Source organism: Camelus ferus, chromosome 18 (genome assembly GCF_009834535.1).
Source record: "Camelus ferus isolate YT-003-E chromosome 18, BCGSAC_Cfer_1.0, whole genome shotgun sequence".
In the NCBI taxonomy this organism is placed as follows: domain Eukaryota; kingdom Metazoa; phylum Chordata; class Mammalia; order Artiodactyla; family Camelidae; genus Camelus; species Camelus ferus.
The window spans coordinates 8677899-8812776 of NC_045713.1; the positions used below are offsets into that span (position 1 = coordinate 8677899).

A 134878-nucleotide genomic window follows, 5' to 3' on the forward strand; every position below is an offset into this window, starting at 1 on the left:
CTTCGCGGGTGCGGGTGGCTGTGAGCTCGCCCCGGTGAGCGTGGGCTGCCGCCCAGCGCCCCATGCCCTTCTGAGTAGAGGGGGGCTTGGACCCAGATGCACAGGGAGGAGGCGGCCGCGTGAGGACAGAGGGGCACGTGGAGCCGGGGAGGCAGGAAGGACCCCCCGCCCCGAAGCCCTCGGAGGGAGGTGGCCCTGCCGGCACCTTGACTCTGGCCTTCGGGCCCCCGGAACCGGGAGAGGAGAAAACTGTTGTTTCCTCGCCCAGTCTGGGATGCTTTGTTACGGCGGCCCCGGGACCCGCAGCGTCCCCAGTATCGGTTCCCGCAGGACCCGGGCTGCAGCGGCCTCTGCAGAGGCCCGGTGTGGACGCCGCGCCCCAGAACCGTGGCAGCTCGGTGTGGCTGCTCCACATGATTCTGAGTAGCGAGCAGGCCACACCGAGGGGCCCTGCGTGGGCTGGGGGTGATCAGAGCCTCCTCCACGCACGCGCTTCCCCCTCCCAGTTCACACCGTGGCCAGAGCGGCCTCATCGCAGGGCTCCCCCGAGCCTCTCTCTGCTGCAGCCAGAATCTCCCTCCAGCCCCAGGGCCTGCACAGCTGCCGCCCCCGCCCGCCCCGCCCCATCCTGTGTCTGGCTGACCCACTCACCCTGCTGGCCCCTCTGGGCCGTCCTCTCCCACGGAGCCCCTGCCCGGGACTGCAGCTCCCAGTACTTGCCGCCCGCAGCCCCCCAGGCGGGAGCTGGGCTCTGGTTTGGGCGCCCTGACCCCTTGCTGGATGGACGGACAAGACGTAACAGGACCAACCGCACACAGAACCTCCCCAATGAGAAGTTTCCCCCACGGAGCTGGGGGGGGTCCCGCAGGGTCGTGGGGAGACACCTGGGTGGGGGGAGACGCCCAGGTGGCCTGGATCAGGGGCGGAGCTGCGGGATGGAGGGAAACTCAGATTCAGACACATTTTGAGAGACAGTGGACGACAGCAGTGTGGTCCCCCCAGTGGCGGTCAGGGGCAGAAGGACAGCAGAGCCGGCACAGCTGGACTCCCCAAGACTGGCAAGCAGGACGGCGATGAAGCACTTGAACGGTCAGCAGCCCCGGCTGACGGGGAGACGACAAGTCGCAGCTGCAAGGGCTGTGTGCGTGATTCTGAGCTTTCTAGCAGTCGCGCTGAGGAGAACGGGCACCGGGGAGGGGGACGAAGCCTGGCTGGCAGAGCGCACGCTTAGCGCGCACGGGTCCTGGGTGCGGCCCCCGGCGCGTCCTCCAAGGCAAGTGAGTAAACAAGCCTGACTGCCCCGCTCAAAGGCGCAAAAACAAAAAAGGAGAAACCTACGCAGTTAGTGTTAATAGCATCGTACTGAGTCCAGTGCACATGAGATCTCTCCATTTCAAGGTGATCGGCACAAAATCCAGCCGCCGTTCCCTTTCCGTGGGCTCAGGTTTGGAAATCCCACGTGTCTCGGTCTCTGTGGGTGCATCTTACTTGGGACTGGCCACACCGCAGGCGCCTGAGAGCCACCCGTGTTGTGCACGCTGTCCCCTGTCCATCAGGGCACCTGAACGGCCCCCTTCGGCGGACTGACAGGGAGGAGCTTGGTCGTAACTCAAAAGCTGCAGCAGAAAATGCTTTGTGCCCAGGAAGCCCAGCGGACCAGGTGTGGGTCCTCCAGGTCACACCTGCTGGATGCCCAGTGGGCCGGCCCTGTAGGGCCAGCTCCGCCTGCCTCCCTGTGCCCCGCTGGCCTTTCGGCTTGTCGATCCTGGTGCCACCAATTCCTGCATTTTCTCCTCTGCCCGAAATACAGCATTTGACAGCAAAACCACCTCCATCCCACAAGGTGCCTCAGGTCCTGACCCCAGTGCTCCGTGCACACGGAGGGGTGGGCCCAGTGCCGGGCACCCTGCACCAGGGCCTGAGGCCTCCTCTCACCCATCCAATCACCTCTTTCCAGAAAGTTCTCCTCATAAATAAATGAGTCCAGATGACCCATATGGAAATACAATGTTAAAACCACTGATTAAGTTTTACACAACCGTGTGAGAACCAATGGAAAGGTTTCGGCTTTTTAATTCAAGGAAAGAGGACTATGAGGTCATTTCCACTTGAGGTGAGACGTCCTTGAGACGGCGTTGCAGCGGGGTCACAGCCTCGCGCGCGCTGGGACGTGTCGGCGGCTGCCGGGGACAGTGCGCGCGCCGTGTTCTTTATTAACAATGTGATGGGCCGGCGCCCACGCCGTCCGTCTTCATCAGCGTCTCTGGCCCACCTGGGAGACCTGCTTAGTGCAGAACCAGCCTGGGACGGCAGGGACCGGGGGGACACCTAGGTGGCCAGCAGCCCGGCTCTCGGGACCAGACACAGCCACCTGGACACAGGCCTCTGCTGAGGGGGCGGCCCAGGGTGCGAGGGCCCCAGGAGACAGAGCTCCAGACTCGGAGGTGCGTGGGGGCCGCAGCAGCCTCAGAGGAAGGCGGGGTCTGCAGCTCACACTTCGTAGGAGTGGAGGAGGCAGGTGGGGCCCCACCCCTGCGGCCTCACAATTATTTACAGCCGCTGGGGGCCTCACTCACACACTAATCCCCCACACCTGCTCAGGGGCTGTCGGACGGGGGTGGCCAGAGGAGCCCCTCTCTGACACTCGCAGGCCTCCCCATCCCTGGTGCACGGCCGGGACCCCGAAGACCTTGCAGAGGTGCAGGCATGAAGGCAGGTGGGAGCCGAGGCTGGGGCAGGGTCCCAGTGTCGCACAGACTTTGCTGCCTCTGGGCCTGGGAGGCAGAGCCACCGGCTCTGTGATGCACCCAAACCCCCTGAGGCCTTGAACCCCCGGCTGCGGCCCTCCTAGTCTCAGGTACCAGGCTGGTGGCAGGGGCCGTCTGTGTGGCCCCCGCGGGTGCTCTGCCCGCTGGAGCTCAGGAGCTCCGGGGCCCGACCCGCTGCAGGTCAGTGCCAGCTCGGGCTCAGGTTGCTCCTTCTCTGTAGGCCGGCGGACACCAAGCAACTCGCTCTCCCACTTCCCAGACAAAAAAACTGAGGCTCTGAAAGGCCGACCAAGAGGTCCAATGTCCCAGCTGGATGCTGGCTTTGATCACGCACCCAACAAACCACGTGCCAGGTGCTGTTCTGGGTGCTGGGGACACAGTGGTGCAAGAGACAGAGCAGCTCCTTGACCCAGGGACTTAGATTCCAAAGGTGACCTCCAGGTGTTGAAAATGAGCCGGGTGACGGGCAGAGTCAGGGGCTCATGGGAGCCTCCCCAGGAGGGCTCGGTTCAGTCAGCAGAGACCTGTTGGAGGAGCCAGCCTTGGGGAGGACGGGGCTCCGTGTGGAGGGGCTGCAAGTGCAAAGGCCCTGCGGTGTGTCGGCCCAGAGGCCAGGACATGCAGCAGAGGCAGCAATGGAAGGAGGCCAGCCTCCTTGGGAGTGGAAGGGCAGGCGGAAGCCCCTGCTCCCCCGGGCCCAGCCAGGTCAATCCCCCCTCCCTCCTGCTGCAGCCACACCAGCCCACTCCCCCACCTTGGGTTCCCCTCAAAACTCCAGACCGTCTCTGTGGCCAGGCCTGTCTGAGGGCTGCTTCTGCCCTGAATGTGCTTCAGTTCAGGCCGCAGGCCCCAGACCCTGGTGGGCCAAGTGAGGGTGAGGGCATGAGGGGTGCCATCCAGGGACTGGCCCTCCCATAACGTGTGCCCCCCACGTCCGCTGATGGGGACACTGGTTCTTCTAGACCACATCTGGGGAAAGAAAGGCCCTGACACATATCAAGCGCCTCCTGTATGCACAGCCGGGATCTTGAAGCCCCGGGGGCCAACGAGCAGAGATGGGCTGGTGTCCGGCCGGGCCTCTCCCTTAGTGCTATGCCCAGCTCCCATCTAGGGTGTGGGCCCCCTTCAGGGCTGTTGGGGGTCCCCTGGGGTGGGTGAGAACCAGGCTGATTCTCCTCCAAGTTGGGGGGCAGCAGTGAAGCCAGGCCCCACCTGTACCAAGGGGCCACCCCGGGTTCCCACGGCCCCTCCTGCTCTGCCCGCTGACTGAAGGGACATTGCACCACCTGGAAGCTCCCGTGCCCCCGAGGACACCTTGCGAGTTCTGCCGTGACGGGGGCGTACAGGGCCTGCAGGCTTGGGCCCCTGGCCAACAGCAAGGACACGCTGTCAGCGGCTCAGGGCCCAGGGGCTTGACCACTAGGTCTGTTACCCCGCGCCCCCCAGCACCCCCAGGGAGCAGCCGTGGAGGGAGCTCCCTCGCCCAGTGGCGACGCCTCTGAGGTGCGGGTCCCCAGCAGGAGCAGTCTGTTGCCCACGGCTGTAACCAGCTGGACAATGCACCCACTCTGGAATCTTCCCTGCTGTGTCTCAAGGACCCCACATACACCCCAAACACCAAGGGCTCCCAGGTCACGTGGCGGGCGCAGCCCTGGGAGTGCTGGAGGCGGGCCCCGGGGTGCAATCTCAGGCCACATCTAACTTGCTGTGTGACTTCAGGGGATCACCTCCCCTCTCTGAGCTTCAGTTGTCTTATCAGTACAACAGAGCTACCTCGCTGAATGGCCCTCCGCCGCCCCCTGGTGGTGAAGAGGCCACACTGCGGTGGGTCCCCAGCACATAAGCCTGGGAGGATGGCCTGGGTTGGGGGGTTCTCGGCCAGAGGGTCAGCAAACCAGTCCAGGCCGCCCTCCATGGCCCTCCTCCTAACACAGCAGGTCCCACCTGGGGCCTCTGCTCAGACCGCCCATGGCGCCCAGCGCCCGAGGAACTGGCCAAGCTGTTCCACCTGGCCAACGCCCTGCGCGGCCCAGGCCCCACTGACAGCTGGGAGCTGCCCATCCCCCTCTGTCCGTGACCCCGCCCTCCAGCCCTGCCAGTGGGGGTCTCGCTGTGAGGGGAGGGCAAGCAGGAGGCCTCTGAGCTCCTCCACCATCGTTGCTGGGCCAGAGACAACCACGTGACCCTATCAAGCCTCAAGGCAACCTGCAACCCATCAGCCACTAAAGGCTCAGAGAGGGCAGGGCCCTGGCCCAAGGCCACACAGCTGAACAGCAGAGCCTCGACTGTGAACCCACCTCTGCACCAGGCAGCCACCCTTTCTGTCCCAGGAATCTCCAGCTGAGACCCTCCAACACCCCGTGAAGGCAGCAGGACACAGTGAGAGCTCAATGCACTCAGCCAGGATCTCCCGGCTCTGTCCCTAACTCAGGGGGTCTTGGCTCCACCGGACACCAGGTGGGGGAGTGTTGGTGCTTTGCCGTCGCCGGGGGTCCCCCGGGATCAACCTTGATGGGCCCCACAGTGGCTGAGACAGCACCAGGAGTTACAGCTACGGGCCCCCCTCACGCAGTGGGGCTGGGGCCCAGAGGGGAGGTGAGCCTGGGTCTCCTGGCAGCGGGCGGGGAGCGCTGCGCCAGGACTCGAGTCTGGGCTGCGAGGAGGCTCTGCTCGCCTCGGTCCTTCCCTGCACGACCGCGTCCCACTCGTCAGAAGTTGGGAAGTGCGGCCGGCCCTGCTTCCTTGCTGGACACCAGGGGCTCAGCCCATAAGGGCCAAGAGCCCAGCCAGCCTCCGTCCAAGAGGTCAAGGTCACAGATCTTGACTGAGATCCCCAGGTGAGGCCAACACCACGTGCAGTTTGCAAGACCCACCCCATCCTGGCCCCTGTAAGGTTCACGTCCAGCCTGTCCACGCAGCCAGGCCAGGCCTAGAATGCGCGTCTCAGAGGCCCTGGCCAGGCCCAGAGGGTCGGCGCCAGCTCAAGGCCACAGGCACGTGCACGACGGTGCGCAAGCGAGACACGGCTGAGATGTCTAGGCTGCCCAGCGGCACGTGGGCACACGGGAGAGGGAGCCCAGGCCACGTGGTCAGTTTCTTTATTGAGGCCACCCAGACCCCCCAGAGGAGACCCGCACTCCCACCCCCACCTGCAGGCCAGGGTCCTGCACCCCCGCCAGGCAGCTACTCGGGGGTCCTGCTCCTGCTCTTTGGGGACCAGATGCTGGACAAGCGGAACCTGGGCTTCTTCCTCTGGTCGCTGCCCCTCCGCTGCAGGTCTGGGGGACAGATGCCGAGGCCACGCTCACCCACGTCTTGGCCAGTGCCCCACACCCTTCCCCCAAGCCTCCGCCCTCCCAGGGGGGTCCACCACGCCTGCCTCGAGAGCATCACCCAGACTGGGTACCCCTCCTGGACCACGTGGTCACCAGGTGCTTCTTGGATCCCCAGAGCGACAGGGAACTCAGTCCCTTACAGTGAGCCTGCCTGTCCTCGCACTGCTCCTGCCACACCGTGGGTCCCGGCACCCACTCCCACCCTGAGCCCGCCGGCCCCGACCCCACGCCGGCACTGGCATGTTACCCAGCTTCTGGATCATGTTGTGCAGCACCTCGTCCTCCTCCTGCTCCCTGGGACAGAGCAGGGCTGTGAGGGCCGCACCCCGAGCCCAGGGCCACCTGGCACCAGAGTCACCTGCCCTCTCACCTGCCCACAAGCCACACCCTGGCACCGCCCTCCCCCTCCCTGGGCAGGTCCCTGCCCTCTCAGCAGTGACTGGGGACAGGAGGGCCTGGGAGGACCTGGGCCCAGGCCCCCTCAAGCTGATAGAGTGACATGCTTGAGTCTTGACATGGGCCACTGACCCTGGGTGGCCTGGACAGGTCCCTCGTCTAGACACAGGGACAGGAAAGTTCTGTGGGGACAGTTACAAAGCTGGCGGCCCAGTGCAGCACCAGGAGACACACATGCTACGTGTGTTTAAGATGAAAATAAAGGTCAAATCCTGGACCTCGGTTGCACCGGCCGTGGTGCAAGTACCTAATAGCCATGCGTGACCCGTGGCTGCCGTGTGGCACCACCATCACAGGACACCTCCGTCACTGCAGAGGGCCACCAGCCCGTGCTGACCCTGAGGGTCAGGGAACATGGTGCACAGGGGGCCTCCTTGGTGGGGGACCTGGAAGGCAGGCTGCATGGCAGGACCCGCCCTCCGCCCCGGGCTCCACCTGCAAAGTGCACACGGTGGGCCTTCTCCCACAAGGGGAAGGTTCTGATCTGAGGCAACCTGGGCCCCCCTGCCCTGGGCTCCACCCTCACCTGGTGCCCCCTCACCTGGCGTCCCTCACCTGGGCCCCTCACCTCGTGACCCCTCACCTGGCATCCCTCACCTGGGCCCCTCACCTGGTTCCCCCTCACCTGGTGCCCCCTCACCTGGGCCCCTCACCTGAGCCGGTCCTCATCCAGGAAGTCGACGATGTTGCTGCGGTCGTTGACTGTGTTCACATACTGGTTCAGCAGATCCTGCTCCCGCTGCCGGTCCTGGGGGGACTTCAGACACTCTGCAGGGACAGCTGCCATCAGCCAGGGCCCCGCTGTCCCCACCCTCCTCAGGACACGGTGTCCCCACCCCTCAAGGGTCAGGCTCCTTCACTGGAGGAGAAGGGTAGTGCCTTGGCCATCTGGGGCCTCTGGGCACCACTGGCTGAATGAATGAATAAGTGAGTGAATGAACAACGTATCAGAGACTGGGTGTGGCCAGCCCTTCCCCGGGTCATCTCGGCCATCCTCACAAAACCTGCCCCTCGTGGAGATGTGGAAACAGGCTCAGGGCACGGCTGCCCGACTCCCACAGCAGGAGAGGGCGGGGGGCTGCCAGGGCGCTCGACCATGGGAACCCACAGCCCCAACAGTCACACCCACACCTCTACCCTGCACACATTAACTCACTTAATCCTCACAACAGTGGAAGGAGGTGGGTGCTAGAATTGTCCCCACTTTGCAAGGATGAAACCCGGGCACGGAGAGGTTGAGTGACGTGGCCAAGCACACACAGCCAGGAAACGGAGGAGCTGAGATGCCACCCCAGCTCCAGAGAGGGAGAGCCATGACCACCGACCCCAGGCAGGCAGCCCTGAGAGGCCTTGGAAAGCAGGCACCCATGCCCACCGCCTGGGGCTGAGCCCCGCCCCCACAGCCTCCACCCCCTGGCCGGCCTGGGATCCTTCGTGGGCGGGTCGGACGCACCTGGCTTGGCCATCAGCTGGCGGAGCTCCCCCTCGATGTCCAGCTGCTGCTCCTCCAGGCGCTGGTCCCTGGCCCTGCCGGGGTGACACAGGCGTGAGGTCCGGCCCATCCGCTGGACTCCCCAGCCCCAGCCCAGCGTGCAGGGAGGAGGGGCTCCTGGGGGCCCGCAGGCTGGACCTCTCACTTGTACATCAGCTCTGACTCCAGCCTCAGCAGAAGCTGCTTCTCGTGGATGAGCCGGAACCAGTCCACCATGAGGGCATCCTCCGAGTCATCTGGGGGGAGGCCAGGTCAGGGCACTGAGCGTGGTGAGGGCCCAACCCAGGGGTGGCCTGCAGTCGGGTGGGCAGGTGGTGTGGGGGAGCCCGTGGTTGGGGGGGGGCCTGTGGGGGGGATGGCGTGGGTGGCAGGGGGGTGCAGCCTGTTGTCAGGGTGGTGTGGGTGGGGGAGTCATGGGTGGGGGAAATGGGGCGGGGGTGGCCCGTTGGGAGCAGCCCGTGGGGGGGGGCACGGCTCACCCCCCTCGGCCGCTCGCAGGCGCTTCTCCAGCTCCACGCCCCTGAGCTCCAGGACGTCCAGCTGCCTCTCGATGTCCTGCACCTGCCTCTGGATCTCCTCCTGGGGCACGTAGTCGGGGTGCAGCTGGGGAGGAAGGAGTGGTGAGGGTTGACGGGAGGCACTGGCCCCAGGGGTCTGAACCCCTCATCCACCTGTACCCCGGCCTACTCACCCTGACGGGGGAGGTTACTGACGTTCCAGGTGAAGTGGGGGCACCAGCCAGGCCCAAGGGCCTCCCTGGAGAAGGGGCAGGACACGTCTCTTCAGGTACCAGGCCCACCGTGACCCAGACGTGGTCACACACACAGCTGGGCCCACCCAGCCCTGCCTCCCCAGGATGCCCCCTGCACCCCCGGCTCCCTTGCCCCGCCCAGCAGACAGAGCCAGGCCGCATCCCCATGGGGTCCCCACATCCACGCTGGCCCCTGCCCTCCTCCAGGTCGGCAGCACCGGACACCCCGCCAGCACCCTGGCCCCCATCCCACGAGCTACCAGGAGCAAACGCTTATCATCGCCAGGTGTGTGACTCAGGCACTGGGAGGCAGGTAGGGCCCTCTGTCCAGCTCTCCATCCCTACACATTGGAAAGGCCGGGCGCGGACCCAGATCCTCCAGGCCTCCCGCCCCTCCTCAGATACGGGGAGCTAGGTCACCTCCAGGTGTGCAAGAAACTGTCCGCTCACTGCATCCTGCCTTCCCTCCAGTCTAGGCTCCGTGAGCTCCTATTCACCCTCCAAACCCCACCTGGGCATGCCCTCCTCGAGGAGCCCCTCCGCCTGCAGCAGCATCCCGGGCTGACCTGGTCTGCCCTGGGGAGGGGCACTCTCCTCCTTCCATCTCTGGGCAGGGCCTTCTTGCTCCAAGGGCTCCGGCCGAAGCCAGTTGCCAGAAACGTCCAGGCTGGCAGGGACTGTCAGCTTCCTGCGGCGGGAGGGGGAGGGGGAGGGGGACGCGGCTGCCCGCGGGTGGGAGACAGAGCTGCGTGTCAGGCCAGCAGGCCCGGTGCCCTCTCCTCAGTGCCTCCCTGAGCCTGGCCCACCCCAGAGGGACCTCATCACGGGGATCGGCCCACACAGCCTGTACCCACATTCTGCCCACTCGGGTTGGGGGGGTACAGGGGCAGAATCCTGACCGTCAATGGCCCAGGCAACGAGCCCACTGGGTTGGTGACCTGCTCAACGTCACAAGGAAGGAACATGGGGGCAGGACATCCAGGGGCGACTGAGAGTGCTGGGGACAGACATGCACACTCATGCGTGCCCATGTACAGGTGCACATACGCACACACGTTACACACATACACCCACCCGGGACCACCAGCTTCTCTGGCTGAGCAGGGCCACTGCCCCCGAGAAGAGGACCCCCAGACGCAGGCTGCCCGGCTAGGGGCTTCTGTCCAGCCTTACCTGAGAGGCTGGCCCCGGTGCCAGCCCGGCCCGGTGTCCTGTTCACCTGCACTGGGGTCAGGGTGATGCAGACACCCCCCTCGGAGCTCCGGGAGACCTGGGTCGTGTCACTCGCCCAGGGCTCTCCCAGGACCTGTGGCTCCTTCTGCTCCAGGGCCCTGGATGGAAGGTGGGAGGTCAGTGGAGGGTGGACAGGCCTCCCCGCACCCCGGCACAGACAAGCCGGAGGGACGTGTGCCAGCCCGGAGAAAGGAGCTAGGCGCCCTTGGGCTCATGTCCCTGAGTGGCTCACTCTGCAGCACAGGGGCATGCCGACGTGGGTGTGAGCTTGGGCTCAGGTGCCCACAGCTGATGCCCACACGGCCACGGAGCCCTCCCCACCGCCAGGCCCCCGAGTGTGCAGACCCGCAACTCGCAACCTGCCCACATGTGCCAGACCGCGGCGGGGACCCAGGGTGGCCGCCCGCACAGGTGGCCCCAGACCAACACACCCAGCCCGCAGGGTGGGCTCGAGCGCCCACCTGACCCTGGCCGGGGCAGCCTCGTCCACGGAAGGCCGCAGGGGCCCTCCCCCTCCTTGTCCCGACTGAGCTTTCTGTGGAGGCTGCCCCTGCCCCACCGCCAGGCCTACCAGCAGGCGGGGGTCCCAGCGGGCTCCAGGATCAGGCCGGGTGGGCGCCCGCCAGCAGGTGTGCTCACTCCTGGGCCTCCAGACTGGGTCAGAGGGAGGATCCCGGGGGGCCTGCTGGACCCTCCCTGCACTACCTGGCCTCCCCAGTACAGTTACGGGGACACATGGCCCCACGTCTCGCAGGCCGGCGTGAGCTGTCCCCTGTCACTTAGACCGGCATGAGCTAGCTCTTGCTTCTACAGCTGACACGTACGGGAGACACGCACACATCCCTGCTGTGGGCGCCAGCGGGTCAGAGCGGGCGCTGTTATTCACCTGCAAGCATTTGTTAAACGCCTACTGTGTGCCGGGCCCTGTGCTTGCCCTGGACACAGGCTCCTGCGAGCGCAAACCCACAGCCCAGGTGTAGGGCCAGCACCCTCAGGAGCCCTCGCCCTGCCCCTCACCTCTCAGTGGGGCTCTTTTTCTCCACAGGCTTCAGGCGGGCCCTCCATCCTGCCGGCCCGTCCTCCTGGCCACCCTGGGAGCTGGTGCTCGAGCCTGGGTGGGGGTGAGGTGGGAGAAGCTGGGGAAGGCAGCACCTCGCCCATCCCTAGGTCCTGTCACCATCCCCCCTCACGTAGCCCCACAGCCAGTCGGGCCCCCGGGAAGCAGCCCTGGTTGAGTCAGGGACGGGAGCTCCAGCCGGCCCCTGTGCTGTGTGTGCCTGGGGGATTCACTGCCCCTCTCTGGGCCTCAACTGCCCCTGCTGACAAACAGGCGAGGGTGTGACAGGCTGAGCCCTAGGGGCACTGACTGTCTTGTGTGTGCGGGTTGACCGGGGGCCACCTGCAGGCCTCCTGGGCTCAGGGCAGAGTGGCTTTCAGGGTGGGGGCTCAGCTGAGGGAATGAGGGTGGGAAGAATGCTTTACAAGGTGTCTCTGAGCCAGCTCAAGGATGTCGCGGGTGCCCCTGAGAGACAGCCCGGCGCCCAGAAAAAGCCGGCTGTGTAGTTCTGCAGAAAAGTGTACAGAACAGTCCTGGAAGCTCAAGGCCAGTGCAACCGGGGACTCCGGGGTGGGGCAGGGAGGCATCGAGGCCTCTGGAGCTCAGGCCACAGTCGTCAGGACAGGGCAGTCATGACAGACCCGCAGGGACAGTGGCTGCAAACCCCATGGGAGAGGGGGAGAACCTGCAGAGCAGGGCAAAGAGGGCTCGCCCGCCTGGTGCTGTCAGCGGGGAACAGCGGCGTGGCGGGGGCTGGTGGGTGGGACGATGGTGACAGAGGAGGACAGATTCCCAGAGTGGGACCCCGGGAGCCAGACTGTGAGACAGCAAATCACAGAACTGCAGGCCAAAAGCAGAGTGGCCACGACACCCAGCAAGAGCCTGGGTGCGGCAACACCATGGAGCAGCAGACCCTGGCACCGCCCCCCTGCCAATGCTACCATTTTAGGGGCTCTTACCCTTAGCCGGCGGGGCCTCCGGCTTCGGCCTGGAGCCAGCACCTGCCCTGACAGCCCCTGAGGACACAGCCAGGCTCTTCTTGCCCACCTGGGGTGGCGGGGATGCCCGGGAGGGGCTACTGACACCCAGGGGGGCTGGTGGCTCAGTCCTCGCAGCGGAGCTGAGGGCCTGGGGAGATACTGACTGTGACAGCTTGGCGGCTGGACTCACTCCTTGCCCTTCAGTTCTGGGAAGGGAGTTCGGAGCAGGAGAGGTGGCCAGGGAGGGCCTGTGCAGGAGAAAGCAGGCATCAGGAGTGGGTGGATCACCTTGACCCCCAGGTAGAAGCCCCTCAGTGCCCCCCAGCAGCTGGTTCCCAATGCCCACCCTCCTGAGGGAGGGAGACCACCCCTCTGAGGAACGAGGTGGGCTGTGGGCATCCACCGCTCACACGGGCACAGCAGCACCTGCTCTTACCCTCCTGTTTAACTCCAGGGTCAGCTGACATTAAAACGCCCCCAAAACCCACCAGGCGTGGGGTGTGTGGGTGGGGGCCACAGCCCTAGTCACCCCATCCTGCGCCCACCCACCCGGAAGCAGCGGGGACTTCACAGTGGAGATTGCACTCCACCCTGAGACATGCGCGAAGCCAGCACACGCGCCAGCATACACCCCCTCAGGCGCGGGCCCAGCGGGGCCCAGGGCACCGCCCCAAGCCAGGCCGGGTCCTCTGTGTGCCCCCGCCCCTCCTGCAGCCAAGTTCTCCACCCCCTGCTCGTCCCCTACTCCAGGCTGGCTCCCCGGAGGAGCTGGTCCCCACCCCCGCCAGACGTGTCCTCAGGGAGTGCTCCCCTGAGAGTCCTCATACGGTCTCGGCCCCCAAGAACCTTGGACACCCCCTAGTGCTGGAATGGCCAGGTGGGCCGGCTCTCCCCAGCCCTGAGCCCACCCTGGGAGCCCTGGGTGATGGGGCGGGGGTCAGGCAGCTGTCAGCTGGGGACACCCCCAAGCAAGTGGGTGCAGCCTTGGTGGCCAGACTGGTGTGGAACCTCCCTACTGGCTGTTGGGGAGTGAATGGTGTCCCCCCCAAATCCACACCCACCCGGAAGCTCAGAGCGGGACATTTGGAAGCAGGCTCTTTGCAGGTATAATCAAGTTAGGATGAGGTGGTCCTGGATGAGGGAGGCCCTCAGTCCAGTGACAAGAGTCCTTGTAAGAGAGAAAAGTAGAGGACAGACACAGAGCGGAGGCCGTGAAGACAGAGCAGAGACGGAGCCAAGGACACAGGAGCCCCGGGAGCTGGAGGAGGCGGGAGGCAGCCCCCTGAGCACCTTCGAGGGGACGGCCCTGCCCACACTCGGAGCTCAGCCTTCTGGCCTCCACAACTGCAAAGGGACAGAGGTCTCGTTTTAGCCACCCGACCCGCGGTGCTTGTCCAGCAGCCCCGGGACACTAACACGGTGACCCTCCTCCATCCCGGCACACTGTCTGCTCCCCGTCCAGTGGGCAGAAGGCACATCCGTGGGCAGGGAAGGCTCAGACCCCGTTCGAGTCAGACAAGCCAACACTCCTCCACTCACAGCCTCCGTTTCCCCATCTGGGAGGGGGGTGTCCACGTGTAGGACTCAGCGTGTGACACACGGCGCCCCTGGGCGGCAGCGTCGGTGATACAGTGACAGCCTCGTCCCCTCCCGCTGGCCCCCGGGCACTCCGGACCCCCAGGCTCATTCTCCATATTTCCCAGACTAGGAAACTGAGGCAGGGAGAGTGCAGCCCAGCCGTCACACAGCCAGGCAGGGGCAGCGGCCAGAACCCCTCCCCAGCCACCCCAACCCCTCTGGCCTCCTGGGGCCCTGGAAGCTGCTGGGCGGGTGGGGGCTGCACCCCAGTCCCACCTCTCCCACCCACCTGCCAGGTGCATGAGTGCCGGCCTCCCTGCGCTCTGGAAGGGCTTTCCGGAGGATGCTCAGTGCCTGCTCCCTGCTGCCGTCCCTGGAAGGTGTATTCGCTGCAGCTGGGACCCTGCCGGCCGGGCCAGGGCTGGGGGAGGCTCCAGGCTTCTGGAAGAACCTCTCCCGGGCCTGCTGCGTCCTGGAGGACGACGGGGTCCAGGCCAGGGAGTTCGCAGGGGCTGGAGACGCTGGTCTTGACCCGACCTTGGTCTGGAGGGCTGCCGCTTGAGGGGCTGCCCGGCCCGGAGGTGTGGCCGGGCGAGGGTCCAGGGCACTCGGGGTTGTGGCAGGACGGGGGCTGCCTGCCGGTGATGACCACCCTGTCGGGGAGCTCTTGGTCACAGGAGTGCTGGCTTTGCCACCCACAGGGGCCGCCGAGAAGCTGGGCCCAGCTGGGCTCTCTGTGTGAGCTTGGGGAGAGGAGGCCGGAGGGTCAGCTGCAGCTGGAAGGAACCCTTTGGCAGTGGAGTTGCCCACCTTGGGCTCCCAGGCAGCCGGCCTGGCCTTTGGCCCTGCATCTCTCTGCCTGCTCGCCTCCTGGGTCTTCCTTGGGGCGCCAGGGGGCTTGGAGTCCATGGGGATGGCCCTGGGCTGCCCAGGGGCCAGGCCCGGCAATGCAGGGCTGGCAGAGGCGGCTTCAGGGCGGTGGCTGGTGCAGATGAAGACGCCGGGCTCCCCCGTGGCCCTGTAGGCCCCTGAGTGCAGCGTGTTGGAGCACTGCTTACACCTGGGGGCGGGCGGGGAGACCAGAGGCGCTCCAGCCGCGTGCTAGCTCATTCTGGCTTCCCCAGAGCACACACCCTGGATCCTACAGCCCCTCAGGTGGTTGGTGATTCACTCAACAAACACCTCCTCTCCCAGCTGTTAATCCTTCAGTCGCAGCCTCCCCCATGGCCCTCGCTAGGGGTGCGGACACCCGGGAAGTGCTCGTACTGGCCAGCAGGCACATGCGCGCGTGCGCACACACTCGCACGCGGGACCCACCTGAAGCAGCCCCGGTGGTAGAGCCGCCCGTCTGCCAGGTGCCGCTGCACCAGGTGCACGTGCCGGCCGCAGACCCCGCAGGCGCTGCTCACGGAGCTGACCGCTGAGGCCTGGCCCTTGGGGTGGGGGGGTGCCGGTGACGTGTCTGAGCCGCCCTGCGTCCGCCCCGCCTCCCTCCTGACAGCCGCCGTCAGCGGGCGGGAAGAGCCCACCTTACAGACCGGAGGCCAGAGGCTCCCAGAGGAGGCTTACGCCCAGGAGGGCTGGACTCCAAGTTCAGGGCCTCTAGCCTGGCCCAAAGGGAGGGAACTGGGGGCTGACTTGAGGGTCTCAGGGGGCCAGGAGACACATTGTGGCATCTCCCGTTCCCGTCCAAAGGTACAGAAATCCAACCAAATCCCCAGCACCCCTGGAAGGCCTGGGGGACATCATCACCCCATCCTCAGCCTCCACCTCTGAAAAGTGGGGCGACCCTCCCTCCCTGTTCACAGCTGGCCGGGGGGGGGGGGTAAAGGACACGCCCACGCTGTCCCTTGGCCCCACCTGGGAGGGAGGGGCCAGAGGCAAGAGACTTGCTTGGAACCCAGAAAGGTCTGGGCTCGGCCAGTGTGGCCTCCCTGGCCTCAGTTTAGCCGTCTGTACGCCTGCAGGATTGAAGGAGCTTGGGGAGCCAGTCCAGGGGGCAGGTGCGGCCGTGCCCAGGACTCAAGGGGACCCTGTCCCACCCTGGGCGCTGTGATTTAGGGGACACTCAGTGGAAGCCAGTGGAAAACCCAAGAACCAGAGAGAGATGGGCTGGGGTGCTTACAGCCTTTAGCGGGGGTCCCTCTGTGCCCCCATCCTTCTGTGGGACAGTGGGGTTTGTGCTGACTGGAGACAGCGGCTGCCCCCGGGTCGGGGTGGGCGTGGGCCTGGCCGGCGGGGACCAGGCCTTCTTCCCAGATGGGTCCTCACTGGAGTCTGACGGGCGCCTCTTCACTCCAGCCATGCCTCCAACTAGCACGAGACACAGCAGGGTCAGGGGCCCAGCCCCGCACAGCTGCTCTGACAGGGGCTTTCCCGGTCTGGGGTTCCTGGCAGTGCGGCCGCCCAGCACAGGGCCTGGAGCTGGAGCTGGGGGCGGGGATGGGTGCCCCCCTCCCGCAAGTGCCCATTCCCAGCAGGGGCCTAGCCTCCCCCATGCTCCTCCCCAACCCGAGGGCCCTGATCCCAGATCAGGGAAAAGGGACTTTCTGTCTCTCTGCAAAGTGGGACTCTAAGGCAGCCTGGCCCGGTGCCCAGAGCGGTTCCGGGGATTTCTGAGCCTGGGTGAGGCCTGCGGGGGAGGGGTGGGCCGAGCCCCTGGGTACACAGAGCAGCTGGAATACAGTCCCCGGGCCGCCCCTCCCCTGCCCAGCCAGCCTGGGGCCGCACCCTGCCAGGGCAGCTGACCATCAGCACCAAACCAGGGCATCTGGAGCCAGGCCACCCGAGGGGACAGACGTGGGCACAGACCCCTGGGGCACAGGGAGGGGAAGGGGGAGCTGGGTGCATCTGTCCAGCGGACCTTGAGTGGGGACGCTGGAGCCTGCTCCAGCGGGGGCCATGGGAGGACCTGGGGCCGGGACCCCGCCTGTCACTTGTAGCAGGACGGGGGACCCTGTCCCCCTCAGAGAAGACGGCAGCGCTGGGTGCCACACACACGTGCACCACCGAGGCCCGAGGCCCACCCCATGCGCCACACGCAGAGCTGGGGGCCGGGGGGCTGAGCATGGACCCGAGAGGGAGGGGCGTGTGCACACAGGCGGGCAGACGTGTGGCGTGGCCAGGCGCTGGCCCTGAGGTGGCCCCGACTCACTGGGGGAGCGGCCGTGGAAGTAGTTGTAGTACTGCGACACGTAGGTCAGGATGCTCAGACGGTCGGGCACCTTCAGGGCCACCATGTCCTCGGCGTCCAGCAGGGCCGGGATACCCAGCTGCTCCTCGGCCACACGGAAGGCCTGCGGAGGGCAGTGGTCAGCAGGGGTGGGCCAGGAGACCTCTTCCCCCATCCTCCTGGGCCAGGCCACCAGCTCCTTCTGGAGGGACGGTGGGAGGGGCCCAAGGCAAGAGACACACTTGGAGCCCAGAAGGAGCCCTCAAGAGACCCACTTGAGGTTCATGCTCTGCTTGGCCTCCTGGCCTCAGTTTTCCTGTCTGTCCAGTGGGGATCACACCCGACCACAGGACTGAAGGAGGCGGGGAGCCAGTCCCGGTGCAGCAGCCGAGGCTGTGCCCACGGCCAGAAGGGCCCCAGCCCATCTCAGGCTACTCGTTCCAGGGACATCAGCCCCACGCCACTGCTGAGACCCCTTCAACCACCCCCGCACTCTCGAATCTGCACATCCCTGCTTGACACCAACCTTATACACGTGGTCGGGGGCAGCTTTCTCCAGCCAACAGGGGACACCTGTGTCCTAGGAGCCGAAGCCCGGGGGAAGGGGAGTGGACTTGGGGGCTGAGACAGCGACACAGGCGGGGCTGGGCCCCCCGGGCCCTGACATGTGTGCTCCCTGCCCAGGACGGCGGCCTCTGGTTCTGCCCCCACTGCTCTGCGCGTGGGCGTGGGGCTCCTCCCTCCTCTCCCCGCACCAACCCTGGCTGGCCCAGCCAGGCCTTTAAACTCCACCCCTCCCCTGACTTTGCCCAAATGTCCATCTCGAGCTGCCCCCTAAACTACCACGACCCCCACATGGAGAAGTGACAAGAACACCTCCACTGTCGTGTGTTCCAGATGAGGCTCCCGGGCCCCAGACCTGCAGCCCTCCCGGCAGCAAGCGCCCCTCTATGCCCAGAACAAAGCCTCTCATCACCTTCATCTCCTTCACAACGCATCCGCAGTCTGACTCTTTCCACTGCGCCCACACACCCTGCTTCCTGCACAGACCCCGTGGAACCGGCAGCAGCTCCCAGCAGAGCACCCTTCAGAGACGAAGCCAAGTCCTTCCCATAACCTGGCCTCTCCTCACACCCCGTTCCAGCCTCCTCTCCCTCTGTGCCAGCCTCCCCCTGCTGTGTTCCGCTATGTCCCCTGGTGCTGTTTCTCCTACAAGCTCGGTGCCCTGCAGCCCCCTCACCCTGAGACTTTACCTCCCCCATCCCCTCATGAAAACTGCGCACCACGCCCAACACCCCCAGCCCCGTTCCCATCCACATGCTGCTACGTGGTCAGCGTGGTGGGACAACTCTGTCTTGGGGACGCTGTCCTCCTGTGAGCTGTCCACGCGTTGCTGGCTAGTGAGTGCTGGAAATGTGGCTGGTGTGGCTGAGGAAACGAATGTGTTCATTTATTTCATCTCTGATATGTTAAATTCAAATCGTCCGCGCCGAGTGGGGCAGCCCCGGACACGCAGATGTGACCCAGCCCTGCGAAGTGTCAGCTCCTGGGGGCCAGGCGTGTGTCCTGCTCGCAATGTACCCTGTCCAGAACTGCACCCAGCGCACGGCAGGAGCGTGGTGAACATCAGCCGGCCCGGGGTGGAGTCTGCCCTTCTGTGCCTCAGCACCATGGGATTGAAAGGGAGCTGGACCCTGGGGGCTCCCCAACCCCTGCCTCTTGTTTCTAGCAAAGCTGCCGTCCCCCAGGCTTCCTGAGTCACAGGAGAGCAGCTCCAGCAGTGGAGGAGGACAAGCTGTAGGCCTGGGAGAGGGTGAGGACTCTGGCCGCCTGTCTCAACGATGAATTTCCCTCCAAGACTTTCATGGCTGAACAGAATCTTTGATGATGGTTTTTGGGGAGATGCTGGGTCCACAGGATTGTAGGCATTCTGGTTAAAAGCAACTCTGGCTTTTTGTTACCAAGGCTGTTGCCCCCAGGGTCATACCCCTGCCCCTCCCTCGACTAGAAACCAGTTACTCTTCTCAAGCCTAGGAGGCAGCTGCAGAGAACAAACAAAAACTAGCTAGAACCCGCCATGTCGAGCTGGCGGAGGGTCTGACTTCCAGGGACCCAGAGCCTCATCACAGCTCATTGTAAGGTATCACTTAAGTAACACCCACCCCCAGCGCCGTGCCAGTTGACAACTGCCATGACAACCACCAGAAAAGCCCTTACAGGGACTGACAAACTCGAACAAGGACTGACTGGCTCCCTCACACCGGAAGGAGGACACGATGGCAGAAGCCTCCCACCGAAGCCCAGGTGGCCCGGCCCAGGCGGAGCCATCCCTGCCACCCGTCCCGGCTGGTGGCTGCCCCCTGGGGCCCCTCTTCCTCCCTCAGACACCTTCCTTCCTCTTCCCCTTCTGAGCCGCAGAGCAGCTGTTCACCTTGTCCCTCTGCCTCTGCTGTGCGAATTCTTCCACAGCCACGGCGAGGACCCACACTTGGTGGGCATCCTAACTTAGGAGCCCCTCCATCCGCTAACAGAATCATGGAGTCATTTTGCAGCAGGGAAACTGAGGCGGGCACAGGGGGCAGTCCTGCCACGGGACAGCCGGGGGACAGGACTGGAACCCAAGCCAGCCTGAGCACAGGTCCAACCCAGGACCCACCCAGGGGCCCTGCCGTCCCAGAGCTCCCCTGAACCCTGCTCAGCCTTGGGCGGGAAGGAGGGTCCGGTCCTCCCCACCCCATCCCCTGCCCGCCAAGAAAACGCGGGGACCAGGAGGGCCTCGCTACAAGACCCTTGGGCTGTTCTGGGGACCTGGGGTCACGCGGCTCGGGACAGGGTGTGGAGCCCAGTGGCAAGTGCCCGGCCTCCACTGCCCACCTGCAGACGGCAGTGATGCCGCGGCCACCCCCGGGGAGATCGTGCCCACTCAGGTGCCTGGTGAGCAGCCCCTGGGACGTGGGCTGGGGGACGGGGCTGGGAAGGGACAAACTCACCAGCTGGTTGTTCTCGAATATGTTTTCCTTCCTGAGAGCATCGAAGTTTCTGGAAAGTAAAAACACACGTGTCAGAAGCAGCTCGGAGGCCAAGAAGGGAGGGGCCAGAGGGCCCAGAGCTCATCTTGCCAAAAGGGAAAATGGAGGCCAGTTGGGGGTGGGAAGGAAAGAGGTCTCATGGCGACCGAGGGCCGGCAGGGCCGGGCACTGCGCCACAGGCTCTGGCCCTGCCCCGGGCCCGGGGATGTGGCCCAGCGCCTGCAGTGCCCGGGCACCCACGGCCCACGCAGGCCCTCGCAGCTACAGCGTGCAGCCCTCGCCCTGCGGGGGCCCGACCCCACCACCCATTAGGTGTGGCCAGAAGCAGGCCCAGGGCGGCAATGCAGGCGGCCCGGCCAGGGCACAGCTCGGGGGGCTGCCTCCCCCCGGGCAGCTCATGGGCCTGGTGGGTCACGGGAGGCCGTGGGAGGTCCTGGGGGTTAGAGGTTCCCACGGACAGAGCCCCACGCTGCAGGGCCCTCGCTCTACCCCCAGGTCCCGTCACTCACTCTATTTACCCGGCACCGCCCATGAGCCCTGCTGCTCTCAGCTCTGTACAAGTATCAACCTGCACCTGCAGACGCTGTCAACGCCCACCCCTCACAGATGACATGAGGCACAGAGAGGCTGTGACTTGCCTGAGGTCACACAGCAGGAAGACAGGAGTCAGAGCCAGGCCATGGCCCCAGTGTCTGGGCATCTGAGGTTCAAACATGCCCACCAGGTGCCCAGCCTCTTCCCAAGGGGGCAGACCCTCAAAGCTGAGAATATGAGAGCCCCCCGCTGCCCCACCCCTGGGGGCAGAGGCCTCAGGCCTGGCCGGGATAGCAGGCCTTCCCGGAAAGGACAGGAGCGAAGCGATTGTTCAGAAAGGAGGAGAGGCTGGCGCCAGCCCCAGGCGGGTCCCGGGACCCCGCGCACGCACCCAGCACAGCACAGCCGGACCCTGTGGGCGGCCAGGACCCACGTCTCCAGGAGGGCTGGTTAAATACCCATTTGCCTGCCTGTCCACATGCTGGATGGCAGCCATGCCCCTTCAGGGCAAGCCAGACTGTTCCAGAAGCCTCATGGGACCCAGGAGAGCACAGGCAAGAGCGACCCGACTCATTCAGGCGGCGCCGTCTGACCCCGGGCGAGCCCCCTCTCCCCCGGGGCCTCGGCGAGCCCCCTCTCCCCCTGGGGCCTCGGGTCCCTGTCTAACGGGTGGCTGCTGCTCCCCGTGGTGGCTTTGAGGGTGCTGTCTCAACAGCAGGCCGGTCTCAGAGCGGGGAGCTGAGACCCCTCGGCCAGCCGGCACTGACCCCTACACCCCTGGGAGGCCTATTACACAGATGAGGAAACTGAGGCCCGAGACAGCAGCCGGCCCCTGGCCACACTCGGGCTGCAGTCGCCCACCTCCCTCCTCGGGGGCCTCGGGGGCCCCGCGGGCCTCAAGGGCCGCTCCGCAGCCTGCCTGGCTCTTCGGGAAACGGTTTCCGCCTGGACCACCTCCCAGGTAACGTGTTCCAGATGCTGGGATCGCCCCAGGAGGACAGAGGGTGCTTTGTGCCCAGACCAGGAGGGGGCAGACCTGTCTGCGGGGAACGAATGACCAGAGGAGCGGGAGGGGGCATGGCCACCTGACACCCACCAGGGTCCACGGGCCCGTGGAGTGGCTGGTCTCTGTCCGTCACCCAGGGGCTGTCAGGCACGCTGGTCCCCCTGTCCTCAGCGTCCACGGGCTCAGGAGCCCCTCCTCCAACCACCGCTTTGAAAGCTCAATCTCTTCTCCAGACCTGCCCGGGGTCACTGACCGAAACGGCCGAGTCCTCAGGAGGATGCCCGGTGCGGGAGGGCCGGATAACAAGTTCTGTTTGGTCTCCAAACAAGCAAGAGAAGGAAGCCCCTGCCCCCTGCGTTGGCCTCGGTCCACCCCTGGGGCTACAGAGGCCCCATCCTGTGATTCGGGGCAGCCAGCTGCCTGTAGGGCCCTCTCTCCCTGCAAACCTGGAGTGAGGGCCTCAGAGCTCAGGGTAGATCAGGCGCCCACGAAAGCAGTGCCAGCCCCCTGAGCAGGGTCAGAGGTATGCAGGCCAGAAGTTGCAGAACTGCCCTCCACTCAAGTGCAAGGACCACCACCCTCAGCACCAAGTCCCAGCTGCCTCCCTGGGCCGCCAGGGCTCCACGGCTGGGCCGGACCACCCTGGCCAGTCCCATGGTGACCACGCCCCTCCCAGACCAAGCACCTCTAAGACCCCCGCTCCTCAGCCTCGGGGCCTTAGCTCTTGCTGCTCCCTGCACCCAGGTGCCCCTTCCCACCTCACGAGGCAGGAGCTCACGTCCCCCACGGCAGGGGTTCTGCAGGCCCCACCTTGGTCCCCGAGGGCCGCATGGCCAGACCTCTGGCGGAAATCGCCAAAGACAGAGCTGACTTGCAAATCCCTTCAGAAAGGGCCAAGGAGACCCCGCCAGTCCCTCTCAGGAAGTCCAACAGGGCAAGCTTTCCGGCAGCGGTGAACCCCTGGTGGGATGGGCTGAACCATCCCCCAAAAGAGATCTGTCAGAGTCCTAACCTGCAGGACATCAGAATGTGCTCTGTTTGGAAACAGGGACGGACTCTACAGAGAGAATCTTGTTAAAGTGAGTCATGGGGGGCCCTGATCCAAAACGCCTGGTGTTCTCACATGAAGGGGAAACTTGGAGGCAGAGACGCACACAGAGGGAAGACGGCGCCTGCGAACCCCAGGCCTCGGGAGGAGCCAGCCCTGCAACCTGGGCTCCTCGGCTGGACAGGGAGATGCTCAGTTCTACTGTCTCAGCCGCCGTCGCAGGCCGCGCTCCGCAGGCCTAGTGGACTGGCCCTCGGGAGGCGGCCGGCTTGCATTTAAGGCCTTGCGGGACCAAACTGCATCCGCTTCACCCTCGCTGGGTCGTTAGAACCGGCACACCGTTGCCCGGGCACCCTCCCTGGTAGATCGTGCTTTCCGGTGAATCTCTAATTTAGAATCAGGTACGTTCTGGTGTGGCTCCAAGGTACCTGCCTGGGGCCGGGCACACAGCCGGAGCTCTATAAATGCTGTCGATGAGTTAATTCAGCCAGTGCTTGCGGAGTGAGGGGACTTGGGTGAAATTCATGTGCTTTCAGCTGGCCGAATGAATGAACTCACGGAGTCCGTGTGTCCACCGTCTGCCAACCTGTGTCCTGCCCGGGCTGGCGCCTGGCCCGGCTGAGAGCCCGCGGCCGCACGGCCCCTCCCGGCCCGCCTCCCACTGGCCACGGCTGACCAGGACTGCTGACCTGCTCCTGCCCCCAGCGCCTTGGGGGCTCTTGGGAATGTGTACCCCCTTCCAAATTCCTGGAGAGCTGACCTCACAGTTTACTTCCTGGAACAAATTGCAGCTGCTTGAGGGGTGGGCATGGGGGCTGGGATGGGGGCTGACGGAGGCCGAGCTGTCCTTCCAGGTACTTCCAGCACATCTGGAGTTCATCCCCTGGGGAAGGGGAGCAGAGAGGGAGAGCGGGAGACAGACAGACAGACAGACAGGCTGAGGCACAGACGGAGGGAGACATGGGTACAAAAAAGCCCAGAGGTGAGACAGGAGAGACCACAGGGCAGAAGTGGGGGGGGGGGGGTCCAGGGACAGAGGCACCAAGGCAGACACACTGGAAGAGGCCAGGGAGAGGGTGCATGCGAGGAGACACCCAAGGCGAGGCAGGGAGGAAGGGCCCCTCAGGTGCAGGGCAGGGGCCCAAGGCCCCCACTTCCCTGTCGCCCAGCTGCGGGCCTCCCCCAGGCTGGAGCAGCCCCTGACCCCCGCCTGGAGCAGGGCGCAGCCAGGAGGGGTCAGCCTGGGGCTCCTGCGGTGGCCTGAGTATGGGTCGGAGGTATTGGGCCCCAGCCACCCCCAGGAGATGGGCTGGCAGCCCCTGCACGTGACCATCTTGGGGGGTCTGGCCAGAAGGCGGCAGCAGGGCTTGGGCGGCAGGCCCTCAAGCCAAGAACAGAAGGCCTCTGTTCCCAGTCAGCTTCCTGCTGACCACGAAGCCAGGGTGGGAGGGGAGGTCAGCCTGTACCCGGGCCCAGTGCCCTCTGCTCTGGCCCAGGGAGGGAGCTTCTGGGTGGGGGCCCCTGGGAGTGAGTCTCGACTCCCAGCTACAGGCAGGTCTCCAAGAGTGATCAGGGAGCCACCTCTGCTTCTGGCCCAGCCTGATGTGGGCCCCAGAGCCAGGGCCCAAAGGTCAGGTCAGCCCAGCAGGGTTGCAATGACCACCCACCCCTAACAGCTCCTACAGCCCCTCCCGCCTTAACCATCACCATCACGGAGAAGGAAGCCCAGCCCTGCCTCTGGAAGAGCTCTGGACTGGCGCCCCGCCTGCCGCCCTCCTCCGGCCCTCCTCCGGCTCTACTCTGGCCCTCCTCCGGCCCTCCTCCCACCCTCTGGCCTTGGTCCCTCCTAGTCCACAGGTTTCCTGCCTCCGGGAGGTGGGAGAGGTGTGTTTGTTTTGGGCGGTTCCTGCGCTCACCTGGCTGCTCAGCAGAGGTGGCGTCACTGGGGAAACAGACCCCCAACTGCGAAACCTACAGCTACAGAGAGGAGGGGCCGGGAAGGGCCGGTTGCATCCCAGGAGGTTGAGCCCGTCTCCTGACCCGCAGTGGAGACCGCACACCTGCCAGGGTCCTGTGGGGCAACGGACGCAGGTTACAGGTGAACTCCCAGGTCTTGGCGGGCAGAGCCAGAAGTAGGACTCCACGAACAGGCAGCCCACCTGGCGGGCTCAGTGCCAGGCTCCTTCACAGCTGCGCACCTCCGCTCGGGGGCCAGGAGGAAACCGGCTCACAGGCAGCAGGAAGGACTGAGATGAGATAAAGGGAAGGACTTCCTGGTGGCAAAGCTAGGAGACACGGAGACAGGATGTCCAGTTTCCTGCTGACAGAGGGTCTTCACGGGATGGGTAGTATGGGGGTAAGTCTCACCCAATTTGACTTAAGGGGGCTCCCCCAAGAGGACAGCCGCTCTGTGTTTCCTCCCCTTCCTGCACCCCTGGGGGCTGTCGAGGTGGCTCAGGGCTTCATGGTGAGACCACCCCCGCTCCCAGCCACCAACTTGCCCAGAGGCACTGCCAGGATTAAAGGTGGGGGAAGGGCGTTTAAGGCACAGGCACAGGACACGCAGGTGCCCACACTCACGTGCACACCCGCGGTGGCACTCATGAACTCCATCAGCCAGTACCCATGGGGCCCGGCTGGCCCGTCACGTACGGAAGCTTTACCAGCCCCCTAACTGCGGCCGTGACAAACGTCCACACACTGGGCGGCTCGGGACAGCAGGAATTTCCTCCCTCAGAGTCCGGAGGCCAGAGTCTGACATCAAGGTGTGGGCAGGGCCTAGCCCCTCTGGGGGCTCCAGGGGAGACTTGTTCCTTGCCCCTCCCAGCCTCGGGTGGCTCCAGGCCTTCCGCGGTCACAGGTCACAGGGCCTTCTCCCCGACCCTGCAGCACCCAGGCCCCTACAGAGCCCTGACCTTGCAACAACTACGTATCTACCGAGCCCCACGCACACGCTCTTATCTGCGGGCCGCCCACTGCGTGGCTATCTAGGAGCGCCTGCTAGGCCCCAGGCAGCACACCCTTCTGCAGCTGAAAGTCCAGTTTGGGCAGATGGACGACTACCAAGCCAGCAATAAGTAAGATAAGTTAACCCGTGCGTGAGGGTGGGTGGCCTCCTCCACCACCGCCCAGCTCCCCACCGCCCACCCACCCTCACCGCTCTCGGAGTTACCTCGAGCTTTTACTCATTTACCTGTCTGTGGTCTGTCTCCATACTGAACACATTACTCCCTGAGGCAGGGGCCAAGGCCATCGGGCACAGTATGCAGTGCTGAGTACACAGCAGGCACTAAATAACGGTTATAGGAACTGCTCTAATGACACCAGCGTGTGCCAGCCTGTGCACACGCCCACCCACGCACGCCTCTGCTCTCCCGCAGGCAGTGCACTCTGGGACAGGAACACACACACACCCGGACCTTGAACCCCAGCATAGCTGGGGACAGATGGAAGCTCCTGGGGCTCAGAAAGGCCCCAAATCTCCACTTACACCCATGCGTCGTCATGAGGCTGCCGGGCCGGCAGATGGTGGCACCCTCCTTCCCTCCAATGGCAGACTTCTCCTGCTGACCCCTGGGGTCAGTCACCAGCCAGCCTTACTAGGGACCCTGCAGGCACCGGGGTGGGATTCCGCCAGCCCACCTCCACTGCCAGTCCCCCTCCCAGTCCCCACATCCCTGACCCACCCCGCATCAAAGGTCAGCTTCAGTGTTCAGTGTGGAAGCACATTCTGCCCCAATATCTTCTGCGTCCGAGAGCGACCAACGCACATCCCTGGGCAGGGAGCAGAGAGGACTCCCCACGGGGCCCCATGAAGGCATTTCACAACCCCAGGCAGGAGGAGGAAATACATGAAGGCCTCGCTCTTATGACCAGCTTCCCAGTGGGGGGTGGTGCCTGGGGACAGTCCCTGGGGGTACAGGGAACATGTGGGTGGGTGCAGGGGAGGAGCCCCAAGTTCCAGCCCTGGTTCTGCCTGATGTGCTCTGTGACCTGCAGAAGGATGTCGCCTCTCTGGGCCTCAGTGTCCCCTTCTCTACAGCAAGCGGCCTGACGGCAGCATCGAGACCTCCCTGGCAAACACGCTCCACCCACCCTGGCTCCAGCCACCACTTCTCAGGAGAACGCTTTTAAACAGCACGCTTTTTCCAGAAGGTGCCTCCTGAGGACACCCTTCCTGAGCTTCATCCACCCAGCCCAGGCACCCTCCCCGGCAGTTTTACTCATTGTGAATCTCACCGAGCAAGGGTGGGGCCAGGGCCTGGACGCACAGAGCTCTGTCCCAGCAAGCCGGGTCACCGTCACAGCCAAAGGGCGTTTGATGAATGAATAACGGATGGAGCGGGTCCAGGGAGGGGACAAGATCTGGCAACAAGGCAAGGCCTAGCCATAACTCCAAGGCCCTTCTAGGGGGAGACGACCTACCCCCTCCGCTGCCCACCTCCCAAGGCTCCGATGTCATGCTCTGTCACCCTAGGGTATGGAGGCCTGGCCAATGGGACCTTTGTTGGGGGGGTTGGTTCCTAAGCTTCCTGTTCTGTGTTGGCCCCTCCCTCACAGTGACCCTGGCTGGCTGCATTCCTAAAGGTGCCTGAACAGGCTGGGGGAGGGGCAGTACCACACAGGCACTCCGAGTGACCTCCCACACCCCTGACCTGGTGGGCAGGTCCCAGGGCAGTGGGGGTCTCAGAGGGCCCAGAAGGACAGCTCTGCCGACCCTTTCCCAGGGAGACTGACCAGGAGCCAGAGCCCAGGACGCTGGCCTGAGTCATGACTGACTAAGCTAGCGGGGGCGGTGGGACGACCTGGCTCCAGGCCAGCTCCACTGGGTGCTGGGCAAACTGAGGCCACCGGGCGGGCAGGCCTGCAGGACCCGGCTTTGCTGGCCCCGGAGGGTCCCGCCAGCGCCCGCAGGCCTGGACTTCTGACCGCGGCCCACTCCCCCGGCCCCTGGCAGGAGCGGCCCGGCCTCAGTTTCCCCGTCGGAGGCCGGTGCCCGCGGGCAGCGGGGGACACTCACATGAGGTCGGGCCGGTGGCGGTGCAGGATGGCGCAGAAGGCCAGGCCGTCGCGGAACGACGTGGTCATGTTGGTGATGCTCACGTCCCGGTAGCCCTCGCACTGCTGCCGGCACCACTGCTGAAGCGCCTTGATGGCCGCCATGCGGGCAGCGGCGTCCGCCCGGCCGGCGCCGGGGCTCCGACAGCGCTTCCCGGGGGCCGCGGCCCGGCCGGAGCCGGGGAGGACGAGGAGCCCGACCCCGAGCGCCGGGAAGCCGAGTTGCCGCGGCCGAGGAGCCCGGGCAGGACGAGGAGCCGGTGGGAGCGCGGCCGGAGTCCGCCCGCCAAGCCCTGCCCCCGGCAAGACCACGCCCCCTAGACCCCGCCCGCCCCACGAGGCCACGCCCCGTCATGCCCGGGCCGGGCTCTGGCCGCGGACAGGCCCCGCCCCCTGTGGGACACGCCCCCTGGCGCCCGCCTGCCTCCCCGGCCTCCCGGGGAGGCTTCCAGATGGTCTTTCTTCTCAACAGCCGCCGCCGCCCTCCCGGAGAAGTGCGGTCCTGGCTACTTCGCAGACGAGGGGTAGGGGGGAGCGGCGGCCTGCCCGAGGTGGAGCCCCCACCCCACCCCGAGCGCGGACTGTCAGGGTGCTTTCCCAGCCCGGCTCTCTGGCAGGCGGGCGAGTGAATCTCCCGGATTCACGGAAGGGGCGGCGGAGGCCGGGGAAGGGGCGTGGTGGCCGCGGTGGCCCGGCCGGTGGGGCAAGGCCCACCGGGAGGCTCCCGGGCTGCTCCTGGGGCCTGAGACCCCTGGGGGGGAGTCCTGGTCTGTTTCCCAGTTTTCCACTTTGAGCATCTGTAGACACAAGTAATTAAGGAAAAGGACCTCTTGGGGGATGTCAGATAGGGGGCTGCTGCCTTCCACGTTCTTCTCGCAAAACCCTGTCCGTGGGCATGTGGACAACCAGCCAGAAACACACACGGGCTCCAGAAACGAGAGGTGACCCCGCCCCCCCGAACCCTGGGGCCCAGGGCTTGTCCAGACACGGCTGCAGGCAGGAAGGAAAGTGTTTCGAAGAGAGGGCCCTGGCAGGGAGACAGGGCGGCTTCTCTGGGCCCACCTGAAGGAGCAGAAAGGGTGTTCTAGCCTACAGCCAGCTCATGGCATTCCGGCTCTTTCTGGCAGCTGGCGCTGCGGTGGTGAGCTCCGCATCACCGGGGCAAGCCGGTGCTAGACAGGGAGCCCTGGGGGCCTGGGACTGTTTGCTGGCTGTGGCTGCTGCCCTGACCTGCTGGGGTTTCCCAGCAAGAGGACAAATGGCCAGTTCGGTTGGGCTGGTGGCTAGTCCCAGAACCAGGAAACAAGCCGGTTTTCCTGACCCCCAAGGCAGTGTTTAGGAGCGCTGGAAAGGCTGGTGAGGTAGGGGAAGGCCATGGCCAAGAGGGTGGGGCGGGGGGGAAGTCGCAGGGCTGGGTGGGGGTGTAGGAGGCTGGGGACCCACTTCCTGCAGAAGGAACAGGCGGAGGTGGTCGGAGCTCTGATTCTTTTAAGCTGCACTCTTGTCCCCACTGGTCCACATGGCCACCTCTGGGGACAGTGACTTTGGAGGCTGTATTTGTGGTGGTCCTCCCATCAGCAATTCACACACAGCTTGTCCTTCTGTCGGCCCTGCTCCTCTTCAGGGCCCCCAAAGCAGCACACCCCCCATCTGCCACTTCGCCCCGCTGCTGCCCCTCCCATCCAGGCCATTGTCATTCTCCCCTGACCACTGGCCAGTTTCCCTCAGCTTCCTCCTGCCCTCTGGCCACCATACTCCACCCTTGCCCAGCAGCCAAGGGATTTTTCTAAAAGCCAGTCAGATAAGCCCTCCCCTGCTTGGCCTCTGCAGCACTCTGAATGAAATCTGGGCCCCTTGGCACATCTGCTGCTCCTCGGCCCCACCCTCCCACACCTGCTCTGCTCCTTCCGGCCTCAGAGCCTCTGCCCGCTGGTCCCCTGCCCTCAGCCACTCCTGGTCCTCTCAGCCCCTCAGCCAGCCCCACCCACAGCCGGCCCACATGGTCCTGCCAGTTGCTGGGCCACAAACCTGGGCAGGCTCCTTGCTGGCTGTCCTCTCACTGCCCACGTCCAGTCCAGCAAGAAGCTGACCACTGTCACCACCTCCACAGGCACCAGTTGGTGTGAGCCTAAATTTCTACAGGAATCTTCTAACTGTGCCTCTGCTGTCTGCTTTGCCACCTACAGTCTATTCTCAACTCAAAATCTTTGATGGCAGGAGCCAGAACCTCCCCCCACTTCTCAAACCCCTCCTCCAGCCCCTCCCCACCTCACTCACAAGGAAAGTACTGTCCTTAAAATGGGCCATCCAACCTTTCCCCAGTCGTTACCTCTCCCACCTCCCCTCCTACAACTGCCCCTTGGATGTACTCATGTTCTTTCCCCAGGACCTTTGCACTCGCTATTTTCTCTGCCTGGCCCAACGTTTCCAGCCTCCCTTGCAGGTACGTGGGGATGTGTGGCTAAGTTCTGGCCAATGGAGGTGATATGTGCTCCTCTAGACTCACTATCTTCCCCGACCTGCTGGCTGGATGCAAATGACGGGCACCAGATAGAGGAGCTGGGACACTGCAGCATCAGGCAGAAGGCCACCGCTGACCAGGGACGTCCGTGTTGGCCTCTGGGTGACTGAGAAATAAATGTGGGCTGGGTTCAGTTGCTGAAACTTTGGGACCTGTTTGTTACCACGCTTTTACCCTGACTGATACACATACCCAGATGAACCCCAGATTGCCCCATGACAGAGCTCCAAGGGGACGCACAGTGCCGTTATGGTGAAAGAGGGGCCTCTGTCTTGGTCCAGAAGGCCAGAGATGGCTTCCCTGGTGAGGGAACACTGCGGCCTGAGACCTAGAGGATAAGTGGGAATTGACTTGTCGCAGAGGAAAGGGGAGAATGTCCCAGGCAGGAGGAGAGCACATGCAAAGGCGCCGAAGTGGAAGGAAGTCACAGACAAGCATCCGAGGAGTGAAGGCGCAGGGCAGGGGAGCCAGGCGCAGCTGGGGAGCGGGTTGGGGAGTGCCCGGCAGGCTCCCCTGCTCTGCCTCTTCTGTCATCTTCACAGCCGTTTTCTCACAGAAAACTTACAGCCACCCTTTAAAAGAGGGCTGACCCTACCTACTCTGCAGCTCAAGAAAATGAGGTTCCCAGAGGAGAAGGAAGCACCCAGATCTGCCAGGCAGAACTGGGACTGAGGAGCCCCGGTCCTGGCATGGGGGAGGGTCCTCCTTCCAGCGTGTGTTCAGACCCTCTCAGTGACGATGGGGGCCCCTTCCCTGGGAGGCCAGCAGGGACAGTGGTGGGGACCATGGAGGACCCGGCCAGAGGCGTCACTAATATGCACCCCCAAAGCCAGCCCTGGGAGGATGCGATGGTGACTGGACCCCTCCAGGGTTCATGGTGGCGAGCATCCGGCATCACATCTTGGAGTGGTGGGGTGGGGTCTGTAGACCCTTCAACTGGTGGTTTTAACCCCAAGCAACAGATCTGACCGGTGCTGATGGACTGAGCTGGAACGGAAGCAGGGGCGCCTGTTCAAACACAGCCGAGCTGGCGGTGCCCTGAGCCCTCGCAGCAGAGGGAAAGTGTGTGTGGTGTGTGTGTGGCGGTGGGGGGAGGTGAGAGAAAAGACCGGGCAGTACCCGCCCGTGCGGCCCTTCCCGCGGGACTTCTCAGGGCCTTCATCCCCTGCCGTGCACCCTGCCTCCCAAGGGAGCTGCCACAGGGGTTCCCAAAGTGACGTACCCACGGAACCCCTGCTACTGGAGGGTCTTACCAAGCGAGTGTCGCACAGAACAGATCTGGGAGCCCTGCTGGAATCCTCACTCAGCTCGGCTTTGCCCTGTCACTCTGTCCAAGGCTCCGAACTTCCAAGCCTCCTCGTCTTTATGGTAAGATGGGTGCCCTGGTCCCAGTTGCACCAGGGCTGACCTGTGGAAGTGCCCAGCCCGTGCTGGCCATCGTGGGAGATGGATGCTCAGGGGGGCGGGGAGTGAGCAGAGCCCCCCGGATGGACGCCAGCCCCTCACCGACCACAGATGAATGACGTTGGGGGTCATGCTGGCGTCACAGCAGACTGTCCAAGGGGTGTCCCCTCCTTCCCACGCTCCCAAGGCCATGGTCAGGTCAGCCGACTGCTCACTCGGGCAGCTGAGGATGCCAAGGCCCCAGGCAGGAGAGAGCTGGAAGCTGTGACACCCCATTTTAAGGGGCTACCATTAATTAATTAGGCCCAGTGAATAATGCATGCTGCCTGGGGTATATTAATAGCGTATTTATACGGCCTGCTATGGATAGTATACATCCTCGTCGGAAGTCCTCGCAAATAATTCACGAGCCGCTCCCTCCCCAGGCTCCTGGGGAGGCTGGCCGGTGCTTCGGCAGGGCTCATGGGCTGCCTCCAACAGCCGAACTTCACGTTTCATTACAAATGGCTTTGCTGGGCACGTCGGTAACTTTTACATTTCCATCCACTTTATTATTAATGGCTTTCCTGAACTGTAGCAGCCCAGCGTCGCACACAATGCGTTATAAATATTTGATCCGGCATCTATAGTCTGCCATTTATCATTTATAACGGGTTACAAAAACATTATAAAACATTTACCGCACATTTATAGATCATTTTCGGCTACCGTGACGATGTGTTATAAATACATTATTAATCCTCCTCACGCCATTTATAGGAACCCCTTGTAATGGGGCCTGGCCCTCGCGTCCCTGTTAACACCTTGCAGGGGCTGGCGGGGCACCAGGCAGCAGGGCCAGGGTGGACGGAAGCCCAGCCCTGCCTCCAATGGCTGTGTGTCCTTGGCCATGTCGCAGCACCTCTCTTCATCAAGCAGCTCACAGTGACAGACACCCTTCCCTGGGCACTTCCTCTGTGCCGGCCGGTGCTCACCGCACCCTGAGACTCAGGCGCTGTTTTCATGCCCATTTTGTAGACGCGGAAACAGGCCCTCAGAGGGGGAGGACTTGCCCGAGGCCACAGCCAGGGACAGCTGGGCTGGCGTTACAGCCCTGGGCTATCTCTCCGTGCTGTCCCAGGTCGAGGTGAAAGGTCATTCAAGGCTGTCCCTCGCCTTCAGGGGAGCGGGGCTGGGGGCCTCCAGTGGGTGGAAGGCAGATGAAGGTTCAGGGCGAGGCAGCCTGGGGCGGGGGGACCTAGGGTGGCTGGCCTGGGGCTGGGGGCCCCGTGCTTTGCCACCGCAAAGGCTCTCCTGGCTGGAACTCTGCCTGGGTGCTCCTGTGAGGCTGACCAGGGATGAAAGTGTCCGAGGGGTCTTTGGGACCCAGCCGGCCCACCCCAGCACCCCAACTGCAACTCAGCATCTCAGGAGGACCCCTGGAGGCTGAGGGCGGTGGCAGCCGTCCAGGTGTGCAGGGCACCACGGTCAGCAGCTGATCCTCCTTCGGAGGGGCGGGGGGCCCAGGGCACTGCAGCCAGAAGTCCAGCCCCAATCCTACTGTTCCCCTGTGCATGGCCGGTGACCGCTCACTGGACAAAGGCCTGCTGAGCCCCACTACATGCCAGGCCCACCCCTTGTTCCCTCCCCACCGAGCCCCACAGTCCCCTGCAGGCCTAACTCTATGCGGGGAGGGCACCAACAGGAGACCAGGCTGCGGGATCACCACCCACATGCGAGCCTGTGCCCGACTGCAGACTGCCGAGCTGCGAGCCCACACCTGGAACGCTCCTCCTCGCCCTTTCAAGACCCAGTTGACACCTCACCTGCCCCGAACAGCCCTTCCCAACTCCCGCAGGGAATCTAAGCTCAGGTCCCCTGGGGCCCCACCTGGGTCTGGCGCTGGGCCAGGGGTCTGGACCGGGGAGGGGACCCTGGGTGAGAACTGTCACCTGTCCTCCCTAGAGCCTTCTGAGCACGCCACTTCCCCAGGGAGGGATGGTGCGGCAGGTCCTGGGGGTGTCACCCATGCTCTTCCCTGCCAAGACACCCGAAATGACCCCACCTCTGCCTGCCCCGGCCCTGCTAAGGCAGTTTTAAGTTGCTCTGAGGGAGGAAACCAGCGGAGGGGGGTCCTGGCCCAGGACTCCTGGGCAGCCCTCCCAGGCTGAGCGCTGGGCACTGGCTCAGCGCAGCCTTTGTGGGGAGGACTCAGGGGCCCTGGGGCCCCGGCTGCCCACGCCTCTCTGGTCCCCTGCCAGCCGCTGGCTGTCTGGCCTGTTTGAAGGTCAAGGTCTACCCCTTCCCAGGACTGAAAATGAAACCAGGAGGCGTTTGTTCTGAGGCCATAGGGAGCCAGGTGAGCTCGTCACCATGGGAACACCTCACCTGGCCCCACCCCGCCCCACCTGGTGAAGGAAGCCTGAGGCCTGGGTGCCCTTTGATCTTGCCTAGACCTGGCACTGCAGGCCCCTCCCCGGGCACTGAGGGGCTTGGCAGGACTCCCGTGGGACACCTCAGCTCCGATAACCTCCCTTGTCTTGTCGGGTGGGTGAGGGCAGCCCCTCCTAATGGGAGGTAAACTGAGGCCCAAGGGCAGTCCAGCAGCCCAGGGTCACGTGTCAAGGACTGAAGCCCAAGTGGTCCCTGCCCCACCCCGTGTACCTCACCACCTTCCTGACACTCAAGGACCCCGTTCCCCAAACCCGGCCCGTGAGTGGTCAATCTCCCAGGACTTGGTGGGCTGTGGGCTGCTCTGAGCCAGGCGAGAGCCCGGGGCTAGGGGCTTGGGTGGGACACACAGGCGTCAAGTCTTTGCCGCAGCCCTCCCCGGCCCTGGCTCCCGCCCCAGGTCTGGGACTTCGGGCTCTCGGAGGAGACTGGACTTCATTTACCCCCTCACCTGCTCTGCACACCCCAGGCTACACATCCCGGCTGGAGCGACAAACAGAACATACAGACCCTGGGGAAGAAGGCACCTGACCCCGTGTGCGGGAAGGCTTCTCGGAGGAGGTGCCACAGGAGCTGAGAGCTGAGGATGGAGTGGGAGCCGGCACAGTGGACAGTGAGAGGAAGAGAGACCTGGGCAAAGGCCTCGTGGTGGGAGGGGAGGTGGCAAGCCTGGGCTTCAGCAGGGACACAACTAGGGACCTGAGCTGGAGCAGAAGCGTGGGGGCCCTGAGGTTCTGACTGGCCGTGCGCGTGGTACTTGCGGACCTCTACCTCTCGATAGCAGGGGCTCGTCCCGCCCTGTCGGGCGTTCAGGCCTGAGAGGCAGGCAGCCACTGGGGGTCTGGAGCTGGGGCACAGGGTGCAGAGCAGGGACTCAGGCTCCCGGCTCACACCGTGTAGACGGGAGCAGGCCGGGTGAGACCCAGGTGAGGCATCGGGACCCTGGGGGTCCTCCCTCGGCCTGCACACGCCCTCACACTCACCCCGCACTCACGCAAGGCCGCGCCCCCGCCCGGCATCAGCTGGACCTCGGGCCCTTTTCCCCGTGGCCTTGGGCTGGGCGCAAGCCCATCTCCCCACACGAGGTGGGGCACAGACTCCTGCTCAGCGCCCCCAGGCTCCCATCCCAGCTGGTCACCCAGAGCCCGGAGCCCCCTCCTCAGGCCTCAGTTCCTCGTGTGGAACACAGAGACGGCCGGGCAGCGCTGACAGTGACAGGACCGTAGAGGAGCACTGCCCTGCCCACCTCCCCAAACCCCTCCCCCTCCCCCGTGCCGACCCGAGGGTCCCGCTGGCACCCCTGGCCAGGTAACGCTGCAGGGCCCAGCCTGGCGAGTGCGGGTTCTGTGGGTGCCGCCCACCCCCAGTCCCGCTGGGACGTCTGCCTTCGTCGCCTGAAGGTGACAGCAGTTGGGAGTCCCCTCGCCCATATGGCCAGCTGCCCTTTGTCCCTTCCCCACCCACCCTGTGGTGAGGGGAGGCCAGGCCTCAGTAGACAGAGCCCAGGCTGTGTCCCACCAAAGCTCCCTGGGGCCTCGGCCCTGACACGGGGGGAACCAGGCAGGAAGGGGCCCAAGGGCCCACCAAAGCCCGCCTCTGCCTGCCGGGCCCCTCACGGAGCCCAGGGCCGGGGGAGACACTCCCCTCCCCACCCTCCCACACCCGGGGGCCTGCGCTCCCCGCCCACAGCCCTGGGCGAGGCAGTGGCACTTCGGGTCACATGGGAGTCCCCGTGGCTGTCATCCGGGCCTGGCGGGCGGGGCTGTGGCACTTCCGGGCAGGGCACCCTGCACATGGTGCCCAGGCTGGGCGGCAGGTCTCAGGGCTGCACTCCAGCCCCCGGGGAGTGGCCATCAGGCCAGTTCCACGCGCCCCCTGACCTGGGCAGTAGGAGCCCCATGAGAAACAAGCCACATGGGGCAAGGGGTCCCGGGGCTCCACCCAGGGTCGGGCAGGACTCGGACACTGTGGGTCGTCACACAGGCAGCAGCATGGTGGCCGACGGTCAGGGGCTCAGGGACCAGGGAATCTGAGTGGTGGAAGCAGGAACCAGGGAGGAGGGAGGGCCTCGCGGCTCCCTGGCGGCAGGTGACTGTGGCCGACCAAGGGGCTCTGGGCTGAGGGGCACAGTCCTGTCCCCGAGGGAGTGTCTGCCCTCATGACTGAGGTTTCTAAGGACCTGGGTCTGTTTTCAACCACAGCGCCCCCTGGTGATCCTGATGAGGGGGACCCGGGCAGGCAAGGGACCCTGTCTGAAGGGACACAGGGGAGACGGGCACCTGCTGAGTGCTAGGCGCTCACAGGGAGCAATGGGAGACTGGGGGCGTCAGTGTGCGGGAAGGGACGGCTTCACTCTTAAAGCTGGGACACTGGCCTGGAGAAAGCAGCACTGCCTGGGGCACCCTGGGGCCCTCACAGGAGAGGGCCCTGCCCCACGGGGCCCCAGGCCAAGTTCTCTGGCGGAGCCCCCACGCCAGGACCCCACGCAGCTCTACGGCGGTGGGAGGGGTGGTAACGACACTGGCGGGCCCAGGCGCACCAGGTTCCTGGAGCACAGCCGAGGGTCTCGGGCCCTGCGGCCCGCCCAGGGTGGGAGGGGAGACTGGTCTGCCTGAGTCCTGACAGGCTGAGCCGCGGGAGACGCCCAGCAAGTCCCTCTCGCCCTGGCGCCCGGCACCTCTCCTCCCGATGTGGCCAGAAGGCGGAGCTGATGGGCGGCAGGGAGGAAGGGGACCCTCATGTCTCCACACGGACACCCCACTATGCCCGCCTGGGAGCAGGCTGGCCCAGCAGACCAGGGAGGCAAACTACACCAGCAGCCACGTAGGGAGTTCAGGACATTTAATCTGAAACCAGCCCCAGCCATGATTCGCCAGGACACGAGAGTCTCCTCCCAGCCGGGCTGGGCCCTGTCACCCTGCAGGCAGGACAGCCTCTGGGGCAGGCGGCCCTCCCAGACTGCTGGCCGGGGGCACCGGCCGTGGCTCTGAGTGCTGCCCCGCCTGACCCTGGGGCGGTTCCTCCCCTCCTGGAAGAGGCCACCGCTGGACCAGAGGCCTCCGGGCTCGGCTGGGCACCCTGGCGGGCATGCAGTTGGCCAGGCGCAGGCTCACATCACGGCCTCCATGTGCAGGACCCTCAGGGCCTCGGAGATCTGGGCGCTGGTGTCCACCTGGCCGTACATGCCCACCAGGAAGGCCCGGTGCAGCAACACAGCCGCGTGCTCTGCGGGACAGACGAAGACCCTGTCAGGCCACGCAGGCCTGACAATTTGGCCGTGGTGGCCAGGTCATCACGTGGCTCTGCAGCCTCTGGCCCTTTCCCGAGAGCCTAGCCCTGGGGCCTGAGGGCTCTGGAGGCACTGGGTGCTGGGCGGGCGGGGCGGGGCGGGGCTCACCTTGGCAGAGGAGGGTGTACTCCGGCAGGTTCCGGAGGGCCGTCTGCGCCACCTCGAAGTCCCGGCTGCCCAGGCAGTACATGAACGTGGGCAGGAAGTCGGCCGCGATGCTGAAAGAACCACGTGCTTGGTGGGCACGCCAGCCCTGGCCAAGACCCCGACTCCGCCCCGGGGGCCCAGGCTGTTGCCGCCGGACAAGGTGACGCCGGGCTCACCTGGGGTTGTTCTGGACGGAGCGCAGAGCCAGGCTGAAGGCCAGGCTGCGGCAGGACTCCTCGGCGGAGCCCATCAGCCGCTGCAGGCTGGTCTGCGAGGGGAGTGGGGGTGTCAGCGGGGTGACTCTCCCACCCAGCGCTCAAACCCTCAGCCTCAGGCCAGCCTCTGACACCCTGTGGCCACAGCAGAGAGGGCCGTGGGAATCCCACCCCCCAAGGCCCACCCCGTCCCTGGGCTCTGGGACCTCAGCACCCATGAAGCAGCGTGCCCCAGTTCCAGGCCTGCCTATGAGCACCTGGGGCACGGCCGACTTGACACACTTGGTGCCCGCCCCCCAAAGCCCAGTCGCTGAGGGCCCTGCGGGGTGGCGGCAGGAACAGGGGCCCCACGTGGCTTCATTCTCCCATCCCGGGCTCTGCATCGCACCCCAGGTCCTCCCAGCATGTGGCGTGAGCCTCACACACACCCCAGCTCCCTCACCGAGAAGAAGCCCAGGATCTCGGGTCTCCGTCGGGACATCTCGTCCACATCGCTCAGAGCCTCCAACAGATCTGTGCCAGGCGGGGGGCTCATCAGGGCTGGACCACGGCCCCGGCGCCCTGTCCACCATGCAGCCCGGGGGCAGGAGGGGGTGGGGGCCAGGGGCCAGGCAGGGACCCTGGCTCCCCGGGTGCATAGGCCTCCTGGGACCTCCACACCACCCTCAGCGCCTGCTCAGGCCCAGGAGCCCCAGCTCCTCCGGACGGAGCACACCAAGGTTCTCCAGGCTTCCCAGCTCCACCAGGCCCCCAAACCTGGGTGCTGACTGAGAGGGAAGTTTTCAGAGGTGTGCACTCCTGAGCCCCTTTTCCAGTAGGTCTGAGGGGCCCAGGTGCCTGCATTTGTGCCAGGCCCCCCGGGTGCATTGTCCCTGGCCAGCCTGAGCCACGCTGCAGACACACGGCCCTGCCCCAGGCACTGGTGGCCACTCGGGCCCTCAGCTCCCCCGCAGAAGACCAGGGGTTGTCGGCCAGGGCACTGCTGGGCCTCTCTTCCCCCGTGTCCACGGGGACTCCGGGGGTCCCCCAACACTACTGTCCAGTAGAACAGTGCCCCTGGCCTCCAGCCCCTGCTTCTTCCTCTAACAGCTTCTCTGCCCGCATCCCTCCTGCAGCCTGGCAGGTGCCCTGCCCTCTCCTGGCTGCCCCAGCAGGAGACACCTGGACAGCCTGGGTCGCAGTGGGATCCGAACACCACAGGAACAGAATGGGAGGCTACTGCCCACCACAGGGCTGAGCTGGCCTGGGGGAGCCAAACCCCCAAACTCACCCTCGACCGTCTGGCCCCGGGAAAGCCTCTTCATGTAGGGGGCCATCTCAGCTGCAGTCAGAGGGGTGAAGAGGGAGACGCTGACCAGAGGCAGGGAGCCAGCAGAGCCCTCGTCTGCAAGACAGGAAGCCAGTGCCGTCAGGCTGGAGATGAGACAGCCCACCCCAGGTATGCCATCCACGAGGGGCCTGGGAGGAGGTGCGCCCGGGGCAGCGGCCCAGGACACACTCAACACTGAGGGACACCTTGCTGAGCAGTGCCCAGAATCACAGGAGACCCCCGGAGACGCGGCCCCCGTCCCAGGCTGAGCACAGGGCCTGCGACACCAGGGGTGCTCGATGAACGCGGTGAACGAGGAGCCTGCTGGGGGCGCCTGGGAGACTGCGCTTTCCTCCTGGGCTTCGCCTGCTGCTACTCCTTCCTGGGCCCACCTGCCACCCGGGGAACGTGGCTGGCAACCTTCCCTGTGCCGCTCGGGCGCACAGCAGGTGCTCAATGAAGGCGCCTGGCACAGGGCACCGTGCTCCGCGTGTCCACAAGCAGCCAGGAGTTCCGCTCAATACATGTGACTCAGCAAAACTGGGGCAGGATGGCCGTGAAGGGCCAGCAACGGACCCAGGCCCGTCACTCAGCTCGTTCACTCATCCACCAACGGCCCCGCTGTGGGTGCCAGGTCACCACTGGGCTGTAGAGGCCACAGGATGGAGACGGGGGACAAGGACAGAGAACAGGAGGACGTGGCTGGCCTCCCAAGGACAGAGGGGTGCTGTGTGGTCACACTGGCCACAGTGCCACTCGGTGCTTCGTGTATGCCATGGACTTGGGACCAACGATGCCCCAGGGACACCCAGGACAGCCCAGCCTGCCGCCCCTTCCCAGAGGAGCTCCGGGCCCTGCTCTCACCTTCGCCCTCCTCATCCAGGCCTCGGTCGGCCCTGCCATCCCTGCTGGGAGGGCTCAGACCTGCCAGAAGCGACTTGAGCATCATCAGGTCGCTGCTGTCAAAGGACAGGTCACTGGGGGAGCAAGGTTCTCTGTGAGGACCACGCCGCAGGTGGGAGGCAGGCGGGGGTCCATGGGGAGGGGCTCGTGGGGCGTCCCTGGGGCCAAGGGAGGGAGGCGGGGAGCCAGCTCAGAACAGCCCTGGTTCTGTGTCCAGAGCCGGGTGCCGCGCCTGGCCCATCCCTGCTGTCCTGGGGCCCCCACGCTGCAGGTGGCATCCTTCCCACTGCCACGCCCCTCCCGGCAGCCCCTGGCGGGACCCTCGCCGGCGAGAAGCCTGGGCTGGACGCGCACTCACTGGAGCGCGTCGGAGTGTTTCTGCAGGAAGGCGATGGCCGCCGGGGCGTTACAGGTGATGTACTTGTGGGTGAACTGCACGAACTTGTTGATGAAGGGGGCCAGGTGGCGGGAGGACTTCCTGTAGTTCTGCAGAGAGAAGCCAAGCGAGGGGACGTTCAGAGCAGAGACCTCATGGCGAGCGCACCCTGGATGCCCTGGCACGCTGCCTTCTGCTGGGCAGCACGCTAAGGTCCCAGAGGATCAGAGGTGGCCTTGCCCCTTGTGAACCCTGAAAAACATGGGGTCTCCCAGGCACGTGAGCAGCGGGGAACCTTCCCGGGGTGAGGCTGCCAGGCAGGGGCCCTCCTCTGCAGGGTCCCAGCAGCGCTGGGAAGCCCCGCAGCCACTGTCTGCCCTCACCCAGCAGCCCTGGGTGGAGGGGAGCGGACCCCCCAGCCCTGGTTAGAAAGACCAGGCCTGCCAGAGCCATGGGAGAAGGGGGGGCCGAGATGAATGGTAAGTGGGTTCAGAATGATGGGGGGCAGGGTGGGGGGTGGGCTGAGAAGGGCGCAGGGAGAGAGACGAGGCCACGTGTCCCCTGAGGTCCCGGCCCCCGTGCGTGGCCCACGCCCTAGCCGTGGTGTCCAAAGGGCAGGGGCCAGCAGAACAGGATGGCCTTCCCTCTCCCCTAGAGCCCAGGCTGGGCAGGTGGGCGGGTGGGCGGTGGGGCGGGGGCAGCACCCACTAGGAGCAGGCGGACGAAGGAGAGCAGGCAGTCCCACAGCGCCCCCTGGTGCTCGCTCTGGAACACGTGCGGCTGCAGCAGCTCCAGGACGCCGAGTACGTGTAGGAAGAAGCTCAGGTGGTTCTGCTGCCGGAACTCCTGGAAGTTGAGGTGCGTGCGGCCGTGGAGGAGAGCGGCGATCATGGGCAGGTGCCTGGGGGCGACGCGAGAATGCTGGGTCCTGCCTCCCCCTCCCCCACCCAGAGAGCCGACACCCCGGCCCCACGAGCTTCTCCTCGCTGACAACCCCAACTGAGCATGTGGGGCTGCCGCCTCTGCATCCCCCTGGTTCTGGGCCACTCAGAGGCCCCTCCCGCCGAGGCTCGGCTTAGGGAGTTGCCAAGGGCCTCGAGCCCCTGCGAGGACCAGCTTCTGGCCACAGAGCGCATTCCTGAAGGGGCACCTGGAATGGAGGCCCGCTCCAGGCTAGGGCAGGAGGGGCACCCGCCCCCGAGCTTGGCCCGGGGCCATCCCCAGAGCCCGCAAAACCACCGGGCCGCAGGCAGTACCTGAGCAGCAGGAGAGGGTGGGCCACGGCCAGCTTCCGACAGGCCATGTTGGCGTCCGCCACTCGGTTCTCAGACGCCCGGGAGTCACTGGTGTCCGCGAGGAGGATGATAAAGCGGTGGATGAGGCCGTCCAGCTGGGAGGAACGGGCGGTCAGAGCCGAGGGCCGCCGTCGTGCCCTGCCTGCCCCCACCCCTCCGAGTCTGCTGCCCGCCGCTGCAGGGGCTACAACAGGACTCGCTGTGCAGGGGCGGACCCCTGGAGCCAGGGTCCCCAAACCCCTTGGGACCCCCATGGTGACCCAGAGAGCTGCCCCCAGTGCTTCCTGGCGCTTCTGAGGGTCAAACAGGCCGCAGCTGAAGTTCCCAGCCAATCTCAACACATAGTGTGTGCACTCAGCCTCTCCCCACAGACAGAGGCAAAGGCGCTCGGTACCAGAGCCAAAACCACTCCACGTGGGGAAAACCAGCCACACAAATACAGCATAATTTCAGCGTGTAAGACAACACGTGACACACAAAACAGAGGGAACCAGCTGCAGAGACGTCCGCATCCCTCCCATCCTGGGAAGCAGGGCCGGGAAGCGGGGCCGGGGAGAGCCCCCGCACCACGGTGGGCGGGCAGTGGGCAGGCTGGTCCGCCGCGGACCTGAACTGCACTGCCGGGGGGCCCACTGACGTGCAAAGACAGAGAGGGGCGGCCTGGGGCGGGAGGCGCAGCACCGCCAGAGACACGCCACCCTGGCTGTCATCACACCTCGTGGCCTGCTGTGGGGCGAGGGGGATGTGAGCCGGCACCTGCCCTGCTCTACTCCACACCCAATTACTTTAAGAAGGAAAGCTTGTTACCAGACCTTCCAAGGGGTCGGACAGGCAAAGGTGGTGGGGCAGGCGCTGCCCTCGGACACGCCACCACCACTCGCCAGGTTCCTATGGTTTTTAAACCCGAGATAAAGCGCTTCTCCATCTCTCAGTTGGGGTTTCCACTTCTAGAGAACCGGAGCAGCCTGCTAAGCCCCAGTGGACCTCACCTTGCATATGCTGCTGCCGGCGGCCCCCTCGCTGTGCAGCAGGACCTCAGGCACGGGCACCCGGAGCTCCGGCCGCTGTAGGTAGAGCTGGACCAGCAGGTCCTGGCAACACCTGCCCAACACACTGGAACAGACCAGATGTGGGGTTGCTGTGGGCGGTGCCCAGGGCTGGGCGGTGGGCTTCTCGGCAGGGGCTCCAGGCCCGCCACCGGCCCGCCTCATGCCCATGGTGATCACGTCTGAGGGGCACCTGTGGTCACACAGGCGAGAGGACAGGGTGGGGCTCCTGAGCCCGCGGGGCAGGCCCTCACCTGTCGCCCCACTGCTGGATGCAGCCCGTCAGGTGTGCTGCCACCTTCCTGACGCTCTGGTCCTCCCCGCGGCAGCAGCTGAGCAGCAGGGGCAGCCGGGCCTGCAGGAGGCCGCAGGCGCCGGCGTCCCCGTCCTGGCTCCGGGCCTCTGCCTCTGCCAGGACCAGCTCCACCAGGCCAACGAGCTCCGGGGCCCGCACCCGCAGCGCCAGCTCCTCCCGCCGCCTCTGCAACCATGCACCCGCCAGTCAGCCCAGGCAGGGCGGGCTCGCATCACCTGCCACCCACTCGCCCTGTGGGTGGGGTGCGCCCCGAAACCTGCCTGAGGGGTGCGTTGGTCCCGCCCCTGCCAGACCCGAGGGACGTGGATGCAGGCCCAGAGGAAGTCCAGGGAGGCCGAAGGGTCGAACCTGCAAGGAAGCCAGGAGCCCGGGCGGAGCAAGGCAGACGGGATGGGGCGGGACAGCCCTGCCAGTGGGAATGGACGTGGGCCCCCACTGACCGCTCTGCGCCTCGTGTCGGCCCTGCCCACCCCCCGCAGCATAGCGCAGACAACGGAGGTCGTGTGTTCCAGGGCAGTGGGTCTGGCTGAAGAGCCCTTGGTCCCTGAGGAAGCCAGGGAAGGGCGCTGGGTGGGATGCTCCGGGGCCCCCAGCTGCTGTCTGCACTCGGTGCCGGAGGAGCCCCAAGCAGGGTGGCGCCGGCCGTGAGGCCGAAGGAGCAGACCTGGGGGTTAGGGGAGGGCCTCACCTCTGATCCCGGGCCTTGCCCAGCAGGACGTGGATACACTGGTGCAGGGTGGACCAGCTGGACTGGTGCGTGAGGAGGGCCAGGAGGTAGGGTCGGAAAGACGGCACCTGGGGGCCAGGGTGGCCTTTACCCTGCGGAGGGAGGAAACCTGGGATGGTGCCCGCCGGGCGGACCGGCTCTGCTGACCAGGGTCAGTGCACAACAGCCCACCTGAGCTGCCACAAAGCAGGGGACGGGTCCATCTTGAGGCAGAGCTGGGGCTCCTGCCTGGTGGGCAGCACTGGCTGCCCAAGTACCACCTGGCACGGCCGGTCACTCCAAGGTTAAACACGTGCTGAACTGAATCAGCTCCTCAGAGATGAGGAAATACATTAGCAAAACACAGGTTGCAGGAGCACATGGGCGGGTTGGGGGGCGCGGGGACGTGACCACCACTCCCGCACACACAGGCCCGCCGGCATGAGACGAGAGTGCACAGCCTCATCCCGGCCATCCACTCAGTGTCTCTGCCATGGACTGATAAGCAGGGGTCACCCCCGCCACCCCTGCAGAGCCCTGACGTGGGCTCCAGCCCCCTGGAGGACCCCACTCCTCATCAGGGGGTTCTGGGCTCCACTCTTGCTCCTGCCAACCGGCGCCTCCTGGCCTGTGAGGACCTGCGCCCACAAAGTACCGACCCCACTCCTTACCGCCTGCCCCAGAGACCGCGTCTGGCCAGTTGTGCTGACAGGCTTAGAGGAAACAAGGGGCTCATCTGGCTGATGAGAACCAGGCAGAGGACTCTGCTAGAACCAACAGGGAGAGCCTACCCTCCCCATGGGGGTGCCGGAGGAACACGTGGCTCAGAGCATTGTGTGGCGGCACAGCCCACCTTGCCCCGGGAGAACAGGAGCCTCTGCTGCAGATCAGGGCAGCTGCTGATCACCTCGGGGTCCAGCATCTCCAGCCAGTCAACAAGGAGCCCCGAGCAGGGTCCCAGCCGCAGGGCCTCCAGGCTGAAGGGAAGGAGGGGCGGGCTAAGGCGTGGCCAGCCCAGTGTCCCCTGGGCTGCCCCTCAGTCCGGCCGCCACCCCCCCAGCTCACCTGCAGCTGCCAGAGTCCTGCTTCCCTGGGGGCTCCTCCTCCTGCAGCAGCAGTGAGCTCACCACCGCCACAGGCCTGGAGGCCGGGAAGGTGGAGGGGGCGGAGAAGAGGGCGGCCAGCAGCTCCTCCAGGTGAGGCGACCTCACCTCAATCAGACCTTGGAGGACTACAGGGGACGGAGGGGGCACCCTCAGACCACCTGACTCCAGCACAGATGCCCCACCCCTACAGGCCCGGCTCTGTGCCGAGCGGCATGGCCGGGGGTCTTCACCACGCCAAGGGCCCAAGTACCTTTGCTGACGAGCTCGGGCTCCACCTCACACTCTTCCCCAGACCTGAGGGTGGCGACGACCGCCCGGACGGTGGAGCTGACCACTTCCGGATCCCCGCGGAAAGTCAGGGCCTCCGTCAGGTGCAAAAACCCACTTCGCACTGCCGGGGGGGGGGGGGGGGGGGCGGGGGCGGGAGGGGCCTCCGTGTGAGCCACCAGACTCCCGCCCATCCGCCCTGTCCAGGGCCGGGGTGGGTGACTCTCCTCGGTTACGCGTTCACTTTCCTCCCCCAGGAGCCCCCCAAGCCCCGACCATCAAACCGCTCAGCCACACGCACGCTGCCGCCGCCCCCGGCCCCTCTGCACTAGCGGTCTCCTGGACACAGCGGCGGACAACCGGGAGCCCCCGCCCGGCCCTCACCGTCACTGATCCTGCGTCGAGCGGAGTACTGGGTGGCGAACAGCTTGAGCTGGGCCTGCAGGGGCCCGGGCTCCACGGCGGGACTGTCCAGCCACTGCAGGGTCTGCATAAGCACTTTGAGGAAAAGGGACGAGAAGCCGGTGTCCTGGGGCACACAGCGCTGGGGACAGAGGGCAGCACAGCTCAGGAAAGACCACAGGCCCAGGGTAGCCGCTCCACCTGCCACTCAGCAGGGCCCCTGCTGCCCCCCAAACTCGCAGAGATCCTTTCAAGCCCCACTGCCTGTGAGCTGTCCTGTTTGCAGCTTATTCTCACACGGTTCAGAGAAAAGGCTAAAGAATGAAGCACACACATGCAAGCACGAGTGACAGAACACACTCACGCCAAGGAGCAGATAAGGACGACGTGTCAGAGCTGCTGAACCCAGCGGTGGGGATGCAGCGAAACCCTGACCCCTCCTGCCTTGTTTGCGGGAAGTTTCTGTGACAGAGAGATGGGATCTACCCCAGACCCACAGCAGAAGTTCCTCCTTTCACTTAGGGGTAAGAACGGAGGTCCCAGGACAGCGTCAGGACACCGTTGGCCAGGACCCAGGAAGGCCTGACCACAGAATGCACAGGCCTCAGGGGGGCGGGGACTGGGGACAGAGGCCCTGGCTGTGCACACCGCCCAGGCACAGGGCGCTGCCGAGGCCCCACCTGGTACTGGCAGAGCAGGCGCATCAGGGGGCAGGCGAGGAAGTGGTGCCGGTGCATGGACATCACCAGGGCCCCGGCGTGCGGGGAGCTGAGCAGAGTGGCGACGGCCTGCAGGAGGCGCACTGCGACACTTGGCACCTCGGGGCTCCCCTGGCGGACTCGTGCCAGCTCCTGACCCAGAGCCTGCTGTAGCGCAAGGGCAGCAGGGCGGGCGCTGGAGCTTGGCCACCGCGGGCCCGGGCTCAGCGGGAAGATCTGGGGAAGAGGGGGCAGTCAGAACCGCGTGGCCAGAAGGTAGGGGTGCTCAGCCTTCCCAGAGGAGGCCTCCTCACCCTGCCTCGACCTGCCAGGGGCTGCCCAGTCCCCACCAGACTCTCCCAGGGGGAGTCGGTTGGGGGCCAAGGACTCCAGAAGGGCCTGCAGGGGACACAGCTCCGGGGTGAGGCAGCAGATGTGCCCCTGACCCTACAGATTTTGGCTTCTCCATTCGTACTACACCGATACTGGCCTCGGGTAGGGGACAGTGGGGACGGGCCTGGGCCCAGGACACTGTCTGTGGAAGAGCGTGTGTCCACGTGTACACCTGAGAACACTGCACGCACACAGTGCGTAAGTGTGACAGCGTGAACCAGGGCACAAGTGCTCTGCAGTCAGTGCCCCCGTGAGAAGGGGTGAGGACGGTGCAGAGAGGGCCCCCGGCTGGGCTCCAGGGTAAGACCCCTCTCTGCAGGCAGGAGGGCAGGGGTCCCGTACCTGCAGAAGCATGCTGGCCAAGTCGTCCTCGGGGCCGAGCACCCGCACCTGAGTCACGGCCCGGGTCCTGCCCTGGCCCGGCGGCTGCTCGGGGCTGCCTTTGGGTTTCGGCACCTCTGCACTGTCTGCAGGGATGGAGGAGGGGGTGTCAGCTGGAACCTCTTCCTGGCCAGTTTCAGCAGGAGCCACGCCAACCAAGGCCAGTCTCGCCGGGGGGCCCACCGCCCGGGGAGGAGCCCGCTCACAGGCCCTGCGGAGGGGCTGACCCCTGGGACCCTGGCCTCACACAGGCCTGCCGAGGCCCATAAGGAGAGGGCTGATAAAGAGGTGCTGGGACACTGCCGGCGGCAAGCGTTTCCTGAGCAGCGTGCGCGAGTCGGGGGGGGGGGGCTGGCTGCTACCTCGCCGGGCGGGCAGGGCGGCTGTGAGCAGTGAGTGGAAAGTCTGGCCTCCGGACGCCCCTCGTTCGTGCTGAACCTCCACCAGGTGAGCCATGTAGTCTGTGAAGCAGCAACCGGGGTAAACACAGGCCCTACAGGAAGGAGAGCTCTCCTCCCCAGAGAAACCTGCAGTGGGGGGACACACCCCAGGCTCCACCACCGGCCCCGCACCCTCTAATCTCCGAGGCACAGAGACCTGGGCAGCTGGACAGGTGCCCCAGCGTGCCCCCAGCCCGGCCCCGCCCCTGCGCGGCCCGCCCTCACTCTTATCCATGATGTTCTGCTCCAGGGTCTGGGGGTCGTGGGCCACCGCCTGGTCCAGGTACTGGAGCAGCTTGCTCATGCTGGACACGGGGATGCCGAAGGACTGCACGAACAGCAGCAGCTGCTGGGGCTCCAGGTCCTGCAAGGCTGAGGGCACGGCCCCCTCAGCAACCCCAAGGGGAGGGGCCGCGGCCAGCCCTGCGTGCCCTCCCGCTGGACCCCAGCTCCCCGGGGTCAGCGGCAGCTCCCTACGCTCCGCCTCCAGGCTCCTCCAAGCGTGTCCTCACTGCGCTCCCAGGTTAGCCCTCCTCCCCCGCCAAGCTGCGTCCCAAACCACCTGGCCTGCCGCCCCGCGGGGTGCTGCTCCAGCCCCTACGGGTGCCCCCTCCTTGCTACGGGCCACCGACACCCCCCCACCAAACCAGCTCAGAGGCCCCAGCCCTTCCCTGCTTCCTTCCCAACTCTAGGACTGCTTGCTCTTGGTCCCTCCTCTGACACTGGGCCCTCCCACCTGACCGCTGGGGCTCACGGGCAGGGTCAGTGCAGGCCCTGGGCCCTCCCTGGCAAGCTGACAGCTCTGTAGAGTCTGCTGAGTAACAGACACCCCGGAACCCACAAGAGGCCCCGAGCTGTCCTCCCTGCCAGAACACACACACCCCGGCCGGCTCCTGGCCTGGTCTGGGCCCCCGGCTGTACCAGCGTCCACCAGGCGCGGGACCTCCGAGCGGATCATGCGCAGCTTCAGCCAGTCAGGCAGCAGAAGCGCCTCCTCCGACGTGTCCACCAGGAAGGCCGTGGGCAGGGGCTTCTTCTCCGGGAACCAGATGTCCAGCAGCGCCCGGAACTCACCGTCACCAGCTTCGGGAGAGAACACACGGTGGGCTCTGTGAGGCCTTCCCAGACCTCAGTATCCAAGGGGCCCCAGCCACACGGACGGCTGAAAGCCAAGGCTGGGAGGGCCCAGCACGTCTCAGTTTAGAAGGCGGTCCTGGGCTTTGGAGGAACGGGGAAGGCTCCACTGAGGGCCAAGCGCACCCACCCGCCCGAGGATTTGTGCGGGTAAGTAACTTGTCTAACCCTCGTAACTGCTGCCTCGCCCCACCTCATGGTGGAGAAGGTGACGGCAGAGAAACTGGCCAGGCCGCCCAGGGGACTGCATGTGGCCCGGGCCGCACGCTTTCTGGGCTCTGTGGGCTCGGCTGAACCAGCTCCTTCCAGCGCTTGGGCTCCACCAAGTCCCGGAAAGCCGACAGGCCAGGCGGCACCAGGCCAGCCCCCCTCACCACCCACAGCTCGCAGAATCCTGGCAGGGGTCACCTTCCCAGCACAGCCCACAGGGCACCAGTCCCAGCAAAGGGTCCCAGCCTCCCCACCACTCCCAGATACGAGTGAGTGGTGGAGCTGTCCGCAGCGGTCAGGACGGTGGATGACAGGAGGGAAGGCTGCCGGAGGATCCCCCGGCTCTGGACACAGCCCACAGCCCACAGCCCACAGCCAGCGAGTCGAGGGCCACACCTCAAGGCCTGTGGAGAGGACCTGGACCTCACTGCCCTGGCCCCAGGGTTCCCTCAACTGGGCAGCCCCCCGCAGACACCTCCACCTCCAGAAACTGCCATCTGCCAAGTGGCTGGGCCCAAAGAGTAAGGAGCAGGCATGGAAGGCGTCTGGTGCCGACCACGTGCTCCCAGTGATGGGACAGCATGGGGGCCAAGGTGGCAGGAGTGTGCAAACCACCGGCCTGTCCACCTGTGGGGCAGCAGTACATGAGGCCCCGTGTGGGGATCTCACGTGCTCCCTGGGGTGCACTCAGACGGGCATGGGAGGGCATCCACCTCCACTCTGCGGGAGACCTGGCGCCCCCACCCCTGCCTGCGGGCTGCTCACCGCGGGGTGGCCCCAGCGTCAGGAGGATGACCATGGCGTGGACCACCAGGATGTGCATGGTGGCTGTCTCCCCACTGGTCCAGCGAAGGAAGACCTGGTCCTGTGACTCTGACTGGAAGGGGAAAAGGGGTGAGCAGGCCGAGGCGAGGACCCCGAGGGCCTGGGCTGCCCGACCGCCGCCGTACCCAGCTGTAGACCTCCTCGCCCTCCTTGCTCTTGCGCATGCGCTGCACATAGCGGGAGAAGATGGCCAGCAGGGCGACCAGCACGGCGTCCGACTCGGCGCTGCAGGAGCGCTTGGAGAAGAGGTGGGACATGACAGTGGAGCGCTCCACGACCAGCCGAGCCACGTCCTGCGGCAGGGTGGGGGGCGTGGCATCAGAGGGCTCCCATGCTCTCTGCATCCCACCCGGTGCAGCTGCCACACCCGCGGGGACCCCAGCTGCACAGGGCCACAGACAGCCAGGCTCCCTGGGAGGGACGGCGGCATGGAGAGGGCGTGAGCCACGGGAAGCGCGGGCGTTAGCCCTGAGCGGCAGGAGTCCAGGTTTCTCAAGACCCAGGAGGAAAGGCTGTCTGTAGGCAGCAGATGCTGTGTATTTGAGCCCTGTGGCTGGGATGCGGGGCAGGGATGCAGGGCAGGCCAGCCCCTGGACCAGTCAGAAGAGCAAGACCTCAAAGGCCCCGAGGCCTGGGCTTCTCTCATTGTCCGGTTCCAGGAGAGGAACCCAAACTCAGACAGGTCCCCCTGCCCATTGACCTTTGTCCTCTGCCCAAACCCTCGTGCCCTCCACTCGTCCATTCCGCAGGAACCCTGTCACTGTCGGCCAACAAGTGGGCAGGAGAGCAAGGTCAGAACCAAGCTGACCAGGAAAGAGCAGGACAGAAGAGGTAACGGGCATGCACCCAGCTCACAGCGCCCTGCCCAGAGGGACCCCGTGGACCCCTGCCGCAGAGACTCCTGGGTTGGTCCCCCGCCCTCCCAGAGCCCAGAGTGACCAGAGCAGCACCTGCGTCTCCTGCCCTTAACCCCTGCTCTGGACAGGTCACCAAAAAGGCAGCCGGGCACTCAGAGCCCACAGTCAAGATGCAGCCGTCTGCCCTGACCAGGCCTGGCCACTGAGTCCCCCCGCCCCGCCCCTCACCAGGGCCAGGTCGCTGTGCTGGCCCTGCTCCTCCACGGGCGTGTGCTGGGACAGGTAGACCAGGTAGGCGCTGATGGTCTGCGGGTCGGTCTCCATGTGGATGGCCTGGGGAGAGGGCTGTGTGAGCGCGCCCCAGGCAGTCGGCCTGCCCCGCCCCCGCACAGCGCCCTCACCTGCTGCAGCGCCAGGGCGGTGGTGGTTCTCACACTGTCGAACAGGGGCAACCTGGGCAGGTCCCGCAGCAGCCACTGGTAGCCCTGCAGCGCATCCGTGTCCCCCGCGTCCTCCTCCAGGGGCGGCTCCTTCTCCTCCCCGTCGCGCAGGCTGCCCTCGGAGAGCACCAGGGACAAGCCCTACAAGCAGACAGGCGCCGGGCCTCGCCCCTGTGCCCCTGGCTCCCTTGCAGCCCCAGGGCGGGGACGCAGCAGGAGGGCTCCCAGCCACTCTCAGGACGGGCCGCCCGCCACCACCCAGGGAAGCACCCCCAGGCGAGAGGGAGAGGCTCTGGTTCTCGCAAACTTCACTACCGTTTCCCCTCCAAGCGCGAGTCAGCTAGAACCACCACCCAGGTGGGAACGAACACTCGCTTTGACAAGAGAAGAGAGGCCCGGGCAGGGGAGGGCAGGGGAGGGCAGGGGACCAGCCGCCGAGTCACCTTCATGGCCAGCACCCTGGAGGCCACCTGGGAGGAGCCGAGGCGCCGCAGGAAGTAGTCCAGCACCTCACACGTGGTCTGCTCGTCAGCCTTGGGGCCCAGCAGTAGGTCCTGCAGGCGGCCCAGGAGCTGCCGCTGCTTCTGTTGCCTCTGCAGGGGCGAGGGGGACCTTCAGGCGGGCCTCCAGGGCCGGCGGGGTGGGGGCGAAGGCAGGGGAGGGGCGGGCACCCACCTGCCACTTCTTGGCCTTCTGCTCTTTGCTCTCGCTCTCCTCCTCCTCCTCCCCAGAGGCGGGGTCGTCGGCCGCATCGTGCAGCAAGAACTCGCACAGGCACTGCACAGGCAGCACATCCAGGGAGCCCTCGCTGGACTGCACCAGGTCGGCCAGCCAGGGCATGGACTGCGAGGAGGCCTGGGTGGGGCGGCGACACGGCTCTCTCCAGTTCAACCTGCCGCAGTCCCTGCGGACCCTTCTGCCTGCCCTCCCGCTGGGAATCCCAAGGCAGCCCGGAGTCCCACTTGCTCAGCCCGCCGGCCCCCTGTGGGAGCAGCACATGGTGCCCCATAGCGGCCGTGGGGGCGGGCATCGTCTGCACACGGAGAGGCCAGTGGTGTGTGTCCCTCGCCCCCTGTGTGCCGTCCTCTGGCTGTGGCTTCAGTCAACACCAGGGCCCACTGACACCTGAGGGTCCCTGCCTGCCCTCCCCAGGGCCCAGCCCCTGGGGACCCGCCCCCCCGGACTCGCCTGTCTCTGAATGATGTTGAGCAGGAAGTCCGGGTTCCGGCTGCGACACAGCAGGTGCCCAAGGCGGAGGGACTGGTTGAGGCCTTTCACCTGGTCCAGGATGTGCGGGGGTGGCCTCCGGGGGGGCCCTCTGCAAATCCCAGGGACACGAGCGTGTCAAAGCTGTGAGTGCAGCGCCCCTCAGAGACGATGGCGGGTGGGTGAGGGTGCATCTGCAAGTGGCTGGCCGTCCTCCCGCCTCCCCCAGCCCCGCTGAGGAGGCTCCCGGCTCCACCCCAGGGCTGACCGCCCTGGGTGGACACGCAGGCCAGCGGCCTGGGGCTGGGGCACCAGGCCTCTGGGGGCTGCTCCTCCAGCCTTGGCCCCCACCCTCCGCCTGCCCGTCCACGCTCAGCCCCGCGGGCCATGCGGTGCCTACTGGGGGTCCAGGCTGGTGAGCTGAGACAGGAGGAGACTGCTGCTCTCGGTGATGGTCTGCTTGGTGGAAGCAGCCGCCAGGTGCCCCTCGAAAGGCCAGGATCTCCTGCTTCTCCCGCTGAGAGATCTGCAGCTCCCGGTTGACCATCTCAGTCCGGGTCTCCTCGTCCGTTAGGGTGCACGGCGGGTAGGAGTAATTGCTGGGGCCAAACAGGAGAACTCGTTTCCGCACCATCAGACGCACTTAGGGTGGGGGTCAAAACTCATGACAGCACCCCTCACCCAGTGCACAGCACAAGCCCTCAAGTGGCAGGGGGTACCCGGGGTTGGGGGCGGGGGGACATCGGCAACGTGGTCACAGTCAGACCTCAGAGCCCACGCCCAGCTGCCCCCTCCCTTCACACGACAGCATGCAGGCTGCCTCTGACATCAGGCTGACAGGCTGACACGGTCAGGATCCTGGACCCAGAGCGGCGACCAACCAGGATGCCCACACCACGGTCCCTTCCAACCAGCCACACAGCCCAAGGCACACAGGGCATCCCCAGGCTGACTTGGGACTGGACTACTCTCAGTCTGAAATCCAGTCTAGTTTCCTGTGATGGCTACCCTCTGGGGGCTGTCCTTAAGCCCCCAAGTCAGTTCCTGGGTCAGAGAGAGGACGGCTGGCAGAGATGCAAGGGAGCAGAACTTCCGTCCCCAGCCTCAGGCCACGTGCATCCAGTCCCTGCTCTCATAGGTGTACACACACATACACACACGCTCCCTGCCCCGCCCTGGCACGGGCAGAGACCAGCGCTCAGCAGACAGACTCAGAAACCAAAGCCACGACAGGAGGAGGCCGGGCAGCACAGAGAAGGGAGAGGCCTCAGGGCAGCCGGGCCCCCGCTCCCAGCGCTGTGCCTGTGGCCCCGCAGCCGCGAGCCGCTTACTTGGTCATCACCATCTCCATGAGCATCTTCAGCGTGGGGTACTCCTCCCAGGCAGCCAGGCCTAGGGGGCAAGGGCACAACACGTGGCAGCTGGGGCACAGCACTCCTGCGTGGTCACCCGCTGGTCCCTGGGGCCGCTGGCCTGAGAGCCACCCCTGCCCAGCTCATCATCCAGGCCCCAGCCAGGCTCTGCTCCAGGTCCTGACGAGCAGGATGCCCCAGAGGAGGAAAGGTCAACAGCAGCCAAGGTGACCACAGCTGGCCAGAGGGGGCTCACCAATGTTCTCCGGGTTGAAGGCGGCAACAACCAGCAGGAGGGGCCATGCCTTCCAGTAGAGGGTGGAGATGGCGAGGTTCGGAGGCTGATACCTGAAACACAAGGTGTCCACAGCTCGGCCTGCCACACGTGGTCAAAGAGAGGACTCGGTCTGGGCTAGGGGGCAAGGCGCAAAGAGGTTGGCCAGTGACCACCTCACAGGCCATAAGGTCGGTAGCTCCCCTCTGGGACTGCTCAGAGCCTGCCCCAGGGACCGCACCCCAGCTCCGAGCTTCTGGCCTCAGCCTCCCGCCTGTGAAACGGGAACGTGATAAAGTAGTAGCGCTCGATAGCGTTAGTCATCGTGACTGTCCTTCACATCAGAAAGCCAGAAAACGCCCCAGCACCCACCCACACGTAACCGTAATGACAGCCAGAAGTCACGCAGGTCGCAATCACGATTAAGGCACAGCCTGTGCAGATGATGAAACAGGAAGCGGCTAAGCGGTTGTCAGAAAGGAGGACACAGATCAGAGACACCGACTTGGCAGCGCTCCCCGACCAGTCCCAGCTGGCTGTTCTGTGGACATCAGCAGGACGACCCTAAACTTCACATGGCGACACAAGGACCCAGAAGAGCCAAACTGATCTTGACAAAGAGCAAAGTGGAGGACTCCCACTTTCCAAGTTCAAAAGCCCAGCACAACGTTCCAGCAACGAAGACTGAGGCAGGAATGAGGACAGGTATGCAGGTGAGTGAGTGCAGCTCAGAGTCCAGCACAGACCCGGGTGCTGCAGGTCAGCTGACGAGCGACAAGGGTGCTGACCTTTAACAGGGGGCGGTCGCTTCAACAGCGATGCTCGGACAGCCAGGCACCCGCGGGGAAGGATGAAGTCGGGCCACACCTCCCACCACAGACCAGTAAACTTAAAACGGGTAACAGACTAAGAGTCAGGACGTACACTGCAGGATTTTTAGCAGAAAACACAGGAGCAGGTTTGTGACCTTAGATGCGGCAATGGTTTCTTAGACATGACACAAAAACCCCAAGAAACCGAAGAAAAACAAATCAGACCGTATCAGGATTAAAACCTTCTGTGACCCAATCGACTGTGCTTCAATAAAATACAAAATTAAAAAAAATGCAGAAACTGAAAAAAAATCCCAAAACAAGCAAAACAAAAAAACCCCAGCAACCTTCTGTGTCTCAAAGGGCCCTGTTGAGGGATCTGCCTGCAGATCACAGATGTAACGATCTTGTGTCCAGAATGTTCAAAGAGCTCTCACGACCCAACGAGCATTCAAACCACCCCACGTAAAACTGGGCAAGGACCTGAGCACATTTCTCCACAGCACACGTTCGAACGGCCCACAAGCACGAGGACAGACCCCCACTACCACCGGCATCAGAGAAACGAAGTCAACGCCAAGACGGGCTGCCGCGGCACACCCACTAAGCTGGCCGAGGTACAAACGCCGGGCGATCAGCGTGGGGAGGAGGGGAGTCGGGGCCTCCGACCCGGGCAGCTCCTCCGAAGATTAACACGCGAGCCGGCAATTCTACTCATGGGAGTCCCCGCGAGAACTGAGAAGGCACGTCTGCTCAGAAGCGGACCCACGAGTTCCCAGCAGCACTGTTAACAGCGGTCAGAGTGGAAGCAGCCCAAGTGTCAACCAACTGAGTGGATGGACAAAACTCGGGGCGTCCACACAGCGGCACGGTACTCGGCCACAAAGGGGGATGAAGCAGATACAAACTGCAACATGCGTGGACCCTGAACACACAGTACTCGGTGAAAAAAGCCGGTCAAACCTCACAACTCTAATTACACACAACTTCCAAAAAAGTCAGATCCACAGGGACTGAGCTGACGAGCGGTGTCGCGGCTGTGTGTGGGGGTGGGGAGGCAGGCGGAGAGTAACGACCAGTGGAGCGGGTTTCTTTAGGGGGACGATGTTCTAAACTTGCATAACCCTGTGAACGAACTAAACACACTGAGTCACAAACTTTGAACGGGTGGAATGTGTGAGAATTGTATCCATAAAGTGGTTGTGGAAACAGCATAAGCTCACTGGTGTCTAGGAAACACTATGAGCGTGTTAACACACACAGGAAAACGGAGCTGAGTGATGGAGACACGGAAAAGGGCAGAATTCAGGACACCAGGCCTTGGGTCGTCCACCGAGCAGTCCTGGCCTCGCAGGGGTCCGCAACAGCCTCCGGGAGCCGGGGTGTGGGGAGCCAGGAGGGCGCCAGCCCGAGTGGGCAGAGGCCGGGAAGAGGGCGTCCTGTGCCCCGGGCCGGGGGGCTCCTTACCCCGGGGGCAGCTGGATGTTCTCCGGGTGGTGGTAGGTGCACAGGTTCAGGACGGCATCGATCAGCTGGATCCGCTCCACCTTCAGCACTTCCACATCTGAAACCCAAGAGCCACCCAAGAGCAGGTTCCTTCAGTGGACGTCGATGCCCAGGACTCGGGACATGGGACGTGGAGAGCAAGGAGACCAACACAAGCAGATGGAACGCAGAAGACACGCAAGGAGGTTCAGATGCCGCTGAGCCAGCCTGGGGACACAGAGGCTCCTCCCACCCTGTGGTGCTGGCTGGGTGGAGAGCAGGCAGGACTGTGGGGCAGAGCAGCCTGGCCGGCACTGGGAAGGGCGGGGACATGGGGACACGTGGTCTAGAGCAGAAGCGCTGGGGCCAAGGCGGGGAGACAGCGAGCTCAGGTCAGGGTAGGCCCTAGCCGCCACGTGAGGGCTCAGGTCTGGGCCCGTCGGCCGCTCTAGGCAGGGGACTGCTCTCCGCAAGGTCACTGAGGCAGAAGACAACCCCATGCTGAAGATCAAGCACAAGCCCCCGGTGAACCCCGAAACTGTGTGAGGCCGCTACCCAGGACACCCGCACTGCCCGATGCCTGGAGCTGTCAGGCCTGCAGGGAGGATGGTATGAGGTGCAGCCGAAACCTGGCTACGCAGAGGCAGGTGTGGCTTCTGCAGGGGTGGGCAGAGGGGCCTGGTGGCGGGAGGCTGTTCCCTGTGGGCAGCAGGCCCACACCCGAGACCCTCACCATCCGCCTGCACAGCTGCAGCCCGCTTCACCAGGTGGTCGGCCAGCTCCATGGCGTCAGCAGGGCCGAGCGGGAGCTCCCGCGACAGCCCGATGACCAGGATGCGCATCAGCGTGTCCTCCAGGATGGGCACCTCCGAGCACAGGCGGAGGAAGAAGCTGGGGGCAGAGCAGGCACAGGCTGGGCCCTTGGGCACCCTCTCCACACCCGCAGGCACTCCCCAAGAGGAAATGCCTCAGCTCCGCTTCTGTCAATGCAAGGGGGTGGCCGCCCACCCCCCCATGGTCACCTGTCCCCGGCACCTGTGTGGACTGGGCTCCACCATCCCAGGACGAACGTGAGATGGTGCCTGGCCCTCAGAGGCTCACAGGCCAGCCTCACCCACCACACTGGGACACAGGTGGGGGTGAGGTGAGCCAGCTGGGTGGGCAGCAGGGCCCAAAGGGGGGACAGACAGGAGCCACATCTGTCAGAGGCACAGGGCAGGGGAGCCCTGGCTCAGGAGACAAAGCCACGACACCACTCAGGGAGGGAGGACAGCTGCTTGGAAGCGAGGAGGGGGCGGGGCGCGGGGGACTCCCGGCGGTGGAAGTGGGGAGTCCCTGGGAGAGTGGAGGCGACTCTGCAGTGACCCCTTGCCTGCCTGGGGTTTGTGGGGTGGGACAGGAACGGGACCACCAAGACCAGATGCGGGCCCTGGGCAGGCTAACCCTCCCCCCTCACACTGGACAGCAGGGACGCACTTGCGGTCACTCTCGGGCGGCCAGTTGTCCCATTTGTAGTACGTCTCTGGCTGCTCTGTGAAGAGCACCTTGTGGAGGCTGCCGGGCAGGGAGGGCTGTCAGGGCTGGTACCCAGGCTCCCCCCGCCCATTAGCTCCCAGACAGACGTGCGTCTCCCACGGGCTGGGAAGCCGCGTGTGTGAGACTGGCTGCCTCCTGAGCTTGAGCACCGCAGCACCTCTGGAGAGCGTGCAGCCCTCGCGACAAGGCTGGACGCTGGCGGGTGACAGAGGCCCCCCCAGGGGGCTCCCACTCCCAGCCAGACGGGACTCCGCCTCCCCTCCACGAGAAGGCCCTGCCTGGGGCTCTTGACGCACAGGAGGGACACTGCCGCCCACAGGCACCTCCGGCAGTGGAGGGGCTGGTGTCAGCCGGTGAACAGGGTGGCTTGTCCCCTGTGAGGTGAGCCCTGTCACTCGTCACCATCAGCCCAGGGAAGCAGCTGCCTGTCCTGCCCAGAGTCCCCAAGCAGAACAAAGCCGGGCCGTACCAGTGCACATAGTCCTTGGGGGCGAGTTTGCTGATCGAGGGGACGACGGTGTGGAGCCACCAGACAGCGTCCCGCTGGATTGCAGCGATCTGGTTCTGGAAGGAGCGCAGCACCTCGAGGTCTGAGAGGGACGGGAGGGTCATGGCGCGCCCACACGGCAGCTGGAGGGTCTAGTTCGACGCCAGGGGCAGGGAGGGCAGCCTCGGGGCACAAGCAACCTGCCCATCTGCAGGTCAGGGGGGCAGGCCGAGGTGGCACGGGCCAGCTCTGCTGGGACGATGCTCAGCGAGCCCCAGTCACCCTCACAGGCGAGGACCACGTGTGAGGCCGACACCTGATTTCAGGTGCTGCCGCTCCAGCCATTGCTCGGCCACACCCTCATCAGGATCAGTAACGACCCAGAACAGGCTGACTTCAACCCACTTCCCTTCTCCCCCCGCCCCCTGGGCCGGAGAGCCACGAGCCCGAAAGGCTGACGCAGTGGCGCCAGGACTCCAGTGAACAAGTGACCTGGGCAGAGAACGGCGGCGGCCCAGGCGGGAGAACAGGGCACAGTGGCGTCTCTAGGGCTGTGCTGTGGGAGCGCCCTCCCGCCCCTGCTGGGCCTCGGGGATGCCACCGCCCCCAGCCCCAACCCCAGCGGAGTCCAGCCTGTCCAGATGCTCACTCTTCTTCTCTCCCTTGTCCCAGGCGACGCCGGCCTCCTTCACCTGGGCCGTGATGCCCAGCATCATGGACACGGCCAGCACGTCCGTGATGTGTATCACAAACCGCTCCTGCAGGCGCAGCATGGCCAAGCTCAGTGGGGTTCACGTCCCGAAGTGCCCAGAACCATGAGGCCCGGCCCAGGCCCCCAGAACACAAGCAGCTGGGACGGGAGAACACTAGGCAGGAGGTCTTAGGACCAAGAACCGCTGGCAAAAAAGCCAGGTCAGGCCACAGGGAGGTGGTTCAGCCAACAGCTCCCAACTAGAGGCCCACCACACAGGGCTGACTGCAAACTCGCCCGCATGGCAGTGGAGGTCTCTGCGGTCCGCACCAAGTCCTCCCCTCCTACAGCACCTCCCACCGCCCCCAAACCCACCGTGAAACCCACTCAGGGCTGACCTCCTGTCTCTCTGGGCACCATCTGCATTGCCCTGCCTACTCCAACCGCTGTCCCCCAGCCCCTCCAGCCCAGCAGGCAGCAGCCCCCACCTCCACACCCAGCCCAGAGGACGCTGGACTCCTCCAGGGGCACCCGGCCTGCCCTGCTCCGCCCTCGCACAGGATGGAGCCTGCGGGCTGCTGTGCCTGCGGGGCACCAATCACTTAGCCAGGACGCTATGCACAGCCTGAGAGACAGCCCAAGGGCTGGGCAGGGGCGGGGGGGCGGGGCCAGGAGGGCCCGGCACCTTGAACTCCATGTCCAGGTGCTGTGGCTCCTTGCGCTCCTGCATGAGCCCGAGGCAGAAGGCCTGGAAGTTGATCTCGTGCTTGGTCTGCTTGATGATCTCCCGCAGTAGGGCCCGCGAGGCCCGCAGGTAGTCGTCCTTGCTGGTCAGCAGGTCCTGGAACACCATGGCCAGGAACTGGGGCGGAGAGAGACCAGGCGGGGAGCTGCTGGACTGCCCTGCCTGACCACACCCACCCCGCCCGCCTCCGTCCCGCAAAGGCCTGCCACGGGGTGAGGGGGTCAGCCCTGCAGGAGCCCCTCCGGGAACGGGCCCCGCCCGCTCCTGAAGCGCCACCAGGCGGGTGACCAGGTGGTGAGCAGAGGCAGTGCAGCCACGCTCTCAGGCCGACTCGCTCTCTCTCCACAGGCCTGGCTCTTTGACAGCAGGGGCTGAGTCTCAACTCCTGGGAGCCGCGCCCCACTTAGCGAGGGCACAGATGAACAAACACTAGGCGGGGGGTGGGCAGGGGCGGGGGTGCCTAAATTCCAGGCACCCCAGTTACAAGGATGCACTCACTGGCCCGGCCCCGTCCCAGGCTCGACCCTGACAGCTGACGTGCCCTCTCCCGAAATGCCGGGCTGCAGGACGACATGGCGCCGACCAGAGGGCTGGCACCGTGGACTCGCCTCCTGTGCAGCTGAACCGTGCAGAAGCCTAGCTGGTGTTCACGACAACGGACAACTGCTCTTGGCTCCCTCTGCAAAGGGGACCCTGCATCCAAAGGCCAGGCCAGGGCCGAAGGGGGTGACAGTTTCACTGGGGGAAACCAGCCCTCAGGATGGCTAGACTGCCGCTGGAAACGGGTGCCGATTTTCAGGACTCAGCCCTGCTCCTCCTGGAGGAGTCTAGCTTTAGTTTGAGAGAGATGTCCCGCATTGAGCTGCACCCATTCTGGAGCTACCTGGACAGCCCCCTCCAGTGTCTGCAAAGCTCCCTGGGCACAGCCCCTGGCCCCTTCCAGAGCCTACACGTGGCCCGCCTGGCTCCCACCTTGGGCGCCCGCTCTGAGCTGTGCTGCAGCACCGTGTGCAGGATCTGCATGTTGTTCGGGTTCCGGGCGTTGGAGAGCTCGTTGAAAATCACAAACTTGATGGTGGTGCCCAAGTTGTCTTTGTGCGCGGTCAGCAGCTCCCTGGATCCGAGCCGAGCGAACCAAGGGGCTGAAGTGGCCGGCCACCTGCCCACCAACCCCTCTGCCCTCACAGCCCTGCCCCACCCCGCCCCTGGCCCTGCCCCCTGCCCCCAGGCCCTCTGGCCCTGGCCCGGCCCCGCCCTACCTGACGCAGAGCATGTAGTGGTTGAGGAGCACCTTGGGCTTGAGGCGGATCTTGATCAGGTGGGAGATGACGTCCATGTCTTCGGCACCGTGCGTGGTGCAGTTCATGCACACGGACATCAGCAGGTCCTGGGCCGGCCTGGTCAGCTGCAGACGTAGCCAGGGCAGGGCGCATCAGCCTTGGGCCGACGGGCCAGGCCCATGGGAGCCGGGGGAGCCCATCTTCACCTTGGGGTTCTGCAGCCACATCTCCAGCTTCTGCACCGTCATCAGCCGCACCTCCTTGTACCCAGCAGGTGGAGGTGAGGAGCCGCAGGAGGTTCCGAGACACGTTGTCGATGGGCTGACGCCGGTTGAGCTGGTCCCGCAGCATGTCGAGGACGTACTCCTCCACGCTCTCCGCCAGCTCGTCATACCTAGGCCGGGGGGAGGCAGGCAGGCAGGCAGGCAGGCTCCCTCAGGGGGCCCGCCCACTCACCCCTCAGGCCCCACCCCGCCCGGCTAGCTGAGGGGCCGCGTGGCGCCTACCTGGGCATGAGCTGGCCCTCCTGCTCAGGGCTAAGCTTCTCCTCGGCGATCAGGAGCTCCGTCTGGCTGTCCTCCTCCTCCGTCAGGGATGGGTGGGGGCTGCTCCCTGCGGATCAAGCATCTCGTGGACACATATGGACACGGGCCCGCCTGGCCCATGAGCACCCACACCCCTGAGAGACAGGGCCCCATCCTGGCCCTCAGGCTGGGGATCCCAGGAGCCCCGTCCTCCTCCAGCCCGGCCACCTGGCAGCTCTTACCAGCACTGAGGTCTCCGCCGCCGCGCCCCACCTCCCCCTGCAGGAGCATGCTCTTGGGGGGCATCTTGGTGTTAAAGGCCGTCTGGATGTTGTCCACAAAGGTCTTGCAGTGCGGGCTGTCCACCCAGATCCGCTCGCCCAGGGAGTCTTCGATGTACACCTGTCCATGACAGAAGCCTGCACCTCCTGACCCTGGTGGGCAGCTCCCCTGCCAGCCCTCCGGGGCTCGAGGGCTGGGAGCCTGCTTCCCAGCTGAGCGCAGAGGAGAAGGACACAAGAGCTTCCCTGGTCTCCCCAGCAGCGCGGGAGACAAGGTGCCCGCCCTGGGCCGGCAGAGAAACAGCCCTCCGAGAGCGCCCTCGGTTTGCTTCCTGGTCCTCCACCTGTCCAGTGGTCTGCCCCCACCCCCGGCCCTCTGTCCTCTTCACAGGGACAGCGACGTCATCCAGGCTCTGGGGAGGGCAGACCCACCTTGACAAAGATCTCAGGCCAGTTCTCATCCTCCTCATAGGCGGCCATGAGGAGGTTACAGGCCAGCACAGATACAAGGCTGTTCCCCTTGGCCTTGAAGTTGATGGAGGCATCCCGCCGCAGGAGGCTGCACAGAGCCTGTGAGAGACGGTGTGTTGGCCGTGGGAGCCTCCCCTGCGCTCAGGGTGCAGCCCACACACACCCCGGGGGCCCGCTGCTCTGCCCCCTCCCCTCACCTCAATGACTCCCTCTGTGGCAAAGATGTTGGGCTTGATCTTGGCCAGGTACATGAGGCTCAGGTACAGGGTGCTGTCGGGCTTGGCCCGCGTGACCTTCAGCTGCTTCACGGCCCCGCACAGCACGCCCTCCAGCCGGTCATCGTTGCCCTCCAACTCGGCCGCCTCGATCTCATCCAGCAGCGCTGCGGGCGCAACTGGCCAGGAGATGGGCCGTCTGAGCCAGGGCCACAACAGAGACTGCCCCGCAGGGCCCCCAAAGCCCCAGGCCAACCAGCAGAAACCAGGCAGCAAGGGTCTCAGGGCTGTGCCCCACACAGCTGGTCTCCAAGGAGAGCCTGGTGGCAGCCGAGGGGGGAGCAGGGCAGGTGCTGCCCGTGCGGAGGAACGGTGCCCCCGTGGGTTCCCAGGGCCAACTGGGCCCCGCCAGACGCCTCTCGCTGCATCCCATGTGGCCACCCCAGAGCGACCTGGTCCTGAGACACACTTACTTGTTCACATGTTGGTCCTCTTCCCTGAGTTTCACAGTACCTTCTCTAACTGAGGCTGTGCCCGGGCCCCAGCCCCCCGAGCCCCCCAGGCTGTCTTGCAGACGCATTCCCCCTTCACAGTCTCGATAAAGACCCACCCCTGGTTCCTCCCTCTGCCCATGCTGCTGGCCCCTCATCCGTGCATCAGTCCTTCCCTCTCCCCACTTGTCTGCTGCCCTCCCTCTTCGACGGGACCCCCTGAACTGAAGCCTCCCGCTCCTCTGAGTGTCCCTCTGGGCCCCGTCACATGCGCCCTTTGCGCTGCGTTTGCTACGTTCAGTTTCAGTTCCACCCATTCTCTAACTCCCATTCTGATGCCTTCTTTGACGCCGGGGCTTCCTTGCGGCTCTGCTTTAGACGCCCAGACAGAGGCAGGTGGTGTCACTGATGCTACCTTAACTGCACGGAGCACAGAGAGTTCAGCAGGCCTTCCTGGCTGCTTTCTGTGTGCCGGGGAAAGACAAATGGGCAGGAAAGACGGACTGGAGCCACAGCAGGTCCAGGCCGAGAAAACGCTATAAATAGCCACAGCCAGCCTTCCCTCTGCTTTGCTAAAGATGTGTGTGAAGTACTTTATCCTTCAGAACACGTCGTTCATGACCACGTTCTGTTTAGCCTTCAAAGCCACCCTTCTGGGGAGTCACGAGGCAGTGAGAAGACCAGGAAGCCCAGCCTGCAGTTGAGAGACCACGGCCTGAGTCCGCCTCGGCCCTGCAGGTGCTCGCCGTCCTGACCCGCACCTGCTGCCCAGGGAGGGCCCTGAGCCGAAGGGCAGGGTCCTCTCCCAAAGCACAGCTCCAGCCCTATGCCTGCTCCCCCCAGGGCTCCCCACACCCACTGAATCCACCACTAGCGTCTCCCCTCACCGCTGGCCTCAGCTCCCGGCCCTGAGCACAGCCCAGCCCCAGCTGGTCCCCTGAGCACAGGCCCCTCCTCCAGGATGCAGGCCCCTGCTCAGCGGTTTCTCCTCCAACATCCCTGACTGCCTGTCGAAGTCCCATCCAGCCTCTGAGGCTCAAGTTCGGGTCACAGTTCCCTGACGCTCCTTCTCTCCTCCACGGCTGTCACACGGGCATCTACACACTCAACACCGGGCCTGGTGTGACGTCTACCCGATCTGATCTACGGGTATTATGAAGCCACTAGAAATAGCCAACGGGAAAGTGGTTCAGAAAAGTAGGGCCATGCTAGATGCACACGGAATTAAACACTTTTGTGTAAACAACAGGCTTACACACAAGCTTTAGATCTGTCTTTGGTGTTTTATTACCTCTCTGGCTAAAAGGAAACAAAGCAGAGAGGCAGGCCACTCGCTGTCGGTAACTAAGAGAAAGGACGAGGAAGGGCGGGCCTCCCCATCCCGGTGGAGAGGGGTAATCACCAGACACACAGCCCAGAGAGCAGCACCCGTCCGACTCCGCGGCCGCTCACCCCTGTGCTCAAGCAGAGCCTGTCACCAAGCAGGCGCTCTGCAAACATGTCTGACCAGCAGGTGAACCGTGAAGTCAGCCTGTTCCCAAAGGACAGGCACGGCAGTCCACCAGGAGCGCATCACCTCACGCCACTCCTCCCCCGAAGTGGGAGCCGCAGAGAGCAAAGACGAGGGAAACCCACACTGCGCCTTCCAATCTAGGGAGCCCGGGCACGTGCTCTGTCTGCTTCACTGACGGGAGCTCTGATAACTGCAGACGAGGCCACTGAGGCACCCACTGTCCACGCTGCTCCCCCAACGTGGCAGCAGCACATCAGGGCCCCAGACCGACCTGTGCCACCTCACCCTGCATCACACACACACGTCCCCATCGCTGTCACACTCTGAACTTCAAGTGGGCGGGGGCATTTGTGTGAGAGGTACTTCGAAAGACAAACTCCAGACAACTCCCCTCCCCAATTTTCCAAAGAGCCTGGGCTACAGCTACGGTGCTGAGCCTAGAGGTGGCCCTTTCCAACCCCTGGTGACAGACAAGGTGTGAGCTGCGTTCTCCAGGGCCGATTTTACCTTCAATGGGGACCACAGATGGTTCTTTAATCGAGGGGGAGATAGCGCGTTTCTCTGCCACTGCAGCCTCAGCCAGGCGCCCCAGGGCGCTCAGAGGGGGTGTGGAGGAGAGTTTGGGGCGTTTGGTGAGGCCGGTCAGGGCCGAGGCACCAGCCAAAGCGGCCGCAGCATCCCGCTTGCGCTCCGACGGCAGGCCGGAAGGGGCAGGCTTCAGCAGGGTGGATGCCGTCTTTGATTCGTTGGCCTGACCCTTTGAGCCCAGAGCTATGAAGTCACCAGGTGGAGGGTGCCCTGCAGAGAAGAGACACGGAGAAACGTGCACCTTCACACAGCGGCCCAGGTGGAAAGCGTGTCGGAGACAGACTCCAACCTCCAGCTACTTCAGAGGAGGATTGCACGAGAGTCAGGGGAGGCAAGAAACAGGCCACCCATCAAGTCCACAGCAGAGCTGGGACCTCATGGCCGTAGCAACAACGATGGTCGATGGCCACAGGGAGCTTACTATGGGCCAGACACTTTACAGATGAGCACACCTAGACACAGAGAGGTTAGGAAATGAGCCCGAGGCCACACGGCTAGCGAGTGGCCAAGCGCGGAGCCGAGGCCAGTCTGGCTTCCATCCGTCTTCAGCCGCTGCGTTTGCGCCGCCCCTGGACCAGGACTCCTGGCTGCTGTCTCCCGCCTCGGACGCAGTCAGACGAGACAGTCGCAGCTGCCCCAACCCCGCGCCCTGGGCTCCCAGCGCCGCCTGGGACCAAGGGCTACCCTTCCAGACCCCACTCCTGGAAAGCGCCTTAGCCTCGGGGTCAGGAAGAAGCCCCGAAGCAGCCCGCCGCGCGCCGCCGGGAGAGGCCGCGCACCTGAAGGCTTGGCCGCCGCGCTGGGCCTGCGGACGGCGGCGGGCTTGGCCCGGTTCATCCTGCCTCGGTCCCTGGCCCGTCGCCGCTCCTCGCCGCCTCAGGGGAGAGCAGACCGGCGCCAAGGCAGCCGCCCGCCCATTCATTCAGCTCGACCGTCAGGAGCTGGGGCCTGGGGCGAAGGGCCCGGCCCGCCGCGTGCAGTGATGCCCGGAGCGCGACCCCGCCTCGGACCCGAGGAAGGTCCGTCTCGCCCGCAGCCGCGGCCCTCTCACTCCTGGCGCATCACACCGGAGCCCCGCCGCCGCCACCGCCACCGCCACCGCCGCCCCGGAACAGGAAGCCGCCCTGGAAGCCCTACTTCCGGGACAACCGGAAACAAAACAGCGCAGCGGGGGCGGGGGCGGGCAGGCGAGAGGGTCCCCGGCGCCTGCGCGGTGCCTGCTCCGCCCTCTCGCGGCGGGAGGCCGGCGGCGCCTGGCCGCCGCTGTCTACCTGGCGCTGGGCAGGCCGTGGTCAGTTCTCCCTCGGCTGTAACGTCAGTTGCATTCGGGGTGTTGGGGTCTAAGCAAAGGGTCTAAAGGCTCTCAGGGCATCTGCTGGGAGCATAGCCCCCAGGGGACCCTCAACCCCAGAGAGACTGACGCTGAGCTCCCCGGACGGGGCCAGTCAAGGCTTGGGGGGAGGCAAGGGGGCTGAGGTGGGCTGGGCAGGGTCCCACCTGGGGTCCCTCTGTGAGCGGCCACCGGTGAGGGGGGCCCGCAGAGGCTCCCACACCACAGGGGAGGGGCCTCACTCAGAGGCAGGAGCGCCCCCATGGCTGGTGGGGGCATTCTGCCGCCGCAGAGGCAGGGAGGCGGCCGTGTGGGGATTGAATTAGAAAGCCCATGAAGTGCCCAGCTGCCCTCCCTGCTGCGGTTGACTTTGTTGCTCGGAACCCCGGGGCCCCAGGAAGCAGGCCAGGAGGCCCTTGGAGGTGGTCAGCCCAGCCCCTGCTCTCAGCAGGGAGAGCAACTGAGGCCCAGGGCCTGGGGCTCAGAGCACAGGTCGCAGCCCCGGGGCTGCAGTCCCGCCCGGCCAGCAGAGCCCAGACAACAGGTCCTGAGGGAGTGGGTGGGGGCCAGGGGTCAGGGACACCCTGCTGAGACCAGGGAAGGAGGGTCAGGGACTCAGCCGGGCTCCCCAGAGGCCGGAGGGAGGGACTAGACTCTCAGTTTTGCCTTCTTGGAGCTTGGACGCCTGGACCCCTCCGGCCCTGGTCAGCTCAGAGCTCCAGCCACCTGCCCCTGGGCCCCTAGGGGGTGACAAGGCCGAGAGCGGGAGAACACCTGTGGGGACAGAAGGGCCAGGTGTGGAAGCCCTAGCCCCTAGGGTGGCGGCATTAGGAGGGGTCCTTGTGGGTGCTTGGGTGGCGAGTGTGGCGCGGTGGGATTAGCGCCCTCAGAGGAAGTGTCTTCTCCCCCACCCCTTTCTTCTCCTCTCACTCTCCCTCTGCCCTGTGAAGACCCACAGGAGGGCAGCTGTCTGCAAGACCAGAACAGGGCTCTCCAGGAGCCAGACTGGCCAGGACCTGGATCTGGGATGCCCAGCCTCCAGAACCGTGAGCAGTGAGCGTCTGCTGAGTAAGCCCTGTGTCTGGGCCACTTGGTCGGATGAGCGGGAGCAGAGACCTTGCCGTCCCCCCAACCCTGAGTGCAGCTCATCTGCCTTGTGGGCAGGGAGGGGCCAGGGCATGAGGCTCCCAGGGCAGAGGCCACCGGAGGCATGACGGCCGGGGCCTCATAGGCTTCAAGCCACCGAGACTCAAGTCCCTGAATGTGGTTCCTGTCCCCCTCCCTGCTGCAGCCTCCGCCCACTGGGGAACTCTGGGACCCCAGGGCCGGGCGGGCACAGAGCCGAGAGTGCTTGGTGACTGAAGACTCGAGAGTGACAGGTGAGCTCTTCACTGGGACAGAAAACGTCACTGTGGGGCCGGCTGGCTGACCCTGTGTTAGCACGGCCCCCCCCCCGCCCCGCCCCCCGCAGTCCCCTCCAGGGCTGTGGCCAAGAGCACGGAGCCGGTGCTGGGACACATGCCTGCAGCCCACACTCCCAGTGCGTCGGTCGTCACAACAGCCAAGGGTGGGAGCGAGTGTCCATCAAGCGGTGGACGGACGGCTCCGTAAGTCAGGGCGCGTCACCCACGCAGCGGGATGAGGTCCGGCCGCCCGACGGAGGGAAGCGCGGACACTCGCTGCAGCCTGGACGGGCCTTGAAAACAAGGTGCTCAGTGAGAGAAGCCAGCTGCCGAAGGCCACGCCCCGCGTGGTTCCCTTTATGTGAGACGTCAGGAAGCGGTGGAGGGGACGGGACCCGGAGACAGAAGGCAGATTAGTGGTTGCGGGGGCTAGAGGGAGACGGCGGTGCCTGCTCGTGGGCGCGGGGTGTCTCTTGGGGCGATGAGAGTGTTCTGGAACTCAGTGGTGATGGACATAACTCTGAATATGTGAGAAGCCACTCTAAAAGGATGAACTTCATGGTCTCTGAGTTGTTTGTTTTTAAATTTTTATTGAGGGGTAATTGATTGACAGTATTAGTTCCAGGTGCACAGCAAAGCGCTCAGTTGCGCACGTTCAGGGTCTCTTGCCTCACAGGCTCCTGCAGGTGCTGAGCGCGCTCCTGCGCTGTGCGGGAGGCCCTTGCTGTTCACCTTACGTACAGCAGCGTGCCTCTGTCGGTTTGTGGGTTCTGCCTCAGTAAAGCTGTTATGGATAAAGGTGTGGGTGGGGGAGTGTTGTGCAGGGGGTTTTGGCAGAAAGTAATCTTAACACTTTTTCCATTGTTACTGATGTGTAACTGATAAATGGTAATGTTTAAGGTGAAGGAGGCGAGTTTGTGCTACACACACACATTGTGAAGTGACCCCCACAGCCCAGTGAATTAACATTTCCTTCACCGTTTGGATGGTCAAGCACCCCATATCCATAGGAACCACATTCACAGATTCAACCAACCACAGACCAAAAAATATTTGAAAAAATTTCCAGAAAGTTCCAAAAAGCAAGACTTGAATCTGCTGCATGCCAGCGACTCTTCTCGGAGCACTTACGCTGTGTTAGGTGTCATGAGTGATCCAGAGATGAATTAAAGCGTGCGGGGGGACGTGGGGGTCACGTGCTAACATCACACCGTTTTATGTAAGAGCCTTGAGCCTCTGGTATCCTGGGGGGCAGTGTGGGGGGTCGTGGATACAGAGTAGCTGTATTTTTGAAACATGATCTCACAATCCTGGAGACCCCTGATGTCGAGAGGTGGGGTCTCTAATGGCTCCCCCTGAATCTGGTGCCTGTGGGTACTTGGCCCCAGAACACAGCACACAAGACGCTGTGCCTGTTTCTGGGCTTCCAGGACCGGCAGCTTCTACTTCCTGTCTCTGGGGACGGTGGCACTTGCAACCCAGCCACCCCATGGAGAGGCCAGGTGGAGAGGAGCTGAGGCCCAACCCCCCCCCCCCGAGCACCCACCCACAGCCACCACGGGGCGCGCCGTCTGGGAAGCTATCCCACCCAGTGCCGCGAGGAGCAGGCAACCCTGCCCACGCTGCAGACTTGGGAGCAAATGATGATGCTATGACTGTAAGTCACGGAGATTTAAAAAACCTTTTTTGGACAGAAATTCAAACTTACGGAAAATGTGCGAGAACAGTACAAAGAATTCCCACGTACCCTTCACCCTGCGCCCCAAAGGTTGACGTCTTACTGTCTTTGTTTTACCTGTTTCTCTCTGTTCCAATTTTTCTTCCTAAACCATTTAAGAATAAGTTACAGAAGATTCCTCTTGGTTCCTAAATACTTGAATGTATGTTTTCTAAAAACAAGGAATTCTCTTACATAACAACAGTTCAACTATCAAATCAAGAAATTAACATCAAAATAATGCTCTTCGTTAGTCTAAGGTCCCGTTGGGACTTTGTCAGTTGTTCCAGTAGCATCTGTCATGACAGGAGACATCCAGGATCCTGCAACACCTTCTGTTGCCCTGCCTCCCGGGGGCCCTTCCATCTAGAACCATCCCTGAGTCCTCCTTGGTCGTTCACAACCTTGACAGCGTGGAATCGTCCAGGTCTGTTATTTTGCAGAATTCCCCTCGATTCAGAGTTGTCCAGTACAGCCTCACAAGTTAGTCCAGGTTATGCACTTTTGGCAGGAATACCATGGCGATGCTACATTCTTCTCATTACATCTTATCAGTAGGTACATGATGTTAACTTATCCCGTTATGGACAAAGTTAGTTTGATTATTTGGTTAAGGTGGTGCCTGCTGGATTTCTCCTTTCTCAAGTTACCATTTTGCCTTTGTAACAAAGAAGTGCATTAAAAATAAGCTTTGAGACTGGGTAAATGTTTCTTCCCCCACAAATTTACTTTTCAGCTCCCCGGTCAGCTCGTGCTGGAATAAGTGATGATGGTGGTGATGATGTTGATGGTGGTGGTGGTGATTATGGTGATGATGGTGATGATGGTGGTGATGGTGGTGGTGATGGTGGTGACAGTGACGGTGATGATGGTGATGATGGTGATGGTGGTGACAGTGATGGTGGTGGTGATTATGGTGATGGTGGTGATGGTGATGGTGGTGGTGATGGTGATTGTGGTGATGGTGATTGTGGTGATGGTGGTGGTGATTATGGTGATGGTGGTGGTGATGGTGATGATGGTGGTGATGGTGGTGATGGTGATTGTGGTGATGGTGGTGGTGATTATGGTGATGGTGGTGATGACTGGCAAGAGGTGTTCTTCTTCTCATTTCTTCCATGTTTCTCAGCTGGCATTCTGATGCCCCTTCTGCAACAGGAAGAGCAGTAGTGTCTTTTGCATTTATTCATTTTTTTCCCATCAGTTTGGACTCATGGCTTCTTTCTTTATTCAGCAGAATATCTTCCTTTACTATTGTTATTTATGTGATGCTCAGATTTCCTAGATTTAATCAGTAGGGGCCCCATCAAGCTGGTTCCTGTCTTCTCTTGACATGACTCCATCATTCTTTAAACACTTCCTCGCTTCCCCTACATCTTACTTTTCAGAGTCACTAAATGTTGAGGTTTGTTACACAAGAATAAATAACTGCTACAGATGGCTGGGCAGGAGGGTGGAGAAGAAGAGTGAAGGATGGAGAAGGGTTGAGGGGGGAGGAGTGTCAGTGAGTGAAGAGTGGAACCCACCGCCTAAAAGGGGAAGACCAGCATGGGGAGGACAGATGGGTGGAGGGACACGGGGATGGGCAGACAGCCAGGGGGTGAGTTTGGGTGGAGGCATCAAGAAATGCCCCCTCTGCATCAGACTCCCGGCAGCCTCCCCAGCCTGCCCCATCAAGGCTTCCCCTGCTAGTGCTGGGCAGACCCTCTTTTCAGACCTTCCAGTGGGAGCTGGACTGCCAGCTGCCACAGACAGCAGGGTTCTAGGAAGCAGTGGGAAGGCAGCCATCAAACCAGGGCCAGATTCCAGCAAAGACTGCCCAGTGCCTGCCTTCCTCTGGGGTCCTCCAGCCGACTCTCATGCAGTGTGAATGCATGACCATTGTGGGGAATGGGGCACTTCTAGCAGGAGCCACCATTCTGTGAGCTGTGCCAACCTCTGACCCAGCCACTGCTCTAAGGATTTGACCCTAAGTGTGCAGAAATGCAGACCCCAGGTTGACCCTTTAGGAGGACCAGTGTCCAGCAACCTGCACTGGTCAGTGCAGCCATGAGGCATCCAGACAACACACTTCTCAGAAGCTGCTGTGAAAAGACCAACCAAAAGGACCCTTCTGTGGTGAAACTGCACAATCATGGCTCAGGGAAAGAAGCTGTCCGTGCACCAGGACGTAGGAAGTGACCACATCTCTCTAAAAGTAGAAAAAGTCTGGAAAGAAATACGCCCAGTGGTCTCCATGGTTACAGGGGAGGGCCGGCAGCGCAAGGCATCCTCTCTGTGTGGTTCATTTTTGTGATTATGTGAGTGTCCCAGAAAAAAAGTTTCCACCGGGGACTGAAGAAGAGTCTGCTTACCCAGGGCGGGGAGGCTGTCATGGGATCCTCCCACAGAGGCCACCTAGGTCCCAGTCTCCCTTTCTGTCCCAGGACGGGACAGGCACAGTCCAGCCTGGCATTTGCAGCGTTGGCCCTTCCTTGGAATGTGTTCTCCATTTTCTTTCTCACTGGACAACCTCTTCTTCCTTCAAAACCCAGCCTCCCAGCTTCATCCCTTCCTCCGTGAAGCCCTCCGGGGTTCCCCTTCCAGGGCAGGCCGTGTCCACTCTCCTGCCAGTGCCCTCCCCTGGGCCACCTGTGCACCAGTGTGGCTGTGCTCAAGGGGAGTGCCCCCCAGGGACCATGCAAGGCCCTTGCAGAACAAAGCTGGCCTGCCTGACCATTCTGGATGAGCCCCAGATGCTGGGGTCGGGGTCCTGGAGGCTGGAAGTTGAGGGGTAGGTGGACATATCTTTCCCTTGTGGGTCCCGGGGCACAGCAGCCCAGGGTCTCAGATGCTCAGATGCATGGGCCTCATTGGAGGACTGTCCCCCACAACGCTGCCCGTCCACCCAGCCAGTTGGCCACGCCTGGTCCAAGACAGAGGAGGAGGCTGCAGAGGGGTGAGAAGGGGCCGCTAAGGCAGCCCACCCAGAGCTCTGAGTCCATGGGCCCCAGCGCAGGCCCAGAAATATGCATCCCTCAGGCTCCCCAAAGACGCAGGTGTCTCCAGACCTCCCCAAGGCCCCCGGCATCAGCTTCCTGCGGAAACACCACAGGTCGGGCGGCTAAACCAGACACCACTCCCACGGTCCTGGAGGCTGGAAGTCCAAGGTCAGGCGTCAGGGGGCAGCACTCCCACAGAGGCCCTAAGGGAGGGTCCCTCCTGCCTCTTCCAGCTCCTAGCGGTCCCTGGCTCCTGGGCTGGCGGCCACGTCCTCTGTCTCTGCCGCCAGCTCCCCGGGCCTTCTCTCTCTGTGTGTCTCTTTTCTCCCGGTGGGTTTTGGGCCCACCCTAATCCAGGATAAGCTCACGTTGAGATCCTTACCTGAATTACATCCTCAAGGACTGTACTTCCCAAGGTCCATCCTGAGGGTCCGGGTGGACGTGTTTGGGGGCCTCCCTTTAGCCCACGGCAGCTGCATACCGAGGATCCCAGTCTGTATGACCTGCCGCTCCCCCTCCCACTCCGTCCCAGCACCTGCCTCTGGTCTCAGGGCCTCGGCTTGTGCTATTTCTGCGCCAGGAACCCCCACCCTTGCCCCCAGAACCACGGCCTTGCCCCCACTGGGTCTGCCTTGCCCTTGGACACCTCCTTAGGAACGCTCGCCCCACCCCCAGGTCCTGTCGCTTACCTGTTTGCTCCTCCCATCCGGCCTGCCTCCCCCTGCCTGACACGCGCCCCCGCAGCTCCCGGGCTGTCTGTCTCCTGCTGGCTCAGAGCCGCAGGCTCCGCTCAGTCAGCGTGGCGGGACGTGCGGACATGCAGTGTGTAAGGCCCTGGGGCCAAGGGATACGGCGGAGGAGAAGCGTAATGATCACGTTCAGCCTGGAGGGATGCGTCTGGGCAGGCAAGCCCAGGCCTCTGGGCTCCACAGTCCCAGGTCGCCTTTGCTGTGACCCAGGGCCTCCACAAGAACCCTGGCCTCGGCCCTGACCTGCTGACTGCGTGTGGGGGCCGCACCTCTGATGGGCCCCCGGGCTCTGCAGAGGGAAGCTGCGGATGCCAGGGGCTGAGTGGCCAGCAGGTGGGGGACAGAGGTGAGAGGGGCCTGCCCAGGCCCCGAGGGGGGAAGGGTGAGGTGGGCGGGCTGCCGCAGCGTGCGGTTTAACGGCCTCTGGGCCAGGAAGCAGCTGCTCCCGTCTGCAGGCCTGAGCTCCAGAGCTGGGCTCCAACCTGCGTCACGTCTCCTGGGTTTAGGCCTCCTCGGCTGGGTCAGGGTCCCTGGCCCAGCCAGGCCTGGCCCTTCCCAGCACTCCCAGTGTGGGGAGCATGAGATGAGGTACCCTGGGGAGCGACCACAGGGGGCTGGGGGCCAGTGGGTTCCCAACTACCTTGTCTGCTAAATTTAGAAGCCGCCTCATTCGCGCGGCAGCCCCACCAGCCCGGTGCCTGACTAGGCTTCAGCGCTGAGTCAGGGGCCGGGGGCACTCGGATGACCACGTCCCAGGCAGGGGCAGCTGGGAGCCCGCTGACATGCAAGTGGAGGAATAACAAACAAACATTCCCAGACAGAGCGTTTGACGCTGGAAGCCACCCATGGGATGCCGCCGTGGTGAGGCCTGCGCAGGGCTGGGTGACGATGACTCCTCGCCCAGGGCCTGCAGCCATCTCCTGAGAGCGGACGTCCGAGACCCTGGCCAGCGAGCGGAACCACCAGGGAGGCTGCCTTTGGCCGGAGGTGGGGAAGCACTTTCCAACAATTGTCCGAAAATAGAACGGGCCAGCTCCCGAGGAAATGAGCCCCTGTCACAGGAAGGGAGCAAGTGGGAGCAGGGAGCCTGCTGAGCAGGGAGGGGCTCCAGGCCTCCCACCCCTAGAGGCTCCGAGCCCTCAGTTTCTCCCTCTCACACCCCGAAGGCTTGAGGGGTGGGGCAGAGAGGGCAGGCCCTGGCGCAGGCCTGGCCCCAGCGTGCTGCCTGGGGGAGGGGCTCACTTCCTCCCTGGACCCAAGTGTGCCAGCAGAGATCAGATGGGGTGGGAGCCGACGTGGTCCCATCTCGGCCCCAGGGCCCCTCTCCGTTCAGTTCGGGTCGAAGGCCGGTCACACTCCGCCGTCGCTGGGCTCAGCAGCCCCCACCCTGAGCACCTAGGCCCCCGGGACCAGGCTGGGGAGCCCAGAGCCCACCTCTGGTGGAAAAGCAGGAAGGCGGAAACACAGTCCTCCTTGTGACACGCTGTGGTTTCCACGCCTTCGAGAGGCTGCCGGGGGCAGGAGGCTCGTGTCAACCCCGGAGAGCCAGGCGGAGAGAAGCTGGGTGCCCCGGACCCCTCTGCCTGGCCCGCCTCTGTGGCATCCTGGGGTTCCAGGGAACATAGTTGGAGAACCAGGGCAAGGGGCCATGGACTAAGGCATAGGGAGCCCCAGGCCCAGCTCCACCTCCCCACCACCCAGCACCTCGGCAGACTCCAAGGTCTCCCAGGAATGGCTGAGGCTGGGTTTCCTTGTTAAGGAGGCTAGTGGCAGCCCCAGGGGCACCAGGGACCAGTTGGCATGGTAGGGGGAGGAGGGCTGAGGTCAAGGGCTGGTGGGGCAGGGGTCACAGCCGACATCAGGGGGACTGTGATGGGGCCTGGGTGGGGAGGGTCTCTTCGCCAGGCACAGTGCTTCCTCTGGGGGCAACAGACCAAGACCCTCCATCTTTCTCCCCTCCTAGGGCTAAGTGGGGTGGGAAGGGGTGAGGACACCGAAATAGTGCCCCCTGCACCTCCCTGCCTGTCCTGGGCAGCCCTGATGCCACCTCTTCCGTCTCGCTGTCCCTACACACCATCAAAATCCCCCCACACTGTCGGGGGATCCACGAGGTTTTGTTTCATGTTTCAGCTGGTTCAAGTTCCCTGCAAAGACCACGTATTAGGTTTAAAATTAGAGACACACCCTCATGCACTTTTTTTCCTTCCTTTTCTTTTCTTCCTTAATGGAGGTACCAGGGATTGAACCGAGGACTTTGTGCATGCTAAGCACGTGCTCCACCTCTGAGCTCTACCCACCCTCACACACTTTTCTTAAAAGAAAATACGTGTAAATAAATGTCCCAGAGATTCTAACCCGCACCCTAGCCGCACTTTTTCCAGTCAATGCTTTTCTTCAGTTAGTACCCTCACGAATGCACAGTATGTCATGGGTTCGAAATTTTGGCTCAGAAATTAGGGTTGGGGCAGATTTTCCCAGGTTGGGATGGATGTTCCCAGGCTGAGGAAAGGCCGGGGGAGGGAGAGGAGGGCCCAGCCCCCAGGTACTCAGATCACTGATCATTCACAGCCTGGATTTATTCACAAGGAGGCTTGGTCGGGCGGACTGGGCTCAGCTGGGCGGTTCTTGGGGGCGAGGGTGGGGCAGGGAGGGCAGGTGCAGATGGAGCTGGGGGCTGGGCGGGGGGCATCTGCATGGCCCGCTGTGCTCAGTGCTGCGTGGGCTGGGCCCTCGGCAGGGACACCGGGACATGGCACGAGCTCCCTCACGGCATGGCCCCAGGTGCCCAGGTCAGGAGCCGCAGGGACAGAGCTGGGCTGGAGCCGCACTGCTGCTCCACACGACACGGTGAGAGGGATTCATGCACCGCTGTGCTGGACACCAGCAACTAACACAGCATAGTTAATCAACTACACATCAATTAAAACACTTACAAGTTTTTTAAATAAAAAAATAAAGCAGGGTTTGGTCCTCTGTGCTTGGCTCTCCGTGGCCGGCAGTCCGTCCGGGGTTCCTGGCACAGAGCTCCCAGAGCCCTTGGTGCTTTCTGACGGATAGCGGTGTCTTGTTATTCCTAAGAAGCCTCTTTATTATTATTTTTTTTACTTTGTTTTTTAACTGTTTTTTTAAAAGGAGGTACTGGGATCGAACCCAGGACCCCATGCGTGCTAAGCGCGGGCTCTTCCCCTGAGCAATACCCTCCCCCAACAACAAGCCCCTTTTGACCACACCTGAGTTTACGCTAACAGGTGACTCAGGGCAGCAGCTGGGGCCCAGACAGCTCCAGGCTGAGGGGCCGGGTCACCAGAGGAACCAACCATACGATGAGAGACTGCACCCCACCCACCCACTCAGGGCTCCGAGGGGGGGGCACCTGGAGACTGAGCCCAATCTTCAGTGGCCAGTGACTGAATCTCAAGTGCCTGCGTAGTGACTCTGATGAAAAGTCTCGAGGGACAGGTTCTGAGAGCTTCCGGGCTGGTGAGCACGTCCATGTGGGGAGAGGGCATGATGCTCTGCAGCCCCCTCCCCTCCTCTGCCGACACCTCACCCTCAGCCTCCCTTCCATCAGGCGGTTCTGGAGCTGCGGCCTCTACGATGCAACCGTCCTCCGGGGGACGATGCCTTCCCGAGTTCTGCGCTTTGCTCTGTCATGGTGGCTTGTTGAACCTGCGGTAGGGGTCACGGGAACCCCCCAACTTGTAGTCAGCCAGTAGAAGTGTGGTTAGCCTGGGGACCTGGGACTTGGAGAGAGCCTGGGGGGCGACCTCGGGGGCCGAAGCCCTCACCTGTGCGCTGGCTCTGGGAGCTAGGGGCAGAACTGGTTGAATCGCAGGACACCCAGCTGGGGCCGGAGACCCGGAGGACTGGTTGGCATTTGGAAAAACCAAACAGTTCGTCTCGTGGCCTAACCCTGGCCGCACGGAATGTCTCTTCCTCTGCCCTCTGTTGGCCTAGGCTGTCACCAATGCCTGGCCAGGTTACACACCCTGCTTGTTGGTGGAAGGCCTTGTCCCCGCCGTCTCTGGAAACACAGCGCACCACCGTCGTGAAACCAGGCTATGGCAATTGGCCTGCTGCCAATCACAGCGTCCGGGAATCAGCTCTGCCTGCCAGTTGGCGGACACGTGGGTTGTCTCGGTTTGGGGAGATTACAAATAAGGCCAGAATGAATACCTCCGCACAGGCCTTTCACTTGAACCCAGTTTCACTGCATGCAGACACCCCAGCGCTGTCTTGGTGCTGGGTCCTCCTTAGCTTGGAGGTGACAGAGCTAACCTGCGGGTTCTTCAGAGGAGTGTAACGGGCACAGCTGAGGGCCTCACCTGGCATCTGGGGCAGAAAAAGACTCAAAACGTGCAGTGACTGATACCCCTGCTGCTGCGGGGGCGGGGGCGGACACGGCCGCCACACGGCGGCTTGAACTTCCCCGGGCCATGTCTGAGCCACAGCACCATTCGCGTTTCTTACGGGGTAATTCTTTGCTGCAGGGCCGTCCTGGGTGCTGGGGGGTCGTCCTGGGTGCTGCGGGGCATTTAGTGGCATCCTTGGCCTTCATCCTCCAGATGCCACTAGCAAGGCTGAGGGGAGGGACCATTCAAAGTTTATTCTTCAACAGACAGACAGCATCAGCGGGTTGAACCGCAGGGGTTTCTCGCAGATCACACACACACTCAAGAGGCGTCATCAGCTTAACAAGGGAGAAAGCCTCTGTGACAAAACCCACATCGCAGCGTAAACAGGTACCAGTACTGTGTTCACTACACTTCCAGAGGGAAAGACACAACTCGGGAAAAAAATTTTCTTCTTTTTGTTTGGATCTGAAAGTCAAGTGTAATTACCAAGAGACAGACTGCTGACAACGGTCCTAATCCCGCCCAAGCCGTGACAACCAAGAACGCAAAAGTGTCTCCAGTCTTCTTGCCGAGTGTCCCCGGGGTGAGAACCACTGCCGGCAGGGTCTCCAAGTCCCGCAGGCACAGATGGCGGGTTTATTTGCAGAATGAAGGCCTGTTTCCTGGGGTGGAGGGGGGTACGCAGCATGTGGCTATCCTGCCCCAGGGGCACGTGGCAAGGTGTCCAGGGTGCAAAGGACGTCTCAGAGCTGTGGTCACCGCTGGCCCTCTCCTTTGTCATTCACAGGTTTGGGTCACAGGCCGTCAGACACAGGGATGAGAGAGCTCAGTGAGACGCCGGTGGCCATGAGCAAGCGGGTTTGCCACTACCTGGGCCTCAAGTGCCCCCCGCCCCGGAACACGGGGCCCAGCTCTCCTGTTGTGTCTGTGTGCCCTGCGGGTGCAGTGCCGGGTTGGGGCAGTGGCTGCAGGCCTGGACGCAGCGAGGACAGCCCACGTGCCCTCCCCAGCTGGTCCGCCGGCAGCTGATGGGTTGCAAGTATCAGCAGGGACCTCCCCTGGGGGGCGCTGTGCAGAGGGCACGGCTGTTGCCCAGTGAACACGGAGAGGCAGTCGGGCTGGGGACTGGGGGTGAAGGAACCTTGACAGAATTGTTTTCAAGTTGTGAATGGAAACCGGCCTTGTTACTTAATAACACATGCATATATAAGCATCGTAATCATCATCACGGGAGTCTCTCACTTGGGGACACTGCATTTTACAGTGAGCTCCCTCAGTTGGGTCCTGAGTCAACCCTACGCCCAGTTTAGGGACATGGAGCCAGACTCAGGGATGGCCGCAAAGCCAGCGGATGGCAGGGGAGCATCTGGAAGCTGAACTCCTGCTTTCTACCTCTCCAGGGCCTCTCTGCCCCACCCCCCGCCCCCCCAGCCAGATGTGAGACACAAGGAGCCCTGTCCCCTGCGCTGGAGGAGGAAAGGACTGTTTCAAGACTGAGAGTTTCCAGACTTGCTTTTCCCCCAGCTGAGCTGACCGCCTCCTTCACCCCGGAAACCCTGTGGGGACAGAGGCTCCCAGCCACTCCCCATAGCCCCCTGCACGACCTTCACTGCTTCCTGGTGGAGGACCAGCCTGTATGGGTGGGGGCAGTGGCTGGGGGCCTCTGTCTGCTTGTCTCCCTCCAGCTCTGGGGTGGACCACGCACACTCCCAGCAGGGCCCTTGGCCCTGAGAAGCTTTCCTGAGGGACTGCTCCAGCCCAGCCGGGCCCTGAGAGCAGGTGCGCCAGCGACAGTCTCAGGGGCCGAGGCTTGGGCCTGGCCCTGCACAGCCAGGCATGCACCACCTTGGACAAGCGTCCCTCCTCCCCGACCCTTCACGTCCCTCATCTCAAAGGGCAGTCGTGGCCGACGCGGACGCGGGAAGGGCAGTGCTCAACTCTGCTGGCTGTGCTAAGATGCATGAGTCATTTGCTCTCAGGTCAGCAAACACCCACCCTGCAAAGGCTGCCCCCTTACAGGGCGTGGGTGCCAGTCCCAGCCCTTCAGCTCCCAGAGAGCCCCACTTGGCTGCCATGGTGGGGGGCGCACAGCAGGATGTCCTCATGGTCCAGCTCATCCCAGGTCCCACCCCTACTTCTGGGGTCAGGGGCCCTGGGGGCAGTTGTGAGGATGCGTAGGGGTAGTGACGGCTGGGGGCCCCTTCAGGGAGAACACTGCCCCTTCCCTGCAGAGTGACTGCTCTCAGGGGCATCAGTGTCCCTCCCTTTCCCTGGACCTTGGCCAGAGCCACCTGAGTCTGCCCTCTGGCATTCCTTTCCTCCGACTGGCAGGAAGGAGGGAGGGGCAGGGTGGACCCTCCAAGGGGGAGGGGGGACCCAGGCTCCTCCCCAAGAACCAGCCTTGCCCAGCTGGGCAATAGGGCAGGTCCTGTTCACCCCAGGCTGGCAGCCCCGATGGTCACAAGCCTCTTCCCAGGGCAAAGAGGAGCAGTTTATCTGGGGAACCAGCGCTGCCTCTGTCATAAAGCCGTCAAAAAAGGACCATTTATCAAGGCCAACCAGGAACCCGGCGCTGTGCGAAGGTCTTCGTGGCCATTTAGAGAGTGAACTGTCACGAGAGTCCTGTGAGGTCAGCAGAGTCTCCTCCACTTTATTTCATTTTTAATTTGATTTTATACTCTTGAATAGCTAATACATTACAAGGGCTGACGGGTGAAACGGCATAAAGAGTTTGACGGGGAAATCTCGTGTCTGGTCCCGCCCCATCCACCCCTGACCACCAAAGGCACCCCTTTCTTTAGCTTCCTGTATCCTCTCCACCTTCCTCCTGCTGGTACAAACACAAACACAGCCGCCTGCCCTCTGCGGACACCAACATCTGAGGCTGCTCGAGTCCCTTACATAAAACAGCAGTGTTTGCATGTCACCTGTACAACGTACTTTAAATCATCGCTAGACTATTTATAATACATACTAACCTGTAATTGCCATGCAAATCATTGCTGATACGTTGCAAACTCAAGTTTTGCTTTTTTGGAATTTTCCGGAATTTTTTTCCCCAACTGTTTTCAACCTGAGGTTGGTTAAATCTGAGGACATGGAACCTAAAGATGCACACGGCTGCCTCTGTAACATATTTATCTCCCTCACTCCCTAACCCTGAGGTCGCACATCATACCCCAGGCTTGTATCTTGATTTTTCGTTTACAACAGACTCCGAAGTCTTCCAGATCAGGACACGGGGATCTTCCACACTCCCTTTTCATGGCTGTGTGGTACTCTGTCAAACAGGCGATCCACAGTTTATTTAGTTGTTCCCTTAATTATGACATCTTGGTGGTTCCCTTTCTTCTGTTGTTATAGCCGATGACACAAGAATGAGCTTGGCACCCCCAACTTCACACGTGGCCAGGCGCATCTGTGGCACAGATTTCTAGAAGCGAGATGGCTGGGTCTGAGGACAAGCAAAATCCAAGTTAAGTACAGAAGGAGCCTCCAGGTGCCCCTCCTGCACCCCCACCAGCCGTGCACTCTACAGCCTGTCCTCCGAGTCTGGCCATCAGACTGAGTGGTGGTTTTGGATTTTGGCATGTGAAGTGGTGTTGCAGCGCCATCTTAATGTGCGTTTTCTCCTGTGATGGAGGTGTTTTCCTGCGTTTGTCATTGAGTGTCTTTTTCTGCACTCTCTGCTACTTTCTAATTGGCTTTTCCTTTTCCATTTCTAGGAGCCCTCTGTATGTTAGAAAAATAGTCCTAATGTGTACTTCATGTTCTCTGCGTACAGTGATTTTTGCCTTAAATTGCTTTTATGTGTCTGGATTTTTAATCATGCCTAGAAAAACCTTTTCCCACTCCAAAGTTTTAAAGGACGTTACGCAAGTATTCTTCAACATTTAAATGTTTTCTAATATTATTTTTTTTTTATTGTGGGAATCTATACATAACATGATATTCACCATTTTAACCATTTTCAGTGTTTCAGTTCAGGGGCATTAAGTACATTCACGTTGTTGTGGGCCAAGGCCATCCCTTTCCAGATCTTCATCATCATTTCATGGTTTCTTTTTAAAAATGTTAAATCTTTGATCCATTTGATGTGTACAGTACTGGGGTGCCGTCCAGATAAACCGTGGGCCCAACATGGTCTTTTTTCTAAATGGTTCTCACGTTGTCTCAGTATCACTGATTAAAAAGCCCACTTTGAGGGAAGAGGATGCGGCCAGCGGCGCGCACGCAGCCCTCGGTTCAAGCCCCAGCGCCTCTGTCCAGATAGATAGATAGATAGATAGATAGATAGATAGATAGATAAACAAACCGACCAACCTAATCACTTCCCCCCATGGAAGCCCATCTTCATCCTATTTTGTCAAGCTCATTTAAAAACTTTTATTTTTTATTTGGGGGGAGGTAATTAGATTCATTATTGTCATTTTAATGGAGGTCCTGGGGCTTGAACCCAGGACCTTGTGCGTGCTAATCATGCACTCTACCCCTACGCTGTAATCTCCCCTTCAAGCCCATTTTAAAGCTGAGGAAACTAAGGCTCAGAGAGGTGAAATGACATGAACCCTCGCAAGGTCCTGCTTTCATGGAGTTAATGAGGGTATTTAGACAACACTCTTAAAGGTAACTGGAGGTTAATCTGAAGAGCCTGCAGTCAAGCTGGGGACACGAGGACACTGAGGAGAAAGGAAGTTATCCTGACCACTGTGCTGTCCTGCTGAGAGGGCCACAGACTGGCAGCAGGACCTCTGCATCTGAGGACAGAGGGTGTTGGCTTAGAGAAAGGGGAAGCACCTTTCAAACCCCGGCCAGGAGCCCACTCTGAAAACATCCTGGAGAGAAGGGCCGCTGCTGCTGCTGCTCATTGTTTACTGGCAGCTGTTCCCGCTGCAGCGTCAGCAGGCAGCCCCGTCCCTGGTTGTCCCACAGGGCGAGGGCTCCCAAGAAGAGCAGGGTTGCTCAGGAGGAAGCCCACGTCCATTGGAGCCAGAAGCTACGCGGAGCCACGTTGGGGTGCCAGCTGCAAACAGAAGACCGGCAAACTCCTCTGTACTTTCTCCCATTTGGTTCCCAGGATACACCCCCCAGGGTGCCCGAGACCTGTGAACACCCCTGGGCAGGTGCAGCTGTGCCCATGGGAGGCCTGCGTCTCTCCCAGACCCTCCACGAGTTTCCCCTGCTGTATATTCAGACGTGCAGCCTCCTTGAGGCAGAGCATCATGTCTGAGAGGCATCCAGGCACCATCAAAGGGCTTGGCCTCCCATCCAAGTGCCAGGGAGCGTGGAGTGGGCCAGGCCGTGTGCCTGGACAGGTCACCTCTCCAGCTCTGTTCTCCATCTGTGCCCGGAGGAGGCTCTGCTCTCCTGGGCCAGCCCTGACCAGTGTCCTGGGCCTGCCTCTGCTGGGCCTGTTTCCCAAAGGCAGCCATCCGCTGGGCCTTAGGCTGGCCTTAGGTCCATTCCCCAGCAGGAGCCCCTCAACAGTCAGGCTGTGGGTTGAAGCCATTTGTCACTGTTTTAGATTGTTGCCTTTCTAGTAGAAGAGAAATGGTTCTCTTTACCCATTTCTTGGCCAAAAAGACCCGGGAAATCAAGAGACAGATAGGGGTGTCTGTCAGGAGGGGACGCCAGGCGCCCTTTCCTCATTTGTGGGGCGGGCCTACCCAGCAGACAGGGAAGTGTATGTGCCCCTGGACACATCGCCTCTCGTGATACAACCACGCGGTCCTCCCCAGACGGGGGCTCCGGCTGGGACGGCGGGGTCTCCGAGGGCTCTGGTGAGTCTGAGAATACGAATACGGGGTCCAGGCAGGAGCCCGGAGAGGGCCGGCTCAAAGGGGAAGTGGGGGTGCTCCGTCTCGGTTCGACGTATGGGGACGACTGCCGCCACGCGGCGCCCATCACACCTGAGGTCCAGGGTGCAGCCTGCTAGCCCGGCACAGGTGGGCGCGGGGGCGGAGCCTCGGGGGCGGGGCGGGGGCGGGGCCGGTGGTGGGCGGGGCGGTGCGCGGCGGCGGGTGGGCGGGGCGGTGCGCGCGGTGGGCGGGGCGGCGTGACGCGCGCCGACGCCGATCCCGGAAGCGGTGTCAGATGCTGGGGAGCCGGGCGGGCGCGCTGGCGGCGGGCGGCGGGGGGGACTTGTTGTTCTTCGCGAAGTCGGAGCCCGAGCGCGCGGCGGAGGCGGCGGCCGAAGGGGAGTGCGAGAGTGAGTGCGAGCGCGAGGAGAGCGCGTGCCCGTGAGGAGCCGCCGCGCGCCCGCGCCCCCCGCGCGACGCCAGGTGAGGAGCGGCCCGGCGGGGCGGGGCCGGGGGCCGGGGGCCGGGGGCCGGGGGGCCGGGCAGGGGCCGCCCGCCGCTGAGTCACGGCCGCCTCGGACCCGCGGCGAAGTTGGGCCGGCCCGCGGGACCCCGGCCCGGCCCGCGCACCTGCCGTCAGGTGTCCCTCCCCGAGCGCGCCGCGCGGGCTGGGGGCCTTCCTTCTGGAGCGGGGGAGCGCAGCCGCGACCCCCGCCCGGCGTCGGGAGGGCCGAGGGTCGGGTCGGGTGGGGAGTGCGGGCGTTCGGGCGGGCCCGGCGCCCCTGCCCGGCCCGCCCCACCTGTCCTGCCTTTAGGCTCCGGAGATGCGCTCCGGGGTGGAAGCCGGTGCGAAGCGGAGGGCCACGTGCAGGGGAGCGCGTGGCGGCGCAGGCCCACTCGGCCTCGCTCACCTGGGCGCTTCCCGGCTGGGCCGCGCGGTCCCACCCCGGCAGCCCTCAGGCCGGGCCCCACGCCGCCCGCGCCCAGGTCCCAGGCGCTCCGAGGGTGCGGAGGGCGAGGAGGAGAGGCCGCGCCGACCCGCTCACTTTCTGAGCAGCTGACCTGCCAGGGTTCCCCGGAGGGAGGCCTCGGTATGGAAGCTTGGGGTGGGGAGGGGACGGCGACCGCGTCACTTCCCGAACCCAGGGTCCGCGTCTCATCTTTCTGGTGTGTGAGTCGGGGGGGGGGTGGTCTCCATCCTTTCCAACCCCACTTGCGGGTTCTGCTGGGCTTCTGCCGAGTTGAGGAAACAGACGGTTTGTCAGTCTGCCTGCTTCCACACACCTCGGGAACCCGGGAGGGCATGGGACGTGTTGGGCTCTGGCCAGGGTCTGCCTTAGAAAAGCAGATCGCCTTGCCCTCCGCCTCCGCCTCCGCGTCCGTGTCCGTCTCCGTGTCCGTAGTAGTGTTCTCACTCAGCACGTGTGGTGGAGGCCTTCTCAGAGCAGCACTTGCCCCGTTCTGCCTGTGGGCCTGGAGCAGCTCGGTGTTGGGTAGCTGGAAGTTCCCTGCTCTGTCTGGTGTTAATGATTACGCTCTGTTTACCTCCCACACAGCCCTTGTAGCCAAGGCAGAAACGGGATCTTCCACCACCAATTCATTCAGCAATTGATCAGCACTCAGCCCCTCTTGCCACGCCCCTGGCCTGGGGGAGCTCTCAGCCCTTGGGTGCCCACAGCAGCATGTTGTGGCCTATCAGTGGGCGCCCTCAGCCTGGCTCGGCGGCCTGTCTGCCTCCCCTCCCCTTGGTCGGCAACGATGAGATCTGGCTGTCACAGCAGTGGCTGCACAGGTATCTTGGTGAAGGACAGCTGTGTTCTGGCTCTGGAGCCCAGTCTCCAAGTCTCATGTTTTCGGCGGGATGGCACTTCTTAAAAAGCAATGGTCTAAGCAGGTGGGAGGGTCTGGGCAGCGGAAAGTGGGCTGTGCAGTGGGTGGGGCGCACCTGCCACCTGTTGCACTGTGGATAGTTGACACCGTTCTGAGAACTTCCCTCCCTGGGGGCAGCAGGGATGTTTTAGTTAAGCTCCGTAGAGGGTGTCTGCTTTTATAACTTAAAGCTGGACCTCTGGTTACTCCAAAATAAATCATTTATTAACTCAGAAACACAAAGCGAGGCTCTTCCCTGGAGTGCTGGGGCAGAGCTGGACTTGAAGGGACAGGTTCCAAGTCCAGCGTCACTCCCTTTCGAGGTGGTTGCTAAAAATGGGAGCTGAATCGAGGCTACTTGGGGAAGTCAGCTCCGGGCTCGCGGCGTTCCAGCCCTTTCTCCAGCGCCCAGGCGGAGGCTGCCCCGAGTACGGTCCTTTTCCAGCCCTTCGTTGTCCGCGCGCGGCATGCTTTCACTCTCGGGCTCTGCCGCGGCCGGAGAGTTTGTTTACAGCCCGGGCAGCCTGGAGTTCCTGCCTGTGTCCGGGCTGTTCCCGAGTCTAAAGGTTTCTGGAGTGGACTTTCTGGATTTAGGGTCCAGTCCACATGGGAAATAGAGACCCGGCCAGTGGGGAGCGTCCTCTGGTAGCTGCGCCTCGGAGCAGTAAACAGTGACTCACCCTCCCCTCTGCTCCCCGCCCCCCTGTGCTCTGCTAATGGGAGCTGCATTGCTCCGGTGTTTACTTTTGCTTTTTATAAGTCATGGACTCGTCATGTTTCCTCTTTCTTACCGTTTCAGGAAATTGAAAGTGTCATCTTAAAATCCTAGGATTTTAGAGCAGGTAGAAATGAACCTCACAGTCTAGGCTCACGTGCACACACACCCCATTTTACAGGAGGAAACTGAGCCCTGAGCTCCTCACCTGCCTGTGGGGCGGGGTCCAGGTCCAGGCGCTGGCCCAGCGCCCCACCGGCTTTTCTGTGCTGTCTTGGGGCCTTAGGCTGGGGGGCCGAGAGGAGTTGGGAGACCTCTGCAGGCACAGTGCTGATACATCTGCGTATGCAGTCAGGAGTTGGGGGGAGCAGGCGTAGGTAAGAAAGGCCCCTGCTCCCCATCGAGTGAGGGAGACAGGAAGGCCAGGGCCACGTCTTGGGTTCTGCCCTTGTGTGCTCAGGAGGGCGCCCCCGGCCCGCCACAGGGCGGGCATATGGGGGGCTTTCCGGTGAAGCAAGGGGGGGAGAGGAGAGCAGGGGATAGCGGGAGAAGGGTGAGGGTGCCTGACCCAGGTGGGGGGACTTGCGGAAGCTTGGAGTAGAGGCCTGGCCTGGCAACAGGTGGCCAGGAGAGTGGGGGGCTCCCTCTGCTTGCTTGGCGGAGGGGGCTGCGTTTGAGGGACAGAGATGCGGGGGGCCTGGCCGAGGTGGTGCTGTGGGGCTGGGGCACCTGCAGGGGACTCAGGCTGAGGTGGCACGTGGGCGCGGAGGGAGAGGCCAGGCGGGAGGGCCGTCAGCCAAGCTAGGGGCACGGGAGGCGGGCAGGTGTGGGGAGGGCGCATCTCTGGGGCCCCTGCTGGCCATGGAGGTGGGGCTGGTTGGAGCCCCAGAGTGCACAGAACCCTGAGGAGGACCCCCAGGGGCGGAGCGAGAGGAGCAGAGGGCCAGCCCGAAGCTGGGTGGTAGGACCCAAGGGTGGCCAGGGTGTGGCGGGGGTGGGGTGGGGTGGCGTTCAGCCTGCTGTCAGCTTGGCAGCTGCCTGAGTCACCTCTGGACGTAGCCAGGATGACACAGCTTCCTCAGACTGCAAGTGCAAGGTGACCAGACGTCCTCCCAGCCGGGCAGACAGTCATGCCTTGCCGGAGGGTGGCCAGCCAGGGCCGGCCTGCAGGCTGGGTGAGGGCTGGGCTGGCGGGGTGTCCCCCAGTGTAGGGGAGCTGGGGCGGGCTGTCAGTGCCTGGTCGGGAGGTGGGCGGGGCTGTGGGAGCACTCCTGGTTCTGGGACCTGCCTTCGGCTTGTCGACGTGTGCTTGTTTGTCGGACAGGCGCCTGCTGTGCGGCCAGCCAGAGGGGCGCTTGCCTTTGGGTCCCTGGCCCTGGGTCCCTGGTGAGAGGCCCTAGAGCAGAGGCAGCTGCATCGTGGTGGCTCTGGCTTTGGGGTTTGCTGCTCTGCTGCAGCAGTGGGAACCTGCACCTCCAGGCTGGACCCCTGCCCTTCGTCCTCCCCCCCCCCCCAACCCCGATCTGATGTTCTCGAGGCCTGGGAATGGGAGGGACGCTCTGTTCACCTTCACTGGGCTGAGAGGGGCCGGCGGGGAGAAGCGGCTGCCCCACCCCACACCCGCCCCTCCAGGCATCGGAGGCAGCATCTCCTGCTCAGGCTCAGGGCTAGGCTAGCAGGCAAGAGCCTGAAGCTTGAAAGCCTTCTTTGCTCCTGGGTAACTTAAACCTGGCACTGTTTGGGTTGGATCATTACTCCGTCAGCCACCTGGTTCCTTGATGGAGAAAACGTCCCACGGGCCCTGAACCCTGGCCCAGCCCAGCGAGGGCCAGAGCATGCCGGGCCGGCCAGGGCAGTGAGCTGGCCCCGAGCTGGGTCGCAGCAGCCGCTGAGCACCAGGTGCTTGTGAGGGTGGGAAGGTGAAAAGTGAGCGGAGGGGTCCGTGGTCCCAGCTCCCCTGCCTGCTGGAGGGCAGTCCAGTCCTGTTGGGCCAGGGCTCCCTGCCCTGGCCCTTACGGGTGCGGCAGAGGGTGGGGGATGCCCTGGCTCCCAAACTCACACCAAACTCTGCGGTTGTGGGAGCTGCCTCTGTCTGGGCTGCCACGGTGTCCTTTTCTTAGAGAGGAAGTGATCTTCCGTGTTCACCTTGCTCAGCTGTACGTCAGAATGAAGTTCCTGGTTTGGGGTTGGAAACCAGCATCTCCAGTTGGGAAGACGGTCGTTCCAGATTGGAGGTGCTGGTGTCCAGCTCGCCGAGCAGCAGCTCCTTCCGGGCAGGGAGCGGGGCGAGCGGGAGGGCAGCCCTGCCACCCGGGCTGGCAGGCCACCAGGCCCCTTGGGTCACTTCACCCAGACAAACCTGTGGGCGCAGGCCCCCTGCACGTGGTGCTTCCAGGCTCTGATGGTCGACGGCCGGGACAGGATGCCCGGGTGTCCTCGCGTGAAGCTGCTGGGAAGGGGTGTGGGGCTGACCAGTCACTGGTGCAGCAGAGCCGGATCGGGGAGGGTGCACCCAGGTGGGAGGGGAAGCTGGCTGCCCGGGGCGCCCCAGCCTGGCCTGACCCTGACGGTGCCAGGCTGGCGTCTGACCCCAGCTGGGTTTCGGCCGAGCCTTAGAAAGCTGTCCTCCCGACGTGAGCGCTGCTGGCCTGGGATTGCCTAACGCCCTGTGGTTTACAGACTCTTTGGGGCAGTCGTTTCAAAATCGGTTGTTCTGCAGACTCTCCTTCACACCTAGAAACTATTCTCTCAACGTCTTTCCGAAATCAAATCGTCATTTGTCTGAAGTTTGGGGTGACTTGAGGTCAAGCCTGCGTGCATTCCGGGTATTTCGGGTGGAAGTAAGTAGCGGGGCCGCCCCGTCTGCATCCTGAGCTCACGGCAGCCGGGCTCTCCGCCCCGGCCCGCGGGCGACTTTCCAGTAGAGCAGGCCCCTGAGGGGGGCGGCTGCTGAGGTCTGATCGCCTGCAGCAGGGTGTCTGTAGATGAGCAGGGCCTGGGGACAGTGTCTGCTTCTGCCTGGGACCTGCCCACCTTCCCTCGGGCTCTCTGGTTCCGTGGAGAGAGTGCCGGGGTCCCAAGCCCTGGGGGTTGAGAGTGGAGCCCCCACCCGGGCCGGAGTCTCGCCTGGGGCCACCTTCTCTGCCCAGCCGAGGCCCTCTAGGGGCTGACAGCAGTGGCGCCCTTGTTCCCATTCCCTGTTTCTCAGGAGAGAAGAGAAGCCCCACACAGAGGGGGTCTGCCTGGTCATTCCCAGCCTGATCTCGAGACGCTACTGCCGCTCAGCCCGGCTCTGCGGTTACGGCACTCTAGCCTTCAGTGCTGGAACTACCCGCTGGGACGGAAGGTCTGAGATCTCAGGAGACGCTCCCTGAGGTCAGGCCCAGGTGGACCTGGTTGGGCTGCTCTTTCCTGTCTCCCCCAGACTCCTGGCCCGTGGTCCTGGGCCCCAGGAGCCCAGGTGGGGGACATGGCCAGAGGGTCTGCCCAGGCGACTTTGACCTGGTGGATGAGGACCCCTGATCCTCCTGGGGCCTGCGCTGAGGGCAGGGGCCCGGGCCTGCGGAGGGCTGAGGCCCAGTCCTGTGTGCAGCCTGGCGCCTGGGCGCCCCACCACGCCACGCCAGGGCGGGCTCATCCCCAGGGGAGGTGTCCCTGCCCTGAACGTGCCCCGGGCCCTGGCAGGCCGGCGCATCCATCACTGAGGGTCTGCTGGAGTCAGTGGAGGCCCCTCCTTTGCCCTCTGGTTCCCATCGGGTGGGGGCTGGTCCACTGGGTGGGCGGGGCCTCGGTCTGTGGGAATGTGAGCCCAGCTCTGTAAACAGCTGGTGACTCACCGCGCAGCTATGCCCTGGCTGCTGGGAGTGATAGCAGCCCCTCCTCGCTCGACTACGTGGAGAAGTTTCTCATGGCCCTCCCTCCCGGTGGCTTCTCCAGCCCAGCTTTGACCTCCACGTCGGGGTTGGGCCAGGCCTGGAGGGCACTCGTTTGGGCTCCCCCGATGCTAGGGGTCAAGCCATGGTGAGGAAGCATCTCTTACCTCCCTGTAGGGTGGCCCCTGGCTGCTGCGCGCCTGTTCCAGGCATATGTGTGACTACGCAAGGGGTGGGGAGGCCTGGGTCTCCTGGAGGCTGTCCAGCCCCACTGCCGCCCTGTGCTCCCACACCAGCGCCCGGGAGGGAGAGCGGCTGTGTTGCCAAGAGGGCTGGGGGTCCACAGGCCTGGGTGCTGGTACCCTCAGAATTTGCAGCCTTCGGTGGAGAAGGGTGGGCGGGCTGTGGGTGAGGGTCCTGGGGCTGCAGGTGAAGACCGCCCCCCACCCGGATCTCCAACACCCCTGAGTTGGAGGCTTTGCCATGGCTCCGTCTCTGGCCTGAGACCCTTCCTTGGGTATGTTTCTCTGCTCAGTTCACCCCGTCTGGCATTTGGAACGTGGTGAGCAGGCCTCGGTCTGTACGCCAGCCACACAATGCACCCGGGAGTCTGAGGCCCGTTCTCCTCTGTCCCTTCCTTGGCTGCGGGCACAGGGGCCTGCTCACTGCCCCACAGCCTGCTGTCTGCCCAGCCTGCCCGAAGCCATTGTTGCTGTGGGCTTCTCTGTTTCCATGACGACCATCAGGGGTTGGCTACTTCCCAAGGTCGCCATGGCAACTATCAGAGGGGAATCATGCTTGGGATGCTTTGGCTGGCTTTTTCGTGAATGATTAGAATGTGTGACACAATGCAGACGTGAAAATGGGAAGGGCGGGCGGCGGGGGCTGGCGGGTGGCGGGGACAGCTCCCGCCAGACGGGTCGGTGAGCTCCAGAGGCTGCGGCTCCCACCTCCTGTGTCCTGGGCGGGCTGGCTGGCTGGCGCAGGGATCCCCCGCCCACCCTCTGGGCCTCAGGTCATGGCTGTGGGGCAGCTGAGGAGGAGGCAGTGATGTCACAGCTGCAGTGCCCTTGGCCGAGGTAGGTCCGCTGGGGAGGGTGGGGCCTGGCCAGGGTGGGTGCTGGGCTCCCCCGCCTGTCATCGAGGTGAGCTCAGCAAGGCAGGGGCTCCCCAACGGGCACTTTCCTGTCTGGGAGCCAGGTGGGCCCAGAGTGATGGGGTCTGGCCAGGGCAGGTGCTGTCCCTGGGGCCAGCGGCACCCGGGGGCTAGGTGTGGCCACTCTCGGGAGGGGGCTGTGCCCTGGAACGTGGCATCCTGTCCCTCACAGGTGCACACGTCTGAGCTCAGGGTGAGAGTCAGAACAGGAAGCAACAGCTGCTCGTGCCCAGTGCCAGCCCAGGGCGCTGGTCCTTGGGGCCTGGCCTGGCGGGCGGAGGACAGCCGTGTGGCTGCTGGGCACCAGACCAGGGTGACCAGGCCGCTCCGCCGGCCGATGCTGGAGTCCAGGGTGTGGCCGGGCATCCCCTGGGCCCCCTTGGCAAAGACTCAGGCCCAGCCAGGTGCCCTAGCTTTCGGGGTGCTGGCTACACAACGTGGCACGGGGAGGTGAGCCTCCTCGGAGCATCTCTGCGGGGGGAACGTCCCTGTCTTGGGTCACTTGTGACAGCAGCTTGCCCTGTACCCAGCCAGGACCTAACCAGGCTTGTTTCTGTGCTTTGTAATTTCTAGTCACCATTTCCAAGCCGTTCTGTCCAGGTGACTGTGCCCAGGTTATGACGACTAATCCCAAAGCGAACAAGGCGTTGAAGGTAAGCGGGGTGGGGCGGGCACACCGCCCTGGAGGGACCCCTTCCGGCCCAGGCGCCCTTGCCCCGGAGCCGCCCTCAGAGTGTGAGGAAGGAAGCTTGTCACCAGGAGTGGGAAGGGGGCTGCTGGCTGGAGGAGGTGTCTCTAGGAGAAGTGGTGACAGAGCCAGGGGCTGTGGCCTCTGGAGATGCTCTGATGTCCAGAGGGTGGGGTGGGGGGACGCATGCCGGCCAGGCTGTGCTCATCACCCTGGCTCCCAGGTGTGGGCATTGTGGCCTCTGGTCCCGCAGAGCCCTGGTGGGGTGCACGTGGGCAGGGCGCTCCAGTTCCCGGGGCCTGGCTCTGTCAGTCCGCGGCACAGGCTGCCTCCCTGGGCCCTTAGCTCCTGGGGCTGGTGCGTGTCCTTGGACTGGCCATGTCACAGAGCAGAGCTGGGGCTGGCTGCAGTTGGGGCTCTCTCAGTGCATTTGTGGGCTCTGCACCTTTAAGCGCCTTCCAAGGCCCCTGGCTGGACCCTGACAGGTCCGAGGGGCATGGGGGCATGGGCTGCCGTCAGCCCCACGTCACGCACCGGGCTCTGGAGAGTTGCAGAGAGCAGGTTGAGCAACCAGGTCATGGCCAGGTGTAGCCAGTGGCCCCTTGGGGAACGCCGCGCTGCACCATGCGTGGTGGCGGTGGACCCCACAGCGACTGCCTGTTCCCTGGTGGCGGAGTGCAAGCCAGCCTGGACTGCAGGAGGCAGCCAGGCTCCTGACCCAGCGCTGTGGCCCCGCAGGTCAAGAAGGAGGCGGGCGAGAACGCCCCGGTGCTCAGCGACGATGAGCTGGTGTCCATGTCGGTGCGGGAGCTGAACCAGCACCTGCGGGGCCTCACCAAGGAGGAGGTGGTGCGCCTGAAGCAGCGCCGGCGCACACTCAAGAACCGCGGCTACGCCGCCAGCTGCCGCATCAAGCGCGTGACACAGAAGGAGGAGCTGGAGCGGCAGCGCGTGGAGCTGCAGCAGGAGGTGGAGAAGCTGGCGCGCGAGAACAGCAGCATGAGGCTGGAGCTGGACGCCCTGCGCTCCAAGTACGAGGCCCTGCAGACCTTCGCCCGCACAGTGGCCCGCGGCCCCGTCACACCCACCAAGGTGGCCACCACCAGCGTCATCACCATCGTCAAGTCTGCCGAGCTCTCCTCCACCTCCGCGCCCTTCTCCGCCGCCTCCTAGTGTCCGGGCGGGGGGCCGTGGGGAGCACAGCCGTGACGCCCACGTCGGGACGAGGACCCTTGTAGGGCGCCGGCTGTGGCCGGATGGAGGGTGGGTTCCCGAGAACCCGTGTGCTGTGCGCCTTCCGCCCACACCTGCGCACCCCCCCCCCGCCTTCCTCTGGGCCCTCAGTGCTCTCTCGACTGTCCTCAGGGCTCTGTCTTGTGCTGGGGGTGTCGGGATGTGTGGAGGGAGGGTCCTCCAAAGGTTCCTAGCCCGGACGGCAGGGTCTCTGTCCTCCACTCCTCCCAAGAGCAGCCTGTCAACACATCGGTGCGTCCGTCCACCCTGCACGGCCCCCTAGGCAGGGCAGGACCCCCTCACTGTCCTGACCGCACTCTGATGTCCCGGAAGGAACCGTGCTGCCCAGATGCACCGTGACCCTGCTGCAGCCTCAGCCAGGGACCCATGCTTAGTGAGCGGGTGGAGGAGGGGCTGTGCACGGGCGAGCACATGCGTGCCTGTACACTCGTGTTCATGTGAGCGTGCATGCGCGCACGCCCACCGCCCGCCAGCACACCAACAGTAACGGGAGTCTTGGGGAGCAGCTAGTTACAGGCGGTTGGTTGGGCCGTGGGTACGTGTGCAGAGTTGGAGTTGCACAAGCCTTGGGTTTTCCCTCCATCAGGAGACCTGGGGAGGCTGAGCCCCGGGAGGGAGAGGCGGGAGGGGGGCATGTTCTGTGTGTGGGTGCGAAGTCGGCGGCAGCCTCAGCAGGCTGGGAGCCGGGCAGTGCCCGCCGCCCGTGGTTCCCGCTGCTGGAGGAGACGGGAGAGCTGGGGAGGCGTGGAGTCAGGACAAGGAAGGTTGATGGTGATGCAGGCAGTGGGCACTGGGCTGGGAAGGCGGCAGGGACCAGCCTCCGGGAGCACTTGGATGGTCTGTGGGCAGAGGACGCGGGCACTCTGCAACCCTGGTGCTTAATCATCGCCTGGAGCCTTCACCTGCTCTTTCTGGCGCTCAGAGCCACTGAGGACCTCGGAGGCCCTGCGGGGGGCCCCCTTCCAAGAGCTGCCCTCGGGCCTCCGTGTGGCCAGGCATAGGCCCCCTTCCCGCCCCTCCTGGGAAGGTGCTGGGTGCCAGCAGGGGTCCCGGCTCCCGGGTGGGCTGTGAGCCCCGATCCCCTCCACAGGCTCACAGCCTTGGGCTCCAGCTCCCGGTTTCCTCTCGACATGCCCCCCACCGTCCAGGAAGACCCCCAGCCGGCTGCAGAGTCCCTGGGCAGGGTGTCATCCGCCCGGTGTGCCAGAGGAGTGGGGAAGACACAGGGCCCCAAGGGCTGCAGAAAGTGTTTGCGGCCTTGCTGGCCACCCTCTGTGCCCTGAGGGCAGGCATGGGGTCTGGGCGCCAGTCCTTCCAGCCAAGGGTGAAAGTGTAGAAAAGCTGTTGATGCCAGAGCCACGGTAGGTAATCCACATTGGATATCAGTAAGGACCATGGGAATATTTAAAAGAGAGAAAAGTATATATATATATAAAATTATATACACATTTTGTCGTACAGATTTCGTACCTTCTCTTCCTGTTTGATACTGTGGGTCTCAAGCAGAGCAGAGCTGCCGTGGGGTGTGGCCGGGGCGGGGCCATCGCCCTGCGCCGCCGCCGGCTTCTCACCCAAGTCGGCCGCTCCCGCCCACCGCTTCCCTCGGGCCTCACCCCCTGCCGAGGGGCCTGCCGGGCGCCCCCCAGTTCTCTGTGCGCCCCATCCCACGGCCCCGCTGCCCCTTCCCCGGACCGGGCCAGGCCAGGGAGACCAGCGCAGTCCCTCCCCCTCCTCCCCCTTCCCTCCCCTCCCCCTCCTCCTCCCCCCAGAGCGTTGAAATGTCATTGTCACAGTTTTAATATATGGATTTCTTATTTAAGAAAACAGGCTGATTTCCCGTCCCCCGCCCTTCAGGCCCGCTGGCGCTTCCTGGCGGCAGGGCCCCGCGTGCAAGCTGAGCACCGGTTTTCCGCGCCTCTGGCCACCTCAGCAGTTTCATTTCAATATTTATTTTTGTGCAGCTTTTATCATGATATAAATTATTGAGAAGAGACCCTACGTCGTGGCCCCTGTTTGTGCGACGCGTGGCCCGCGCCTGCCCCCCCCCCCCCCGGCCACACCTAATTTATTGCATCTCTGCTGTGACGCTTTTGTGCCTTTGCAATAAAGAGTTTTCTGGTTTCAGATCCATCTCGCTGTGTGGTTGGTGCTTCAGGCCAAGACCTCCCCACCACCCAGGGGGCCATTGGGTGTGCTGGGCCCCACATGCCCCCCATGTCCCAGACTCCTCAGCCTCCCCTGGGGGCCAGGGGTGGCATCTGGTGCTGCTTGGGAGCGGGTCACGGGGTCGGACAGGTGCTGGGACGTCTGGAGCCTGCGTGTCAGGACGGCCCCGGCTGGGCGGGGGGCAGACAGGTGGAGGTAGGCCCGCTCCCTTCCTGGATGGGGGTGGGGTTCCCAAGGCCCCCACCTGCCCTGGTCAGAGCCCCCGTCAGCAGACACAGCCCCCTGTCCCTGGGTGGCTTTGCTGGCTGGGCTCTAAGGGGAGCTTGCAGAGGTTGGGAGAGACAGGCCCTGCCTGGGGCAGGGGGCAGAGCAACTGAGCAGACTGCCCCTGAAAGCCAGGCCTTGCCCAGCCTGGTCCTGCCGGGGTCAGTGGGGGGGGGGTGTGTGTGTGTGTGTGTGTGTCCTCGGGGTGCTGCCCGCTCCCTACCGCGCTGATCCTCTGGGACAGACAGGTCGGCTGGTGCTTGGCCCTGGCCTCTGAAGGAGGGTCAGGTGAGTTCCTGACCACTGGCAGCCTGCGCCCCACCTCTGCCTGAGCCCACCGGAGCAGCCCCTCGTAGCCGGGGAGGTGCTGCTGTGCTGGCCCCCGTGCGGCCTTCGGCCGGCCCTTTCCCTCTCCAAGCCTCGAACTCCCCTCCAGGTGTGGGGACACGTGCACTCAGCATGTTGGACTCTGTAGCCCCGAGTTTCTCAGCGTCTTCCCCCAGCTGAGCCAGGCCCCGCAGCAGCTGTGGGGGCTCCCCAGCCCCAGCCTGGCACTCCTCGGGGGCCCCCAAGCAACAGCGCAGAGACCAGAGCCGGCCACAAGCAACTTGTGGGTCTGAGCTGGGAGGCACAGGCCCCGGCCTGGCGCTGGGCTCCTGGGACACGGTGAAGGGTCCCTGCCTGCTCTCTAGGCTGCCACCCTTTGGTGTGTATTTCTGGGGCCATTTCACAGATGAGAATACCGAGGCCAGGACAAGCCAGGCGACCTTCCTTGGCCACTCCTCGCCCCACACGGTGCAGCCTGGAATCTGTGTGCCTGATTGTCATCAGAGATGGTGAGATGTCCCTCCATCCCCCCAACCTCGCCCTCGGCAGGGCCAGGCCCGTGAGGCTAGCAGCCCCCTGACCTGCTCCAAGGCTCTGTCCCACCCGTGGGTGGCAGGAGCACCGGCCTTCTCTTACTTTGTTACATCAGAAAAGTCTGGCTGCAGGGAGTGAGGCTGGTGGGGCAGGGCTAGCTGGAGAGCTGGCCCCCTCTTGCTGGTTCTGTGACCTCGAGCACGTAGCTCTGCCTCCCTGGGCCGCAGCCACCTCCCCCGGGCTGCCGTGAGGATTGCATGTGCGATTCCTGGCCCAGCCCTTGGCACACGGTGGGTGCCCCTCAAAGTGCCAGGTGGCAGGACTGCCCCCAGCAGCCAGGAGCCCATGCTGTGTCTGCGTCTCCAGAAGGGGGCCCTGGTCCCCTTACCCTCTGGGAACACAGTTCTGGGCAACTCAGGCCCCAAATGGGGGGCCTCTCCAGACAAGGGCCTTCGGGGCAGCACTGCCCCCCTCACTCACAGTGTAGCCTGGCACCTTGCCTCTGCCCTGCAACCTCCAGAAAACCCTCCTTGGTTGGCCCGTCCCCGGGGAGCCTCACGGCCGCTCCCACATCAACTGAGACGTGGGGGGCCTGGCCATGGGAGCCTCGTGGGGACAGGCTGGGCGGACCTCTGCCAGCCACAGAGGGCACGATAAGGCAACCGGGGACTTTCCAGCGGGCAGCGGGGAGGAGGCTGGCCTATCTTATCAGGCAGCTGGCTGGGCCCTGGGAGAGGCTGCTGGCCTTGAGTCCCGTGTCCCCCGGCCCAGGGAGCAAGGGGGAGGGGGTGACCCGACTCTGGCCTGGATTGTCAGGCAGTTCCCACCCTGATGAGTCTCTCCGAGACCTTCGACACTTTTCTCTCTTTCCCTGGTGATGTGGGAGCTGGCGGCCTAGAGGCGCGGGAGGCTTGCGGCTCAGTGGTGCCCCAGGCCTTCCTGCCACAGTGCTGCCCACCCCCCCACGCCTGCCTGCTGAGCCTCAGGCACCTGGGCCGCTGCCCACCACCCTGCACCTTCCCCTGGCTCCCACCCCACCCTACTGAGCACCCCAGACACACTGGACAGACCTGCAACCCGCAGCTGCCTCTTCACCCCTGCTGCCCCCTCCCCACGTGGTGGCCCCTGACATCCAGGGCCCGCCCTCACTCCCTGCTGCTGCTGTCCCCTCTCCTGCGTCCCAGACTCCCTCAGCTCTCTGGCACCGGGCGAGAGGTCTGGGGAGGCAGGCTCCAGGTACGAGCCCCACCTTGGCCTCGTCAATCCAGTGCGGGCAGGGCTGGCAGGAGGCCCCTAACACTGAGGAAGCCGAGGGCCCGGCTCTGGTGGCCGTGCAGGGAGGGCTGTTCCGCCTCACGTCTCCCAGCTCGAGGTCTGCCTGCTAGGAGCTGCGGCCCCGGGGTGGGCGGGGACCCTGCCCCTACACCCAGGCTTAGCACAGTGGGCTCACCGCCTCCCTCATTCAGCGGAGCCGACCCTGCAGGGACATAGGCCCCAGGAGTCACTAGAAAAACCTAGACTCTTTATGTATAAATGAGCGTGATTCACTGGACGCCAGGCGCCCTCCAGGAGCGGCCCCAGCATCTCCCAGACCCACATCAGGCACAGCCCCCCAGTGGGGGCCGCTGACATGGCGGGCTGGCCTCGGCCCTCCCTCCGTGGGGCCACAGCGAGGCTCGTGGTCACCCCACCTACGCAGCCCGCGTGGTGCCCTCCTGCCTGCAAGGCCTGCAGCTCTAGGGCCTTCGGGGCTGGCCTGCCCCGCTCTCCCTGACCGTCCTCCCACAGCTGCCTGGCTGGGGATCTGTCCATCCAGGGAAGCCACGCTGGCTCCCTGCCCCATGGGGCCTGATGGTCAGCTGAGCCCAGCAGGTCCCAGGGCTTGTCAGACAGGCTCAGGTGCCCTCTTCCGGGGCCGTGGGCCCACCAGGTGATGGTGTGGCACCTGGGTGCCTGGCAGGGCCACCAAGCGACCCGCTGCACTGTCCAGAGGTAGGCTGGGATGTGGGCTCCGTGGGTCTGGCAGGATGTGCCCAGGAGAGGCCTGACCTTTGGCAAGATGGTTCGTGGGTGAGGGGCCCTGTCCTTTCCTGGGTTGGTGACCCCGAGGCACCCCCTACAGCTCCTCCTCGGGGATCAGCATCCTCTTCTCTATGTTGCGGCTCTTCCTGCCCCCGCTGCCGGAGCCACTGTCCACGATGGGGTGGGTGCTGGGTGAGGGGTCCCTGCCCTGGCCGGGCCCCCGGGCCTCATGCGTGGCCTGCTGCGTGTACTGCTGGTAGGCGGGTGAGAAGTTGTGGATGGCGTCCTGCACGATGTCCTGCGGGCTCATGGTCTCCTTGAGGCCACTGGAGATGCTTTGCATGGGTGCCGTGGGGGCTGGGGGCAGGCAGTGTGTGGGCCAGGGCAGGGGTGCTCCTGGGGCCCCGCCGTCTCTCCACCGCACACCCAGCCCCGGGGACCTGGCCTTGCTCCCCACCAACCTCAGGGCTGCCCAGGGCTGGGGCTCCTGCATCTCCAGGTCCTGGCCTCAGCCAGCAGAGGGTGAGTCCCAGGGACCCCGTCTCAGCCCAGCTTCTCCACCCCAGCCCAGCCCCCCTGCCAGGGTTTGCAGAGGAGAAGATGCCCTGGCTGGCTCCCATCTTCTCTCTGCCCTGGGGTGAACCCTTCACCAGCCACACCCGGCTCAGGCCAGCCCTCCCCAAACAGGCCATCCATGAGGGCCGCCAGCACGAGCCAGCATCTGGCCTCTCCCACCAGGGGCCTGGGCACTGGGGTGTGGTAGATGGGGTACCCCAGGCTCAGGTGGCACCAAGCCCCTATCACCAAGGGACCGTGGGGCCCAAACCCCGGTCTGGCCCATCTCACTCAGAGCTCAGACCACCTGCCCGCTGGCCCCTGCGGCCGGCCTGCCTGGTCTCTTTCCCTGGGCCACATGCAGGTGAGGCACCCGTCTGGAGCCGCGGTCCTCCTGTGGGGCTGTCTCCCTGCCATCAAGTTGATGTCTCCAGGGACTGTGTGCAGGATGGAGGACAGAGGACGGCGGGGCTGGACCTGCCCCACCTCAGGCCCACACCCGCACTGTCCCCGGGGCTGGCAGGGCCCAGCATACCTGGAAAGTTCTCTTTCTTCTCCGAGTACACCTGGCAGGTGAAGGCATAGCGCAGGGCGATGGAGGCAAAGAGCATCTCGATGCAGATGATGAAGTTCTGGTAGCCAGCAGCCAGCGTGCCGGCCCCCACCCTGGCCCCATCGATGACCTGGACCTCAGGGATGACCCCACACCTCTCCAGGATGGCCAGCAGCATCCCTGGGGGATGATGACAGCCACTCGGACACCCGCCCGGACGGGAGTCCGGACCAGAGCTGACCCCAGCCAAGAGTTCCCGCCGAGGCCAGCCTCATGGGCTTGGCGGGGGTCTGCAGGGCCTGGGGTTCAGAGGGGACGGGCGCCTTCAGGGCTGGGGCCCTGGCACAGCAGATACCCAAGAACTCCCCAAGTGCCTGTCTGGACCTCTCCCTGGCCCCACCCCGTCACTGTCCTCTGAAAAGTGGGGGCTGGGGCAGGGCTCCATCGCCCCGCTGCATGTTCTCTCCCCCGACGCCAGGCCAGACCTGCTGGCTGGGGAACCCGCCACTTCCCCTGCACCCAGCCTCCCGCGGAGCCGGCTGCTGTAGCCAGGGAACAGCGGGGCCCGAGGGCACCCAGAGAACCAGTGGTGGAGGTGGGGTGTGGGGTGTGGACCAGCCGTCTGGGCTCTAGCCCCCGCCTCAGCAGCCCCACCCACCCTGCCAGAAAGAGAGGAAGATGACGGCCTTGATGGTGAGGAACTTGAGGACAGGCTCGAAGGGCCGCAGGAGCTCCTTGGTGGCGAAGTAGAAAAGGAACAGGGCGTAGAGGGCCAGGCTGACGGAAGCGTTGTAGATGAGTGTGACGTACAGGTAGCCGCTGTGGACGCTGGGGGCCAGAGCAGGCGCCTGGGGTTAGGGCGGGCCCCGCACCCCCTTGTCCCCTCCCCGCCCATACCTGCTGGGCCATCGGCCTGTGCCCCCTTCCTGGGCACCAGCAGCTGTCACCCGAGGGGGACAGGGGCGGCTGAGGAGCTTGAGGGGCGCCAGCAGGGGGCCTCCAGGGATCCCGTGTTGAGTCAGTAAGGACACGAGGTTGTTTTCCCTGCAAAGCCTCCCCTGCCGGCCTCCTGTCTCCAGATTCAGCCCCTTTTCAGGCAGGAGCCCGGCTGCGCCCTCCTCCTGCCCACGGACCCATGTGGACCCACAGTCATGTGTGGGTGCCCGCATGCGCCTGTGACCGTATGAGTGCGCATGTGTGTGCACACACGTGCAGCCGTGAGCGTGTGTGTGCACACGCACATGAGTGTGTTCCCGCTGAGAGCCCACGGTACACACAGGTGCATGTATGTGAGCATGCGTGTGGGGGGTGTGGACCCAGCACAGGGCACGTCCCAGGGCAGAGCTAGGCTCCCTTGGCCAGAGTGCCCTTACATCCAAACCCAGCCCTGCGGGCCGTGCAGCCCTGGGCCCTCAGGGCACACGTGTGACAAGGGGACCACCCTTCTGGGTCTGTTTGCCACGGCCTCACCCTAGCGTTTCCCGAAAAGATGGGGAAGGGAAGGAACTTGGCCCTGCTGAGTCCTGCCCACCTTCCATGAACCCCTAGGCCGGCCCGGCCACCCCCTCCCTGCCTGCACAGCAGCCCGGCCTTACTTGAAGTCCCCATCGTGGTATTTGCCAAACGCCTGCAGGATGATGGTGACCAAGGCCATGGCCGGCTTCACGACGCAGAACTGCAGCGTGGCCTGGGGTGGGGAGGGGCGTGAGGGGCAGGGGCGGAGCCGATGAGCCCGGGAACGGAGGCGGGGCCGCTGGGCGGGGAGGCTGCTCGCTCCGCGGGAGGCTGGGCGGGCGGGCCTCACCTGCTTGCAGAAGCGCAGAAACCCGATGGAGTAGGACACGCCCCGAAGGCAGCAGGTGCCGTAGACGAAGCTGGGCCTGGGGTGTGGAAGTCCCTGAGCCTGTCCCCAAGGACACGCCCCCAGGCTGGCCCGGCTGCCCCACCCTGGGCGTCGAGGGGCCGCTGGGGGCCGCTTACCGGATGGGCTGTCCCCGAAGCTCAGCCATGATGACGCTCTCACCCCCCAGGTACTGGAAACAGAGGCTCAGGAAGCTGTAAATGACAAAGGCTGCAGAGCAGAGGGGAGGGGGTGGCAGTGAGCCGGGGGTCCACGAGGGCGCCCGGCCTGCGTGACGCCCTCCCCCGCCCCCGACCACACAGACCTCCTTGGCGCCGATTTCCCGGAGGACAAGCTGGGTTTCAGGCCACATGCCGGGACCCTCTCCTCCCAAGGGCTCCCAGCTGGGGTCTGGGACCAGGTGCCATCCCCGGTGTGGGCGGGGCCTGCACCAGCCACGATGGTTCTGATCGCCCCCACCCCTTTGCTGGCCGGTTTTCCCCGCCCGGGGCTCTGGGCAAGCCCAGCAGCAGCCCCTACACCCTCCTTGGGAGCCCGGGGGTCTAGTATTCCATGCCTGCGAGCCCCTCCTTGGCAGGCAGCCCCTCCCCTCGGGGCATCACTGACCTAGACTCAGGCCAGGAGGATGGGGTGCCCTGGGGAGCCCCTCGCTCGGCCCAGCCTCGGGCCTCTCCAGGACCCACTCAGGACCTAGGTGCTCACCTTCGTAGCAGTCCCGCACGGAGTCAAAGTAGACGTAGTGCTGGTGGCCCCCCAGCAGCAGGAGGCTGAGCCAGGAGTCGAAGGCGTAGATGGGGACGATGAAGAGCAGGCGGACGATGTAGCGCTGCTCGTTGGGGACCGTGTAGGAGCGCAGGTGCAGGTAGATCTGGGCGCGGAACACGGCAGGCTTGGCGGGCGGACGGCAGCCCGCCCCGTGAGCCTCCCTGCACCCGGTCCAGCTGGTCCTCTGCTGCGGGAGCAGGCGCTCGCCCCCGCGCTCACTCACTCACTGTCCCCTCGCTCACTCGTCCCCTCATCTGCCTCGCTCACTGTCCCCTGGTCCGTCTCGCTCACTGTCCCCTCGCTCACTCGTCCCCTTGTCCACCTCGCTCACTGTTCATTTGACGAGAATGTCCCAGCCATGACCCCGCCTGGGGGAAAGCAGTTTGTCACTCGGACGTGGGGGCGGTGAGAGGGCTGACACGGTCTGACCCCTTTGTCCCGTGGACGTGGATGGCTTCATTCACAAACAAAGATGGGATGTTCACCGCAGGGACACCCCGGAGACCAGCAGTGGGCCGGGCGGTGACTGCGACACAGGCTGCCCCACCGCCAGTGACCGTGGCGTCCCAGACGCCAACGTGGGGAAGTGCTCCGATGGAATTCCTCACATCGGGATGACAAACGGGGTGGGACCCCCGGTGTGAAAAAGCAGGTCAAAATGGAGGCAAAGACATCCCTGACTCATCCCTGACTCATCCCTGGAAACAGGAAAAGATGGCTGCCCATCACCTTCATCTGTCAACTTTCCTGGACCTTCCCTACTTCCTACGAGGACATGAACGAACAGTGACAGGGTCTTTGAGAGGAAGAGGCCCAGGGAGCCAGGCAAACAGGCGGCTGTGGTCCCAAGCACCTCTGGAAGGCTTCCTGGAGGAGGTGCCATGAGCAGAGGTGGAGAAAGGGCAGGCTGTGTGCAGAGGCACAGCACAGGGAGTGGCGGAGCAGGCTGGGTCAGAAGCCTGCTCCTTATCAGCCCCTCCCTCCCCAGCTGGTGTGGCAGGAAGTGCACGGCCTAAGCAGTAACGGGGGGGCGACTTCTGCTCCTGGTGCTGCACTGCCTGGCTAGGTGGCCTTGGCAAGCTGCTGTCCTATCTGGCCTCAGTTCCCTATCTTTAAGTGAGGGGCTGAGTCCCTCTCTGCTTGGGTTCTGAATGGGTGGAGAGTGTGGGACTCCTCAGGCCATGGAGATCCTGGCTGGGGGTGGGGTGGGGGGCAGGGTAGAAGCGAGGTAGGGCCTGGGACCTGCACCCACAGGGTCTCCGTCAGCCCTGACCGAGCTGTGGGGCCCTAGGACCCTGGGATACAGACACATGCACACAGCTGGTCCCCGTAATTACAGACACTCAGGGCTGGACAGAAGGGAAGCCGAGGCCCAGACTGTGGCTAGGACTGGGACCTCCTGGAGCCAGGACTCCGGGTGCCTGTGCCCCTCGCTGCCTCTTGTCCTATAAATCACAGCCTCTGCCAGACCTAAGTCATTCTGCCACCAGGGAGCAAGGCATGGCCTCTGTGCAAATGCAGACACACCACCTACCTGTCCAGTCTACCTGTCCGCATGCTCCAGGACAGCTTGGTAAGACTTAGGGCAAATATTGCCTCCTCCAGGAAGTCCTCCTTGATGATCCCAACAGGAAGGGACTGCCTCCTCCCACTGCTCTAGCTGCACCTTATTCAGCCTGGGCCACCCTAATACACTTGTCTCCACCTTATATTCTGGATATCTGAGGCCACACCTGGACTCAGGCCACATGGTGGGCAGCTCTCACTGAGAGAGGCATCCGCCCCCACCGCCCAGCCTTGGATGCCTCTAGCCACCCACTTCCCCACCAGCCAGGCTCCTGACCGCCCCCGCCCCAGGCTCACCCCGCCAATCCACTCCCAACACCAGGGACTGCTGAGCTGTCCTGCAGGGCAGGCCTGCCCCCTGTTCCTCGACAACAGCCCCCCCTGGCTCCCTATCACTCTGGGCTGAACGCCAGACTCCTGCACAATGATCTAGGTCCCATTTATGGGTCCCGAGTGCCTCCAGTCCAGGTGGCCCTCCCTCCCAGCCTTGCTCATGCCTCTCCAGGTGCTCCCTGGGCCAGCCTGCTGTCTGAGAGTCTCAGGACCCTATGCCCAGCCCTGTGTTCAGGCACCACTTCTGGCTGCCTGCTCTGGGGCTCCCTGGTCATCTGGGGGGCTACTTGTCTCCTCTGCTTCCCCTGGGGCCCTGTCCACTCCAGCCAAGCTCTGACCTTATTCCTGGCTCCTGGCTACTGGCTGCTGGCTCACTCCCTACAGAGCCAGGTCCCAGCCCTCACCAGCTTCCCAGAAATCTGCACCTCTTGGAGGGAGGGACCTTTCCCCTCCCAGTTACGTGAGCCTGGAAAGTCCCCCGGCCTCTCCTAGCCTCAGTCTTCTTGTCTGTCAAACGGGACAATCTGCTGACCTCAGCGAACAGGCTGAGGGGCTGACAAAATGCCCCGCCTGTGCCCGACTAGAGCTCTTCCCTCTGCCTGGCAGAGACTGCCCACCTTCAGTCCCGGCCCCCACTCCCCTGCCCCTGCGCCTGGTGTGGTACAGCCTCTGCAAGCCCCTGGGCACTGTTCCTCCGGCCAACCTGGTCTCTGAGGTCTGCCCTGAGGCCATCACCTGCGGTCCCACCACCCGAGCTGGGCCAGCCGGGCCGGGCTGAGCTGTGGCTCCCAGAGAGCAGGGCCCCAGGGAGGTGCAGAGGGGAGGGTTTACCTGGTGGCAGGTGAGCAGCAAGGCAGTCCACACGAAGATGCCTGAGATGCCGCGGGCCAGCGGGGTGGTGAGGAAGAGCTGTGAGGCAGCCTGGGAGCCGTTCCCCATGTGGTCCATCTGCTGCCCGGGGGGTATGGCTCGGGGGAGGCTGAGCTGCGGCCAGGTTGCCAACACCAGCGGGGTTCCCGCGGGCCCTGAGGCATTAGTCATCTGCAGAAGCAGGGAAGACAGAGACAGGGAGGACTGAGGGCAAAGGTACACCCAGGCGCTGGAAGCAGCCCCAGTGCCAGCAACGGGGAGGGAGCTAGGGGGAGGGGGCTGAGCTGAGCCGGCCGTGCTGGGTTTCGGTCACCGTCCCTTCTGTGGGAGTCCCGGTCTGGCCCTCCAGCCCACTCTCCCTGACTCTGGGCAGCCCTCCAGGTGCAAGAACCCAACTGTGAGGCCCGGGCCCGGGGCTCGGTCACCTGGGCAAGGACACCGGCTGCCTGACTGTGACCTAGGCTGGTCCCTATCTCTGGCATCTTGGGCTGTCGGGGAGCCCTCATGTAGGGACCAAAGACATCTGAGAAAGTCGGGGAGCCCACGCTGCCCTGCCTGCTCGGGGTGGAGTCTGGGAAGCCAGCCAGGCTGGCAAGGTCCACAGCAGCGGGGGAGGTGGGGGAGGGCAGCCCGGCACACACCGGACCTGTCTGACCGACCGTCGGGGCGCCCAGCTCGGCCGGGCCCTGGGCCACCCCAGCCCGCTCGCTCGCCCTGGGTGCCTGGTCTTCAGCTGCGTGCCAACCTGCTGGGGCACTGGGCACCTCCCTCCTCCCACACTCAAGGCCTCCACCACTCCCTGCAGACTTGGTCACAGGGCCCAGCACCTACCTCTCAGGCAGGAAGCTCCCGGGTAGGCCCTGGGAGGCCCGGCCTCCAGAGAAGCCTAGCTGGTCATTGGCGTGGCCACGTGGGCCCCACTGTTGGCCCCAGTGGGGGGTGGGGCCAGGCTACTTTCTGTGCCAGGCCTGGGGAGGGATGGCCACCATCTCTCCTCCCCTGTGGCCCACCTGAGTGCTTGGCCGCAGGGAGGGGCGGAGGCCGAGGGGGAGGAGCGGAGGGCTGCCCCTCCCCCGTCGACACTGGATCCCTCCCCTGGCTGTGTGCTTGGCAGCAGCTGGCTCCCAGGAACCTGCTGGCCACTGGGTGCCCTCACTGGCCTGCACCAGAAGGCCAGGCAGCAGCGGCCTGGCCCCGAGGCAGGTGGGAGGGGTCTGCAGTGGGCCAGAGTGGGCTGTGCCTCCATAGGGGGCACAGGTTCCATTTAGGGTGCTGGAAAGTTCTGGAAGGAGACAGAGGTGGCAGTTGCACAACATTGTGTGGGTATTAAATGACACTTACAAATGAATACCTCCACTAGGAGAGTGTCACCTCCATTTAAAAAGCCCCAGTCCCCAAGAGCTGCACTGGAAACATTTCTGTCTTTTTGCCGGGGGTGTGGGTGAGTGACAGGCCACTGGTCCTGCTTCGGGGCTCAGCTCACCTGCCCCATGGTCAGCCCTCTGCCAATTTTTTCTTCTTCAAATTAAATGCATTTAATTACAATGCTAGCCCACATTCACACTATGGACAATCTCTCCGCAGTCCCAGATGCAACTGCTTCCCTACCTTGCAGTGGTGACCCTCGGCCTGCGGCCACCGCAGAGGTCAGCTCAGGTGGCCAAGGCCCTGGGAAGGGGCTCGCCCGCCAGGGCTCCTGGAGGGGGCGGGGGAGTGGGGGCCTCGGCCGGCTCTTGGCTCCACTCCCTACACAAACGGGCATGTGCTGCTGTGGCCACCAGGACGCAGTGCCTGCCCTGCACCCGTCAGGGGCCCACACATACCCTGTCCTTCCTGACGCCCGACTCTCCCCGTGGCCCTAAGTCACAGGGTCAAGACCCCTTTTAGGGGTGGGAGTTGGGAGCTCAGAGGGGCTCATCCATGTTTCCAGGGTCCCCCAGGGGTCCAGGGGGAGGCTGTCTATGGGGACACCCACCCTGATCCCCCTCCTCTCCGTCCACAGCTGGGGAGTCCCTCAGACACGCCCTGAAGTCGTGATCCTGACTCACATAAAGCCCCGGGGCCCTGTCCCCAACTTCCTGCTGCCCTGTACGGCCTCCTCCAAGCTCTGCCAGGAGCCCTCTGTGCCGACTCTCCCCCTTGTCCCGCCCTCTCGGATGTCACCTCCCCTCTCCCATCACTGCTTCAAATCCCCCAGGACCATCGGGAACCTGGTGCCTTGCCCATCCCAGCCCCGGGGCGAAGGGAGCGAGCGTGCACGTGGGCGTCCACTCGGCCCGGCAGGTGCGGCCAATGTGCTCTAAACTGTCTCCAGCCAACGCGAGTTCCTACGAGCCCTGTGCTCCCCCCAAGCCCCACCTGCCCACAGCACCAGAGCCCAGCCGGTGCCGAGACCTGCAGGTGTGGGCCCAGATCCTCCTGGCCCCCTCTCCTCTCTGGCTTCCTGACCGGGTCGCTCCAGAGGCAGCCTCGGTACTCAGCTGTCCATCCGGCCCATGGTCTCAGCCACCCTGGCAGGCCCCCTCCCCTCTCTGGGCCCCTGCTTTCGCGTCTGTAAAGGTGAGTTTGGGGCCTCCAGCCCTCCCCAGGGTATGGCATGCAGGGCCCTGCCGTCCCCAGGGGTCTGGGACAACCCGCACTTGCCTTGTCTGGAGCTCAGGGGAAGGCTCCCGGCCGCAGGGCCCTCCCAGGGCCCAGACCCCGCAGCAGGCCACATATCAGGCGTGGCCCGTGAGCAAGCAGGGCGCCGTGGGTGGGCAAGGTGCTGCTTCTCCAGGGCAGAGGGAGGGGGCTGGGCCGTGCCGAACCCGTGCCCAATGGACAAAGGGTCCTGGGTCTGGGGACACAAGGGCCCCAGCACTCCAGTCCTGGGAAGGGCCAGGGAGACACTGACCCCTTGGCCACCCATGGGACTCTCTGGCCCAGTGAGGCCCCACCCCTGGTGGCTGCTGTCACACTCAGGAGAGGCGGCCAGGCTGACCAGGCCTGATTTCCCTTCCTGGGGCTGGACGCTGACCAAGCCTGTCACAGGACAGACCTGCCCACCTGGATGCAGGCAGCTGAGGCCTTTGACCACTGTTTTCTGGCCAGGTGTCAGGGCTCCTGGCAGCTCCTGGTCAGACTGTGGGGTGGCCGAGAATCCACAGGCCAGTCCCAGACCTCAACGCCCCCATCCCAACACTTCCCTTTCACCCCAGTGACCTAATGCCCGGGGCTCTTGGCCTCGGGGCGGCATGATCCTCCTTGAAGGCTCCCCTGCTGTGCCAGGCCTGCCACCTGGGGACACGGGGCTGCTCTCCCACAGGGGACAGACTCTCCCTTTCCTCCTTCCCCTCCCCAGGCCCTTTCAGCAGCTGAGAGCTGCCCACTTTGGGCTGGCAGAGACAGGGCTGGGGGACAGGGTGGTAGGTGTGTCCTGACACCTCAGTGCCCCAGGCCGGCCCACCAGCATCCTTTGGCTCTACCCCTGGGGCCCTCACCTGCTGGTGCCCAGGGAGTGGGGGACAGGATCTGCCCCTGGGTGGCTGCGGTGGCCCATACGATGGCCACTAACTCAACTCTACCCACTGCGGCCTGAGCTGGGATGACTAGACAGGCCCCCTCCCACCCTACCCTTCAGGCTGTGGATGGTGACTCCCGGCCTGGAACCCACCAGCCTGGGGACCCTGAGCTGCCCCTTCCCTTCCTCTGGGCCTCGGGGGGCAGGCGATGGCAGTACCCTTCCACTCTGGTTTGGAGAGTCCTTGCACGGGGGCAGGAGGGAACGTTCTGCCTCCTGGAGGCCGAGGTGCCGGCTCCCCACTAGGCCAGGACCCTGGGCCCCAAAGCCGGGAGGAGCAGGGCCCTGGGTCAGACACGTGGGTTGGGCCCCTGGCCTGGCCCCTCACCGAGTCTGTGACTTTGGACAAACCGTGGGCCTGAGTCTCAGTTTCCACCGGGGACTGAGCAGCCGTGGGCAACAGGTCCACGCTGGTCGGAGTGGGGACTCGGTGGGCAAGGGGGGTGCCCGTTCTTCTCAAAGGTGGCTGCGGGCTGCTGCAGCCGGGCCGCTCGGCCGGGGGCCCCGCCAGCCGGGGCACGTGGTGGGCCTCCTCAGCTTCGGGGCTGCAGGGCTGCCCAGCCCGGTCCTGCCGCCCGGCAGAACCACACGGGGCTCGGGGACTTGGCTCCTTTCCTCCCGTCCTCTGCCCTCCTCATGCCAGGCCGAGTCCCTCCCCCAGGCCTGCCGCCTCAGTCCCCACGGAGGGCGTGTCTGAACCTGCCCGTAGCCCCAGAGCGAGCTGCCAGCCCCGCGTGCGTGCCCTGCGGGGCCCCCTTCCGTGCGGAGCTGGGGCAGGGGTGCTGACCGGGGCCTGGCCCGGCCAGGCTGGCCTGAGACCCTTTTTGGTCAGCAGGTGGCATCCTGGGGCCTGGGAGGGGATATAGACTGGGGTAGAGGTGGTGGGGGCGGGGGCGGGCAAAGCGGCTGCGAGTCCCAGAGTTTCAAGGTGTGGGCGCTTTTCTCCAGGAGTGCGGGGGCCGCAGGCTGGACACCGCGCCTCTCCTGTGGGCGCTCACACATGTACACGCATGTACACTCGCACGTGCACACGTAGCTCACCTCCCTGGCAGCTCCCTCAGCCGTCTTGCCAGGCCCCTCGGGCAGGTCTGAGAGCGGTGGCCAGGGGTGTCCGGCCCCGCGGCGGGGCCTTCAGCCCTCTGCGGTCCCTCCTGACAGTGGCCAGGGCCGGCCCCAGGTACGATTGCTCCTGGGGAGGCGCTGGCCTCTGCCGAGACCCAGGAGACTCCTCCCTGCCGCCCACCCCACCCGCCCTGCCAGGCCAGCCCAACCTGCATGGTAGCCCAGCCACACCCTCCCCGTGCCCTGTCCAGATTAGGGGACCAGCCATCCCTCCATGTGCCACCCAGCTGGTGGCGAGTCTCCAACATCTGCGTGTGGCCCAGGTGTGGCTCTGGGTGGCTCCTCCCTGGCCACCTGTGTGGGTGGGAGGCTGAGGCACTTTGTACGTGCAGTGAGATCAAACAGGGTGTTATGGGGTCTGCCACCTGTCCCCCTCTGTTCACGCTGCTCTGTTTCCCTGTGGCCCCTTCTTCCCTTGACTGTCCTGCATCGGGGAGCCCCACCCTGTGCCGTTAACGGGGCTACCACGTGCACAGGGCCTTCCCTGGGCCGAGGAGCACAGCCCTCGGGTGGTGGGACAGGGAGGAGCTCTGGTCACTAGGAGGCTGAAGGGTGTGGGCCCCTAGCCAGGAGGTGGGGGTGCGGTGGCCTGAGTCCCGGCTTGTTCCACCTGCACGGCCTTGAGCCTCAGTCTTCCTGTCTGTGAAGGGGGCTCAAGGATCTGTGTGCCCTGGGTAGTGTAGCGCTGGTGGCTGCATGGAGAGGGCATGTCCTGCGTGCCGGCCAGGGGCCTGTGACAACCTGCTTGAGGGCTGGTGTCTCTGGGTTTCCTTTGCTTGGAAACCTCCCCTCCCTGACTGTTTCCTCCAGCCTCTCTCTCCACTCCTTCCCCTCCCCCACTTCCAGCAGCCACAGTTCTCCCAGTGCCCCCCACACCCACTCCGTCCCGCAGGGACACTGGACCCTCTGCGCCTTCTCCAGGCCCAGACATGGGTGGTGGCCATTATCAGCCATCTTGTCAGTGAGCAATTCTCCGCCCACTAGACCCTCCCCTCTTTGCCACGCGATGGGAGTCGTGGTTCTGCACAGCCCTCCTTGGGGGGCTCTAGAGAGGTTTGCTGAAGAGACACAGAGTCCGTGAGAGAAACTGGCAGCCTCTGCCTGCCGTGCGCTCCTGCCTCTGCCCTGGGCCTTCCAGGGGCCCACCCGAGAGCACGTCCTCCTGAAAGCAGCCTCGCCTCCCCAGGGCTCCGGAGCCTCCCACCTTCTCACAATCCTTCTGGAATTCACGAGTCCTCCGCCCCACCCTTCGTGCCACACAAGACGGGCTGGTCCTCTGTGTTCAGCCGTGGGCAGGACACCTGAACGACACGGGCCTCCCTGCGATCACTTTCCACATCGCCCATCTGGCCCTCATTCTCGTCGCTTACCCGGTGCCCCTCCTGATTTCCAGCTCTACTCCAGTTCGCTCAGCTGGGCCCTCCTGCACGCCACTGTCCTGTCCCACGGGCTCCTCGCCATCACTGATCCGGGGCTCTGTCCGTCCCTGGACTGGCTCCTCAGACTGAAATCCAAGAGCAGCCGCCCTCCTGGCCTCTCCTGACCTCCAAGGGGACCCGCTCACCCGAGTCTGAGCCTGAGCCGCAGGCCCATGTCCCCTCAGGAAGAGAGAGTGAGAGGGAGGGGCACCTGGGGTCCTCTGCTGGTGGCCCAGCAGAGCAGTGTCGGGCAACTACATGGCGCTGGCGCAAGGGCACGGCCTTGCAGAAGGGCGCCTCCTCTCCCAGCCCGTGCGTTCACTGTTTACATTCTGCTGTAAGTTGCTGCAAGTTGTAATTACAGTTTGATCGCCGGGTAAGCACCACATGCAGCCTTTCCATCTAAAGGAATAACAATTTCCACAAGGGTGACAGCCCTGCCCGCGGGAGCTGCGGCTTGCAGACCTCTCTGTCGGAGCGAGCAGCTCTCCTCCTGAATTACAGCGGCTGGGAGCCCAGCGCCCCTTTGCACACAGGTCGTGTGTCTTGATTTACACAGCAGAGCAGAGTGTGTGGCACTAGATGAAATGATGGAAGCCTTATTCTCAGTCTGTATTTTTAATAGCTACCAGGCAGCTTCTGGAAGCTGTAAACATGGACTCGGGAAGGCGCTGGGGACCTTGGTGTCAATTATACATCAGTTGCTCCACCCCGCCCAGGCGGGCAGCCTTGGGACAGTGCAAATAACAGGGGCACAGCTGCGTTTACGTCCGAGGGCTGCCACTGGTCACCGGGGGCTGAGGGACTTGCCTTGCCCTCCTGAGCCTCAATTTTCTCCACTGCCTGCCCGCCTCTTAAGAGAGGCCACAAGGACCCCATCAGGTGGCTCACAGGAGGCCCCAGCCCCGAGGCTGGATCAGAGCCAGACAGAAGCACAGAGGTCAGTCTGCCCTCAGTGTCCACAAGGAAGACGCCAGGTTCTCAGCGCAGAGCCCCAGGCCAGGAGACGGGTGAGGGGTGAACCTCACGGCCCCCAGGCCCTCTGCCTCAGTGGTAGCTGTGACCTGGTGCCTGTCTCATCACCTGACATGTAGGCGACCAGGGCAGTGGCCTCACGGGTGGACGTGAGGATGAACAGTACCACGAGCGGGTGAAGGGCTGAGCGCAAAGCCAGCACATGAGCAGGCGGCGGGAGCCAGTCCTGTTGTCACACGTCTAGAGCCCAAATCAGAAAACCAAATCTGCACATCTGAGCTGGTCTCCCGTCCCGGCTCTGGGTAACCTGCTGGTCACGTTTCCGCAGACCACACACCTGACCTTTAGATGACAAGAGTGCTGGTTACAGGCTGGTGGTGAGCAACGGGACTTCTGCCTGCCTGTGCCCTCCAGTGTGCTCTGACGGGGTGCACAGCGCTCCAGAACTGGCTCCTCCCTGACCACCACCTCACACCCCCCCATCTCCTTTAACTGGCAGTGCCTGGGTCCCCACACCTGCCACAGCACACGTCACCTCTGGGGTCCTCACGTGTGGGACAGACCTTCTCCCTCTTCTCTGCTCAGTCAGCTCCTTTCTGGCCTTTAAAATGTGTGTCTGTGGCTGCAGAGCCATTGGACTGTGGTACAAATCTGTCTGAGGGGCAGGGAGGGGTGGACAAAGCTGCCTGGAGTCCTTGAGCTGGACTTGACTGCAAAGGAGACCTGTGTCTCCCAGGATGGGCCTGCCTCAGTTTCCCCAGTGGGAGCTGGGGATTCTTGGTCACTCGGACTCCTCGCTTGGCATCAGCACCCACTCCGGGAAGTCTGGCAGACCCCACGTGTGACTCCCCAGCCCTCCTGACGCTGAGGCCACCGGCCACCCTGCGGCTGGTCCTCGCCCGTGGGTTTACCCGACCGACCGTCTCTGGACCAGACGTGTGCTGACAGTGACCCCCACCCCCACCCCAGGGAGGAGCCAGGCCGTCTGCAGAGGGGACGAGCCCCTGAAGACAGCTTTCCCCTGCCCCAGCTTCTGCAAACTCACCCTCTAAATTCTTCATAGATTGGACCAGCAGCCTGGTCTTTCCCACTGACCTGTCCTCGACAGCGGTTTCTAAATTCAGACAGGATTTCAGAGGCTACTGGTTCTCAGAGAAACCAACACAACGACCCATACCTGATCCCATACACACGCAGGCCCACCCGGCTTCTCTCTGTGAGAACCTGGACAAGGCGCCCGAGATTCCCCAGGGCCGTCTTGGGACCACCCGTCTCAGGGGTCCTGGCTGGCCTCTGCTCCCAGACCCCCGTCCTGGGTCCACCTGTCTCGGGGTCCTGGCTGGCCTCTGCTCCCAAACCCCGGGTCCTGCCTGGACTGTCCTGTCGTCCCTATTTCCTCACGAGACTAAGAGTCAGATGGCACAAGGGCTGACCCTTCGGTCTCTGGTATGACCAGCAACACGGGCGGGTCACTGCATCTGGAGGGATAGGGGAGCCCCTGTCACAGGCCTGGGCGCCTGGAGGCTGACCTCTGTGGTGCCCATGATGTCCTGAAGCCAAGCCATGCCCCGTGCCTCTGCCCACCCTTGGGAGCATTTCCAAAAGGCAACCCCAGCCTGACTTGAAACCCTTCACCAGCTCCACGCCAAGCTCAGATCAAGTCCCAAGGTCTCAACTCAGCAGTGACCTCGCCATGTCCCCCATCCCCGGGCTTCACATCCAACCAGCCCCCAACACCCTGGGGGCTGACCTTCGCAGCCCTGGCCCCCACCATGCTTCTCCTGGCTTTGCTGAAACACCCTGTTCCCCGTTAGGACTCCCCTCCTCCCGAGCCTTCCCTGGGCAGTGAGGCGCCACCGACTCTGCCCCACCGAGCCCTCTCCTGGCTGACCCACCTGTGGGGTGATGCGTGGCTGCCCCCAGCTTTTAGGGATGGGGGTCTGAAGGCTAGGGTGTGTGCCCTGCTTCATCGCACAGCACAACAGCAGGCAACGCTCGTGGAGAGGAAGCGCGCAGCCGCCCGGCCCCGAGCACACCGAGCCGCCGCGGGAAGAGGAGCCGCGAGAGGGCATGCACACAGCCAGCTCCTGGGAGCGCCTCACCGTGTGAGCTTCAGACTGAGTTTTCGCCAGACAGGCTTTCCGCCCACCCACGGGGCACTAAGGTGAGCTTGCACTGCGTGACCTTCCCAGCATTAAGACGGGCTGTGAAGGATTTGGGGATATGCACTTGTTCTTAATAAAAAATTATTTTTCTCCAACAACTGATTTGCACATGGAAGGCCATGACTCATGATCAATTCTCAAATACGGGCAACTGTTTGGACCCGCGGAGAACCGTTCACAACCTCCCCTGGACGTGTCCACGGCCTCCTCCCTCCGAGGATGACACGAGCAACCAAAGTCTGCATATTTCTTCCAGCTTCCAGGGGTAAAGCCCAAGAAGGTGCCTCCTTCTGACTGAAGGAGGGTCCTCACATCCTCGAGAGGGGCGCTTCCTCTTGGCCCGGCCGGGCAGCAGCCGTGGCCACTCCAGGTCACCACACCTGGCACGTCTGTATCACCTCCTGCAAGGCCCTCACCCCCTCCACGCTCTTGTCCTTCACCGCCATGGCAAGGAGGACTGCTCTGTTTCCAGCTGCTTGAGACACGAACGCCACCAGGTTCTTGGCAAAGACGTGGATGAGAGGCTGGTGAAGGGAAGGGGAGAAGACCGTTTTAACTGCGGGAAATCTGTTCTCTTCTCAATGCCTTCGCTAAGGACCCCTCAGGAACCCAGACTGGCTTCCCACACCACCACTAAATTTCAGGGCCAGAGTGATTCAGGGTTAACGTGACTCTCCTAACACGCCAGTCATAAACACACTGCTAGGAGCATCATTAAATTTGTTTCCTTTGTGCTTGCTGGGTACTCTCTCTACTCTGGAAGGACCCACGAATGAGTCTGTGGAGGGAAGCTCTGTCAAACAGCACAGATGATCTTTCTAGAACGGAGCACAGACAACCACTCATTACCATAATGTATTGTGACAGGGTCAAACTGAGGGGAAGGTCTACATTACAAAATCAATACCTCCGCTTGTCTGCTGACAAAACGTTGATGGGGTGTGAGAACCATCCACCAAGGGCAGGCGGATGCCCTCAGATGCAGAGGCCTCAGAAAACCCTGTTGCAGGCTGGGGGTGGGGGGGCTGCCTGCCTGCCTGCCTGCCAGATGCTCTACGGCCATACTGACAAATTATAGTCACAGAAGTGCGTTTTCCGCCACCACAGGGAGCCCTACACTTTACCTCGTCCGGCCCGAGGAGGACTTTAGTGGTGAGCACAGGCTTGCTGATGTCACTGGTCACGTTGCTGGGTTCCAGGGAGACCAGGGTCCCCATTTTCCCGAACTGGGTCACCACCACCAGGATGTGGCTGCTGAAGGCCGTGCAGACCACCTGGGTTGGTACCCCACACACCACTTCAGTCTTCTGTTTTGATACCACCAATGGTTTGCCTTCCATGGCTGGGTCTGTTCAATGGTAACTTTAGTTTATGTTTAAAAGAAGGGGGGGGGGAGTAAATCATCAATTTCAGATAGGCCTTGGAGCTCCAGAATATGTACCACTTGGGATTAAAACAGAGTAAGAGGTGGGGGGCGGACCGCTCAGTGGTAGAGCGCATGCTTAGCATGCATGAGGTCCTGGGTTCAATCCCCAGCACCTCCACTTTAAAAAAAACTGTAGGCGCATTTAAAAGCCTGTCTCTGTTCATCCATACAGGTTTCACTCGCCTGGAACTTTCTGGATTCGTTGACTAGACACACACGTATACACAGACAGGCCGGGCAGAGGCGGGATGTCAAACACGCTTTTGTCTCTAGAGGTAGGTTGGGACTCTCCTCTCCCACGCGCTCGGGGCCCTCGCCGTCTGCACCGCGGTGACCCCACAGCCTCCTGAGGGCTCCCAGCGGAGCCGCGGGTGGGGAAGGAGGCGCCGCAGGTGCAGGGACCCGGGCCGGTGGCCGCGCCCCCGCCGCCCCTCCGGTCCACCCACTGAGGTTTCATTTTCCTTGTCTGGGGAAACCACCGGTCCCGCAGGAGAAGCAGCACCCCCACCACGGCGCGGGGCAGAGGGCGGCTGGCGCTGGACGGGGCCCACGGGGACGCCCACCCTCCCGGCCCGGCTCCGACCACGCCGCCCGCCCACCCACCTACCCACCTACCCACCTACCCACCATACCTCCCGCGCTCACCGCCCCGCGCCGCGCCGCGCCCGGAAGTGACGCACCTGGGAGGCCGGCGCGGGCCCGCCCCCGACAGGCCCCGCCCCACCCTCGAAGGCCAGGCCTCTCACTCGCTCCGCTGCTTCCGCCGGAAGTGCGGCCCTCAGGGCTTCCGGTCCCGCCGGGGGCTTCCGGGCGCTGAGCCGCGGCTTTCCGAGTTCCGGGGCAGCGCTGGCCGGGCGCTGTGTCTCGGGGAAGGGGCGGCAGCCCTGACGCGCGGGCCTCGGCCCCTCGGCCCCAGACCTTCGGTAGAGGCCTCTGGCTTCCGCGGAAGGGGGCCCTCGGGCTCTCCTCGTGGGGACCCTCAGAAGTGGGGTCTCGCCCCCGGGCCGTGGGTTCCAGGACCCTCGGAAAGGGGAGCTGAGAGAGGAAAGCGGGCTGCACGGCAGTTAAAGCGCTGAAGACGGATGAGGCCGTCGGGGTGGAAGGGCTCGCCCCGAGCGCCGCGCCGGCCGTGGGGACTGCAGCCTCGGAGCGGCGGGGGGCCGGGGGCGGGGCGGCCCTAAGAGGAGGCGTCCGGGGCGGGCGTTCCTGCCGAGCCCACCCGGCAGCAGTCGCGCTGAGCGCCGGCGGGGTGGCCCCGGGTTAGACAGCCAGGTTGCCCCGCACGGAGGATGGGGCTCCTTGCCAACATGAACATGCGGACGCCGCACAGCCGTGCAGCGGCGGGGGGTCTAGGACGGAGTCCCGGCGGGCGCCCGCCGCCTGGCCGTGACAGGCCTTGGGGCCCTCTGGGTGGGCCCGGGGGCCTCTGCCCTCGGAAGTCCGCCTGGGGTATCCTCCCGCGTCCGAGGGAATAAGCAGAGCTAACATTGTTGGCACTGGGTGTGTGCCAGGCGCTGGTCTAAGTGCTTTATATATAGTAACTCGTTTACTCTCAACAACCCCATTAAGTAGAGGCATTATTGTCCCCGTTTTACAGTCGGGATGTTCAGGTTCAGAGAACCCACCCCAGGTCACGAAGCTGGCAAGGGCTGGATCTGGGCTTCAGACCTTTGCCCTCAGTTACTGGTCCTGTGACCCGCATGCCCAGGTCAAGGGAAGGAGGAGGGACCAGTGCTGTCTGGTTCCTCCCAGGGATTCTGTGAGCCCCCCACTGCGTGTCTTCCCGTTGTCCAAGCTGGAGGTTGTGTCGGCAGGCTGGGGGAGGCTGGTGCTGATCCTGCCGTTAACTGAGCCTTGAGACGCTTCCTTAGGGAATTAACGCTCCTTCAAAGCCGCAGTCAGAAGCCTTTCTGTCCAGTTTCCGGACAGGCCTGTCAAGGCACGTTCCCCCCCTCGCCTGGTCTGGCCCCATCACTTACCCCCCAGGAAGCTTAGGCATCTCTCATATCTTTGCTGCCTCTGCTCACAGTTCTAATGACTCTTTGTAACCCAAGTCAAGTCAAACGAAGCGTGCTCCCTCCAAAATGATTTCTGGGGGCCTAAAAGAAGAGGCATGTATACAAAACACGATCAAAACTGCCGTAAAAATCACGGGGAAACTTGTTTTTGAGCTTTCTTGCAGCCAGTTCACGGAGGGAAGGATCATGAGTTTCACGGCTCTCATACTCAAAAGGGGGAAACATACCAATTTCTCAGGAGAGTCTAAGGTTTTGTTGGTTCTAAATTTAAACACACACCTACCCACCCACACCCCAAAAGCAAATTGACAATGTATTACCACATGAAACCTTTACAAGTTTCATTTACTTGTATTCACCTTTCGTGCACTCTCTCTGTAGGCAAATAGACACAAGAAATCTGACCCCCCCCCCCCAAAATCCCCTAACCCTGAAATATACTTGTCACCTTTATACAAGAGTAAAAGAGATGTTGGAGGACAAACTGGATGGTGTTTTGATGACACTGTGGCTGTCTTTTGATCTGGATTTTTGGTGAAGACTGAGCACAGGAAACAGGAGGTGGGAGGGTGAGGTGGCGGCAGTCCTGGGAGGGAGCTTCCTGGTGGCCCAGGGGTGTGTGGGCGGGAGTTACACACTTAGAACAGCGGAGAGAGAGCTCACTGCCTGCCACTGACTGTTCTCCAGGGCAAGGCAGTACCTGAACTGGAAAGGAAGATCCCCTAAGTGAATTCACTAACAGTGGGAATCAAATAGGAATAATATCAATAGTGGCGCAGAGGAGTTTGAGAATTTATCCTGAAAAAAAAGGGGGGAGGGGGATATTTGCATTCGTCTTGTCCTCAAGGAAATTTAGGTTATGAATGCAATTATAATTAATTTGTCGAACCAACAAAAGAGTAACCAAGTGTTGCTTCGGCGGGGTCATAGTTTTCCCAACAGATTGTACAATACCTCTACCCGTTGTCCACGTCGTGTGTGATTTCCTCAGCTCTGACAGGGAGGATCAGCTGCACGAAGGCCTGTGCAAGGACACGGTCCCTCTCCCCAAGAATGTCTCTCTGTCCTTTGATATTCAAATCACCTCTTGTCGAAGTACCGCCCTGCCTGTCGTTAGCCTCCTCAGCTTCCTGTCCCCAGTCGCCTGCGGTTCTGGTACATCGGGAGGGACGTTAGAGTGAAGCCCAGCTGTATGAATAGTCACTTCGTTAGTGAAACTCTTTGTGTTATGGCAGTGTCTGTTTAGCTCTGCAGGCTCCCAGGTAATCGGCATGCCACCCATCAGGACCTCCCAGGCATCACGGTCTGGGAGTGGGTAGGGCTTGGGGCCTCAGAATCAACCGCGGCCATCCTCACTAACTTTGTGCCTTTGGGCAATTCACCCTGTGGCCTCAGTTTCTCAGCCTGAAAATGGGGGTGACAGCTGGGCTGCCTTGTAGGGCTGAGCGAGGTGGTCTGTGTGCAGCAATTCACCGGAACTTTCTGAATTTAGCCATTGAACTTCATTATTAACCCACAGTTCTGTCATCCTTCAGTAAATGAAATCCGCTGGTAGACACTGAATGCGAACCAGCCGTCGGGACTCACGTTGGCGGTTCTGGTTGTCTTTGCCCTTGGCCTGTGTGGCCTGACGGCCCTGGGCCTTGCGGGAGGCTCTCTCCAAGTTGTCAGGAGGAGACTCCCAGGGTCTGCCTGAGTCCTGTAGTCTCAACGTCCCTCTGAGTTTTTGTGAGACGTGCTAATGTGTGGAACCTTTTTTTTTTTTTTTTTTTTTTTTTTTGCATGAACGGTAAACACTCACTTTTCTTGGTGGGTCTTTTAAGAAGAGCTGGTAGGAGACAGTTGGAGATTCCATTTGTGATGCAGGCCTGAGACAGCTGTCAGATACAGGTATTTTATTACATTTAGATTATAGATATTTTGGAGTGAGTGAGGGAAGCTGTTTCGTTAGGATGTTTTCCAGTGTAGGTGACAGACAGCCACGTGAAACCATCTTATGACCCCAAAGGGGAACGGACGGGCAGATCTGAAAGGATGCGGAGATGCACACAATTTCTTTCTGCACCTCCAAGCTCTGCAGTCGCCTTAGCTCAGCCTCGGAGGGGCTCTCCCCGCGCTAAAATCACCAGCCTCTGCGCCTCCGCCCCTCTCCGTTCCCCACGTCCCCAGTGAAAGTCCCAGGGCTGAATCACCTGGGATCAGCCTGGCTCACATGCCTGCCCCCGAACCAATTGCTGTTTGAAAGACACGTTAATGTAAACGCGACTTCCCGTGCATCTGAGAGCTTAAAAACCTCTAAATAGCGTCTGTCCCCGAAGAAATCATAAGTGGAAATGACAAGCCATTTAGAACTGCCCTCCCCCGGAGACCACTCACCTACTTTCTGTTTCTGTGGCTTTGCTGTTCTGGACATTTCCTGGGAAGGGCCTCTGCCTCTGTGGCCCTGTGTCTGTCTTCCCTCAGCGGTCGAGGTCCTCTGTCCCAGCCTGTGTCAGGGCTCCTCCGCTTCCTCGATTCTTCCTTCCTTGATAACCCAGAGGATTAAATGACATCACGTTTGCAAAAGGGCCTCGTTTAGGGCCTGACACACACAGGGCGTTTAGGAAAGTTCCCTTCCCTTCCTGAGTCGTCGGATTCCACCGGCGATGCCACGTGCACGGGTATCAGCGGCTCCCACCTCTCCGCGCGCCAGGCTGCTTCTGCGAGGACGGAGAGACGAGGCTGGGTGACGTAACCCCACCCCTCACTCCCCATGATGGGCCCTGGGTCCGGTAAGGGTCCAAGCAGCCTCTGATGGACGTGGAGGCTGGGCGGTCCTGATGCCGCCGTCCCGTCTCTGGGGAAGGGCTGCGGGGGCGCAGGCCGGCTCTCCTGTCACAGGATGTAAAGGCACAAGTGGAGGCAGCGGGGCCCAGCTCAGCGCCCGGACCAGCTTCCCAGCTGTCTGCAGCCCTGTAGCTCTGCGGGCCCTGGTTTCTACGCCAGCCTCGTCCCTGCCCTTCTTTGCCCCCGGCACCGGGTGACTTTCTCCTGCAGCGTGGCTGCGGGCCGTGCCTCTGCCTGTGTGGCGAGGCGTCCTGGCTCAGCGGTCTCCAAGACGCTTGAACAAAGAGCAACACAGAAATACAGACAGTTCGAGCCGGGGGCTCCATGACACACAGGTGGCCTCTCGTAGCACCAAGTTATCTAAGATGGTGAATGGTTCTTTTTTTTTTTTTCCTTTTCCCCCCCTTTTTTTTTTTTTTTTTTTACAAACTAGGATTCTCCAAGTTGAGGGAGGGAACAGAACATAAAGAGTAAAGGCAACCCCGTGAACATCACGTATATTTCACGACGAAAGCAGCACCCTGGGACTGTGAAATTGAGGTTTTTCCTGACGGAAATTAATGGATACTGTTAAAACTGAGTCCAGCCTGTAAGGATCCAGGGAGCAGCCCAGCCGGAAAGGAATAACTCCTCTTCCCAGGGAGCATTTAGAGGTCAATCCTGAGACGCCCGCGGCACAGGGGCAGAGGCATAGACCCCGTTCTCCCGCGCGGGCCGGCGAGGGCTGTGGTCCCGGGCCGCCCGAGCTTCGGCGTGCTGTGTCAACGGGTAGTTTTATTTAGCGTCTCACAGTAAACAGAAAGGAAATCCTGTGTTTTCAGAGCTAATTCCATCAGGGCACAGAATTGAGAGTTTAGCTGGTCACTTTGTTTTCTGCCGAACTTAGTCAAGCTCAGATATTCCAAAGTGTAACAGAGCGAGGCTTTCTGTCCTCATTAGAAATATTGAAAGCTGCCTCGGACTCACGTCGTGCACTGTTTGTTCAGTTCTTTAATAAGTGAAACCTTAATCCACATACAATTTCGGAGAGCCGTTCTCTCAATATTTTAACAAGTTATTTCCCCTGGTAAGAAGCCGTCTGGTCCCCGGGTGGAGCCGGACGACACCGCCTTCCAGTCTCTGCCGAGGCTGGGTGTTGCCTGTGTTCTTGTCCCTTGCGGGGAGAGGACAGGGGACCAGCGTGCTGTGCTGCGGGTCCCGGGGCCTCGGGGGACGTTTGTTGAATTGGGTCACATTCAAGCCCGCGTGTAAAGCGGTGGGTCCAGGGTGTGGGAGGGGTGGGGACGGGGCAGGATGAAGCGGAAGGAAGCGCAAGCCCTGCCCTGGGGCCCTGGCGCCAGCTCGCTGATGACCTCAGACAGTTCCCCTCTCTGGTCCTCTGTTTCCTTGTCTGTGAAATGGGCAAATTGGCCAGGTGGCCTCCAGGTGCCTCTGATCCCTGGGATGGGGGCAGGGCCGTAGAGAGAGAGGTGGCCAGGGGACACCCAGGGTCGGAGCTGGGCTGGTCTGAGCAGGGAGGGGGTGGAGTGGCTGGGATGCTGATCACAGGGCCGCACACCTGTCTGCGCTCTCAGAGCTGTGCCGTGAGCGAACCCTGAGCTACGTACCCCGAAGAGGGGAAGTAAGTAACTCAAGCAAACAAGAACGGACAGAAATGGTAGAGAGACTCCCCCCCAGCCTAAACAAACCAGGCTCTCGGTTTAAATGAAGGCCCATCACACCTCTTAGGGTGGCTAATATGTACACGTGTGTATGTGTCCAGGTCTGTGCACACACACCCCAAACAGGAAGTGTTGGCTGGATGTGGAGCACCTGGAACCCTTGTGCACTGTTCACGGGAATGTAAAATTGTGCAGCTGCTGTACAAAACAGTGCGGCGGGTCCTCAAAAAATGAAACATAGAATTACTATCCTGCCCAGGTCCCGTCACCTCAACACCTCAGTGCACACGGGTCTGTTTCCACTGCCTGGGCCTGCACTGTGTCGGTGGGGGCTTTCCCTGTGGAAGTTCTAAAGTCACTCATCCATCCATTTGTGTGTGCATCCATCCGTTCCTCCAGCCACCCATCCATCTGCATGTCCATCCATCCACCCATCCATCCAACCATCCATCCATCCATCCTTCTTCTCCCACCCACGTGTCCATCTGTCCATCCATCCATCCTTCCCACCTTCCTTCCTTCCATCCATCCATCCATCCACCCACCCATCCATCCACATGTCCATCCGTCCGTCCATCCATCCATCCATCCTTCTGCTCATCCATTCTCCATCCACGTGCCCATCCACATATCCATCCATCTATCCTTCCATTCTTACACCCATCACTCAATGAACCTTTGCTGCTAGGAGCTAGTCTGAGTGGCCTCCCAGATGCCCACCGGTTTACTGCTGAGATGAGACCGATGATGAGTATGTAACTGCAGGTCCAGCAGAGCCAGGTAAAAACAGGAACCCCCCCCCCCCCCCCAGCAAGTGGAGCAGGCAAGACCTTCGGAGGAGGTTGGAGGGAAGGAGGAGGTACTCCTCTAGGAAAACAGCTTCTAAAAATGAAGACAGTGGTTCATAAGCAACGAGGTCCTGGTTACACAGGACCTCCTGCCTGGCGAAAAAGGCTGGTCACGACCCTGCGTCACAGAGGTGGCCCTGAAGGGGTGGTGGGGCTGAAGAATTAGGTGGGACGCTCAGTTTCCACGCTCATGCGTTTGTGCACTGTGTGCGTTTTCAGCACACTTCAGAGAAGAAAAGGGGGAGTGGGCCGGGTACTCACGGCCGTCGTAGCCGGGGTCTTGCACCTCGTAGAGGCAGCCACAGCCGCCAGGAGAATCCAGCAGGGGAATCTGAGTGGGCGGGCTGGCAGGGCTGAGCTGCTCAGCGGCCCCAGGGAGAGCTGGGCGGGGAGTGCCTGTGTTACCAGGGAATACCTCTGGGGGGCAGCAGAGGCCACAGAACGGTCTCAGCACGCGGAACAGGGACAGGGCTGAATCCAGTGTGCGCCGCCGAGGAACCGAGGAGCCCTGTCTTCCTCCTCCTCCTCCTCCTCCTCGTCCCCGCTGGGAAGAGGGCCTCCTCCTTCCCTCCAGCCCTTCCCACCCCCATCCGCCCTTGGGCAGGGCTGGCCTCCAGCTGCCATGCAGAGGCCCTGCATCTTCCCTGGAGCCCAGGAGCCAGTTCTTTCCTCTTCCTCTCTGTCTCCTCCCCCCTCCCTCCCCCCACCCGCCCCTCCCCCTTTCTCCCTCCCGCCTCTCGTCTCCCCACCTCTCCCCCCCCACGCCCCACCCCACCCTGCCCCTCCCCCCGCCCCACCCCTCCCCCTCTCTCTCCCCACCCCATCACACTTTCTTATCTGGGTGTGTCCCTCTCTCCATCCAGTCATCTAATGAAGAGTTCTTTGTCCTTCAAAGGTGTCAACATCTGTAATTTATGTCCCAGGCACTAGGGAAACTTGAGGGCCATAGCAAGAAGTCCAGGTCCAACCTGCAGTCCCCTGCGGAGACCGTCAGGCACTCACAGGTAACAGGATTATAAATCAGACTGCAACGTGAGCTTTCAAAGTCAGGACTAGGAAATATAAGTTGGACTAGACTGTCGGCCATAATAAAACACAAAGTGAGTACATGCTGGTCTCTCTGTCCCCCATAGTCACTATTATTGGGCCTCAGGGTTAGCTTTGAGCTTCCTGGTAGCCACAGATAAAAGGGAAACAAGATCAGGCACCCAGGTACCTACCTCATTGTCCATGGTCAGAAGCACAAGGCTGTCCAGACTCCTGCAGGGATGGCAGTTCCCTCCTGGGGCTTTCTTCAGGGGCCTGCTGGGTGTCAGGGCGATGCCTGGGCACTCTCACTGCCCCTCGCTGGGCTGTAGCCCCAGGGTCACTCAGACAGGACTGGAGGATTTGGGTCACGGGGAGCAGGGACCCAGTCCCACTCAGGGCTAAGCCTTGAGGAGCTGAGGGCCTCGACAGTCTCTGGGGAAACTGCAGGGCTCTTGCCAGGCTCGGTTTTAGTTTTTGTAACTTGAAAAAGTAGAGGCATGATTTGCATATGGCTGATGCACTGGGTGCGCGGTTCTGGGATTTGACCAACGTGTGTGATCGTGTAACCATGACCGCAGTGCCACCATCCCCTGGTTCCCTCCGGTCGGCCCAGAGCCTGTGACCCCTGGGCTGTGCCCTGTCCCTGTGGTTTTGCCTTTTGCAGGATGTCATCTGAACGGAACCCCACGGGAGGGGCTGGCAGGGCTGTGGGGAGGGTGAGCTGTGTGTGCGTGCGTGCGTGCGTGTGTGTGTAAGTGTGCGTGCGTGTCTGTGCGGGCACACGGATGTCTGTGTGTGGGGTGTGCCTGCGTGGAGGCCGTGGGCCCAAGGGCTTGATGCTTCCCTGCGCGGGGCTCTCCCGTGTCGGGCCCCTCCTCGTGTGCTGGTGGGCACTGCCTCTGCTGCCTGACTTCGCGCTGCCGCCAGGGATGATCTCCCTTATGGGTTTTTTGAGGGGGCAGGTAATTAGGTTAACTTATCAATTAATTAACTACTGGGGGGCCCGGGGATTGAACCCAGGACCCGGGGCAGGCTAAGCGCACGCTCCACCCCTGAGCTCGCCCCGCCCACCATGAGCTCCCTTGGGAGTTAACAGCCGAAGCTCCTCTGCTGACAATTAGCCCTTCCCGCCTTGTTTCCGGGTGGTTTGTCACCCCCGCCCCCCTGGGGTCACGGCCCCCTCACCCCTGGGCACTGCTGAGAGTGCCACCTGGGAGCGAGGCTCGGAGCGGGGACCCGGCGGGCGGCGCACCTGGAGGTTCTGCTGCCCCTGGAGTGCGGACCCCCGGGCCGGACGCGGGCGGGTGGGCCGGGCCCCCAGTCCTCCGTCCTGGCTCCGGGCACAAGGCCGTCGGCTGTCCTGGCGACGCACAGAAATCAGGCCTGCCTGGGGGGGCGGGTGCAGTGGGGGCTTTTTAATTCACTGCGGTTACGGTTCTGCGTGGCTGTCCTGCGCAGGCAGTCAGCCGCCCCTGGCAGCCCCTGATGTCCCAGCCACGGACTCTGCGGAACATTCCAGCACCTCTGCCAGCTGGGGGAGCCCAGGCCCGAGGCTGTCTCTGCTCTGAAGCAGCAGAGACAGCTCCCCCACAATGTGCTGTGGAGGTGGCCGTGTGGCGACAGTGAGGGGGACACAGGCCTCGCAGAGCGCAGCTGGGGCCACGGGCTGGCCGGCGGCCTCTCCGCTGATTATTACAGTTGTCAAAACGCTGGGCCCTTGAGGGGCTTCTCTGTCCACCCCTTGTCTGGTGGGGGGGGGGACTCTGGCACCCTGGGACAGGTCTAGGGGCAGGGAACTCACTCCAGGACCAGGCCTGGCAGAGCAGGCCCCTCCCCGGTCACCTGGGCCCGGGTCCAGGTGTGCGGGCGGTGGTGCCTCGGGGTGCAGTGGTGGGGGGTCTGCTGGTCTCCTTGGAGATCAGTCTTGGCTCCATCACCAGGAGGCAGCTGTCCACAGCCTCCCGCATCTTCTCTCCTGCACACGGAGGGCGTCCCTGAGCCCCTGCCTGTCCCCGGCTGCGCCCCTCCCGCCATGCGTCTGGCTTCCCTCTGCAGCACCCCGGGGCCGTGGCCCCTGAGAGCCTGCACTCCGGGAGCAGAGCGGCCTGAAACCAGGGAAAAGAACACTGGGGGATTTGGCTTAAACTCATTAAACCCCACGAGCCCTCCTGCCGCGTGATCGCAGCCCGCACCCGGCCTTCTAATCTCGTTCGGGCCTCGGGGTAATTTGTTTAGCTGTGCTGATCAGTTGAAGGTTGATTCAATTGGACTTGGGTTATTTATTTGTGCCCGGATTTGCTAAGTGTCATTGGAGGTACGTGAGGTCTTCATTATGGCAGCGAGATGGCTTCATTAGGGTGGTGGCCACTCCTGCCCCACCCTCCCCCTCCGCCCTTCTCCTGGCCCCTGGGTCCCCTCCCTCCTAGGGAGGGCATGGTTGCCAGGGGAGCAGGGGTATGGCTCAATCGCCCCGTTCCCCAGTGCAGCTGGCTTGGGGGTGGACACTACGCCAAGGGGCTGAAGATCTGACGGCCTGCAAAATCTGCTCATCAAATTACCAGTCCCTGGTGAGCGTGGGTGACCTGCTGTCCTGTGCTCACCCCCCGGGGAGGACCCCAAAGGCCTCCACCTCCCTAAGCCTTGGTTTTCTCATCCGCAAACTGGGAACACTGGTCTTCCCTCCTGCCGCCTCCCGGGGGTGGGCTCATGGGGTGAGCCCTCCCGCCCCCACGACTTGTGCATGTGGACACTGAGGTCGCAGGGAGGGCAGATGGGGTCAGCGCTGGGCCCTCTCTTTGGGCAGCTGGGAGTGAATGATGGATGGCCCTGCGGTGCCGCCCAGGATAAGCGGACCTGGCAGTTTGCCGCTTCCTGCCCTGAGGTCGGACGCCTGGCTGGTTCCGCTTCAGAGTCCTGGGTCATCCTCGCCTGTCCCACGGCCTCGACCCTCCAGGTGGGAGGTCCCATCCCTGCCACGTGTGACGAGGTCACCCTCAGGGCTGCTCTCTGGTCCGTGCCTTCCAGCCGGCAGTCTCTCTGGCACCGAGCAGGCGAGCTGGAGGGACGGGAGAGTACTGCGTGGAGCTGGAGGGTCCAGGCTAGGCATCAAGAGAGACAAGTGAGGGGTGGGGTGCCCCCCAAGGGGTCTGGGCTCTGGAGGTGGCCCAGAGGGCTGGAGTGCTGAGAGCCGGGGCAGAAGAAAGTTTGGTAACCATTCACCAGCTGTGACATAGGCACCCAGGGCAGGGCGGAGAGAGGGGGACCGGCAGGGGGCAGAAGGTCCAGCGGCAAAGACCCCGCCCATGTTCCCTGCCCGGGAGCACCCCAGAACTGGCGGGCTTCCCCTTCCACCCCGTCCAGGAGAGGAGCCAGAGCCAGAGCCCGGTCGGCCCCCTCAGCGGGTACCCTCTGCTCTCAGAGCCCAATGGGCCTCTGTGGCTCCAGCTGATCCCTTAGCTGAACCAGGAAGTATCTGATTCCCGTAGAGGGGAAGCGATGTGTCTGAGGTCACTCAGTGCATGGGGCAGTGCAGGGACCAAGGTCCAGGGCCACGAGAGGAAGACACTGGGAATGACCCAGGAGCCAAGCTCCCCACTCCCCAGACTCCAACCCGTTAACGCCTCAGAGCAACCCAATCACCCCTTCTCACGTGGGAGGCCGTGGAGGCTCAGAGAGTTTAAGTGACTTGTCCGAGGCCTCACAGCTGCTCCATTGCAGAACTGACTGCAGATCCATCTGCTTCTGCCCCCAGCCCTGTCCTTCCCTGTGCAAGACAGGAGTCAGGGCCATTCCGGGGAAGGCTCAGGGGTCCCCCTAAGCTGACCCCGGGAGGAGGAATGCTGTCACTGGGAGGAGTTCTTGGGAACTCCAGTGGTGGGGCCAGGGGAGGAGCAGTCACCAGGGGCGTCTTTGCGCCTGTCACCCTGTGGATGGCGGCAGCTCCCTGCACTGGGTGGCCCTGGGAGCCACTGTGGTGCATCCTCAGAGCCACCCCCCAAGGTATTGGGGGTGTTTCTACACCAACTCCATCAGGCACTGCTGAACATCTTGTCCTGGACCGTCTCCTCCCATCCCTGGGATGTCTTGTGGTCCTTACGCCACAGGTGGAGAAACTGAGGCTCAGAGAGTCTTGATGGGGTCAGTGCCCAAGTGCCCACGCCAGGAAGCCTTCCGTGCTGGGTCCAGCCCCTCATAGGGTTCCTGAGTTGCCCTGGGTTCCCACTGTCATTGCCTCGATGACCTGACGTGTCCCTCCAGGCTGAGAGCCCCGAGGGCAGGATGCACTGAATGCCCCCAGCTCCCAGCAAGCCCTGGGCAGCGGGAGAGGGTGTGTCAGGCCGCATAACAAGCCACACACTGACCGTTTCATTACAGTTCCTGGTTTGTGGGTCGAGAATCTGGGCTGGGCTCAGCTGGATGGTTCTTCTGCCCCACGAGGTGTTGACAAGAGGTTGCGTGGGGCACTCAGCTGGGGGATGGGCTGGTCTGGAGGGTCCCAGACAGCTTTACTCACCTACCTGGTGCCTCGGCAGGGACGGCTAGAAGGCTGGGCTCAGCCAGGACTGTCACTGGGGTTCCCACCTGTGGCCTCTCCAGGGTAGTGGACTGCATACATGACAGGCCAGGGCTCCCAGACCCAGTGTCCCAAAAGGCAGGAGGTGGAGGCGGGCCCGGAAGCCAGCACCACAGTGCCCACCCCCTGCTCTCTCTATCTGTTAATTCATGTGCATGCTAATAAAATGCACATCGCACAATAGTTACATTCGACCATTTGCGTCAATCCAGCGTCACTGAATTCACTTACAACGTTGTGTGACCATCGTCATCTATACCGGAAACGTCTTCATCGCCTGCAGCAAAACCCTGTCCCCGTTAAGCACGCACCCTCTTGCTTTCTGTCTATGAATCTGACCCCTCTGGGGACCTCACATGAACGGAGCCCTACAGTAGTGTCCTCTGTGTGTGACTGACTTCGCTGAGCACCATGTCCTCAAGGTCCATCCACGCTGTAGCAGGTGTCAGAGTTTCCTTCCTCTTTATGGCTGAATTGTATCCCACTGTGTGGATGGACCCCACTTCAGTGTCCATTCATCCTTTGGTGGTCACTGGGGGGTCGTTCCACCTTCTGGTGGCAGTGAGTAATGCTGCTATGACCACGGGTGTACAAGACTCTGTCTGAGCCCCTTACACCCTTGATAAGCAGTCCCCGGAGCCTGGAGCCCAGGGCAGGGGGCACAGGAAGAGGGCAAGAACTTGCAGCATCTTTAGTCCACCATGCCGTGCGGTGTAGAGAGAGGTCTGCTGGAAACCTCGGGCCACAAAGCAAATCAGGAGGCAGCTGCAGATCAGATGGCGGAGGAAAGGGGAGATGGGGCCCCAGTGTCTGGGGATGTAGGAGAAGCTGGACTGGGTCTGGGAGGACGGGTGGAGGCTTCTGGAGGGGTGGGGCCTGAGGTCCTCAGCCTGGCGGAGGTGTGAGCCTGGGCTCCACTGCCCAGGAGCTGTGTGACCTGAACCATCAAACGTCCTCCCTTGGAAGATGGGAGCAGATAACTGGCCACCCTTGCAGGATGCTGAGGGGATTCAGTGGGGAACTTTGTGCAAACCTCTAGCCTGGTTCATAGTCAACCGGGAGGTCACGGGTGTTGAGAAGGACGAGAGACTCTCCTCTGCCATCCCCAGGTCACACCTGCTGGGCTGGGGAGAGTGGGGGCGGGCTTCCCAGAAGGCCATGCCGGTGCAGGGCCAGGGCTTGGCGTTTGGTGAGTCTGAGTCAGACCTCTTGGGGAGGCCGGCCGCATTGTCACTGTTGGGAGCTCTGGGGTGAGCTGGGGGCTGACTGGGTGGTTCCCACTGCTCTAGCAGGGCCCACCCACCTGCGGCAGCGTCCCGGGGCCGCCCTCTTGAGGCAGGCCCAGGGTGCTGCCCTCCGAAGCCATGACCGGGGCAGGAACGTCTAGGGGCAGCCTTCCAGGGGGGCCCCTCAGGTCAGCCTTGGGAACGTGTGCCATCACTCTCGCTACAGTCCAGCGGTCGAAGCGCGCCCTGGGCTAGGCCCAGACCTAAGGGAGGGAAAGCACACTGCCTCCTGGGCAGGGAGAACCGCTGTGGCCAGGTCTGCAGGCTGGTGCCCCAGAGGCCCAGCCAGCGGTGTGCAGCAGGCTGGGCACGAGGCCCCGCCCCCAGGAGGGCGAGCGCGGGAGCCGCTGACTCTGCGGGCCTGAGAACACAGCACCGGGAGCATCCAGTGGGCGCTCAGTGTGTGCTTATCACAGGATGTGTGAGGAGTGAAGGAACCAACCAGGCTGGACCTCAGGCGGGTCCGGGCTCCCTGCTCGGCCGCACGTCGTGCGGGACTGCAGGGCCAGCGGCGGCAGCGGGCGCCCTGCGGCACCTGTTTGGGCATGAGACCTCTGCCTGTCGCTCCCACCCACATTCCCGCCCGCCTCCCGCCTCCCGCCTCCCTTTCCTTGCACATCAGCCAAACTCCGACTCCCCCAAGGCTGCCTCATCAAACATTCCTTCCTCCTCATCACCATAATTTCTCGTTTGTAGGTTAAGCTGCACCTGGGGTTCTCAGCAATCCGCTCGCTGCCTTGCAACTTGCCGACTTCTCAAATGTCTCATCCTCTCCCGCCTCTTTCCTTCTGGAGGAGGAAGCTGGCCGTGGCGGGAGCGGGGAAGGCTGGCGGCTCCCCACTGCAGTCTGTAGGGCTTCGTCTGGAAAGACGCAGCCTGATCCAGCTGTCTGTCCGTCTGTCCATCCTCTCCAGACACTGTGGACTAGAGAGATGAGTTGGGATCAACCGACATTTTCCAGAGCTTTCCGCCTGCCAGGTGCTCTCAGCGTGCCGTGGGGGCGTTACTTGTTGAATGCTGAGGACGCACACCCCCTGTGCTCCCCATTTTGTCCCCAGAGAACCCAGGCTCAGGCAGGCGTGTGGCCTGCTCCAGGTCACCTGGATAGCGATGAGCGCAGGGGGACTGGAGCCCGGCCTCTGGGACTGCGGTGTGTTTGGGAAGGGACGCATCCACAGCACAGGGCGGCTTGCGGGATGGGTGCCGGCCGAGCAGGAGGTCGGGAGGCTGGGGATCGCTGAGTGCCTCTGCGTGCACGTGCCGGGGAGCGAAGCCCTGGGCTGCCACTGGGTCCAGCTTGCCTGAGCCCCGCTGGCCCCGGGGAGGTGGGGGGTGGGCTCTGCTCACCTGGCAGAGACGACGATGCAGCGAAGTGTCGAGAGAGAGGCGCATCTCTCTGTCCGGCCAGCTGCAGGTGGAGGCGAGGACGGAGCCCTGCGGAGCTCAGGAGTGAAGCTGGCGCCCAGCCAGACCGGGGACCTTGGGACCTTGGGAAGCTGTCACCCAGCAGGGCGGGCAGAGGCCCCCCTGGAGAGAAGGCCTGCGGGCTGCAGACCCCAAGCCCAGAAGCACTTCCCCTGCTATTCCCAAGTTCCCTGCCTTTCTGAGCCGGGACTGAGGGCTCCAGCCAACAAGGGGCCAGAGCTCCAGGCCAAGGGTGCTGCTCCCTCCTCCCCGCTCCTCCTCCCTCCTCCTTCCCCTTCCCTCCTCCCTCCTCCGTCCCTCCTTCCCCCTCCATCCCTCCTCCCTCCGTCCCTCCTCCCCTCTCCATCCCTCCTCCCTCCATTCCTCCTCCCTCCATCCTCCCTCCTCCCTCCCACCCATCCCCCAGCAGGGAGGACAGGTAGGGAGCTGCACCCCTGGGGATAGAGCAGTGACAAGACCACAGAGGCCACCGTTTAGCAGGAGAGAGAACAAGTCCGTGACCACATGTGCTCCGAGGGCTGGGCCTTGTGGGAGGAACAGCAGGACACTGACTTGGGCAGGGGGCCGGGGGAGTCTCTGATGAGAGACCTTTGGGCTGGGGCGGGGCAGTTGCGGGCGGACGAAGGCAGCCCGTGGGGATGGAGGAGACACTGTGCTGAGGCGTGGGGCCAGAGCAGAGCGGGTGGCACTGGTGGGATGGGGGCGGGCCATTTACTGAGCAGCGTGTCCTGGGCCCAGCAGGCAGGGAGGGGCAGGTGCCGGGGCCTCTCACTGCAGCGTCCCCTCGCCCCCACCCCCATTCCCACTCCCCTGCAGCTCCTCATCCAGGATGCCTGCCCGGAACAGGCCTGAGTCCTGGGGGCCTTGAAGACACTGCCAAGCCTCTCTCCCCAGATGACGTCATCACTCACCACTTGACAGGAAGCCGCTCCCTGCTTCCCAGGCCGACCCCGAGGGCTTCACCTCTGTGTCTTCAGCCCATTGTACAGATTATTCTTCCATTAGTGAAATCACACAGTGGGGACCGAGGGACTTTCATCTCCAAGAGGCCTTGCAAACATGGATCACTAAAAATTAGTGAAAGCATTCTCATCTCTAAGTGCCTCTAGGCTGCAATCTTCCCTTCCTGTGTCAGCTGAGGGAAATGCAGCCTTGATTACAGGAAGCTCCTGGGTGGGGTGTGGGGCAGCCTCGGCTCCCCCTCCTGGGTGCTGCATGTGGGGACCGTTCACAAGGCAGCCGGCAGCAATCAGACATTTGGGGAGAAGGAGAGATGGCCCTAGGGGAAGGGTCCAGCGTGCTCCAGGCTCCCGGGGCTGCCCCCAGGGCTCGGACGGCCCGCGGCCCTCGGCAGGTGCTGTGCTGAGGTCCCCTGCGCCCCACTGCAAGGACAACTTGGGTTGGCCTTGAGGGGCCCTGTCCCTTTGCTTCGTGACCCCAGACGAGCGCCACCCCCTCCCACCGCCTGCCTTTCTCATTGATTCCAGGGTCTCGAGGACGCCTTCCCCCGCCTCGATTCCCCCAGATCCGAGACAAGCTTCTGGCACCTGCCGCCTGGCCAGGCTTGCTCTCTGGTGTAAGCTCTGCTTCAGCTGAAAGGTTGAGCTGATAATGAAGTTTCTTCAGATCCATTATGTTCACCAGGGTTTCTCCCCAAGGGAGCCCTTGATGTCAGATCTGCAGCCTCTGCAAAGCAGGGTGGCCAGGCCTTGGGCCTTCCTTGGGGTCGGCCGAATGCAAAAGAGTAGGTGTGCTGGGGGGGTTGGCGGCCTTCTCCCCAGGCAGATGTGTGTGTGGTACGTGCAGCCCTCACAACTTGGGGTTCAGAAAGCCAGGGCCTCTGGGACCTGGCAGGTGCTCAGGGATGGGCATGCACGGGTCACCTGCCCAAAACACCAGGGTGCATCCAGAAGTACTTCTGGTTAACTTTTAGGGAGAAGGGGGCGGTGCCCAGTACACAGGACTCTTGGAAGACCATTTCTGAAGCACTGCTTTGCGTGCACCAGGTTGGAGAGAACTGTCATGGTCAACGCTGAATTAGCAGAGCGTGGGAGTCTGGGAACCCTCGGCCAGGCTTCGGGTTGGTCCCACACCTGGGTTGGCAGCAAGGCTGGAGCAAACATCAGGTGAGCAGGACTCCAAGACTGAGGGCTCCCCATGGGAGACTAGGATGGGGCCGTACTGGCTCTGATGACGGTGCCTCCACCCCGGTGGCTGTTCGTGTGCAAGTCTGTGGGCATGCGGGATGGGATCTGGGGAGTAGCGAGTGATGCTGGAAAGGGTGTGGAAAACCAGACCCCAGTCAAGAGGCTGTTGGGGAGCTGGGAGACAGAGCCATGGGTAGCGAGCTGCAGTGCGGTGCCTGCAGTGAGGGACACTTGGCCCCCGATCCTGGTATGGCCTCTAAGGAGCTGTGCAACCGTGGGCAAGTCAATCACTGTCTCTGAATGGCAGTGGCCTTGTAGGTAAGGCCTGAACCGTGAGGTGCTCTAAGAGCTAGGAATCATGAGTGTAAGACACCAGCCCAGAGCCTGCCGGGCCCGAGCTGGGGCACAGCCCGTTGGGGTAGTTAGCTGCTGACGTGTTTCTCTGTGCATGGACTGTGGGTGAGCCTTCTCCCGGGGCTGAGGAGCATGAGGACGGGCAAGGCTGTTTTCAAGGAGCTGACCTCCTAGTTGGAGGGACACTCGACAAGCAGCTCCAATCTAGTGTACTCAGTGCTGTGATGCGGAAATGGGCTGTGGGCACCCAGAGCAGGGGTGGGGGTTCTCAGGGGAAAGTTCCATGAAGAGCTCTCACAGCTCAGACCTAATGACTGAGTAGATCTTTTTCTAGGCAAAGGTGTATAGAGAGTTCTAGAAGGAGGAGCCAGCATTCGCATAGGCCTAGGGAGAGTCTGCTTAGACCATGAGTTGATGATGATGGCAACAGTGATGGTGATGATAGTGATGGGGATAAAGGTGATGATGGTGATGATAACGGCAATGATGATGGTGTTGGTGGTGATAATGGTGATGATGGTGATGGAAATATGGTGATAGTGGAGGTAACAGTGATGGTAATGGTGATGATGGTGGTGATGATGGTGATGGAGATGGTGATGATGGTGGTGATAATGGGGATGATAATGGCAATGATGATGGTGTTGGTGGTGATAATGGTGATGATGGTGATGATGATGGCAGTGGTGATGGCAGTGATGGTGGTGACGACAGTGGAGATGAAGCTGACGGTGGTGATGTCTGTGGTGGTGGTGGTGGTGACAACAGTGATGATGGTGGTGACGACGGCAGTGAGGGTGAGGAGGAGCTGCTGCTGGTGACAGTAAGTGTGACGGTGCTCCTGACCCAGCAGCAGCAGCAGCCTCCTCCCCCTGGTCGGGGTTCTGGTCAGCTGAGGGACTAGAACAAAAGTGCTGGCCAGCTGGGGACCGGCTGACTTCTCCTTGGTCTGAGCCGTGCTCTCTGATCCTTCCATCCTTTCCATGGCCCCATGCGGACTACGTCCCCTGGATCACTCCTGTCTGTCCCTGCAGGGCTGTGGTCTGTGCTCTGTCTCCTCTCAGGGAGGGGGACCATCCAGGCTTTGATGCCCTCAGCTGTTTCCCTGGTCCTCCACTGATGGCCACTCCCAGTCTGGTCAGTTGAAGGGGCGAGTTTGCATCCTGGAGGGGTTGGCCTCCTCCCCTGGTGGCCTTCCTGGGGCAGCCCCTACCGCGAGGTGACAGCTGGCCGCTGCTGGGCCGTGTCTCCAAGGCTGGCCGCAACAAGGGGCCTCATCAGGCAGAGATGACCCCGCTGACTCTCCCCTAAGCCGTCTTCCTGGATCCAGCTACATCTGCCTAACTTCTTCCTTAAAAGCAAGTAATTGGGATTTGAAATTAAAATCAAATTGGAATAAAAAAGATCAAATTAGAGATCCTAGGAATCCTGCAGGCACCCGTGCCGCCGTGGTGCAGCCTCTGCTGGAGACGACCCAGTCTCTGCACTGCTGCCTCTGCCTGGCCCTGTGCCCGCATGGACCCTGGGGGCACACGGCCCCTCCACCTGAGATGGAGCTGGAAGAGGACAGCACAGGCCCCCGCCCAGAGCTGTGCTCTGTTCTTCTCCCCACACTGCCCAGTCTGCTCCCCCTAAAGGCGCCCACGCCCGCCCTGGCCACCTCCCTCCCCCCTGCATGGGGCCCCCGCGGGTGCTTGCTTACCTCTTGATGGACAACAGAGCCAAGCCCCCCAGAGGCTGACCTCTCACACCTCTGAGCCCGGGTGCCTAACCCTGCAGTCACAG

The 134878-nt window shown here is 63.3% G+C and overlaps 5 protein-coding genes and 1 long non-coding RNA gene across 25 annotated transcripts; 2 read left to right on the forward strand and 4 right to left on the reverse strand.

The window, feature by feature from the left end:
• Nucleotides 1-2055: 2055 nt before the first annotated feature.
• MICALL2 (MICAL like 2) lies at nucleotides 2056-27820 on the reverse strand. 9 transcript variants are annotated; one of them, XM_032459869.1, is made up of 21 exons: nucleotides 27460-27598; nucleotides 26679-26804; nucleotides 24599-24724; nucleotides 24356-24510; nucleotides 19813-19861; nucleotides 16805-16946; nucleotides 15776-15963; nucleotides 14968-15083; nucleotides 13940-14710; nucleotides 13363-13416; nucleotides 12052-12320; nucleotides 11053-11146; nucleotides 9976-10133; nucleotides 9369-9524; nucleotides 8743-8807; nucleotides 8531-8654; nucleotides 8197-8287; nucleotides 8013-8086; nucleotides 7213-7327; nucleotides 6351-6397; nucleotides 2056-6046 (listed from the first exon to the last, which is right to left on the reverse strand). In XM_032459869.1, the coding sequence occupies exons 6-21, from the start codon at nucleotides 16887-16889 to the stop codon at nucleotides 5952-5954; spliced, it is 2502 nt and encodes an 833-aa protein (XP_032315760.1). In that variant the 5' UTR covers nucleotides 16890-16946; nucleotides 19813-19861; nucleotides 24356-24510; nucleotides 24599-24724; nucleotides 26679-26804; nucleotides 27460-27598; the 3' UTR covers nucleotides 2056-5951. The 9 variants fall into 9 exon arrangements, 7 of the variants coding, with proteins under 7 accessions (XP_032315760.1, XP_032315762.1, XP_032315759.1 ...); XM_032459871.1 differs by lacking the exons at nucleotides 24356-24510; nucleotides 24599-24724; nucleotides 26679-26804 and adding an exon at nucleotides 17349-17402 and having other exon boundaries at nucleotides 27460-27820; XM_032459868.1 differs by lacking the exons at nucleotides 24356-24510; nucleotides 24599-24724; nucleotides 26679-26804 and adding an exon at nucleotides 17349-17402 and having other exon boundaries at nucleotides 6351-6390; nucleotides 27460-27755.
• An 8856-nt stretch (nucleotides 27821-36676) lies between these two features.
• Nucleotides 36677-65669, reverse strand: INTS1 (integrator complex subunit 1). The gene is given in 49 exon segments (XM_032459873.1): nucleotides 36677-37077; nucleotides 37250-37359; nucleotides 37465-37556; nucleotides 37946-38016; nucleotides 38774-38887; nucleotides 39677-39789; nucleotides 40074-40201; nucleotides 40800-40992; nucleotides 41348-41481; nucleotides 42376-42499; nucleotides 42687-42913; nucleotides 43009-43096; nucleotides 43437-43567; nucleotides 44308-44431; nucleotides 44520-44685; nucleotides 44811-44951; nucleotides 45212-45371; nucleotides 45910-46164; nucleotides 46663-46787; nucleotides 47064-47162; nucleotides 47367-47513; nucleotides 48063-48224; nucleotides 49251-49362; nucleotides 49436-49603; nucleotides 50396-50500; nucleotides 50569-50748; nucleotides 51051-51200; nucleotides 51283-51462; nucleotides 51796-51925; nucleotides 52214-52305; nucleotides 52307-52412; nucleotides 53145-53205; nucleotides 53422-53513; nucleotides 55719-55815; nucleotides 56470-56627; nucleotides 57213-57290; nucleotides 57742-57862; nucleotides 58409-58517; nucleotides 59136-59312; nucleotides 60168-60309; nucleotides 60455-60600; nucleotides 60682-60744; nucleotides 60746-60869; nucleotides 60982-61087; nucleotides 61242-61401; nucleotides 61713-61850; nucleotides 61949-62145; nucleotides 64478-64768; nucleotides 65338-65669. Coding segments are annotated over 49 exon segments (6561 nt in total). The 5' UTR covers nucleotides 65396-65669; the 3' UTR covers nucleotides 36677-36961.
• Nucleotides 65670-65732: 63 nt separating this feature from the next.
• LOC116657499 lies at nucleotides 65733-67860 on the forward strand. 2 transcript variants are annotated; one of them, XR_004312619.1, is made up of 2 exons: nucleotides 65733-65849; nucleotides 66839-67860. It is a non-coding gene; the product is annotated as an uncharacterized LOC116657499 (long non-coding RNA). The 2 variants fall into 2 exon arrangements; XR_004312620.1 differs by having other exon boundaries at nucleotides 65765-65872.
• A 15309-nt stretch (nucleotides 67861-83169) lies between these two features.
• On the forward strand, nucleotides 83170-94575 carry MAFK (MAF bZIP transcription factor K). 3 transcript variants are annotated; one of them, XM_032459883.1, is made up of 3 exons: nucleotides 83170-83374; nucleotides 91077-91156; nucleotides 91930-94575. In XM_032459883.1, exons 2-3 carry the CDS (start codon nucleotides 91121-91123, stop codon nucleotides 92362-92364), a joined length of 471 nt encoding a protein of 156 aa, XP_032315774.1. In that variant the 5' UTR covers nucleotides 83170-83374; nucleotides 91077-91120; the 3' UTR covers nucleotides 92365-94575. The 3 variants fall into 3 exon arrangements, with proteins under 3 accessions (XP_032315774.1, XP_032315776.1, XP_032315775.1); XM_032459885.1 differs by lacking the exon at nucleotides 83170-83374 and adding an exon at nucleotides 86719-89495; XM_032459884.1 differs by lacking the exon at nucleotides 83170-83374 and adding an exon at nucleotides 86720-90426.
• TMEM184A (transmembrane protein 184A) lies at nucleotides 94396-113442 on the reverse strand. 8 transcript variants are annotated; one of them, XM_032459876.1, is made up of 9 exons: nucleotides 113231-113442; nucleotides 104223-104432; nucleotides 101430-101595; nucleotides 100847-100937; nucleotides 100671-100746; nucleotides 100462-100553; nucleotides 99525-99694; nucleotides 98849-99046; nucleotides 94396-98115 (listed from the first exon to the last, which is right to left on the reverse strand). In XM_032459876.1, the coding sequence occupies exons 1-9, from the start codon at nucleotides 113405-113407 to the stop codon at nucleotides 97853-97855; spliced, it is 1443 nt and encodes a 480-aa protein (XP_032315767.1). In that variant the 5' UTR covers nucleotides 113408-113442; the 3' UTR covers nucleotides 94396-97852. The 8 variants fall into 8 exon arrangements, with proteins under 8 accessions (XP_032315767.1, XP_032315765.1, XP_032315770.1 ...); XM_032459874.1 differs by having other exon boundaries at nucleotides 100462-100746; XM_032459879.1 differs by lacking the exon at nucleotides 113231-113442 and adding an exon at nucleotides 108862-109037 and having other exon boundaries at nucleotides 100462-100746.
• Nucleotides 113443-113602: 160 nt separating this feature from the next.
• On the reverse strand, nucleotides 113603-115638 carry PSMG3 (proteasome assembly chaperone 3). 2 transcript variants are annotated; one of them, XM_032459886.1, is made up of 3 exons: nucleotides 115559-115638; nucleotides 114625-114848; nucleotides 113603-114024 (listed from the first exon to the last, which is right to left on the reverse strand). In XM_032459886.1, the coding sequence occupies exons 2-3, from the start codon at nucleotides 114838-114840 to the stop codon at nucleotides 113872-113874; spliced, it is 369 nt and encodes a 122-aa protein (XP_032315777.1). In that variant the 5' UTR covers nucleotides 114841-114848; nucleotides 115559-115638; the 3' UTR covers nucleotides 113603-113871. The 2 variants fall into 2 exon arrangements, with proteins under 2 accessions (XP_032315777.1, XP_032315778.1); XM_032459887.1 differs by having other exon boundaries at nucleotides 114625-114862; nucleotides 115559-115630.
• Nucleotides 115639-134878: the final 19240 nt, after the last annotated feature.

Excerpts from the sequence above, each read along its gene's own strand:
- MAFK (XM_032459883.1), top strand. The coding sequence starts at position 91,121 with ATGACGACTAATCCCAAAGCGAACAAGGCGTTGAAG. Across the intron at positions 91,157-91,929 it reads AAGCGAACAAGGCGTTGAAG|GTCAAGAAGGAGGCGGGCGA; the intron begins GTAAGCGGGGTG and ends GTGGCCCCGCAG.
- MICALL2 (XM_032459871.1), bottom strand. The coding sequence starts at position 27,602 with ATGGCGGCCATCAAGGCGCTTCAGCAGTGGTGCCGGCAGCAGTGCGAG. Across the intron at positions 16,947-17,348 it reads CCCCCGACCACGTGTATAAG|GCCTTCCGTGTGGCCGAGGA; the intron begins GTTGGTGTCAAG and ends TGCCCTCCGCAG. Across the intron at positions 8,288-8,530 it reads CCTGCGAGCGGCCGAGGGGG|ATGACTCGGAGGATGCCCTC; the intron begins GTGAGCCGTGCC and ends GCCTCCCCCCAG.
- PSMG3 (XM_032459886.1), bottom strand. The coding sequence starts at position 114,840 with ATGGAAGGCAAACCATTGGTGGTATCAAAACAGAAGACTGAAGTGGTG. Across the intron at positions 114,025-114,624 it reads TCCTCCTCGGGCCGGACGAG|CCTCTCATCCACGTCTTTGC; the intron begins GTAAAGTGTAGG and ends TCCCTTCACCAG.
- TMEM184A (XM_032459874.1), bottom strand. The coding sequence starts at position 113,407 with ATGCCCTCTCGCGGCTCCTCTTCCCGCGGCGGCTCGGTGTGCTCGGGG. Across the intron at positions 100,747-100,846 it reads CTTCGGGGACAGCCCATCCG|GCCCAGCTTCGTCTACGGCA; the intron begins GTAAGCGGCCCC and ends TCCACACCCCAG. Across the intron at positions 98,116-98,848 it reads GAAGAAAGAGAACTTTCCAG|CCCCCACGGCACCCATGCAA; the intron begins GTATGCTGGGCC and ends GCCTGCCCCCAG.